The sequence below is a fragment of the Rhizophagus irregularis genome, chromosome 5 (assembly GCF_026210795.1).
Source record: "Rhizophagus irregularis chromosome 5, complete sequence".
Taxonomy (NCBI): Eukaryota; Fungi; Glomeromycota; class Glomeromycetes; order Glomerales; family Glomeraceae; genus Rhizophagus; species Rhizophagus irregularis.
In genome coordinates this window covers 779069-916161 of record NC_089433.1, presented here as the reverse complement: position 1 = coordinate 916161, position 137093 = coordinate 779069, and the positions used below count along the sequence as shown (strand labels likewise).

The 137093-nt window shown below is 26.9% G+C and overlaps 27 protein-coding genes across 27 annotated transcripts; 14 read left to right on the top strand and 13 right to left on the bottom strand.

The window, feature by feature from the left end:
- Positions 1-2192: 2192 nt before the first annotated feature.
- On the bottom strand, positions 2193-4074 carry OCT59_024748 (uncharacterized protein; the record flags this gene model as incomplete). The annotated part of the gene is made up of 6 exons (XM_066133690.1): positions 2193-2224; positions 2310-2339; positions 2513-2668; positions 2734-2940; positions 3202-3411; positions 3522-4074. 6 exons carry the CDS (start codon positions 4072-4074, stop codon positions 2193-2195), a joined length of 1188 nt encoding a protein of 395 aa, XP_065991645.1.
- Positions 4075-5665: 1591 nt separating this feature from the next.
- On the top strand, positions 5666-6843 carry OCT59_024747 (uncharacterized protein; the record flags this gene model as incomplete). The annotated part of the gene is made up of 1 exon (XM_025315279.2): positions 5666-6843. One exon carries the CDS (start codon positions 5666-5668, stop codon positions 6281-6283), a length of 618 nt encoding a protein of 205 aa, XP_025183189.1. The 3' UTR covers positions 6284-6843.
- Positions 6844-8709: 1866 nt separating this feature from the next.
- OCT59_024746 (uncharacterized protein) lies at positions 8710-10233 on the bottom strand (the record flags this gene model as incomplete). Its single annotated transcript, XM_025331743.2, has 1 exon — positions 8710-10233. The coding sequence occupies one exon, from the start codon at positions 10231-10233 to the stop codon at positions 8710-8712; it is 1524 nt and encodes a 507-aa protein (XP_025183190.1).
- Positions 10234-22385: 12152 nt separating this feature from the next.
- Positions 22386-24105, bottom strand: OCT59_024745 (uncharacterized protein; the record flags this gene model as incomplete). Its single annotated transcript, XM_066133663.1, has 2 exons — positions 22386-23733; positions 23846-24105. The coding sequence occupies 2 exons, from the start codon at positions 24103-24105 to the stop codon at positions 22497-22499; spliced, it is 1497 nt and encodes a 498-aa protein (XP_065991644.1). The 3' UTR covers positions 22386-22496.
- Positions 24106-24356: 251 nt separating this feature from the next.
- On the bottom strand, positions 24357-26663 carry OCT59_024744 (uncharacterized protein; the record flags this gene model as incomplete). Its single annotated transcript, XM_066133656.1, has 6 exons — positions 24357-25527; positions 25600-25979; positions 26062-26183; positions 26264-26278; positions 26364-26442; positions 26541-26663. 6 exons carry the CDS (start codon positions 26661-26663, stop codon positions 24357-24359), a joined length of 1890 nt encoding a protein of 629 aa, XP_065991643.1.
- A 2064-nt stretch (positions 26664-28727) lies between these two features.
- OCT59_024743 (uncharacterized protein) lies at positions 28728-29319 on the bottom strand (the record flags this gene model as incomplete). The annotated part of the gene is made up of 2 exons (XM_066133654.1): positions 28728-28735; positions 28977-29319. 2 exons carry the CDS (start codon positions 29317-29319, stop codon positions 28728-28730), a joined length of 351 nt encoding a protein of 116 aa, XP_065991642.1.
- A 1167-nt stretch (positions 29320-30486) lies between these two features.
- Positions 30487-31824, top strand: OCT59_024742 (uncharacterized protein; the record flags this gene model as incomplete). Its single annotated transcript, XM_025325023.1, has 3 exons — positions 30487-30561; positions 31273-31507; positions 31661-31824. 3 exons carry the CDS (start codon positions 30487-30489, stop codon positions 31822-31824), a joined length of 474 nt encoding a protein of 157 aa, XP_025183192.1.
- A 1046-nt stretch (positions 31825-32870) lies between these two features.
- OCT59_024741 (uncharacterized protein) lies at positions 32871-33751 on the bottom strand (the record flags this gene model as incomplete). Its single annotated transcript, XM_066133639.1, has 6 exons — positions 32871-33064; positions 33165-33193; positions 33279-33313; positions 33384-33417; positions 33611-33634; positions 33717-33751. 6 exons carry the CDS (start codon positions 33749-33751, stop codon positions 32871-32873), a joined length of 351 nt encoding a protein of 116 aa, XP_065991641.1.
- A 9683-nt stretch (positions 33752-43434) lies between these two features.
- On the top strand, positions 43435-44691 carry OCT59_024740 (uncharacterized protein; the record flags this gene model as incomplete). Its single annotated transcript, XM_066133632.1, has 4 exons — positions 43435-43462; positions 43546-43679; positions 43877-44004; positions 44097-44691. 4 exons carry the CDS (start codon positions 43435-43437, stop codon positions 44689-44691), a joined length of 885 nt encoding a protein of 294 aa, XP_065991640.1.
- A 484-nt stretch (positions 44692-45175) lies between these two features.
- Positions 45176-46351, top strand: OCT59_024739 (uncharacterized protein; the record flags this gene model as incomplete). Its single annotated transcript, XM_025310352.2, has 4 exons — positions 45176-45200; positions 45418-45717; positions 45779-46027; positions 46107-46351. 4 exons carry the CDS (start codon positions 45176-45178, stop codon positions 46349-46351), a joined length of 819 nt encoding a protein of 272 aa, XP_025183196.2.
- A 1337-nt stretch (positions 46352-47688) lies between these two features.
- OCT59_024738 (uncharacterized protein) lies at positions 47689-48099 on the bottom strand (the record flags this gene model as incomplete). Its single annotated transcript, XM_025315281.2, has 1 exon — positions 47689-48099. One exon carries the CDS (start codon positions 48097-48099, stop codon positions 47689-47691), a length of 411 nt encoding a protein of 136 aa, XP_025183197.1.
- Positions 48100-51875: 3776 nt separating this feature from the next.
- OCT59_024737 (uncharacterized protein) lies at positions 51876-52343 on the bottom strand (the record flags this gene model as incomplete). The annotated part of the gene is made up of 1 exon (XM_066133607.1): positions 51876-52343. One exon carries the CDS (start codon positions 52341-52343, stop codon positions 51876-51878), a length of 468 nt encoding a protein of 155 aa, XP_065991639.1.
- A 4493-nt stretch (positions 52344-56836) lies between these two features.
- OCT59_024736 (uncharacterized protein) lies at positions 56837-60481 on the top strand (the record flags this gene model as incomplete). Its single annotated transcript, XM_066133597.1, has 1 exon — positions 56837-60481. The coding sequence occupies one exon, from the start codon at positions 56837-56839 to the stop codon at positions 60479-60481; it is 3645 nt and encodes a 1214-aa protein (XP_065991638.1).
- Positions 60482-65170: 4689 nt separating this feature from the next.
- Positions 65171-67380, top strand: OCT59_024735 (uncharacterized protein; the record flags this gene model as incomplete). Its single annotated transcript, XM_066133588.1, has 5 exons — positions 65171-65422; positions 65501-65570; positions 65650-65834; positions 65919-66270; positions 66350-67380. The coding sequence occupies 5 exons, from the start codon at positions 65171-65173 to the stop codon at positions 67378-67380; spliced, it is 1890 nt and encodes a 629-aa protein (XP_065991637.1).
- A 907-nt stretch (positions 67381-68287) lies between these two features.
- On the top strand, positions 68288-69695 carry OCT59_024734 (uncharacterized protein). The gene has a single exon (XM_066133578.1). It carries the CDS (start codon positions 68377-68379, stop codon positions 69274-69276), a length of 900 nt encoding a protein of 299 aa, XP_065991636.1. The 5' UTR covers positions 68288-68376; the 3' UTR covers positions 69277-69695.
- A 1988-nt stretch (positions 69696-71683) lies between these two features.
- OCT59_024733 (uncharacterized protein) lies at positions 71684-72226 on the top strand (the record flags this gene model as incomplete). Its single annotated transcript, XM_025310353.1, has 2 exons — positions 71684-71769; positions 71974-72226. 2 exons carry the CDS (start codon positions 71684-71686, stop codon positions 72224-72226), a joined length of 339 nt encoding a protein of 112 aa, XP_025183200.1.
- Positions 72227-74320: 2094 nt separating this feature from the next.
- Positions 74321-75082, bottom strand: OCT59_024732 (uncharacterized protein; the record flags this gene model as incomplete). The annotated part of the gene is made up of 2 exons (XM_066133561.1): positions 74321-74529; positions 75046-75082. 2 exons carry the CDS (start codon positions 75080-75082, stop codon positions 74321-74323), a joined length of 246 nt encoding a protein of 81 aa, XP_065991635.1.
- Positions 75083-81316: 6234 nt separating this feature from the next.
- Positions 81317-81741, bottom strand: OCT59_024731 (uncharacterized protein; the record flags this gene model as incomplete). The annotated part of the gene is made up of 2 exons (XM_066133552.1): positions 81317-81509; positions 81695-81741. The coding sequence occupies 2 exons, from the start codon at positions 81739-81741 to the stop codon at positions 81317-81319; spliced, it is 240 nt and encodes a 79-aa protein (XP_065991634.1).
- A 399-nt stretch (positions 81742-82140) lies between these two features.
- Positions 82141-82344, top strand: OCT59_024730 (uncharacterized protein; the record flags this gene model as incomplete). The annotated part of the gene is made up of 1 exon (XM_025310355.2): positions 82141-82344. One exon carries the CDS (start codon positions 82141-82143, stop codon positions 82342-82344), a length of 204 nt encoding a protein of 67 aa, XP_025183202.2.
- A 690-nt stretch (positions 82345-83034) lies between these two features.
- On the bottom strand, positions 83035-85164 carry OCT59_024729 (uncharacterized protein; the record flags this gene model as incomplete). Its single annotated transcript, XM_025330187.1, has 6 exons — positions 83035-84146; positions 84230-84295; positions 84365-84545; positions 84622-84939; positions 85014-85033; positions 85125-85164. 6 exons carry the CDS (start codon positions 85162-85164, stop codon positions 83035-83037), a joined length of 1737 nt encoding a protein of 578 aa, XP_025183203.1.
- A 6362-nt stretch (positions 85165-91526) lies between these two features.
- Positions 91527-92334, top strand: OCT59_024728 (uncharacterized protein; the record flags this gene model as incomplete). Its single annotated transcript, XM_066133532.1, has 3 exons — positions 91527-91644; positions 91726-91910; positions 92074-92334. 3 exons carry the CDS (start codon positions 91527-91529, stop codon positions 92332-92334), a joined length of 564 nt encoding a protein of 187 aa, XP_065991633.1.
- A 4664-nt stretch (positions 92335-96998) lies between these two features.
- On the bottom strand, positions 96999-99286 carry OCT59_024727 (uncharacterized protein; the record flags this gene model as incomplete). Its single annotated transcript, XM_066133521.1, has 5 exons — positions 96999-97291; positions 97466-98047; positions 98475-98499; positions 98642-99113; positions 99237-99286. The coding sequence occupies 5 exons, from the start codon at positions 99284-99286 to the stop codon at positions 96999-97001; spliced, it is 1422 nt and encodes a 473-aa protein (XP_065991632.1).
- A 7537-nt stretch (positions 99287-106823) lies between these two features.
- Positions 106824-107576, top strand: OCT59_024726 (uncharacterized protein; the record flags this gene model as incomplete). Its single annotated transcript, XM_066133515.1, has 2 exons — positions 106824-107195; positions 107274-107576. The coding sequence occupies 2 exons, from the start codon at positions 106824-106826 to the stop codon at positions 107574-107576; spliced, it is 675 nt and encodes a 224-aa protein (XP_065991631.1).
- A 197-nt stretch (positions 107577-107773) lies between these two features.
- Positions 107774-108418, top strand: OCT59_024725 (uncharacterized protein; the record flags this gene model as incomplete). The annotated part of the gene is made up of 1 exon (XM_025315283.2): positions 107774-108418. The coding sequence occupies one exon, from the start codon at positions 107774-107776 to the stop codon at positions 108416-108418; it is 645 nt and encodes a 214-aa protein (XP_025183207.2).
- An 11097-nt stretch (positions 108419-119515) lies between these two features.
- OCT59_024724 (uncharacterized protein) lies at positions 119516-119944 on the top strand (the record flags this gene model as incomplete). Its single annotated transcript, XM_025315284.2, has 1 exon — positions 119516-119944. The coding sequence occupies one exon, from the start codon at positions 119516-119518 to the stop codon at positions 119942-119944; it is 429 nt and encodes a 142-aa protein (XP_025183208.2).
- A 6091-nt stretch (positions 119945-126035) lies between these two features.
- OCT59_024723 (uncharacterized protein) lies at positions 126036-126236 on the bottom strand (the record flags this gene model as incomplete). Its single annotated transcript, XM_066133487.1, has 1 exon — positions 126036-126236. The coding sequence occupies one exon, from the start codon at positions 126234-126236 to the stop codon at positions 126036-126038; it is 201 nt and encodes a 66-aa protein (XP_065991630.1).
- A 5129-nt stretch (positions 126237-131365) lies between these two features.
- OCT59_024722 (Ubiquitin-conjugating enzyme E2 1) lies at positions 131366-132680 on the top strand. The gene is made up of 7 exons (XM_066133480.1): positions 131366-131457; positions 131635-131730; positions 131813-131890; positions 131970-132075; positions 132147-132188; positions 132312-132366; positions 132466-132680. Exons 1-6 carry the CDS (start codon positions 131401-131403, stop codon positions 132314-132316), a joined length of 384 nt encoding a protein of 127 aa, XP_065991629.1. The 5' UTR covers positions 131366-131400; the 3' UTR covers positions 132317-132366; positions 132466-132680.
- The last annotated feature ends 4413 nt before the right edge of the window (positions 132681-137093 follow it).

Here is a 137093-nt window from a genome sequence, read left to right as displayed (position 1 = left end):
AAAATAACAAAAATAAGACAAGAGAAAAGAGAAAGGAAAGGAAAGACAGAAAGAAAGATCGGAAGATCAAACTCATCAAAGTAAGGGTTATATAAAAAACAAAAAACGTATTATGTTATGATGGATTTTGTAAGTTTAAAAATGCCGTATACATTCCGCATGATTAATTTTTTCCGTATACATTAGTTTTTTTAAAAAATGTTCAAAAATGAATTTGCTTATTAAATATATGGAATTTGTATACGGAATCTATTTTTTTTTTTTTTTTCTGGTTAACAAACGAACTTTATTAATTGATCAAAGAAATTACAATTATGTCTTTAGTTTGATAACAGTTATAGTAAATAAAAAAAAACTATCTAAACAATAATACTAAACTAAATATCTAGAATGAAATAATAAATTAAATCACCCCCAACAAACCAGATTAAATGAAAATATAGAACTGTATAATAAAAAAAAACTCACCCTATCGGGCAAACAAATAGAAATTTAAAATAAAAACAAAAATTAAACGTAATCTGGCTCACAAAAATTGTAAAATCCAACGGCTTTTTATTAAAATAAATCCCAGCAAGTAAACCCTCAGCCCTTCCATATAGCGGAGTGGTCAACTCATCAAGCCTATTTTTATATTTGGAATCGTAACTCTTCATTGATTTCTTTTTTGCTTCGCTAATTTGAAAAGCTTTTTCTTTTTTAATTTGTACCTCACATCTATCCTCCCAAATCTTAAAGGTTTCATCGTATACGTAATCTAAAAATAAAACGCTTAACGCTATTCTATCATCCGCCTTCACTTTATTATTGATTAAAAATCTCGTAATATCTAATGGAAATATTCCTTTAATAATATCTATAAACGTCAAATTATTCACATCCTCTCTCAATAGACCATAAGTTTCCTCTCGAAATAATTGAAACAATTCTTCTTTTATAATTACATAATTCAATTTTAAAATTTCATTGAAAAAAAATTCATAAGCATTTTTTATAATCGACATCATTTTCTTTTTTTGAGATTTACATCTCCAAACATGATTAAAGGTCTCTTTCTTTTTTTCACATCGGGGACATTTCCAATCTTTAAATAAATCAAATAAAGATTTTTTACAATGTTCAATCGTAGGGATCTCCTCTATTAACCGTCACATTTTTTTACGACGTCTTTTAGATGTCCATAAACTAGTTTCTAAAGCGGTTTCTTTTTCTTTTAAATATGTAAATGTAACTTGCCAATCTACTTGACTCTTCCTATATTTCGCGTTTCGATTTAAATTTAAAAATTGTTCAAAATTCCTTATATCTGTATATTGCCGAATAAAATGTCGAAGTCTTTTTTCTATCATAATATTATTCCAAGTAATAATATAATTAACTTCGTCGAGATGACTATAGTTTATATTAATTGAATAAACCCTACTAAGATCTCCGTATTTTTCTTTAATTTTCCCATCTAACAAATTATGATATTTGTATATGGAATCTATAGAAACGTACATAAAATGTATACAAAATGTATCCTTTCCATATACATATTTCTTATAGGGATTATATCAAATCTTTATATTCTATACCAGTATACTAGTGTTGTGTCAGTTCTTTACGCTTAAATTTATTGAGCAATTTATGTGGTTAGGTAGCAGAAGGTTTATTAGTGTATAATTAGACAATGTATTAAACAATATATCAAAATTATCCGATCAGATGTGTTGTATAGCGCTGTACGTCGGCATATGGGAGGTGGTCAGTAGAAAAGGGGGAAATCCAAATTTTGGTCAAAATTTTTTTTATTAGTTTACTTTGCCAATCATGGTCATGGGAACAAAATTAGCTTAATAACCAAAAATCTTAAAATTTTTAAATTTCCCCCTTTTCTACTGACCGCCTCCCATATACTTCCAAACACGAATAAAGGATTTCACTTGATAAAAATTATCACTTTATAACTTTAAAATAAAAACTTTTTTTATTCCCTTTCTTTACTATAAATTTAACATATCTACTATGTATAATATGACTAACATGTTCAATACGTTGATCATAACCAACATGTTAATTAGGTTTGACATGTTCGGCATATTAATTATGTCCGACATGTTAATCATGTTAAACATTTGCAACATCGATCAATTTCGGAGTGGCACATGATGATCACATGACACTAGCACCTTATAAATTTGTTTAGTCAATTAACTTTTTTCTCTTTTTTCTTGATTAATATCTACAAAAAAAAATAATTAATTAAAAAAAAAATAATAATTTAAAATATGAAAAATTATAAACATTAAATAAAAAATGTAAATTACCTAAAATGGTACTAGAAATCTTACAATTTTCTATAAAAGTTATTAATATAAAAATGTATTAATAAAAGGGTTCTGCTATTCATTTACTATATAGCGGCAAATGATTATTTATCACCATAGTTATTTAGTTAATTAAATAATACATTATACCTAGTACTAATACTAACTCCTAAAATTAATAAAAAAAAACAAGTAATACTTACCTAAACTTTCACTTAATATTGTTTCTTTATAATCATCTTTCTCATTTATTGTAAATTTAAAACTTAATTCTTCTTGATTTAAAATTTCATTCAACTTTACAGAATAATCAAATTTTCTACTTGTATAGCAAGTTAATGGATGATATGATTTATTCTCTATAATAGTAATAATCGATTAATGATTAAATTTAATTAATATAAGAAAAAAAAATCTTATTTACCTGGTATTGCTGGTACTGCTGGTACTGACTTTCTTTCTTCATCCTTCATTAGCATTATAAATTTAGTAGATAACACGTCAAATATTTCTGCTAATTCATCTGCAGTTGGTCTTTTATTGGGATCAGTATTCCAACATCTTTTCATTAATTCTTCATAATCAGGTTCTGTTCCTTCTATAATTTCTGGTCTTAATCCTCTACAAATATCTAAGGAAAGATTAAAATCATCCTGTCTATTATTAAAAGCAGGAACACCAGATGTAAATTCCCACATAATAACACCAAGACTATAAATATCAGCAGCTTTTGTATACGGTTTTCCACGTAAAACTTCTGGAGCAATATATGGAAGTACTCCAGAAATCACATTATAATCAATAGATTGATCCGCAGGTTTACTTAATCCAAAATCGCTTATATAAGCAGTAAATATATCTTTAAAAAGTATATTTCCACTATGTAAATCACCGTGAACTAGATCACATTTATGCAAAGCGGAAAGTGAACTTGCTATCTCGTATATATTATAATATTTATCATTTTGATTCCATTTTTTTATCATAAGTATAGATCTTAAATTACCCATTGGCATTTCTTGTAAAACAATTATATAATTTGATGTATTTGGATCTTTAGTTATTCCATAAATTTTCACAAAATTTGAATAATTATTTATAGCTGAATATAAAAATTTTAAATGATTTTTCAACTAAAAATGGTATATATATATTTATATTAATAAAAAAAAAAATGCCATTTAAAAAATTAAAAATTAAAAAAATAATTACCTCGCTCATTTAGGAAATCTTCGTGAATATTCGAAGAATCGTTTAAACTCTTAAGTATTACACGAATTCCATTTTTTTGAGTAATTCTATTCCAATTTTCCTTTTCATAATTCCAACAATCAATACTTCCATCTAACCAATCAGCCCCATAAATAATACTAAATCCTCCTCGAGTAATATATTGTATATTTATAAAATGATCATAATTAATCCATTCTATAACTTCGTTATTATTTCTTGCATTTAATTGAGCTTCTTGTATAAATTTATCTATATGCATATTTTCACTTCTCCAATTATTGAATTCTTTTTGAAAAAATTTAGAATTACAATTTAAACACCAATTTTCTTCAGTCTGTGGTTTATTACAATTAAAACAAACCCCGAATTCTTTATTAGCTATATCTTTTTCGTAATAATTATCAAGCTTAATGTTTTCTGAAGATTCTTTTTTATAATGAATTTTATTCAACAAATTATGTTCTAGAGATTCTCTTTCAAGAATCTTATGATCATTATTATCTTTAAAATTATTTTTAATATTTTTTTGCATACTAAACTTTTCTTTTTTTTTCCTTTTTTATGTTTTTATACAGATAAAACTCTTACATTGTACTGATTTTAAAGTAACTACATAAAGACTTTTTAACAATGGCTTTGTGTCATTCATTGTTAAAAAAGGGATCGATGCAATTAACTTTGTATTATTAATTCAATTTTACGCCTTTTATAACTGATAACAATACTTAAAATTATAAAATGGAAGTAAATGTGCATGTATTAAAAGACCTATTATCTAACTATAAATAATAAATATTATTATATAACCCGTATTTATACACCATAAAAGAAACATGTGTTTATTATAAAAAATTTATCAAACTCCATATGGGGACGCCCGTAGCAAAAGGGGGAATGGGATAATTCCGTAATTTTAAAAAAAATCGCAATTTAAATCACATGATAAATTTGGCAGATCATCACTTAATTGTGAAATAAATTGACTTTCAGACCTTTTTTTTTTATCTAAAACTAAATTTTACAGGCAATTTACTAAGAGTATTGATTTTCTTTTAATAAGTTTATGTTGCTTGTTAATTCTATAAAAGTAAAATGCAAATAATAAGAAAATTTCAAAATTAAACTTTTTTACTAATATATTATTAATAAAAAACCATATTTTCTTAATAATTAGACTAATAGACATATAATTATAATAAAATCTCAAATTTGAATTTTTTGGCCTATCCCCCCCTTTTGCTACGGGCGTCCCCATATGTCAAGGATCCATATGAAAATCTTTGATATACCTAAATCGATATTTATTTATATAGTTGGAAAAGCATAATTTTATCGTTTTTAATGTATTTATATATCAAATACCGAGTATGCTAAGGTCTTATTATAGTTTAAATTAAGCAAATTTTACTAATTCAACAACTATGACATAATTATTAATATTATTTGCTTAATTTAGACTACGAGCATCATAATGAAAAAAAACAGAAAAAAATAAAAACAAAAATAAAAATGAAAAGAGTTAATATAATCGAAATTTATATACTGTCGCGAAAATCTTAAAAAGGTATTTACATTGTGAAGGCTACTCTTTCCACATGATCAGGATAGGTTAACGTGACCTGTGATGTGCATCCGCTTATCTTGTCTTGTGTAACATTTAACTTAGATTTTTAATAATTATTTTACATAAAGAAAAGATCAACCGCCACATCGATCACGTGTCCGAGCTGTCGGGTTTGAAGCAGGTTTACGAATTCAAAGAAAAAAATTTGGATTTACACGTTGATCTTCACATGTATGGCTGAAGATCTTGAATTAAATTGATAATTGCAAGTTTTTATTGTTAAGGGATTCCCACCCACTTCTTTTAAATATTTTTGATATATGGAGTCCGTTAATATTGAAAATACTTTCGAAATTTACATGCAGGAACTGGAAAAGTTCCAGAAAAAACATCCTAAAGCATTTAAAGCTACTTTCTTTTGTCCTTCCAGAGTCTTCATTCTCTCTTCTTTCATCTAAAGAACGAAAAGAAAACCAACCTCAAGTTTTGGGCTACCTCAATACATCAATTAGATTAGATGCAATGTGCAATAAAGGAGCTTACAGTATAATTTGCAAAAATGCATGCTACAAATAGTAATCTATTTGGTGCATATGCTAATATTTTAATTTCTCTGGCATTGGGCGAAATTTCTCATGAAGACGAATTTTTTATCCAACAATGTAAAAAAATGCCTTTTTCAACCCCGAAGATTATCAAAAGAGAGGATAACCAACTTGACGAAGGACTACTTGATCTGTTTCAGTTTGAAGATGTAATATTGGTACTTGAGCCTGGTACATATACAACTATGGTGTTGATGGAAATGGATAACAGAAACATCGTTATCATTGGAATTGGTAAAGTGACAATAAAGAATTCTGACATCAATGTATTCCGAGGTAGTGATAGTAATCTTGTACTATATAATATTTATGTTGAATGTACTCGAGGATACTCACTATATATGGAAACCTCTCAGGTTTTTGTAGACAACTGCTGGTTCATCAAATGTTTTGGACCGGTTCCGCCTATTTGTATTGATGGTCGTAAAGCAAAACTATTCATGAACAAATGTGTTGTTGCCAATATAAAAAATGCTGGCGGTATTTTAGCTGATATTGATAGCATAGCTTATATTAAAGATTGTAAATTATACAATATTGGAGTAACTGATGTTAAATATATATTTAAGTAGTGTATTTTCTTGTTTGGACGGTTGCGAGTTTACAATTCATTATGATTTAAGATCATAAATCTCCTTTTAAGTAAATCCATTTGTAAATCATAATCATGGTTTTAGTTTATTTTGTGTTGGTTAATTGTCTTTTTAATAATTATTAAATATTTAAATTGTTTATGATTATTATTCATATTAGTAAAATGATGGTGCTTTTGTTGTTATCATTATGAACCGAAATTACAGTATATCTCTAGTTTTCTCAGATATTATGCATATTTATCTTTTTCATGCCATTTGATCATTATTTTTTGTTAAATTTGATTTGATATGCTTTTTTTAATAAATCACCAATCCAAATAACTTAGTGAAAAAAATTTAATTTGATGCACTTTAAAAAGTATAATTTTAAGTGAAATTTGTTGATTTAAATATTTTTTCTGGCTGTTTAGAAATTAAAGCTATTTATATTAATGATTTAGCGTTTGAGTGTAGAATGAAATTCGGAATTAACAGTTAATGAATTGTGAAAAAATAATTATCAATAAAAATTGATTAATTTTTTAGAAGTATTTTCGAAAAAAATTTAATATTATGAAAATACTACAAATTTTTATTAATTAATTATAAAATTTCTTATCAAATTATACTACGTCAATCTTAAACTTATAACCAACTTAGGTTATAATAATCTATTATTAAATCAACAATTTCTTAATTAATTAATTATAAAATATTGTAAAAATATCATTTTTTTTTTTGATTTTTATGAATTTGAAAACCAAACTATTTATCCAGCGTTCAATTTAATTGAAAAAATATTAATCATCTTTCTATCATCGTTAGTCAATTTTCCTATGTTATATAGATTTTTTTTTTAAAAAAATAATTTCAGTTTTAGGAAAAAAAATTAAACCTATTAAAACGAGAAAAGAATGAGAAAAAAATTTTTCAGTTAAAAAAAAAAAACTAAACCGAAACGATTAAGTTAAAATTTTATTAACTGAATTAAATTAGTTGATTGGAATATAGTTTTTGACCATAAGTAGCTCAGGCGGAGGTATGTCACGGGGTTTAATTATATGGCATGGGATTTTTATACGGAGACTAAATGACTAATCCAAACGTCAGGACAAATTTTTTTAGTTATATAGATTATAAAGATTACCTTAAGATTATTGAAAAACTTCAGGTGAAATATTTGGTAATTTAATATGTGTCAAAGTTCCATCATTTTTTCTTTTGTTAGTCGACAAAATTCTTTGTAAATATGAAGAACGATAATATAAAATAATTATAAAATATTTTTACATGAAGGTCATTACCAACTTCAATAGTTATATCATAATATTCTTCATCATTTAAAACTTCAAGTAAAATTTGGGGTAATTTAGATAAAAAAAGTTTATCATCAGCCATTATAATTAATTCGCGAAAGAAGAATTCGCGAAAGAAAATTTACATTAATATAAATTAGTAAAATTCAACGCGCAGTGCAATTTTTTAAAGATGGTTTATCTCAACAACTAGTATAACAATATTTTTCATGCAAATTCCTTTAATTCTAAAATATAGCAATGTTCCACGTCGGGTCTAAGTCTTTGTACGTTCCTCATTGCCAAATATTGTTAGAAATTTAGTTTATACACAGAAATAATATGTCTTTAATACAATAGATCATAGATTGAATTATTTCATAGAAATATTTTAATATTTGAAGTGATATTTCAAAGAAACAATTATTCGTCTAATAATTAGAATTACATATAAGTTTTACTCATATTTCATAAAAGAAAATATATTATTGGCGCTACATTAGTATCGCACAACAGCAAGAAATCCTGTCGCAATGAATATAAAGATAGTTAGCGTGAAGATTATAATTGCTAAAGCTTAAATGCCTCGAGACATTTTGAATACAAATAACATACATAGAAAATAAAGAAAAGATAAAAAATGCGCCTCACAAACTTTAAATATAAATTTAAATAGTTGATCGACTCTTAAAAACTTTGTATTCTCCATATATCACTTGGAATCAAAAGTGGACTTACTTAAAGGAAAGCTTTATTTTGTCTACCTTAAATATATTTAGTATTTAATCAACATTAATGATCGTGATTAGATTTCTGTTAATAATATTGAAAAGAACAAATTATATTTTGAAAGTTGCCTTGTAAATTCGTTTTATTATGATATAAATGTTGTAATTATTATATCAAATTTCACATGACGCTAAATTGGCAAAAATTATTAGTTTCGTCTACGGGTGATGATAATAAATGATAAAATGAATTACAAACAAAAGAGTTAATTATAACTTTATTTTTAAATGTATAAAAATATTATAATAAAAGTAATATAAACAAGTATATCTTGTAATAAACTTTTAAATTATCGTACATTTGTACGTATGTTCAAAAAACATAAAAAATAGATGAAATTCAATCCATTATCAACACATCGTGTTTGGAAGCGGAATCACAGCCTGGTGTAATATTCCACATTTCTTTGCACTTCACGCAAAATTCCGTACATCCTTGGGAATTTAATTCGATCGCAGCTTCATCACATATTGTGCATCTTTCATGTGCTTGACATCCGAGCTTTCCCTCTTCTTGTTTACAACATCCATATCCAGTTGCACAACCAGTTTCTATCCATTCTTTTTTACAATTATCACATTTTTCAATACAGCCTATTTCATTTATTTCTTCAATCAATTTTTTACACCTTTTACATGAGATATTTTTTGCCTCATAACAACACTTATTTCTTTCGGAGCAAATGACAAGGAAGGCTACTGAAGGACCTGAAAGAAGATAAGTAGAAGTTACAGTACTAGGTGCCATTCTGGGAACGGCCAATGTCGTCACTAATGGCGCTACTGTTTGTAATAAATTTGATGCTGCTTGAGGTGCGTGTGAAATTATTTGTGACATAAATGATGGTTGTAATTCTGGTTGTAACTCTGGTGCTGCATTTGTTTGATTATTAAATAATTTGCACGATTCAATAATTTTTTCTGCTATTTCACTTGAAACTTGAGACACAGGAATCTCAATTTGATCGCCATCGAATATACTTTCAAAAAGCTTTTTTATTGAGTTTTCATCAGGTTCATGAACAAGAAACTTACTTCCCGAATGAAAATGAACAATTTCTTCAGGATGAAAATATTCGATTTTTATAGAATGTTTAAAAAATGATTTGGTATGACATTGTGTGATGAAAAGCCTTGGATCCCCAATTACATTGCATTTTTTACATATTCCTTGTTTAAAGCGTATTGTTATTGGACTAAAATTTGAAATCAAATGTTGAACTTTTGATTTTATTTCATCCTGACGATAACAATTAAATTCGAAACGAGTTTTAGAATCCATTTTAACCCAACGTGCATTTTCTTCTGTGATACCTTCAGTGTCATAGATCCAACATGGAAAGTGTTTAACGAAGAAAGAATCTTCATTAAATTCGTAATGTTGTTTATTAGAAAAAGCCCAACAAGCATTCCTTGCAGCAGATTTTGGTCCATCAACTAATTTGCGCAAATTTAAATTGCCCTTTGTTATAATCAAGACACTTTTCCATAAATCTATTGGGTTACATTCATCAGTATATTCGACAAGACGTTGAATAAAATTAGCCTCACGTTGTAAGTGACTTGTCTCTCTTTCACTCTCAGAACAAAACCATAATATTGTATTGATATTAAAGATATTATTTTGTCCATATCTTTGAAATAAACACATCATATCATGAAATAATTCTTCATCTGTTTTACCAGATGAATCACCAAATCCACAAGTATCAATATATAAATATTTATCTGTTTCATAATATACTGCTATTTTAGTTGCAGATTCAATACCACTTGAACCCTTAACATTTGCTTCACAAAGCAAATGAGCCATTGTTGTCTTGCCAAGGCCTGTTGAGCCAAAAGCGAGAATAATTTTCTTCATTTTTTAAGAATAATTTTTTTAAAAGATTTTATTTTCTTATAATCTAAAAACCAAATGAAATATTCGTTTTGTATATTCTCAATGAATAATCAATAAAATTTTTCGTCACTTTCATGAACAATTAAACATTCTAGGAAAAACCTTTTCTCCGATATTTTGTTGTGTAAATGAGTGTATAATAAACCTATATTAAGCCAATGATAGTCGTACAGCATTAATATTTTGTTGAATAAACCTATTTTAAGCATTCCACGGTTCTGGTGTCCGGGTCTGACAAAGATCAGCTCAGAGTAGTGCTTCGACCCGGATGAAAACCGTCATCCGGATTACACAAAAAAAAAATCCGGATTATATCCGGATTGACCCGGATTTTGAATCCGGATCAGATAATCCGGATAGAAACCGGAAACCGGATTGGATTTACAAATGATCGGCAATAATTCTGGCCAGAATTCATAACGCCGGCCAGAATTACAAATTGTGTAACATTAAATTTTCATGCCAGCCGATAAAAAATTTTTTGCCCGGTGGCTAAACTATTTCCCGGTGTCACGTGATGTTAATTTCGGCCAGAATTACAAATTTGGCCAAAATTATCCAAGACCACGAAATTTACATAATTCCAATTTCATTAAATACTTTTCTTTAAAACAATTTCATATTATTTCAGCATTGTCTCAGAATATTGTTTAACATTTCTTTGTAAATTAACTAATTATGAAATTTTAAACAAGATATTTTTATATACAGCTAAAGATTACTATAAATAGATGTGTTGGGTTAGTAAGGCAATTTTTTAAGGATTTGTTTCTTCTTTCAAAAATTAAAGAATCATTTGAATCAAATTATATAACACTAGTTTTAATTTTTAAAAAAAGTTGTTATAATTATATAAATTTATAATATTGAACAATTTTTCATTTAAAACAATAATTATTATTTTGTTGTAACAAAAATAATATAAAGTTTTTTTTCTTTTGAACGTTTGAATGTGAAATCTAAAATTATTTGTTATTTGTTAATGTATAAATTTAAATAAACAAATCTGATACAAACTTCAATAAATAAATTATAATTGAAAAATCTTCTTAAACTTACTGTATTAAAAAGTTTAATATAACAAATATAAATTTAATAAATTTTAATAAAAAAATTGGTATTAGGCGCAAAAATAATTAGCCATAATATAATTTAGATATAGATCTTTATGGATCAGCAAAATCATTATTAATTAAAAAAAAAAATAATAAAAATTTCATCCGGATTCCGGGTCAAACCGGATATTTTTCATCCGGTTTATAATCCGGATGAAACCCGTGAAAATCCGGATATCCGAAAAAAAAAAATCCGGATCAATCCGGATTGATCCGGATACGGGTCGAGGCACTAGCTCAGAGTCTGAAAAAATGCTATCCGATGCTGAAAAAGATCAGCACCGAGCTGACATTGCCCGGCAACATATTTTGTCAATCACATGGTTAGCGTAGTTTTAAAAAATTTTTGGTAGAGATATTTTTTTTTTTAATATATGCAAAGCTTTTTTTTTTGATAAGAATTTCTTTGGAAATTTTTTGATAAAAAAATTTCGTTGGGAATTTTTTTATTGATAGGGAATTTCTTTTAATAGCGGAGCTTGTTTTTTGATAGAAATTTCATTGGAGAATTTTTTTATAATAGGGAAATTTCTTTTTTTTGATAGTTAATCTCGTTAGAGTTTTAGAATTTCTTTTGAGAATTTATTTATATTTTTTGGTAGATTTCATTGGAGCATCTTTTTAATAAGGGGTTTTTTGAGAGAATTTCATTGAAGAATTTTTCTTTAATAGGGAGTTTTTTTCGATAAATAATTTCGTTGAGAATTTGTTTTCTTTTGATGGAAATTCCATTTTTAATAGGAAAGATTTTTGTTTTGATAGATCATTTCGTTAGAAAATTTTTTCTTTAATAGGGGATATATATGTTGTGCCTCAGATCGATTCTTGCCTCAGATTGAAGCTCACGCACCTCAGTTTGAGATTGTCATCTGACGCACCTCAATTGCTAATAAAAATGAGCTATAATTAAACATCAAAATTTCCAATTTTAATGTATTTTTAAGTACTAAGTAAACTTATTTATCATTATTTTAAGTATACAATCCTAAAATTTCAGATTAATTAGAATCATGCTCATTAAATCTTTTCATTTGAAAAATGACTTAAAATTTAATGATTTTTCAGATAAAATACAAGTATAAACTTCAATATGAATCAGATTTACATAAAGATTTCAGGAAACATGTAACTCATTATGGCGCACAAGTTTGTTTATGTTACAAAAAGTGGTTTAATTAATGAGAAAAAAAGTTTACTTATAACAGACTTTATTGAATGATTCAAATGAGGTGCGTCAGGTGACAATCTCAATGTGAGGTGCGTGAGCTTCAATCTGAGGCATGAATCGATCTGAGGCACAACATATATAAACATTAAATAATATGCTACAATAAAATTAAAACTCACTCTCTACATTATTAATAATTTTGTTAATAAAGAATTCAATTAATTAAATGAATCATATATAAATATTATATAAATATATAATAAATAACCTACCTCCTATATTATTAAATAGTTTTAAAATAAAAAGTTGTTATTTTAAATTATATAAACATACAATAACAAAATTAAGTAAATAACTTACCCCCTATATTATTAAATAATTTTTTTAAATAAAGGATTTAATTAGTTTAAATTTTATGTAAGTATTATGATAACAAAATTAAATAATAATTTACAATCTAAATTTTTTAAGAATTTAGTTAGTTTAATTATATACAAATTATATAATTATATGTAATAAAATTAAATAACTACTAACTTACAATCTATTTGATTAAATAATTTTTAAATAAAATATTTAGTTAGTTTAACTTTTAAATATAAAAATATTATATACTAAATATATATTAAAATTCTTACTTTCTATATTATTAAATAATTTATTAAATAAAGAATTAAATTAATATAAATTATATGCAATCATTATATAAATACATAATATTAGAATTGAATAAATAACTTACCATCTATTATTAAGTTTTTTTTTAAATAAAAAATTTAATTAGTTTAAATTATATATAAATATTATATAATTATGTAATAGTAAAATTAAATAATTAACTTACAAGCTATATTATTGAATAATTTTTATATAAAGATTAAAGAATTTAATTAGTTTAAATTATACATAAATATTATGTATATTATATAAATATGTAATAATAATAACTTACTTCCTATAATATTAACAATTTATTAAAGAATTTAGTTAGTTTAAATTATATGCAAATATTATATAAATATATAATGATAGAAAATAAATAACTTACGAGCTATAATTTTTGAATAATTTAGTTAGTTTAGATTATATGTAAATATACGTAAATATATTAACTATTGAGAATTAGATAAATAACTTACTTGCTATATTATTAAATAATTTCATATAGAATTTAATTAGTTTAAATTATATATAAATTTTATATAATATATAATTAGGGATGGCAACAGTTATGATCATAACCAACCGTTTTAACATCTGACCGACCATTTTTAACCATTTAACTGACCATTTAACCAATTATTTAAGTAAAATGGTATAACCGACCATTTAACTGACCGTTTAACCAATTTTTAACCGACCATAACTGACCGTTTAAATTGCTATAATCGATTATAACTGACCATGACCGACTATAACTGACCGTTGCCATCCCTATATATAATTAAATAAATAACTTACCTCCTATATTAATTAATAAATAAATTTTAAATAAAGAATTTAGTTTAAATTATATGTAAAATATTGTATAAATATATAATAATAAAATTAAATAGTAACTTACTTTCTATATTATTAAAAAAATTTTAAATTATGAATTTAATTAGTTTAAATAGATATATGTATCGTAGAATTAAATAAATAACCTAAAACTTACCAACTATTATTAAATAATTTTTAAATAGTTAATTTAGATTACATTATACAAATTTATAATAATAGAATTAATAAATAAGTTATAACTTACGTTCTAAAAAAAATTACCAAATAATTTTTAAATAAAGAACTTAATTAATTTAAATTATATGCAAATATTATATAAAAATTATAAAAATATAATAAATCATAGAATTAAATAAATAACTTACGAGCTATATTATTAAATAATTTGTGAATAAAGAATTAAATTATACATAAGCATTATATACAAATACAATAAAAAAAATTAAACAAAAAACTTATAACTTACCAACTAAAAGATATTACAAAATAATTTTTAAATAAAGAATTTAGTTAGTTTAAATTATATGTAAATATTATAAATATGTAATAATAAAATTACTTACTCTCTATTATTAAATAATTTTTTTGAATGAAGAATTTAATTCATTAAATTATATGTAAATATTATATAATTATGTAATAATAATAAAATTAAATAAATAACTTACTCCCTAGTATAATATTAAATAATTTTTTTAAATAAAGAATTTAGTTAATTTAAATTACATATATAAATATATTACATAAGTATATAATAATAGTAGAATTAAATGAATAACTTACTTCCTATATTATTAAATAATTTTTTTTAATAAGGAATTTAGTTTGTTTGAATTATATGTAAATATAATGTACTGCAAATGTGTAATAATACAATTGAATAATAACTTATAACTTACGATCTAAATGAAATTATTTAAATAAAGTTTAGTTAATTTAAATTACATTTAAACATTATATAAGTTCATTTCAATTTAATTGTTTGTTTAACATCAGAATTTTCTATAAAGTGGGAGAAGGAATTTTCATTAAATAGATTAAATAAATCTAAGAAATTTTGAGAATATAGAAAATTTCAGAAAATTTCAAATAATCATAATTTAAAGAAAGTATTTAAACAAATGTTATTATATGTTCATTATATTTTAGATTTTTAAAAAATAGAGAAGAATCAGTACATTAAACTAACAAATAAGTTGTAATGTCCTAAATATATAATAATAAATTAAATAAATCACTTATAACTTACGTTCTAAAAGAAATTACCAAATAATTTTTTAAATAAAGAATTTAGTTAACTTAAACTGTATGCAAACATTATACAAATATATAATAATAAAATTAAATAAATAACTTACCCCCTATGTTATTAATTAATTTTTTAAATAAAGAATTTACATAATTTAAATTATATGTAAATATTATAAATATTTAAAAATAAAATTAAATAAATAACTATAACTTACGTTCTAAAATAAATTATCATATAATTTTTTAATTAAAAAATTTAATTATAAATTATGCGTAAACATTATAAATAATACAGTATATAAATATATACTAATAGAATTAAATAAATAATAACTTACGTTCTAAAATAAATTACCAAATAAAGAATTTAGTTAGGTTAAATTATGTGAATTATGTATAAATATTATAAAGATGTAATAATAAAATTAAATAAATAACTTATGACTTACCAACTAAAAGAAATTACAAAATAATTTTTTGAAAAAATTTAAAATGCATATAAATATATAATAAAATAGAACTAAATAAATAACTTACTCCCTATATTATTAAGTTTAAATAAGAAATTTAGTTAGTTTAAATTATATATAATATATAAATATGCAAGCAATAATAGAATTAAATAAATAACTTACAAGCTATATTATTAAATAATTTTTTAAATAGAGAATTTTTAGTTTAAATTATATATTATTATTATATAAATAAATAATAGTCGAAGTAAATAAATAACTTACAAGCTATATTATTAAAATAAAGATTTTAATTAGTTTAAAATTTAAATTATATACTCAATAGAAATATTGATAGCATAATAGAATTAAATAATAACTTACCCCCTATATCATTAAATAATTTTTAAATAAAAATTTAGTTAGTTTATATGTAAATATTATATACATACATAACAATAGAATTAAATAATAACTCAGCTTACGAACTAAAAGAAATAACCAAATAATTTGTTTGTAAATAGATTTAGTTAGTTTAAACTATACAAATAGTAGAAATAATGTAGATGACATATAACTTACACCCTGTAGTATTATTAATTATTATAATTAGTTAGATATAATCATATAAATAATATAATATTATATACTGTAAATAAAATATATTACTTACAATCTAAATAAAGAATATAATTAGTTATATAAAATATTAAACAAGTAAATATAACTTTTAAGAATTGTAACTTACCATCTGTATCATAATAGATTATTGAATAGTTATTTAAACAAAGAATTTAGTTATTTGAATATTATGCAAAATAGAGTAAAGAACTAAAGATTTAAATAACTGATAACTTACTAACTATATATATAATATTATTAATCGTTAAATAAATTATTTAGTTATATAGAATATAATAAAATAAGCAATTCCAATATTATTAAACTATAAAATAACTTATTAACTTACGAGCTAATTGTTTAATATAATTTTTAAACAAGAATGTAATTCATTTAAATCATATCATATGTATATTACGTAAGGTAATAGATAATATTTAAATTATTAATAAATAAATTTATTTATTATTAAATAAAAATTTTAATATTTCAGTCTGCTTAGTATGTTATATTTACCTTTGATTTGAGCCATTACTATATAATTCTCTTAACAATGTAAATTTTTTTTTTTTACGCCTTTATTAATAAGAGTATATTGTGATACAATATGCATGTTGATCAAGCACTGCATGAGATACTGCATGTATAAATGTGTGTCAGCTGACAGCTGTCAATCTCCCATTGTGGCGTAGCATAAATCACATTATTTGTATTAATTTATCCCTCTCTTATAAAAAATGCCGAAATTTTAAATATTTTGTTTTTAAATATCAATACTAAAGCAAAATACTACCAAAATTGAAATGATGGTCATTTTCACATTATTTTAATTCTTAACAAGAAAACTTTAAAATATGTATTTTTGGCTTACCAAATAATTTTTAGGTTATTGATGAGCTTATTATTATAATAGAGGTGTAAATAACAACTTACATAATATTTAGGTGGAATGAAATTTGTCTTTAAATAATGAGTTTTTCATGTCCATTTTACGCTCAAATCTCAAATCATAGCGAAAACTTTGGGTTGTTTTTGAAGCAGTAAATTAAGAAGATAGCAATAACAAAAAAAGAAAAAAATTTACAAGCCATTTTTCAATTTATTTAGAAAGGAGTGAAATAATTTTGAAAATAGCATAATTATTAGAAAGGTTATTGATATGAAATTCAAATTTGTTGATGCAAATAGAGGTCAAACCAAATATTTATCAAATAGTAAAAAATATATATTTTGGCTCCACTTCTCAAAAACAAAAAAATTTTCATAGCTTCATTGTAAAATTTATGTGCTATACTAAAAACTGACAGCCATTATTAGTTAATTTACTTGTAAATGTTCTTTTTAATCGATTCTCTAAAATAACGCTCAAATTAATGTTACATGATGATGGTTCAGTACAAAAGGCGTAATTAAATTCTGGATACTCTTGTTTGTAAAATCAGAAGAAAGTTCAGGATTTTGAGCGAATCCATTTAATCCCTCGCTTCCAAATTTGTACTTCGGTTCAAGATAATCATTTTGGATAAAAGATTCAAAAGTTTTTCTGGGATCGAAGAAGAATTCGGTGATTTGAACATTATGGTCAGCTCTTAGAATATGATAAAGAACGTCAGTTCAATGAAATGGGAAAAATCTTAGGCTAGCTAAACTAAATAAGCGTTAATATTATTAGTAACTTTTTAAATAAAGATAATAACATAATAAACATATAATCCAATTAGAGATTTTCAGTTTATAAGTGAATCATGTATACTACAATTGTGCTCACGGTAAGCCCAAGTTAATGATTTAAATAATATTGTATGATTGTTTATTACCTGGTTTACGGTTAATCCCAAACATTATATTCGGAGGTAATGTTTCGGGCGAAACTGTTTTGCGATTGGTGAAACATTTCGCCCATTTTAGGTTTCAGTTTGGGCCATTCCGAAACTGCCGAAATTTGGCGAAATTTCCGAAACCTGGCGAAACTTCCGAAACCTGGCGAAACTAAAAATGTCACGTGTATTACCTCGCAAAAATGTAAGGAGATTTATATGACGTGACTGACGCGTTTATTTATAAATAACCATTTACCCCTGAACCCCCTTTTTTCTTATCGCCCAACTTTGAAAACAATCACTTATCAATTATCATTTTCTTCAATTATGTCTACACAAATTTTTACCTTTTCTAACCCTTCCCCAAATGCAACTCCTATAACTCCAACAAAAAAGAAAAGTAAAAATTCTGGTGGTCGTCCTAAGTCTTTGGTATGGAGAGATAATGCTATACAAGGTAGAAAAGAATCAGAAGGTCACTATGAAGCAACCTGTGTATACTGTGATTTATTTTGGAAAAAGGGCTCACCACAAGAGTTGGAAGCACACTTCGCTAATGATTGTTCTAAAGTACCGGCTGATACAAGGAACTTTTTCTTAAATCATCTTGCTGCAAAAGCTGAAGGAAATATGACCAATCTTTCATCTAAAAAGCGAAAACTTAATGATGGTTCAATTCAAACAAAAATGTCAGAATTTCATGAAAGTAGTCAACTCTCTGAGGATAGAATTCATGAAATTGATCGTGCTTGTGTAAAAGCATTTGTTGTATGTGGCATTTCATGGCATGTAATTGAAAATCCTTTTTTTGTTGAATTTTTGAAGACTCTACGTCCAGGATACACGCCACCATCAAAAGAATTACTTTCTGGCAGACTAAACTGCAGTTGTGAACACACAAGTTATGAAAGATTTGAAAAATACAGTGAATTTAACATTGTGTATGTTGTTTATTGATTTATTAATGATTAATGATTTTAATTTAATTTTAATTAATCTTTATTTTAAATCTAACAAGCATGTGATGGGTGGACAAACTCAGCAAATGAGTCAATTTGGGATTTTTTAATTCACACACTCAACCATAAGGAGTATTTGTGGTGCTTAAAGGATCTATCAAGTGAAAGCCATACTGGCGAATTTTTAGCCAAAACAATTGATGAAATAATTGATGAAATTGGTCCAGCAAATTTTTCAGCAATTGTATCGGATTCAGGAGCAAATATTCGAAATGCACGACAAATTATCACAGAAAAGTATAAAAATATTCTTAATGTGCGTTGCATGGCACATGCTATTAATCTGATTTCAAAAGATATTTGCTCTACTTCATTTGCAAATCGGATTTTAACAAAATGTAATACTATTGTGACATACTTTAAAAAAAGCCATCAAGGAGGTAATTTAATTTAAATTTTATTTTATTTTATTTTTTGATATTACAATTGTTTTATTAATTTATTTAATATAAAAAGGTTCTGCATTAAAAGAAGAAGCTAAAGCTTGTGGTATTAGTGGAGGTGGATTGAAGAAATGGGTAAATACCAGATGGCACACTATGTATGACTGTGTTGATTCAATTATGCGCCATAAAGTACCATTAGAAAATGTAAGATTTTGAACCATTTGTCTGAATTCATTAAATTACTAATTCAACAAATAATTTCATTTTTTTGCTTTTTATTTAGTTAAAATGTGAAAAACCCAAAAACCTTTCAACAGCAGTATTATCAGTTTTACGATCACGTGCATTTTTTGATGATGTACGTGCGTTAGCATTTACCTTACGTCCTATTAAACAATCAATTGCAGCATTAGAATCTCAGTCTTGCACCCTTGCTGATTGTTTTCTTGGACTTGCAAAACTTGGAGCTGCAATTAAAAAATTACCTAATAATGATCATCGAGTTTTTCGTCAGCAGTGTATTTCAATTTTTAACCGTCGTTACGCTGAATTTGCTGATCCAATATATTTATTATGCTTTTTTTTACACCCGTATTATACTGGTAAGTTTGGATCATATTATCTGTAATTCTTATAATAATAATTAATAAATCACTAAATGGAAAATTCAAACACATTTTTTTTTTTCAAAGACAAAATTATAGTTATTATTATAAAATTATTTACTAAATTAAATTTATCATACCAAATAAATACTTTAGAAATTTGCTGGGCACGAGGTCTGTTTAGAGATTTATTAATGATAGCAGATGAAATTTTTATGAAAATGGGAAAAAACAAAGCTGAACGTAAAGAATTAATGCATCAAATGAAACAATATCGTATACGAGAAAAACCTTTTGATATTGAAATGGGTGATACTGAAACTCCATATACTTGGTGGTTTTCAATTGAGGATAGCTTTCCTAAAGATGAGGATTACTTAGTTCAACTAGCACTTAAACTTTTTTCCGTCACACCTCATGCAGCTGGATGTGAGCGAGTATGGTCAAGTCTTGGTTGGATATATGGCAAAAGAAGGACCCGTTTAGGCTTAAATAAAGTTGAAAATATGTATAAACTTTCAGCCTATTATCATGCAAATGTGAAAAAAGAATTGCCTTATTATGGTATAGAAAAATCCACTGAAGAAATTCATCAAATATTAATTGATGCACATTTGAATCCCGACCAAGACCTTCTTGAATTGGAAGATGAATTACTTGATTATTACAATAATGAGGAGGAAATAGTAATTGGTGAGGAGGAAGAATTAAATATTGATAATATTTTGGACTTAGATGCATTTGTTGATACTTTGGGTGATATAATTGAAGATAGTATAGATAGTGTAGAAGATGAGATTCAAGATAATAGAGTAGACGTTCCTATGAATGAAAATGATGATATTGAATGGGATCCAGCTGCCGAAGCTGATGAAATAATTAATACTATGTAATATTGTAATATTCTAAATTGTAAAGTTGCAATTTATAAATAAATTTTGTTATTTTTTTTGTTAAACCAGTCATGTATTACAAAAAAATAAATAAAACATGTTTTGCCAAGTTACGGAAGTTACGGAAGTTTGGGCAAGTTTCGCTAGGTTTCGGAAATTCCGCCAGTTTCGGAATTTTGCACTGGTGGCGAAACTAGTTTCGCCAAGTTTCGGAAGTTTCGCCAAAAATTTAGTTTCGGTTTCGCCCGAAACACTATTCGGAGGTATTTAATTTTTATCTATATGAAATATATTTAAAACGCGATATTATTATCTAATATTAAAATTAAATTAAAATTAAGTAATTAAATGGTAAAAGAAAATGTAATGAGAATTATAAAAATGATATTATTATGATTTTAATTAAGAGCCAATTTTAGATATCATTTAGCTTTATGCAAGATAGTGCCCATTTGCCCGTCATTTTTTTGTTTACTTTCTAATGGAAGCTTTGACAACAATATACCCTAACAATATATGATATTTGCTATTAATGTTATCAATATAATGTATGTACTTTTTTCTAAAAAATTGTATTTTTCTTTGCTGAGCAAAAAATGTATATATTATTTACTTAGCACCATGTCAAGTACTAGTGCAGTGCAATCCCAATTACAGTGTTCAAGCCTTTTTATTTGCCAGGCATTGATGCCTATAGCAATACCTACTCCCGTGCCCCAAATTTTTTTTTAGGCATGGGCATGTGCCGGGTTGCAGAATCCTAAATTATGCTTCGTGAATACATAATTATTTATCATTGACATTGATGTTATTCAACATTATTTAGATCAGAATGTTATTTATATTGGTCAAATTTTGACTTATCGATCATTCAGTTATTATTTTGTTACAGAAAGAAATATTTTCCCTTTTGAAATTCATTTATGTAATTACTGACTTCCCAATAAATCTTGCCACTTTTATGTCACAGTCTGACATTATTTTTAAAAAAGGTTAAATGCTAGATAATTAATACATGCTTGTACCCATATTTTTTGCATATAAGTAGACGCCTAATCATGACATAATATATCTTCAAATAGAAGATCGGTAACAGAAGGTAATATTTCGTTATAAACTCAAAAAACTATGCACTATGCATAATTTCAGTCTAAAATATCATTTTTGATTTTTACGTTAGGACATGAACTGTGCCTTCGTATAAATTATAACCAAGATTGTTATTTTTACGATAAAAACATATGACATGATATAAAAAAAATTCACTAAAAATTATTGTTATGTGGTAGTTTAAATTCAAAATTTTATTTATCTGAGAAACTTACAAGAAAAATTAGCTCACCAAAAATTTAAAAAACTATAAGAATTTGTCATTATCGAAAAGTGAGTGCCTACACGACTTTAAATACTTCAAATTCTTCTATAGAAAATCTTCTCTCTTTTCTAATCGGTTTTTCATAGTCAGATTTAAAACAACGACATTCACCTCTGGATCCCCATATAATAAGATCATTAGAACCAAATAATGGACCATAACAAAAACAATTCCATGTAGCTCCATTATTAGCCATTACGCGACTTATAATACAATCTTTAATTATATTATTATTAAAAGAGAATATAAAACAATCCTCATTATAATTCCGACTATAATCAGACATCCATTCAGTCGGGTTATATCCTCCAAGGATCTCGTTGTTGCCCTTTACTTTAACCAGCGTAACAGTGCGAGATTGATTATCACAAATTTCGTGGAATTTTTTAGGACAAAATCCATCACGAGATCCACGAAATAACAATTTGAATTCATAAGATGAAGTTAACTCATCAGTAATTTCTAATCTGTCGATCCATTTTGAGATTGTTTCAACATGTTGATGTGTAACAATTTTTGAATCAATAGTTTCAGTATTAATAATTTCTTTAGTTACGTTGGGTTTTGGGATTGCTTCAACATGTTGATGTGTAATAATTTTTGAATCAATAGATTCAGTATTAATAATTTCTTTAGTTACGTTGGGTTTTGTTCTATCATTTAGTTTGATATTAGGATCTAAATAATTTAAAAGGACTTTTAATAAATCTTTATATAAATCCTTTGGTAAAATTTTTTTATAAGGTAATACTTTATCCACAAATTCTTTAGTAGTTAAATTGTAAAATTTAATAAATGGAATACATTGTTGCAAGGTATTCCTTAAAACATTAAAATCATCTTTTGAATAGTTTGTGATATCAGATGGAAGTTCTGGATTTTGAGCACGTCCCCATATAAGAACATTTTCCCAAACTTGAATTTCGTTCATTTGAAGATTATCATTTTGAATAATTGAAATTAAAAGTTTTTCTGAAATTGAAGTGAAATTTGTTGAATTAAATATTTTTTCTGGTTGTTTAGAAATTAATTCAGTGCAATATTTTTGAAGATCCAAGAAAGAATCATTTTCAAAGCTTGTTCGATAGATTAAATCGAAATTTTGTTCCATCCAGTTTGATTTATTTTCAATCAAAAAAGATTGTATGTAAAGGATTAATTCCTGAATACCAAGTTCACTAGCAGAAACTAGTAAATTAATTATATCTAAAATATTATTTTCTTTCAAAGAAATTCTTCCACTATAAATATACCTAAAAATAATAATAAAAAAAAAATTATAAAATTAGGATTAGGAATATTAAATTATATTAAATTATATTAAATTTTTTGTTTAAAGTCCTGTTAAATTTAGAATTTTATTACCTTAAAATTATTTGAAAAACTTTAGGTGAAATATTTGGTAATTTAATATGTGTCAAAGTTTCATCATTTTTTCTTTTATTAGTCGATAAAATTCTTTGTAAATATGAAGAACGATAATATAAAATAATCATATGCGCACGAAATATTTTTACTTGAGGGTCATTACCAACTTCAATAGTTATATCATAATATTCTTCATCATTTAAAATTTCAAGTAAATTTTGGGATAATTTAGATAAAAAAAGTTTATCATCATCCATTATATAAATTAATTCGATAAAGAAGAAATGAGAAAGAATTCCCCAATGATTTGCATAATTTGTGAAACGGGTTTTTAATAAAATAATGTCTGTGCAACGTTAAATTTTAGTGCGTGAGACAACATTTGATTTGATATCAATCATGTGAAATGTTCATGTGATAAGTAAATAAGCTAAGCATTTTAAGCATTTGTAAATAATTTATTTTTGTTATTATTTTTTTATTTGTTTTTTTTTATAAAGAAAAAAATTCATGAGTAAATTTTCATCAATCGAAATACTTCATATTCTTCAACATAAAATCTCTCTTCAGTTTCCCTAATCGAACTTTCATAAGAATTTTTACAAACATTACAATAATTACCAAATGCTTTAATATCTAATCCCCATATAATAAGATCTCCGTTACCAAATGATGGACCATAATAAGATTTATTATCTATAGCATATTGATTATCTTTTACACGACTTAAAATATAATTCTCGTTTCTATTTTTATTATTAAAAGAAAATATAAAACTATCATAAGTATTACTATATCTATCAACAGATTTCCATTCAAGAGGATTATATCCTCCAAGAATTTCGTTACTGTCTTTCACTTTAGCAATTGTCACAGTGTGAGATTGTAGATCACAAATTTCATGAAACTTATTAGGATAGAATCCATCACGAGATCCACGAAATAATAATTTGAATTCGTATGGAGAATCTTGCTCATCATTAACATCTAATCTATCGACCCATTTTGAGATTTTTTCAGCATGTTGAGATGTAATAATATTAGAATCAATATCTTTTATATCAATGTTTCTAGGTATACGAGGTTTTGAATCACCTTTCTTGTTATTAGGATTCAAAAGACTTAATAATAAATCTTTACATAATTCTTTCGGTAAAATTTTTTTGTAAGGAAATACCTTTTCCGCAAATTCTACAGATGATAAATTGTAAAATCTAATAAACTGGATGCATTGTTGTAAAGTACTCTTCAAAGTGTTGAAATCATCTTTTGAATAGTTTGCGACATCAGATGGCAATTCTCGATTTTGAGCGACTCCCCATTTAAGTACATGCTCCCAAACTTGAATTTCACTCATTTGAAGATTATCATCTTGAATAACTGAAATCAAAAGCTTTTCCGGAATTGAAGTGAAATTTGGTGACCTGAATATCTTATCCGGTTCATTAGATATTAAATTATTACAATATTTTTGAAGGTCCAAGAAAGAATTATTTTCAAAGCTCGTTCGATAGATTAATTCAAAATTTTGTTCCATCCAGTTTGCTTTATATTCAATCAAAAAAGATTGTATATAGATAATTAATTCCTGAAGATCTAGTTCTTTAGCGGCAACTAATAACTTAATTACATCCGTAGAATCACATTCTTTCAGAGAAAGTTTTCCACCATAAATGTATCTAAGATAACGATTGAAATTAAAATATATTGATAAATAAAAAAAAAAATAATACATAGTAATTAATACTTACCTTAAAATCACTTCAAAAATTTCGGGTAAAATATTAGGTAGTTCAATATGCGCCAAAGTTCCATCATTATTCTTTTTATTAGTTGACAACTTACTTCGTAGATAAGGAGAACGGTAATTTAAAATAATCATATGAGCATGAAATGTTTTTACATGTGGGTCGTTACCAACTTCAATATTAATATCATAATATTCGTCATCATTCAAAATTTCAAGGAAATTTTGTGATAATTTAGGCAAAAATCTATAATTGTCAATAATTTTCGGTACTGCATTTTCGATAACTGAACAATCATTCCATTTTTGCAAAATGAATTGTTGATTCTCTCCACCATGCTTTTCATATAGGATGATGAAGGCATGATTATCTGTTTTTGATTCCTGTAACAAAAACAAGAAAAGGGATTAAATATTGAATTCTTAATTATTTATTTCTAGTAATGTATTTCAATAACATTTTTACCTCAACATCAAGGACAAAATTTCGATTAGATTTCAAACCGATAGTGTTGTCCTCATGGTTGTATTCCCATTCTTGATTTTGAGATGGTTCAGGTTTCCTTGGATATTGAATAATTTTCGTACCTTAATTATTATTGAAATACGTTAATTATGGAATTAAAGAAAAAAAACACACAATAATATTTTAAAACATAATTACTTACAATTTTCGATTATCTCTTGATTAGTAAAGAAAAAAAGTTTTTGAGTTAGAAATTAGAAGATTTCGGTTTATAATAATGAATCATACATAGTGTTACATACCTTCAGCGACATCAATCACGAAGCCAGATCTTTTGTTTACAATAAATCCACCATCAAAATACCAGAGTTGCATATCAACCTAAATATAGATAAAAAAAAAATGATTAATTAAATAATAATCAAATTATTATTAATAATAACAAACTATTTTTATTAAAAGAATATGCAACACTTTACGAAGGGGTCAAGCTCAGATTTCTTAGTATGTTGTATAATGTTAGCACAACTACAAAAAGAACCATTTTCAACTTCAAGAACTTTTCCAGAATGTTGAGCTATAATCCAATAATAATTTGTCATTTTTGAGAATAATTCAATAGAGGTTGAAGTTTATGGTGCGAAAATTGTAAAATTTGGATATTTGTATTTATTTTTGTTCGGCAAACGGAAAATCATTTAACCGGATTACACAATGATCATGTGCTATTAGCTATATCATACATACTGTAAACTAAGAATTTGGCAACGTTCGCGCCTGAAAAGCGAGTATATATAATATTAGTATAGTATGATTTTGTTAGTATGTTTGATGGAATTTTTACTTTGTATGTATGATTTTTTATGGTACATATATACTTATGTATGTATTTAAATTTTTTTATTACACACAAATAACGAATTTATGAGTTTGATCAACGGTTACACAGTAGACAATTATAAAATACGAAAAATATGTAATTATTCTTTCCCTAATTTTTTAGATTTATTTTTTTTAAAAAAAAAAAAAATTTCAAATATTAAATAATTAATAAAATGGAAATAGTTCTCTCAGATGTAAAAGAAATTATCGAAGCTTTAGAATTGGCTAATTTAGTAAAGAAAAAGGATTAGGATTATAATCCTACTATAGAATTTTTTTATAGGTAATTTAGTATTTTGCAGCTTCAATTTTTTTCACTTAAGTTCTGCGAGAAAATTTAAAATTTAAAATTTAATAAAGAACATGAAAAAGCTTAAATATGATTGTGTTTATAATTTATTCATTTAAAGATGAATACACATAAATAATGACATGCTAGGACTTCAAGGGATTGAAAAAGTGTATGACGAGGCTGGTAAAAAAGTATGTATATACGTACAATTTTTCTATATTTAGCAATCAAAGTAGTACGTACGATTTAAAATCATACGTATGATACTAAACTACATACTATTTTACAAAATCATACTAACTAAATTATTAATTCTTGATATTTTTCTTTAAGATGGATTGATGAAATTTTTGTCTAAAAAAAAAAAATATTTTTTATACTTTATATACAGTATATTAATGAACAAGTATAAGATTTTATGGGTTAATAAATTTTTGTTTCAAGTTATAAATCCTCTCAAGTCTTTTTACTCGAGCAAAACTGATGCATTTTAAATTGGTGAAATACAATTTTTTATTTTATTTTATTTTATTTTTTTCTCCAAATTTTTTCCATCAAAAATTAGAAGATCATATTATTGAAAAGGCGAACATGACTACCTAATTAAGCATTTAATGAATTGCAGAAGTTTACGAATCAGCTATACATAATATCCTATAGTAACTGGTGATTAGTTTGGCTAGTCTCTGTCGCAAAAAGTGCTTATTTGTCGAGGTATTATTGTTTAGCTAAGAATGAACAATAATTGTTATATCCACTGAGTTATAATCATTATTTAGATTTTTTAATAGTGGAACTATTAATAGTTTTTAATAAACATCGAGCAAAAGAGTTTATATTTAATGTTTTTGAGAATATAAAAACAAGAATATAGATGTGATCAAAATAAGCGAGCTTGAGAAACAAAAGGTATTATAGAAGAGATGATGGATCGAAAGATAATAAAAAATTGGAAAAAAGAAAGAGATTATAAAATGGGAAATAATTATATCGTAGGATATCGCATGTATTTAATTTAGGTATGAATGTAAGAAATACTTGAGTTGAAAACATAATAAAAATAATTACGGCGCTGGTAAAAATAATGGCGAATATAATTGATAAAATTTATAAATAGTAAATATTAACTTGTATATATATGATCTTACTACAAACTACTTTTAATGTTACCAACTTCAAACGTGTTGTTATTGAATTTTCTTTGTCATTGTATGTTGGACGGAGATCAGATTATTGCTTGAGTATAATTATTTTTGGTGATAGTGAAACAACTTCATCAGCAAAAAAGTTAAAAACTTATTTTACGTACTATTAATTTTACTATTTATTATATTAAACTATAATAAACTATTAAGACACTACATTTTACTTATTTTAACTATTGTGATTATTAACTTGATTTTCTCTATTCTCATGCATTACAAATGGTATGGTTTGGTGCGTTTGGCTGGGACAATGTTGTCCGCGCTTTAATCGTTTCAAGTCATAATAATCATGCGTCTAGTAAATATTAGAAATGATTTAATTCTGAGGAATAGGGCAATATAATATTTATTAAATTCATCTTATTAATCTTTCTAATAAAAAAATTGGTTTATCGTCTTGTACGGCGAAAATCAAATATATGTCCTAGTAATCGGCTGTGACTGTATTTCCATTAAAAATGATCTGTCCCAGCGTCCTGTTCCCTGTTCCCATCCCCTCTACATTACAAGTTACACCTCTATAATTTCGTACTTACTGAATTTCCTTCTTACTATGAATCGAAATAATAAACGATGAAAACTTTTCTTATTATAAAATGACCCGATGACACGATCATCATAATCTAGGATAATTTTCCAGGTATTTTTTTTCGTGATTAAATCGATTCCATAATACCATACTTCTAAAATATCAAATTCAAGATTGTTTAAATTGTATTTAAGTTTCCATTTGTAAAATATACTTGCGATACGATCTGCCTCTCTAAACTCGCAATTATACGTTTCAACTTCTGGAAAATAATGTTGAGGTTGTTGTTGTTTTTTATTGCTATGCATACATATTTGGAATTCAAGTGGTATTGACAAAGTATGTGACATTATTATTTATTAAATAACTAAAAATATGAATTTAAATGAATAAATACGTGAGATAAATAATTTAAATCTTTATAAAATGAAAATTATTTTTTTTGATTTTTTGCAGGGAAAAACTCAAAAAACCAAATGCTTATTAAGAATGGAAAAGAAAGAAAAAGAGAACAATTTAAATAATTAGATTATTCACATGGTAGTGCAGAATCTATCTGCTTTTAGTAAATATCCAAACAAATTTCGTCAAGGTTAAATCATTTTCATTTTAAACTAACTTTTAATGCTGAAATGCTATACGCCAAACCTTTTAATTTGGAATAGTAAACAATAAATATAGTTACATGTGATGAAAATGGTGACTATGATCATTATGATAATTCCTAAATAGTATGATAAGTTAGTATGGCGTGCGATATGCGTTACACCAGATTGATCAACGAACTACCCTATAAAAAATTTTATCCGTTATTTCTGTAAAAAACTCTGTAAAATGAGCCTTTCACGGATCCATTCACGGAAAATGTAAATAATTCGATAAATTCCGTGATATAAGGTTATTAATTCCGACCTTTTACGGAAAAAAGACGGACGGATCGACTTTTTTTACAGGGCTAGCTCACAATCTTAAAAAACAATGAATTGTTCACTGGTCTTTATTATATAGTCTCGCAACCCGTTTTTTTTTTAAAAAAAAGTAGATTTTTATTTAACGCTCCATTAAAATTATTGCGTTAAATAATTTATAAGAATTTAATATTGTATTGTAACGGAATAAAACTATAATATGTCTACTTGCCTTTGGTTATTAGAAAAGTTTATAACACTTATCTTCCGTAAAATTAAATACTAAAAAATAATCGGATGTAATTATTCCAATATAAGAATTTATGGAATTAAATAAAATCTTACGTCTCTCACTATTTTATTCTTTAATATGAGAATTATAAAAAGTTGATTCAATATATACCAGCTATAGTCACCTTACAGACAGTATTTATTTTATACTTTGATTGAAATTTTTATTTAGTTTTATAATACAAGACGTTAGTCTACATAATACAAACCAGTTATCAACAACTTGCCATTTTCCATTTCCGTAAACGGAAAATCGTGTGATTTTACTAGACAATTTTAGATATAGGTTTATATACATACACAGTGAAATTCGACATAATGGAACCATTACGTTATGTTAATCCGTTCCGATATATCAAGATTTTACTTATGATCCGTTATATCGAGGTTCCGGTATATCGAATTTCACTGTGTATATTGTTTTTACTAACAATTTAAATAAAATATAAAACAATATATATATATATACATTTTTTTTCGTGTAAAGTGTTGTAGCGTTATCAGCATAGTTTAGTTAGCCTATTATATTAGATCTTTTTTTTTGTTATAGGGTCATATCATATTTGTCTAAGTATTTCTATCTGTAATTGGTATTACTTTTGATAGGCAACTCTAATTAATAAAGAAATGCGTTACAAAAAAAAAAAATTGTCATTTTCAATAATTCTTAGTTATACTGTACATCTAGTATCAATTCATGATTGTTCCACAAGATTTATTAATAAATTTATGTTTTTCCAAACTATTATTTATAAGAAGGATGAAGTCATTATTATATTTTTGATTTAAATAGCGCAGTAAATATTGTTACATTGAATCACATGGTTTGGGTCTCATTTTTTTGCAATAAAATGTTTACTAATTACTACATTGTTTTTATACACTAAGCATGAAAATCTTTCACCCAAATAGTGAATATAAAAGAAATAAATATTTAACGTCCTAATAATAATTTAACGTTCCTAACAATAAACAATATCATCAAACTTGTTAAAAAAAAACCATGGATAATAATAATAATTTCATTATTTCTCAAGATGATGATGATGAGAATTTGTTAAAAAATTTAATAATTTTTACAATGAAAAAATTTTTAATGAATAGATAAAAAATGAAATAAAAGCATTCGAATGGTATACAAAATCGGCTAATGCAGGGTATGCTGATGGTCAATGCAATTTAGATGACCATGGTGTAGGTATAGATAAAAATAAAACAAAAGCATTTCAATGGTACATGAAATCAGCTATTTCAGGAAGTGCTAATGGACAATGTAAATTAGGTTATTGTTATGACCATGGTATAGGAACTGAAAAGAATGAAATAAAGCATTTGAATGGTATTTAAAATCAGCAGAAAATAGATATGCAATAGCACAAAATAATTTAGGTCTTTATTTTCAGTATGGTAAGCATTTGAATGGTACGTAAAATCAGCAAATGCAGAGTATGCTTTAGGACAATGTAATTTAGGATTTTGTTATGAACTGAAGGTGGAATTGCAGAAGCACAAAATTATGTAGCAAAATGCTATTTTGGTGGTATAGGTATTTACAAAGATATTGATAGAGCAAATTATTGGTATGGAAAAGCTTCAGACAATGGAATTAAAGAGGCAAAAGATAAATTAGCTAATATTTCAAGTTTTTTACCATGAATACCATCTATTTATTAGGGCATAATAAGCTATTATGATTGATTTTTTATAAATAAGCATTACTTCTGAAATATTATAATTTGCCATACATATATGATAATTATTTGATTCCTTTTTATCATTACTATGGCAGATAATTGCTTTTTACTAATAATTGTTACTGGAAAAAATTTGTATGTTTTTTTTTAAAGAATAAAATAGATCTATTATTTATTACTTATTTATAAAAAAAATGTCATTTCAACATTTTTCATAAGGCTCTGAATCCCGATGCTGATTAGTAATTAACAATTCGTATATATTTTAAAAAAACAAATTTTTTTTTTTACTAGCTGAAATGTTTATTTAGGTAAAATTGAAACCCTTTTTATTAAATAATAAAAAAATTCAGTTTTTGTTTTATTAAAATCTAAAAAAACCTGTTTTTTTTTAAAAAAAATTGAAAGCTCGATTTTTATTAATTGATGGTCTATGCACTATTAATGGGAAGTACTAATAAATATATATATTTTTTACATAATGTTAATAATTTATAAATGATTACCTTGTAAATATTTGAAATATATTGAGAGGAGCTAATATTAGAACCCACAGAATTACTTTGAATATAAAAAAAAAATAGAAAAAAATAAAAATTTCTTAAATTCTTTGCGATATTGGCAGATTATGAAGTTATTACCTCAATTTATTAATTACTACATCGGTAAATTTTTTAGGGTAAAAATCTGCAAAGATCTCTGGCCTAAATTTCTGCGCAGATTTGCTACCCTGTCAACGCACATCAGAGAAAAATTTTTAATAAAACATGCGCAGATCTGCAAGTATTAAAAAAATCTGCACAGAATTTTAAAAATTTTTCTCCGGAATTTTTCAAAACAAAACAACTCAAATTCAGTTATCTGCTATTATTTTAATGTGTGTCAATTTATTTAATAAAAGCATTACAAATTATATGTACAAATTAATTAAAACTACACTAGTAATTATTCTATACTACAAATATATATGTTGTTAATGTATTTGGTTTGGACATTGTTCCAGTTGGTTCAATTCCAACAAACAGCTATTAAAATTTGTTCAAAAAGCAGCCATATCCAGTAAAACCTAAAGTTTTCAAAAGTGTCTAAAAAACTTATTAGGACTTTCAAGGCTGTAAATTGAGCCCGGTATTCAGCTGAGGAAGCCATAGCTCTAACATTTCCTTTAAAAAAAATATGTCCCGAATCCACAATACCAGAATCTACAAAAAAGAAGGAAGTGTCAAAGAATGCTTCCATCAAATATAAAATTTTTAAAAATAAGTTTCGAAGAATACCTTTAAAACTTTTTGCCGAATAAACCTGAAATCAAAGTCAAAAGTCTAAAAAACCTACAAGAAAAAAGTAAGAAACGTTAATAAATGTTTCTTTAAAAAAATAAAAGAAAAAAAATGAGTTTTGAAGCTTTAAACCTACTGGTATTCTAATCCAAAATCGAAAACTGGAAGAACCTACGGAAGAGAAGAAGAAACATTAATAAAACGTTTTTAAAAAAGAGAAAAGAAAATCGGATGAACTTACAAATTCTGTCCATTCAAAGACTCCAAAGGAGATCCTAAAAAATGAAGAAACGGTTAGTAAAACGTTTCTCTTATTTTAAAAAAAAAAATAAATATTTTTAAAGTCAGACGAACTCACCAATTTCATTCGTTCAGAACTTCGAAACCCCTAGAATCTAAAAGAAAAATAATGAAACTAATTAGTAACAAGAAATTTGAAACACAATGAAAATGAAAGAATAAACTCACCAGGGCCTTGAAGAATTACCGAAACTTAAAAGAAGAAACAAGAAATAGTTAGTAAAAAAGAAATTAGCAACAAAAAATGATAAACAAAACAAAAAAACGCACTCACCCTGCAATGATTACTGGACGCGAATAACATTGCATGAGATGTTTTCCTGTTCTAGACTAAAAAAAATTTAAAGAAAGGTTAATATAATATTTCGTTAATTCAATAAAGTAAAAAAAAATTTTTGAAGTGTTTACCTTTGAAATTAATATTTTTTTTCTTTTAGATATTTAGATACTATCATAAATTATTTAAACACTATGACTTATGAGATTTTCTTCAAATTCTTAGTTTGTAATTTGAATAATTTATTTTTTATTTTTATCTTTTTCTTTCTCATTATATTAATATATTAGCAGCGTAAACTGAACGCGTTTTTATTAAATAAATTTTAAGGTATATTTTAAATTTAAATTTTATAATATCTCATGATTCAACAAGGAAATATATAAATATAAAAAAAATAAATTCATTAAAGTCATGGTGATCGTTAATATGAATTGTTGCAAAATTTCTTTGCCGAAATTACCAGAATTATCATAATTCTGAATCCAAATCACATGATATACTATTTACCTTTTACGACCGCATCTTCGGTAATATAACGCTCTCACTAACTCATATATTTATTTACATTGCTAAGAAAAAGGTGTTTAAAATTAAATTTATAATATTCGTTTATTTGTCTGTTGAAATAATTAATTTAGATGTAATTTTTTTTAAAAAAAAATAATTGCCTTACAATAAAATATTCGCCACTCCGTCTCTTGTTTATGAAAACTATGTACATTTTTTTTATTAAATTTTTATCTATTATTTTAAACATTTTTATTTATTCATAAAATTATAAAATACATAGTAAACCATATTTATATACTAGTAAAAAATCAAATTTTTATATAATTATATTCTTAAGGGCTGTACAAATAAAAATTTTACATCTAATGAGATCAGTTTTGGAGTTGAACGACGTCAATTCCGAACTGAAGTGGTTCATTTAATTTTAGTAATTTGTTTTATTATTCAAATAATAATAATCCAATAATTTATAAATAATCAGAGTTAGTTTGTCTTATAACTCTACTTTTCATTTAAATTTTTAACCAATTTCAAATTATATTCATTAATTACTAATAATTATATATACTTAATCGTTAATAAGCTACTTTGAATTATTATTTATTGGCTCCCAGAATTTCGATCCAAATTGAATCAAAAATACATAATTTTGATGGTGTAACAAATTAGTTAATATTTAGAAGTTGGTAAAGTAAATGATTACTAATTTTTTAACCACTGTAACGTATTTTATTTGCATTTTTTATATATTGCTGTATTAATTAATATTTTTAACTATGATATCGTTAGCTCGTCCAAGAAAATATAATCTCGTGATACTAGACTCTAATTCTAATTTGTTATTCTCGTATATTGAAATGATCATATTTTGGGTTAGAAAACAATATTCCTAAAACTCATTAAAAAAATTAAAAAATACAATAAATTCTAAAATCTTAATATTATGAAAGCACTTACTAGTATTAATATCTTAAAGTCTATATATGTTTGCTATATTCGGAAATATTGCTCCATAAATTTCATATTTATTATTCAGTTTTATATAAATTTCCTCATAATTATAATTGGATGTACTTGTAAGTATGGAAGTTGCATAACCTTACTATTTTCCTAAGAATTTCCCTAAGGCACCCAAAATATAATTTCCTTATTTTAGTCGGTATTGAACAACTAAAATTTTAATAAAATTTCTAATCTGTCATTCATATGAAGAGTCGACTTATAATGAGAAAATTATATAATTTTTGATAATGACAGAATTCCGAATCTTTCTAAAAAAAAAAAGGTTAAGAATTCAATTGACCATACAATTTGATCAGAGATAAAAGTTAAAATCAATATGATTGGCAAGACAATTCAAGATACTTTAAATCCTTTGAACTTCAATTAATTTAACAATTCCATGTCTCTTTATATTGACAGAAACGTGTTAATTCATAAAAGTATGAAGAAATTAATTTACAAATGTTTCAAACTTCTAGAACGAAAATATTTGTAATTGGTGTCTGATTGATTTCATATCAAATACATTAATTCTGTAAAATTCTTGCTTGTAAAGAATTTGATTATAAGATAAAGAAAACACAATAGAAATTACGGTATTCATAATATTTATATAAAGAAGGATAATAACCAAACAAAGTGATTGACGTGAAAATGCTGGTAATTGCCTGGATCATGGTACCAAGGATTTCTCAATACAATCGAAATCACAATTTCACACTAAAATCTATTGACCATTAGATATGAAAGATTTGAATTATCTTGTATTGAAAAGTATATTTTTATTGAGTTTTGATATTCTTTATCAAAAAATAATAGAGAAAATTTTAAAATTAATATTTTTATAATTGAAATAAAGGTAACTTCAAGCATAAATTTTTATAAGGTATTAATTTTTTTGTTAAATAAAATAAGAGTTTAAGAAACGAACTCTGTAGATACTGGATATTATATGAGGATATGTAAGTTTGACCAGAAATCAAACATTGATTTGCTAGCATTAAGGGGGGAATATATTATACCGTAATTTAATGATACTATGAATAATACATACTAGATCTTATAAAATCGGACCCGTACGTTCAAGGGGGATACTTTATGCAGTTCTAGATGGTATAAATAAATAGCTTTTAACTTTGCGATAGGCAAATTTAATGAACTATGAACTATTACGTTTCATCAAAATACAGTTCTTTCATTGATTTCTAAAATATCTAATACATATCTCGATCAAGTACGTTGAACTTTAAAATTATTAATTATAAAAAACTAACATGATGTAACAAATCTTCAATTCTGACATTTGACCTAGTCATTTAAAAATTACATCATAATTCTGACCAAAATTATCTATGTAATTTCATTGTTTCGAGGATAAATATATATCACTTGATAATATGAATTTTAATGCTGACCGGCATCATAAATTTGGCCTGAATTAATTCTAAATAACTCGAATGACAAATGACCCAAATGACATGTCATTCGAAGGTCAATTCCAAAATGGCCAAATGACCTGGTCATTTGTCATCACTGACTGTCTGTCTGTTCAAGCTCTTGTAAATTTGCGAATTAGAAATAGTAAATAACAATGAAATATAATTTCTTTCATTGGAGATTTTTTTTATAGAGTCAATGAGTCATAAAAATTTAATTTGTCTAAAGTATTCAAAAGATTTATTATTAACGAAGCAAGCATATTTTTGAATAGCAATATTTCGTTGTGTTAAATATTTTTAAATGTTTCAAATGGATTTGCAGATAATTTCTCGTTATCTTTGCAGGATTCAGACGAAATATGTAATTCTGAAAAGACTTATTTGCTCGCTAAAATCCAAATTCGAAGATGATATTTACACATTGTAATACATTGACTGAGACAAGTTTTGTTAATTAATGAACATTTGAGAGGAGAGTTAAGGTCAGTTTAATAAATAAACAATCTAGAAATTGTTAGTTAACGTATTTAATAAAGCTGGAATCCTAAATTCATTAAACAAGATGACGCACGTTAATATTATTTATGTAATCACTGATATTTTTTAATGTCCGCAAATAGTGCCTCGACCCGTATCCGGATCAATCCGGATTGATCCGGATTTTTTTTTTCGGATATCCGGATTTTCACGGTTTTCATCCGGATTATAAACCGGATGAAAAATATCCGGTTTGACCCGGAATCCGGATGAAATTTTTATTATTTTTTTTTTTATTAATAATAATTTTGCTGATCCATAAAGATCTATATCTAAATGATATTATGGCTAATTATTTTTGCGCCTAATACCAATTTTTTTATTAAAATTTATTAAATTTATATTTGTTATTAAACTTTTTAATACAGTAAGTTTAAGAAGATTTTTCAATTATAATTTATTTATTGAAGTTTGTATCAGATTTGTTTATTTAAATTTATACATTAACAAATAACAAATAATTTTAGATTTCACATTCAAACGTTCAAAAGAAAAAAAACTTTATATTATTTTTGTTACAACAAAATAATAATTATTGTTTTAAAATGAAAAATTGTTCAATATTATAAATTTATATAATTATAACAACTTTTTTTAAAAATTAAAACTAGTGTTATGTAATTTGATTCAAATGATTCTTTAATTTTTGAAAGAAGAAACAAATCCTTAAAAAATTGCCTTACTAACCCAACACATCTATTTATAGTAATCTTTAGCTGTATATAAAAATATCTTGTTTAAAATTTCATAATTAGTTAATTTACAAAGAAATGTTAAACAATAGTCTGAGACAATGCTGAAATAATATGAAATTGTTTTAAAGAAAAGTATTTAATGAAATTGGAATTATGTAAATTTCGTGGTCTTGGATAATTTTGGCCAAATTTGTAATTCTGGCCGAAATTAAGATCACGTGACACCGAGAAAATAGTTTAGCCACCGGGCAAAAAATTTTTTATCGGCTGGCATGAAAATTTAATGTTACACAATTTGTAATTCTGGCCGGCGTTATGAATTCTGGCCAGAATTATTGCCGATCATTTGTAAATCCAATCCGGTTTCCGGTTTCTATCCGGATTATCTGATCCGGATTCAAAATCCGGGTCAATCCGGATATAATCCGGATTTTTTTTTTGTGTAATCCGGATGACGGTTTTCATCCGGGTCGAAGCACTATCCGCAAATCGATCTTTATCGCGTTAAAAATAAAGTATGATACCAGGAAAGATTACGTTAAAAAAGCAGCATGTTTCAATTGCATTGTTTCATGGACATTTTATATATACCCAAATATACAGTATACATGAAATTGCGAATTTTTATTAAAATAAATATGAATAAACAAATAATAAAAATTTTCTCCATATGTTTTATCTTAAATAATTGGGAAATCACTTTTTTTTAATCAGGAAAATGTCTGTCGGGATATGTGTTGTTGGGATAATGTCATGTCAGGAAAAATAGCATGTCGGTATAATGTCCATTAGGGAATGTGTCATGTCGGTAAAATGTTCATTCGGGAATATGTCTTGTCGGGTAATCGTTGTCGGGTAAAGGGTATGTCGGAAAAAAGGTTGTCGGGAAGTTGTCCGACATTGGGTGGAGATTGCCATTGACAAAATGATAATATTTCTAATTTTTTTAAAGAAGATACATGTTTTATAAACAATTTAAATATTTCTTGTACTACTATTGGTAACATATGTTTAATATTATTGGAATCTTTTGATGAAATAGTTCTTTTAAGAAGTAAATTTATCTTATTATAAAACTTGTTCAACTGATAAAACTTTACAAAATGATGCATAATTGTAAGTTGGAAATTTTGAAGTTGGGGTCGAAATAATAATTCCATTCTCACATAAAATTTCTTATGACTTGTTTGAAAGGCAAGCAATTAAAGTTCTAAAATTTAAAGTATTTTAATTCCAAACATTTCTCCAAAAAATCCTCACCGAAACCTCACACCAAAATCGATTAACTAATATACATGAATTTAAAGTAACTTTATCATTTTCTAAGTATTTGAAAATCTCATACAAACAATCAGCGGGAAGTTGAGACATTTTTGGTTTCTTTTTTTTTAAAAAGATTTAAAATTTTAAAAGAAGACGTATGATTGTGTTACAAATATAAGAAACATATGGTTTTACAAATTTTTATTAATTATAATTTTTCCTTTTTTGTAAACTTAAACGCAAATCAGAGTGATACAAGGTATATTGGTTATACCGTAGCATTCAAGATCGCCGATCGTTTTGGTACATAGATACGATTTTTAAACCAGGTCAAATCAGGGAAATACTAGGACTCCGAGCAATACATAAAAAGTATACAAAGTGTCAAAGTTTGCGTAAAGTTAACATTCTTTTTTTTTTGGATAATTCCACATTATGTAATTCTGGCCAGAGCTAATAGTAAATGAGTGCCGATCTCTTGTTACCTCTCGGTTCTGAAACACTATTTTGCCGAATCTACCGATTGTTGCACGAATCCACCGATCCTGATCTTTTCCGGGCGACTTTAAGGATAAGGTTGTGTCAAAAAAAAAAAAAAATCTGAACGCATCTTTTTCAGGGCCGGAATTATAGTAACATCAGTCAGTATTTCAGCGAGAATTATCACAAAGGAAAGATACTGTATGATTATTTTGAAACTCACTGACCCTTTTACATGCAGTATATTCCTGGGACCTGCAACTTCATTGAACATTATGATTTTTTTTAGTTATTATTTTATAACCGTTAGAAGGTTGTTATTTTACATTTATACATCAGATTATGCAGTGTAACAGCTGGATATGATGTATTTTTGCTGATTTTGCTGATTTTGCTGAAATTTTATAAAATATTTCATTGCCAAATTAATAATAAAATGAGACTATTTTAAAGTAAATTTACTTAAAGAAAAAAATAAAATCTTTTCATTTTTATGTATGATATTAAGATCATAAGACCGACTTTATGAAGTTTGGAGTTGAATTACGGTCATTTAATGGTTAAAAACGGTTTAGGGAAATCTGATGATCTGATATTCTGATTAACAAAATAATCAAAATAATAGATATATCAAAGTACAACAGGAGTGAATGTGTGGATGGCCAGAAATGACGTCATTTCCTAAGGGGTTAAGAGTGTGTCATTTCCTAAAATGAATGATGACATAGGGAGGGGGGGATCAAAAATCCTAAAATTTAAATTACGTCATTTCTGGCCATCCCCTAAGTATTTGTAATGTCAAATGGGAACGTCTTCAGAATACATAATACACGTGGCATAAAATATTAAAATAAGCAACTTTTCATTTCTGGAATTACCGACTTACTAAATTTACAAGTTTACGTAAATAATTTGATTTGAAAATCTTACGCAAACTTCCTTTATATATATACTTTTCGGTTGATCGCTCGTAGAAATACCATGCCCTTTAATCCAGTATTGAAAGAAAGATTCTTAACAACACCGGAACTCGTAACATTCTTCAGAAGAAGCGTTCGAGGAAAAATGCAATATAACCGGACCATAAATGGTCAGTAGGCGTCACCCATGCACCCATGTTACCTTGCAAATTGGCAAGAAAAACATTTGAAGATCTTCGTCAATTCCGTATACAGAATCAGATTTCTATCTATAGGAAATCATTTATTTCATTATATGTACGAATATTTTAAAAAAGACAAAAAAAGAGCTATTTTTAGATGTTTCACCTTTCAGTCTAGCCTAAAGGTCGTGTGCGTAATTATAACACCACAATGGATGTGCATAAAGACAATTAAGTGAGAAGCGAATTTATTGTCCCAAAAATTTGTGACCTTGCCAAAAAAACTAATAAAAATACCAAGAAATTTTCAAATCATCGACCAATTCATTTGAATTAACAATCGAATTGTCATGATTTTTTATAAATTATTTGTTCATCTTTTTTGCGTTATTTTTTGGGCAACTTTAGTTTTATCTAAGCCAATTTTGAACCAAGAACTTATTAAATCCCGGAATTGTGAGCCAAAAAAAAATATTTTCGATCTCACTTTAAAAAGAGTTACTTTAGCCCCGGATGGATTTACTCGTAGCTTGGCAACTATTAATGGGCAATACCCTGGTCCAACTATAGAAGCCAAAAAAGGAGATCGTATTGTAATAAACGTTCGTAATGAATTAGGAGAACCAACATGTAAGTTACAAAGGAAGTTTTTCTTGGTCCCTATAAAAAAATTGGATACGTTTTTATAAAGTTTTTATACGGTTTTTTCCTTAGAAATAACGTATCATAATAGGATACGGAAAAATGCACAATTACGTATTAGTGCTTCTATCCGGATTGATCCGTTGATTAGGATCACAACATTTTTCTATTATTTTTGTCAAACTATAATTTTTGTCAGATTTGAAAAAATTATTCTTCTTCAAATTTTATTAATTTTGGCCAAACTTATAGCTCCAACTCAAATAAACCGTTGCCAAACCGTAGTAAACCGCGGATTGATCCGTTAAAAACCCATCCGGATCGAAGCACTATTCCGTATCACTAAAAATATGGTTTGGATACGGAATTTGCACGGGATTCATACTGATTTTATCACGAAATTTATACGATTTGGTCACTGAATTTACTATTTGTATTACAGTTTACTATAATTGTATTTACATAAATCTAATTTTACTTTATTAAATTAAATAAAAAATAAAAAATAAACGAAATACAAATATATTATGAAAATTCCCTCTTTATTAAAACCACCCTATTGCAACCAAAATTATCTGTAAGTTCAGGTTCATTTGGAGTCAAACAACCTAAAAAACAAAAAAAAGAAACATAAGAATGTCTAACTTAATTGGAAACAAACCCCCCTTCATATAGTATCTGCAATCGTCCAAGTCACCAAAGGCCAGCATTCCTACAAAAAAAGAAAGAGAACTCCAGAATGTCTGACCTACATAAAAGAAAAGAATTATGAAGCATCTGATGAAAAAGAAACCAAAACAACAAAATAAATCCAATACTGACCTACAAAAAAAGAAGACTCTGAAGCAATAAAACTGAAACAACCTAAAGGACTCTCAAACTGATCTACAAAAAAGAAAAAAGAAACTGAATCCTCTCACAAAAAAAAATCTGCTGGCCTATGAAATAAAAAAAAAGGGATAAATATAAATAAAAAAGAAAAGGGAATAAAGAATAAATCAAAAAAAAAAAAAATTTTAAAGAGGGTAACGAAGTTAGGAAAGTTAAAAAAATTTTTTTTTTTAAAGGGAGGACGTCAAAGTTAGAAAAATAAAAAATTTTTTATAAAGAGGAAATAGAAATAGAAAGAAGAAATTTTTTTTAAAAAAAGAAGAGTGGGAATAAAAGAATAAAATCAAAAAAATTTTTTTTTTAAAGAAGAGTGATGAAAAAAAATTTTTTAAAATGAGGCACAAAAAAAAAAAAAATTTTTTTTTTAAACGATTGACGAAGAAAAGAAGAAAAATTTAGAAAAAAATAACAAATAAACGTATCATAACAAAACAATAAACAATCACGTGATCTCGTGTTATGATACGAGATTTTTGTAAAATTATTTTCTAAAAATATTAAGTTTAAAAATTCCGTATACATTCCGCATGATTAATTTTTTCCGTATACATTTTGTATACATTAGTTTTTTTAAAAGATGTTCAAAAATGAATTGCTTATTAAATACACGGAATTTGTATACGGAATCTATAGAAACGTACATAAAATGTATACAAAACGTATCCTTTCCGTATACATATTTCTTATAGGGGGTATGTTTATTGAATAATTATTTATTAACAAATAAATATCTCCAGCAATTCATTCACGCACATGGAGTGTTCCAAAGAGGGACTCCTTGGTATGTAATTATCGGCTATAGTTAATGATTTTTTTTTATTAAAATAAATGACTAATTTATAATCAATTTTTAGGTTTGACGGGGTGGCAGGACAAGTGAGTTCAATCAATTCATGTTCTTAAATAAGCGTCTTTACGTAACTTACACATTCTAATTCTATATTTCCGTTTCTCGTTCACTGGTAATATATAACATTGTCAGACTCAATGTTTGATACCAGACAATTACGCATTTACTTATGATTTTACTGTTCCTGATCAAGCCGGCACTTATTGGTAGTAAGTATATACAATTTTCTTTTTGAATGGTGAAACTGAAATGTCTAACGTGATATCACCGAATTTTAGCCATTCACACGCATTGACGCAATATGTCGATGGGAGTTGTTGGAGCGTTAAGTAAGTTAATAATTCATATTTAAGTCGACTATTTTTTTTTTTTGGAATTTTAAAACGCTTTTTTTTCATTTTCATTTTATCAGTCATTCACGATCCTGATGACCCGTATTTAAATGAATACGATGAGGAAATCATCGTCATGTTGACTGATTATCATCACACGGAATCAGAAATTTTATTAAAAAAATTCTTGACTCCTTCAAGCGAAGGCGATGAGGTAAATTAAAGTTGATCTACAATTGTTTTAATTTCATGTTAATTGATTTATATTTATATTTATATTTTTAATAAAAAATTTACATTATTAATAATTTATATTAGGCAGGTAAGGACAATAAGAAATGTCATCATACAATGACGCAATAGACGCATGGCGTTAATTTAAACTCTTGTTTAGTTCCCGATAACGGATAGATCAACGGAAAAAATAATTTCGATTGTTCACAAGCTCCACATGTATCCAAATGCGTGGATAATTCTGGTCTTGCTAAATTTGAATTTGTTTCTAATAAAAGATATCGTCTTCGTATCATTAATACTAGGTAAATTTACGTATTTACGTCATTATAGTATCAATACAATTTAAAATTTTAATAATTCATTATGTGTTGTTTCATAACCTCTTATCTTTCAGCGCATTTTCGGCATTCTTCTTTTCAATTGATAAACATGAAATGGAAGTTATAGAAGTAGAAGGTTCCTATACTAAACGAAATAAGATTCATCGTCTTCCTATCAATGTTGCTCAGAGATATTCCGTTATTGTTACCGTAAACCAACCTGTTGATAATTATATAATGCGATCGGAATTTCAAAAGAAATGTATGCCAGACGATGCCAAAAAACTTTCAATTGTAAAAGCTATTGTACATTATGATGGAGCCCCAGAAGATTCTGCGCCAAAGGACGTACCATGGAAAGATTTCTTGGAAGAATGTATTGATTTAAAACATGAAACTTTACAGCCATTATATGAAGAAAACCTTCCTAAAGCAACAAAAGAGATGGAACTTACAATCGCTTTTCATAATGATTCATCAGGGGTTGTTAGAGCTTTTTTTAATGAATCTTCTTATGTGCCCGATATAAAATTTCCGACATTATCAAGAATCTTTGCAGGAAAAGCGAATAACTTGCCACGAGATAGAAATGCCTATATTTTTGATACTCCTGGAGAAGTAGTTGATATTACTTTTATCACTAAGGATAATTATCATGGTTATTTTTAATTATTATTTAAAAGAGATTTTAAATAACACGTTCGTTTAGATACTGACGAAGGAGACCACCCGTTTCACATGGTAATTTTAAATTATGTTATTGTTCTGTCGATTAGCAAATATGCGGGATTTTAATGACCTATGATAATTGGTCACCGCAGTATTCCTGATCGGACTATGACTTTCAATTTCCACTAACTATTAATGGTTACCCCTACGGACACATCAGGAGTCAATTGTAACAATTGTAATATGATCACGTTAGTGCATTAAAGTAGGATCGACGCGTATTTATGTGTGTGCACGTGACGTTCCTGATAATGAATTCTTGATATTCTGCTGAATATGTAAACATATTGATCTTCAATTATATATATAAATAGTAAATCGAGTAATAAAAAAAGCAGGAATGAAGAAAAAGCATGAAATTGAGATGAATAACTTACTACAAATCAAGAAATTTAGTTCATTCTTTATTATATTTGGTTTCCTAATGATGCGTTTTAAATCATTAAAAGGTTTATTAAAGACCAATTTATTTTTTCATGCTAATCTGTTTATGATCTATTATGACTTAAAAACTTATGATTAATAAACATAAGTAGAACATTATAAGCTTAATATATTATATATTATATAAAATAGGTATAAAACCATATGTATATATAAATGAAGCGTTTTTGATAAAAATATTTACTATTCATTAATAATTGAAAATGTAAAACTCACTTTTAGCCACAGCATTAAGTGCTATTACGAACAATAACAATAAAATTGCTACTCATGATGATAATTCTAAAGAAAAAATTGGGGAATGTATTAAATATAATAATAAGTCTTTTTTAGTTGGAGGTAAAGTATATACATCACCCCGAGATGGAGATATATACGTTGAAACATTATCCGGTATGACTGTATCATTATATGTTGATTTCAATGATACACTTGATCAAGTAAAGGCGAGAATTCCAATTGAAGGTGTATCACCAGATCAAACAAGATTTGTTCTTGACGACAAACAACTTGAAGATGAACGTACTCTAACAGATTACGATATGCAAGATAATTCTACGCTACAATTAGTTTTGAAATTAAGAGATGACGACAGCAGTGATTGTAGCTTTACACTTTCAATCTAATCATATTGCTCCAAAATATGATCGTGATTTTACGGATGTAAATGATAATGGAGAAACTTTTATGCGGGGAGATTTTAGGTATAAACGACCTTGTGGTTGGAAGAGATTTGCTATCAATGTTCTTGATAAATATGAAGATAACATTTGGTTAGGTGCTGATAAAAGTAGACAATTCCCAACAAGTTCAGTACAAGATGAGTGGCCAGGTATTTGTTATTTATAGTAAATTTCTCTTATCTATGTCAATTTCTTTCAAAGTTCAAACAATTCATTTATTTTTAATAGTATCTTATCATGGAACTGCCGAACATAATTGTAATTCAATCGCTAGAGATGGAAATTTCTCTTGTAAGAAACCATTACCATTTGGATACAGATTTTATTCCACTCCAGATATTGATGTCGCATCTAAATATGCCATTAAATTTACTTATGAAGGAGATGACTATCTGGTTGTGTTCCAAAATAGAGTTAACCCAGAGAATTTGATTAGAATTTCAAATATAGAAACTGGAATCGGTGAATATTAGATTTCACCCGATGGGAATAATTTACGTCCTTACGGTATCTGTATTAAGAAAATCGAGTAATTATTTTAAATTAACCTTTTTTTTATATATAAAATCTTTAATATATTTAAATAAATTTATTTATCACACTGGTTTATTATTTTATGTACTAAACATTTGAGGTGAAGATTCTCAGAACGCGGTTAATTGATAAAGTTGGAATAAAAATAATAAATTTAACTTATCGACATACAATTTCTTTGAATTATCCCCTCATCTGTAACGCAGGCAAAATTTGCTTGCGAACTTTTTGAATTTAAATTACTATATATTAAGCGTGATCCGGTCAAAATCTCGAATTCTAATGCTGGCCAAAATATCACGTGATTCCGCATAATTCTGCATAACGCGGGCCAACTGTCGGGATTTTGACCCATTCGGGATTTTGACCCGTCGCGATTTAGACCCATAACCATATTAAGCATATTATAATATGGCAAAATTGGCATAACATTGCACAACTCTTCATCTATAATGCATCCAATTTTGAAAATTTAAATTTTATGTGATAAGCAAAAATTAGCAATAAATTATTATCGCAAATATCTCGCAGGCAAATTTGCATGCGAAATTTTTAAATTGGTTTATGAAGCTCTTTACTTAAATTTTTATGTAAAAGTCATTGAAATATTTATTTACGAGCATGCAGGGAATTATGATTTTGTGTTATGTATTATAAAATTGCAGGCAAATTTGCCTGGGAATTTCATGATCTTTGGCAATTTTTCGTAACACGCAAAATTCCATTAGTAATGTAACGGACTATACTAGTACTATACTTTTAATGAAAGTAAATTATTTTAAATTTTTTTTTTCTGGAAAACTAAGCCCTAGATGGCCGCCTTAGCCATTTTTTTATATTATCATTTTTTATTTTTTATTTTTTTATCATTACTTTATTATTTCATTTATCTTTATTTTTTTTATGTCACCTGTAAAGTAGATGTTATAATATCACTAATTGAGAAAATGTTGATACAAGTTTGGAAAAAATTTCTTGGAATAGATAAATAAAGTCGGAATACAAATTATATTGTATTCGTTTTTATTGATTAAATCATATAACAAAATTATAAATCATAACCTGTTCACAAAACACAAATAACAAGTCAGGTAATTTATATAATAGATATAGATAATTAATTTGATTTCAAATATTTTTATACAGAAAATTAAACTATTTGTTTTTCTACTTAATAAGAAAAATACTTTCTGTTATCTAAACTACAGGATATATTACTAAAACAAATACAATTACTTCTGTGAATTCTTCCAATAGTAATCAATCATCTGATTTATTATTCCCAGGAACATTTATCATAAACTATAGACTTATTTAAAGTTTCTACAACAACTAAACCACCTTCTCGTAAATGAAAATGTATATCGTTACAATATATCCCATTTACCCAGCCATCCCACCAAAAATATGGGCCATTATGAAATGTACCAGCCACTGTATGTATAGAGAGTTTATATCCTATTGACCAATTTGCTGGAGATGTCTTTGATGAAAAGAGTTCAGCTGGTATGTCGCATTCAGTCGATATCTCATTTTGATGATAATCGTACCAATGAATGCATATTCTATTTATAACCGAATTAACTCCTCGTGGATTAAACGCTACTCTATGTTGGGGATATGAATAGGAAGTATTGATAAGAGATAATAAAATTATCAATAATCCTAAATTTTGTACGAACATCATAATTAATAAATACTATTCTTTTATAAGTAAATTAATATTTTACCATACGACTCTAACTCTCAACTTATAATAAAATTTTGGCCTATATATACAGAAATTCATTATTAAGTCACGTGACATAAATGATCATAATAAAAAGTCTTGGCATTAATTGTAACGTTTTACCCCTTGTAAATAGTCTTAGATTCACTACTCTTTTAGAAATAAAATAAATAAATTAATAACGTTTTACCCCTTTTTTCTTTTTAAAAATGGTTTTTTTTTTCAACAATAATTCAAAGGAACGTGAAGAACTCGTGAAGTTCTATAAGGAAAAAGGAACTGTAAACAAATATAAAGGAGGACTCCGCCAGACGTGTGCGATACTTTTTACTCCGAAAAAAGATTAGCAATAATATTTAGTTGATTTTACTTCTGAGCCTATGATTGGTTCTTTCTCTGAAAAAACTTATTTTTGAGAGAGGGCATGTTTCTGATCACTGTGATCCCTGTTAGGAAATATAAATGATATACTGCAAATCAGTACTATGGTATCTTGATTTAAATTAACTTTTCTCCCTCTATTTTTGAAATTTCAAAGGTAATTTAAACACATACAGTATGTTTAAAGCACTCCTTCTCTTTTTTAAAATTGAATATACATACTGTATGTGTTTAAATTACCTTAAAATAGAGGGAGAAAAGTTAATTTAAATCAAGATACCATAGTACTGATTTGCAGTATATCATTTATATTTGATCACAGTGATCAGAAACTAACCGATCGATTGCATTCTTAACCCTTCCTTAGCGGTATCAGGACATTTCGCTGAAAGCCATTTCGCCGAAAAATAATCTCTGGCCTGAGTTATTTATAATTCTGCATAATGTTGGCCCTATTTTTCGGCGAAACGTCCTTTCGGCGAAATGGCTTTCGGCGAAATGTACCGTAACCATTCTTAACATGCTAATTTAAATTTGTTGTACGAGCCTCACTTTATTTGATAATCATTATCATAAACTCAAATAAAACTTTGATTAAATGTTTGTTTCAAACCATGAAAATGTAAAATAAATCTTGTTTTTTTATTATTAATTTTTTTTTTTTCGTAAATCGTAATGAATTCTAGTAATTAATAATCAATTAAATGACTGTAATAAATCTGTTTTTGTGTTATGGGTTAAATTGTAAATTAAACTCCCTAATCACTTTTTAATCTTACTAATTGAGACATTGAAAACTTTAATGAAAATATGATAAAAATTAATTGATGCAAGTAATCCAGTAATCTATGACAAAAACTTTTGGCCCGTTTCAGCGGATATAAATTTTTTTGCGATTATTTTGTATTTCATTCCGTCTAACGTCAAAAATCAAAATATTTTTATATCCGTCGTAACCTGTTATATTTCCGTATTTCTAGTTATTTACCTTGACGACTCTTAACGAACAATACCGACGTGCCAAGTGAGGCAGTATTGAGTAAGAATCCCATTGGTAATCATATAATTTTACGATATAATTACGCCAGTCATACGACTTTTATTTACTGTTACAGCTGGTAACAATATCACCACAATTTCTGAAAAAAAAAATCACATTAATATAAAATAGGTTTTTGTAAAGAAATGCTTTTTTCTCGTCTACCTTAACATATTAACAGTTCACAGATAATCCGTAACTAATTAGAAACACCATTAACATCTCTTGAATATATTACCACCAAGAAATTACACACTGGTTCTGACTATAAATAAGATATAATTTAATTAGTCCAAAAAATTATTCACATTAGCAATATATCTTGCCACTTAAATAAACCTGAGCTACATAGCGTAAACAAAAGATAATATGGCTACCGTCTATTATTTGAACTTGAGACGATGAGTCTGAAGTAGCAGCATTATACGCTATTATATTGAACTAGCTTGTTGATACCCCTGCATTTAGTATATTCTCGTGATCCTAATACATATAAGTGACATCATTATTTTTTACCGTAATTCTAGAACTGCAAAAATTGTAGTACTATATATACACTTATTATATTAGTACAATAAATATACTATCAATTATCTCAGTTTGTTTATGCAGATATTGAGATATTGTTGAATAGTAACGGGATATAAAAATTACATGAACGGCCCGCACTACGCGATTAATCATCAAGTGTTAAATAATTATTTATCTAAAAAAAAATTGTTTTCTAAAATAAACCAAACGTAAAATCAAAATATTTATAAGGCAAAAAAAATTTAAAATTTAAAGGAACATCGGCGTACTGTAACATGATTAATCTTATAATCTCAGGGTATGAAAAAATTTCATTATTCTGTAAAACCCTCAAAAACAAATTTACATAATTGTGGAAAAATGTCGTACCCTCACATAGTTACCCCCTATATAAGAACATCATATATAACGATAAGTACATAGTTTGGAGCTCTAGGTCAGACGAGCATTCCATGAAATAACACTATAAACCTCAGTAAAAGAAATTAAAAGGAACGACTTAATGTTACTAAAGTAAATCCAATCCTCTATATTTATATGAAATTTATGATCAGTAGCGGGACATTTTTTTTTTTACCTTGTTCGTTAACCAACTTTTCGGGAATATGAATCTTTGATAGAACAACACCATAATGTTTCCTAACTTTCTATATAAAGAGAATTTCTATTAAACCCATTAAACTGATTAAAATGGTTAAAACTATTAACCAGATTAAAACAATTAACCCGATTAAAATGATAAAAATGTACCTCAATGTTTCCTTATATCACTTTAAACGACATTAACCAAGTAAGTCTAAAAAGTTTATTAGAATTAAATTCTATACATTCTAAATAGATTACAAGTCCATCGGTTACTTCAAGAAAATAGATATAGTTTCAATACAGTCTTCCATAATAGATGCACCAGTATAGTTTCTTTGAAGGTTATCAAAATAAGTAGTCATTTTTCTTTTTTTTAAAAAAATAGAGAAATGATAACAAATAATAAAAGTTTGTTTTTTTTAATATATACAGTTATATTATATATAAATAATATATTGGATTTTGCGTAAAAGAAAGGCAAAGTTATTAAATGTGATGCTTAAAAAAAGTATGAACGGAGTTCCGTTATACTGAATTAGTAACGGATTCATGATACAGTATACTTGCATGATATAACTATTCAATTAATAATCTTTAATAAACTTTATTGATACTTGATTGCAAATTGCATCTAATCAGTAAATAGTAAAATAACAATATTAAAATCGAAATGATTATGCGATATTGGAATCGCGTAACAGTTGTAACACCGCATCTGAGTCACAGTTAGTAAAAATTAATACATTTAATACATTTCTAAGCCTCATATTTTTTATATATATATAAGACTCATTGGGGCCTTTTGTTTCTTATGGTTCTGCAGTTTTATTATTGTTATCATCGAATATTCAGAATATTCACTTGTTTTCCCTTCTCAGTAGAACTTATATAGGAAGTAATGAATACTCAAAACACCGACGAACTTACCGCTCCGGAAAACTCTTCTCTTGAAGCCTCTATTCACACTCCAGCTTGATTCCTTTCTTTTCGTTCTCCTGCGGATCCCTCTTCTACTACCAGAGCTCCTTCCGGACCGGACACTGCCCAAGCCGCGTGACTCTACAAAATTTTTTCGGCTGCCAACAGAAGGTTTGTTTTTTTCAGATAATATTGTAAGTATTATGGTATGAATGGTATGAATAAATAATAACAAATATATTATTTATCGTTTTAAGAAACCTAAAGTGCATGGATCATATTAACTGTAAGAATGTTTATGTTGTGTATTTCCTTCCCCCTTCGTTCTCCCCTTTCCCTTTCGTTCTCCCTTCGTTATCCCCTTTCCCTTTCGTTCTCCCCTTCGTCTTCCCTTTTCCCTTCGTTCTCTCCTTTCCCTTTCGTTCTCCTTTTCCCTTCGTTCTTTCCTTTCCCTTTCGTTCCCTTCTTTCCCCTTCGTTTTCCCTTTCCCTTCGTTATCCCCTTTCCCCTTCGTCTTCCCCTTTCCCCTTCGTTCTTCCCTTTCCCTTTCGTTATCCCCTTTCCCCTTCGTCCTCCCTTTCCCTTTCGTTCTCCCCTTTCCCCTTCGTTCTCTCCTTTCCCTTTCGTTCCCCTTTTCCCTTCGTTCTTTCCTTTCCCTTTCGTTCCCTTTTTTCCCCTTCATCTTCCCTTTCCCTTCGTTATCCCCTTTCCCCTTCGTTATCCCTTCGTTATCCCCTTTCCCTTTCATACTCCCCTTTCCCTTTCGTTATCCCCTTTCCCTCTCGTTATCCCCTTTCCCTCTCGTTATCCCCTTTCCCTTTCGTTCCCTTCTTTCCCTTTCGTTCTCCCCTTCCCTTTAGTTTTCCCTTTCCCTTTCGTCCTCCCTTTTCCCCCTGATCAATGTTGCTGCACCTCAACGTGGTGATCAGGTGACAACAAGTTTTTTAAAAAGAACTTGGCTAAGTCAGCAACAAATAGTAATTACACATTACATAAGTCGCTTGAAAATGGTTTGACTTTCAATTGCTTAGATGATTTGTTTTTAGGAAGCACTTGCGGGTTTTCTCTAACTTTTTGTCTTTCTTGTCTTTCAGCTAAAAGCATTTTAGACTTATTTTTGTCGATTGTGTGATAATAGAAACCCTAAACAAACATCTAGATCTCTATTTACTAAAGAATTACCATATTCAATGAATATATCTTTATTTTTAGATTCTTCATTTCCCAAAGTACTGAAATGCAAGCTTGAGTATACTTATTAAACTCATATGATGCATTTCCTTTATCAAATTCTTTATTAATGATCAATTTCATAAACATAGAATAAGCTAAAAGCTATTATGCTTACTGTACGGTGATTAAATCGATTTGTTCACTTTATTAATTTATTAAGATAATTTGATTTGCAAGTTTTTCCATAATAGCATTCTTAGGACTAGCACGTTGATGAAGTTTTTAACATTCAAATTTAAAAATGATTTTCTATATGTTTTGAACTATGAAAAAAAAATTATCATAATTAAACATTGGTTTATAAAAGTCATAGGATTATTAAACTTTGCTTACGAAATTTAAACGTCATAGTGTTTCAATTAAGCCCATGAAAATTATACAATTGATATGGGATGTTTATTTTTTATCAAATCGATAGAAACTTATATCGCTAGAAACGGAATCTTTAAAATACTGTAATAACTATAAGTAACCTTAAATATAAATAGTTTATTATTAAAAAAGTTATTAAGCAACTCAATTTTGTCATGAGCGTACTAAAAATTTAAGATGTTATAAATAATTTGCCTAATTGAACATTTTATATCTTTAACAATTTCGCTCTTATAACTTGTACTATAGATCACATGACATTTTAGTTGCTGCGTCACAAATTATATTCAAAAATTTTAAAATTTTTTATATTATTTATTATTACTTTGTATCATGAACCGAATGTTTCACTATAAAAGATTTTAAACATATATTATATCACAATCACAATTTGATTTATGGATTTTTCTCAATTACATATTCATTATATTATATTCGGAAAAGAAAAGATAAAGGCACGATTTGTTTCTATCTTTTATAAAAAAATTTTAATAATAAATCTTAGGCCCGGTTTTAACGCGTCCATTCACATCTTCTGTTTTAAAATATAGGTGAACAGATACATTATAAGTAATATATAAAAAATAACTAATATGTGTAGATGAAAGTTTATTGTTAATATTTAGACCAAATATTTTATATATTATAAATATGTCGTATCTTTTTTTTTATCTCCTCGCATATTATTTTTAATATACGTTATACTGCCTTCTCAAAAAGACAGAAACAACTAAGAAGTCAAAGAATTATAAGAAGACATTTTCGACCTAACATACCCATTAATAATAGAAACACATTAGAGGCTTATCGCGAACCTTCAACTAGGGATTGGAATCGTTTCTGCCAAAATCGAAACCCGGAATCGATTATCAAATAAAAAATCGAAACTATAGTGCCGGCCCGTATTACGAAATTATAAATCACGTGACATAGGATCTTTGCGTTATAATTGTGTTATACTAAAGTTTTAATTCCGGCCGGAATTATAAGCTTGGGCAGAGTTACCACCAATTACTGATTATTCGTGCAATAAAACGTTTATTTTAAATGCAATTTAATAATCAAGTGATCTATATGTTAAATTTGTGATCAATGATGTAAAACCCCTATAAAAAATTTTATCCGTTATTTCTGTAAAAACTCCGTAAAAATGAGCCTTTCACGGATCCATTCACGGAAAATGTAAATAATTCGATAAATTCCGTGATATAAGGTTATTAATTCCGGAAATATGAGCCTTTTACGGAAAAGAGATAGAATATAAAAAACGGATTGACTTTTCTTACAGGGAACGATCGAGATCGAAATCGAATTTTTAGAATCGAAATTTGAGAAACGATTGATAGCGATTAGTCGATTCTAAATCGATTCTAATCCCTACATAAAAGTACTACATAAAATAAGAATAAAAGTAGAAAAATGTTTTGACGTCCATTCACCAAAACCCCATTTCGCCGAAGCCATTTTGTCGAATGAACATTTCGCCGAATGGACATTTCGCCGAAAAACAATAAAATAACCAAATGGAAGAAACAATTTTTATACTAAATACATAAAAAAATGTTCTCTAGAAAAATTTTTGAATTATCTGATTTTTATTAATATTAATAGTCTTTTTTTACTTACTTATTCGTGAATATATGTTTTCAGGAAAATAAAGTTATATATATATATATTTCTTAGCACTTAACATCAGTTACTTAAATGTTAAAGTGATAATATCCTGGAAAAAAAATTCTCTAAAAATAATTTAATTTTTATTTTCATTGCGCGATGAATGTTTTTTATTAAAATGTTAATTGCTACCATTTTCGGCGAAATGTCCATTTGGCGATTCGGTGAAATGGATTCGATAAAATGTACTTTAGCAAAACGTCCTTTCGGCGAAACGTCCCTTCGGTAAAATATCTCTTCGGTGAAATGGCTTCGGCGGTTTCAGTGAGATGGATTTCGGCGAAATGTACCGTAACCTAGTGGTACTATCATTTGTGTACAGTGCATGTCTTTTTTCATACATATCTTGCAAGACATCTTAATCAATGAACTCACCTTACATAAAACAAAATTGAAAAAATAAAAAATAAATCTAAAAGAAAGAAAAAAAATAAAATAAAATTATAATAACTATCTTAATAAAATCTAAACTAAATTAGGGGTTACTTCCAAAGTCTTTAATTTTGTTATTGTTCACTTTCATATGTCAAATTCCAATATCGTGACAACATAATACAATCATGTGAATTTTTTGAACTTCATTTTGCTTTGATCAAATCCAAATTTTTTTTTTGATAAAATTGGAAGATTACTTGATTTTAAAATATCATTTTCTCATACATATTAATTAAGGCTATTTAAAAATAATAAATAAATACAAATTTATCAATATATTTATTTTTTAAAGCTCACTAACTGCTGTATCTGAACTGCTCTAGTTGTTAGTTGTTACTGAAAAATTTTGTACGCTTTTTTTGAAAGATAGAATTGATTTATAATTTATAAAAAAATGCCAAAAAATGTCATTTCAACATTTTACATAAGGATCTGAAACCCGATGCCCGATTAGTAATTACCAATTCGTACATGTTTAAAAAAACTGGATTTTTACTAACTGAAATAGGGTCTTGTTTATTAAAAATGAATTGAATAATGAAAAATTCCTTTTTTTTATCATTTTAATAAAAAATTACTGGGTCTTTTTTTTTTATTAATCAACTTATTAATTAATAAAATAACCATTCTCTATTAAAATCAAAAGCCCAATTTTTTATTATTTAATGAAGAATCGGCCTTTTTTATTAAATTTGAAAAGCCATTATCTTTTTATTAAATATTAAGACAAACCGGTTGTTTTTTATTGAAACTATAAAAACTTTTGTTATTATTTAACTTTTCTTAAAAAACGTTTTTAAAAATGCTTTTTTATTATCAACCGGTATATCAGTTCGGTAAATCGTATGAGTCTAAGGAATCAATTAGGGAAGCAACAATTTCCCTATTAAGGTTTCCTCCTTACTACCTATGCCTCATTATTACCTTACTTACTAAAGCTTCTAGGAATACCCGACCCAACCCGACTGACTGACCAAACCCGAAAAAATATTGGCCAGGTAACCTGGACTGATCGAGCTCTAAACGAGACCATCTGAAGATTTGTTTATTTGATTGAAAGTTTCAAGGGTCTTGAAGCCAATCTTCACAAAAATTTTTAGCTCTCTCTTTTTGCATTTTTAATAATTTAATCTGATACTTTTTTGATGATTGTAGTTGATATTGTTGCATCCCATTAGCATAGTGGTCCACGTGACTTCATGATGATATCTCGGATATTCGGCTTGATTTCATCCGAGGTCTTGTGAACTTTTCAGATGCAATTATTGGGAATGTCGGATTGCTGATCTTTCTATTTAGTGACTGCAAAAAAAAGTAAATATTGTGCGTTTGTTTTCATTGTACAATGCTAAATCTGGTCCATTTAGTAGCCCCTTTGTTATACTTGGAACAATAATTAATAATTAAGTTCATTTGTTGGAAATTTCCTTTTTTGAATTCCAACGGCACGTATATAACGCTCCAAACAAAAAAATATAAATATTTAACAATAAACAATATCAACAAACTAATTATTAAAAAATAACCATGAATAACAACTACATTTCGCAAGGTGATAATGAGAATTTCTTAAAAAATTTATTAAATAATTTTTATAATAAAATTATTGAAACAAATGATTTTAATAATTTTGAAAAAAATTTTATTGGGATAAAAAATGAAATTAAAATTAATAATTATAATGACTATATAGATATTCTTAATTTGATGGAAAATCATAAAGAAAGTAAATTTTGGTTCACAAGTTTAATAGGATTTTTTTATCAACATGGTATTGGTTGTAATTTAGATAAAGAAAAAGCGTTGGATTTTTATTTATTGGTTATTGATAATGAAAAAATTGAAAATGATCTTTCAAATGAAAATTTTAATTTGTTAAAAAATAAAAATATAATTATTGGAAAATATTTATTATCATTATTTTATTATAAAGATATTATTATAGATATAGAAGGTTTTAATTATTACCAAAGCAAGGGAAATAATAATCAGAATGGATTAATGAAACTTGTAAAATTAGCTAAAAATGGTGATCTAGACGCCCAATATAATTTAGCAATTCATTATATGGATGGAGTAGAAATACAAAAAAATGAAGAAAAAGCATTTGAATGGTTTTTAAAATCTGAACAAAGCGAATACCTAATTGCAAATGATAAAAAAGAAAAGGAAGAATTCGAAAAGCTTTTGAAGCTTGCAATAGCAGATAATTTAATAGCATTATTTCATGTGGGGTATTGTTATCAATATGGTAAAGGAATAAGTAAAAATGAAATAAAAGCATTTGAATGGTATACAAGATCAGCTCATACAGGATATACTGATGGTCAATTTAAATTAGGATATTGTTATGACCATGGTATAGGAACTGAAAAGGACGAGATAAAAGCTTTTGAATGGTATTTAAAATCAGCAGAAAATGGACATGCAATGGCACAAAATAATTTAGGTCATTATTTTCAGTATGGTAAAGGGACGACTAAAAATGAAACAAAAGCATTTGAATGGTATACAAAATCAGCTAATGCAGGGTGTTCTTTAGGATACTATAATTTAGGATATTGTTATGAAAATGTTATAGGAACAGAAATTAACAAAACAAAAGCATTTGAATGGTATACAAAATCGGCTAATGCAGGATATGCTAATGGTCAATACAAATTAGGATATTTTTATGACTATAGCATAGGCACTGTTAAGAATGAAATAAAAGCATTTAAATGGTATTTGAAATCAGCAGAAAATGGATATGCAATGGCACAAAGTAATTTAGGTTATTGTTTTCAATATGGTAAAGGAACTGCTAAAAATGAAGCAAAAGCATTCGAATGGTACACAAAATCAGCTTATGCAGGATGTGCTAGTGGACAATATAATTTAGGACTTTGCTATGAAAATGGTAAAGGGACAGAGATTAACAAAATAAAAGCATTTAAATGGTATGCAAAATCAGCTAATGCAGGATACATTGATGGTCAATATAAATTAGGACGTTGTTATGATCATGGTATAGGTACTTCTAAGGATGAAATAAAAGCATTTGAATGGTATATGAAATCAGCTATTGCAGGGTATGCTAATGGACAATATAATTTAGGATTTTGCTATGAAAATGGTAAAGGGACAGAGATTAACAAAACAAGAGCATTTGAATGGTATACAAAATCAGCTAATGCAGGATACATTATTGGTCAATATAAATTGGGATGTTGTTATGATCATGGTATAGGTACTATTAAGGATGAAATAAAAGCATTTGAATGGTATAAAAAATCATCTGATGCAGGGTGTGCTTTAGGATACTATAATTTAGGATTTTACCATGAAAAGGGTATAGGAACAGAAATTAACAAAACAGAAGCATTTAAATGGTATGTTAAATCAGCAATTGCGGGAAATACTAATGTTCAATATAAATTAGGATATTTTTATGACCATGGTATAGGAACTGAAAAAAATGAAATAAAAGCATTTGAATGGTATTTAAAATCAGCAGAAAATGGACATGCAATAGCACAAAATAATTTAGGCCATTATTTTAAGTATGGTAAAGGAACTGCTGAAAATAAAATAAAAGCATTTGAGTGGTACACAAAATCAGCTAATGCAGAATGTGCTTTAGGACAATATAATTTAGGATTTTGCTATGAAAATTGTATAGGAACAAAGATTGATAAAACAAAAGCATTTGAATGGTATACAAAATCAGCTAATAAAGGATTTGCTGATGGCCAATATAAACTAGGATATTGCTATGACGTTGGTATAGGTACTACTAAAGATGAAATAAAAGCATTTGAATGGTATTTAAAATCAGCAGAAAATGGATGTGCAATGGCACAAAGTGATTTAAGTCATTATTTTCAGTATGGCAATGTAACTGCTGAAAATAAAGCAAAAGTATTTGAATGGTATACAAATTCAGCTAATACAGGATGTGCTAATGGGCAATATAATTTAGGATTTTGCTATGAAAATGGTATAGGAACAGAGATTAACAAAACAAAAGCATTTGAATGGTTTATGAAATCAGCTAATGGAGGAAATGCTATTGGACAATTCAAATTAGGGTATTTTTATGAATGTGGTATAGATTCTATTAAGGATGAAATAAAATCATTTGAATGGTATTTAAAATCAGCAGAAAATGGATATGTAACAGCACAAAGTAATTTAGGTCATTATTTTCAATATGGTAAAGGAACTGCTAAAGATGAAGCAAAAGCATTTGAATGGTACACGAAATCAGCAAATGCAGGATGTGCTAGTGGACAATATAATTTAGGATTTTGCTATGAAAATGGTATAGGAACAGAGATTAACAAAACAAAAGCATGTAAATGGTATATGAAATCAGCTATTGCAGGAAATGTTAATGGGCAATACAAATTAGGATATTGTTATAATTATGGTATAGGTATTGCTAAGGATGAGATAAAAGCATTTGAATGGTATACTAAATCGGTTAATGCAGGGTGTATTTCAGGGTATTGTAATTTAGGATTTTGCTATGAAAATGGTATAGGAACAGAGATTAATGAAATAAAGGCATTTGAATGGTATATGAAATCAGCTATTGCAGGAAATCCTAGTGGACAGTTCAAATTAGGATATTGTTATGACTATGGTATTGGTACTTTGGAGGATGAAATAAAAGCATTTGAATGGTATTTAAAATCATCAGAAAATGGACATGCAACAGCACAATGTAATTTAGGTCATTATTTTCAGTATGGTAAGGGAACTGCTAAAAATGAAGCAAAAGCATTTGAATGGTACACGAAATCAGCAAATGCAGGGTGTGCTTTAGGCCAATGTAATTTAGGATTTTGCCATGAAAATGGTATAGGAACATATAATGACAAGACAATAGCATTTGAATGGTATTTAAAGTCAGCTGAAAATGGAAATATAGTTGCACAGTATAAATTGGGATGTTGTTATTCAAATGGTGCAGGGACAAACATAAATAATGTGAAGGCATTTGAATGGTACTTGAAATCAGCTGAAGGTGGAATTGCAAAAGCACAGTATTATGTAGGGAAATGCTATTATGATGGTATAGGTATTGTTAATAATGTTGACAAAGCAATTTATTGGTATAGAAAGGCTTCAAAAAATGGAATTAGAGAGGCAAAAGATAAATTATCTAGTATTTTACCATACTATTAAAGGACTATATAATAATTTTATTGCTATAGAAAAGCTTCAGCAGAAAGTGGAATTAAGAGATAAATTATAATTTAGTTAGTATTTTACCATCTATTTATCTGTTATATAGGACTATAATTTCTGCAATCATGTAAAGTAAATCATATCTGGTCAATTATTATATGTATGATAATTATTTGATTTTTTTTTTATCATCATTACAATTGCATTTTTAATTAATAAATGGTTGCTGATAAGATTATATATATTTTTTAATAAAAATAAAATATATTCATTATCAGATTTTATGTGTCGAGAACCATATCCTTAAATGGTTTGATTATTTCGCAGTTCGCATACTAAAATAGTACTAACATCAAATACTACTTTGGAAATGCAATAGACATTAAAATTTTATTTCTACTAGTTAATTGAATTTTTTCGTGGCCTAATTTTTTTTTCAATATTTCTATTAGGTTTTTGTTTTCTGCTCACACAATGAATATTTTTTTGTACGCATAAAATTAATTATATTGGAATAGCATAGTCGGTGTAGACTTCGATATAAAAAGTAAAAAATTTTAATCAACTTTGGCAACTGAAGAGAGCATTGCATTTTTTGCCCTCTTTCTTTTGATTATGATTGGATGGACATGTGGCAATTGTGGCATGATTATAGCCTATATTACTACATAAACCACGTTTATTCTATGTTAAACTACCACCAGCATTAAATTGAGTGGAGGTTTCCAAAGATCCTTTAAATCTTGCAGTTCTAGCAAGTTTTCCTTTAGGACGTCTAATTAGATCAAAATTTTGGTATTCCAATTTAAGCGCTTTATAATTTTTATTTCTTCAAGTAAATTAACAAATAGCTTGTCACAAGAATTAGAAGCAATCTGTTTAGCTTGTCTCATTGTATGTTAACATAATGCAAATGTTTTTTATTAATAGAAGCATATGAAGTATTAATTGAATTAAGAAAGTAAAATTATTGTTGGATTCCAAAAGTGAAATCTCTAATCAGCACCAAATTTAGAAGCAGAATAAACTCACGCGCTTTCTCTTATCTAACTTCATAGTTTGGTAACCAGAGAGGGTATGTTCTCGGCATCTCGGTCCTCTTGGTAAGCCCTTACAATTTCTGCGAGTTCTTTACGATCGGCTGTTTTGCATGAGGCAGGGCAAGTCCCTGTTATATGCCGAAAGGGTTGCTTTTTGAAATCCAATTGTTTTGGAATAAGTCTAATCTAATACTCTAGCATCATAGCTAAATGTCATTATGATGTATTTGAGGAGAAGTAAATAATTTAAGTTCTTTGATTACCACTCGAAGTAAGAGTTGTATACTTAGTACATAGAAGTGTATTTTTCCAATTAATATAATCATCATTATTCTATTCCTATGTGTTCTTCACTGTAGGAAATAAATCAACAAGTGTAGTAAGATCCGTATACAAAACGTATCTTGCAAGATACGGAATTGTGCATTTTCCCGTATCTCTAAACGTATCTAGACGCATCTAGACGTATCTCTCAGCATACAAAACGTATCTTTTAGTATAAGAAACGTATCTACTTTTTTTATAGGGCTTGTTCGCATTATTTTTAACAGTTCAGTATAGGTTTACATACCATTTACAATTAGTACTACAAATTTTTGAAGGTTTGGATGGATTTTTTCTACTTACACAGGTATAATATTGCATATTTTCTACGTTTATTTTGTAACTTTTCTGGTCTTCATTTTCAAATAAAAAACCTTGCTGTTGGAACCATTGTCTAATATGATCAAATGCCAACTTCCAGGTAGGAAAGGATTAAAGTTGGAGTACTTGAATCGCAAGTACTAGAAAGATTTTCATCAATTTCAAATCATTTTCACTATCATCTTCTGGAATACTATTTAAAACTTTTCAGGAATTTCAATATCGGGGTTATCACTAAATATGGATTTTGAATCACTCATTTTAATATAATTTATAATAAAAGAATGGAGAGAAAGTGTTGAGAGATGTGAAAATAGAAAGAAGAAAGCAAGGAATGTAAGAAACGGCATAAAAAGCTTAATAAAGGTTAAATCAATTTTAATCTTATAATCAAAAAGTAAATCAGGTCATGATGTCACAATTGTAACATGCACGCAATTAAATTGCTACGCATAGGGACATATTATATACTCCGCGTAAAATATAAATCAAAGTTTTGTAGTTTTCAAAATGGTGTGTATCATCAATTATCTAATAAAAAACTTTAGAATATTTTGAACCTAACATACTATGCTTCGTTGGCAATACTTGTATTAACAGGTTTATTTACATCTTCTCCTTGTTTGAGTTATAAGTCAGTTTATTATGTACAGATTTTGAGTTTTCTCGTCTAAATATTAAGATTACTGTGATTTCTGACACTTTTCTTTATACTTTAAAGGTTCTAACGTATTTTTCTACTCATAGAATTATTTTTCAATTACATCCAATTCCAATTTATACCATTAATAAGATTTTGTGAGTAATTCAATTTTTCTGATCATTATATATATGGCGTTATATAACATGGTTTATTTAACAATTGGGATGATTTAAATAATTTTAAAAGGTTATATAAGGTTTTTCTACAAATATTGGAATATTTACTATTAGATCTTATCAAATTTGAACAAAACTAACTCTACAGCTTTTTTTTTATAATTTTATGACAATAAATGCCTTACGCTCCAAATAATCTGAAAATCAAGTTAAATATATTTAAAAATTAAATGTTATTAAACCATTTACTTGAATTAAAATTTTATTATGCTTTTAAAAACTTTTTTAAAACATTTTTATAATAATAAAACTAACCGTTATATCAATTATTATTATTTTTTTTGCAGGAATTTCTGTTAAAACTTGAATTTTTGTATTGTAAAACTGAAAACTTGACAAACTCTTGACAAGATTTAAGTCGTAATCAAGTAAAGAAAGATTGGAAATTATAATACATAAATAAAATTCTTTTTCGTGTCACAACCAGACGATGATTTATGACAGTTCACAATAAATCTCAAAAGTCACAAAATTATATGATAAATACAAAATTTTGATCCTTTATACATAATTTTCCACGATTTCCACATGATTTTTCATATAATTCCCATAATCTCTCAGTATCGCAAATTTTATGAAAAGCGCCACAAAATTTAATAATATACCGCGAAAAAATATTTATTGTAGCGTATATTCACTCTTTATACCATAATTTGCAACCAATCAAATATTTGAAATTTTGTAAAATGCTTAATAAAAAAATCAATAAAAATTTATTAGCTTACTATAAGAGAACTGAACATTTCAATTATGTAATTTGAGTATTACCTTATTTATTATTAGCGTGAACATATCTTAATGAAAAGAATTTTCGTTTGCTGCTGTTGCTGCTGTTGGCTACAAATTGTTGATTCCAAAAATGATGACCTTTTAGAAAGTATAGTAGTAGATACAAGCTTTTGACGACCCAGATAAAAATTCTTCAATATTTTTAATCACAAATATATTTTTTATTTTTTTATGAAGTTAATTCATCTAAGTATATTTCTAAAAAAATTTGAGATGATACTGCATTTCTAACCGATTATATTAATCGATTAACCTTATTCGATTTCATCCTCTAGTTTAATGTGTTATACATATACAGTACATTCTTCAATTCGAAAAAATATACAGTACAGTAATTATGATCGCTTTGTGGAAACCAAAAAATCTTAAAAAATAAAAATAAACATGAAAAAAATAAAAATAAAAATTAATAAAATATAATTTTATACAATTAACTCGATTTTAACATTAGGTAATCGACAAAAATCCATTGGTGTATACATAATACCTAATAATCACATGATCGATTTTCTAAATTCTAATTGATATTACATTTATCAGGCGTATTATATTATATTATTATATTATATATATTCATATTTTGTTAGTTGCAACTAAAAAAAATATAATATGGATTTTTGATATCAGTGTGATTATCGCCTATCAAATATCATAGTCGATTGTACTACAAGCAACTGAAGGAATAAGGAATGAAGGAAGTTTTGCAGGTCAGATGAACTTGCATTTGAATTTTAGGCGTATTACAAAACGTAAAAATTAATGCCTTGTAAATTTTGCCTGGTAAACTTGGCGCACTCCAATATGCCAATAAATTTATTTCGCAGATTATTGTTAATTTCAGCTAGAATTAAAATTTTCCTATGGCCAAAATTAGGATAATTGATCATGTGACTAGTTCATGATCGTCGTGGTACTTTGAACTTTTTTTTTAGTCCAATCCAGATTTAGTCTGGTCCAATTTTTTTTTAAAAAACGACTTCAAATTTTAAAATTGGTCACAAAAGCAGTTCTAAACCATTTGACCCATCCCCAGTGAAAAACTCGTTGCGCAATTAAAATGCAATTGCGCAATCTTAAAACTTAGTTCCAAAAATTCCTTAGTGGTTCGCAGAGACGAAATCCTTAATTATTTGTAATAAAAATAATAATAATAATTAAAGTAATAAATATTACCACATCGACAAAAATAAATGATCTGTAATTCAATCCAAATCCAATTTAAGGATTGATCAAAAAAATCACATGATCAGTGTAACAAACACTTATGCAAAAGTATAAATATCGGGGGTAAATTGTGCTTCGGATATTCTTTTTTTCAATCGAATTATTTATAATGTTTGATAAAAATGAAATACAAGTTACCAAAAATTCAAATGAATGGATTAGTTTGATTAACGTTAATGAATCTATTTCTAAAAATCTTATAAAATACTATGAATATAAAGATTTTTATAATATTGAACAAATTGATAATGGTTACTTTGGAAAAATTTATCGTGCAAATTGGAAAAATTCGAAACAATATTTTGTATTGAAATCCTTTAATTTTGACAATGATGTCATTGTAAAAGAAATCATTCATGAGGTAATTGTAAAATTATAATTATTATTATTTTGTATTTTAGTCTTAAATCATTTACAATACATATTCATTATAATTTAGGTTGAACTTTATCGTAAAAAGTTGATTTTTCATAAAAATATTGTTAGTTTTTTTGGAGTTACAGATAAAGGTATAAAAATGTAATAATTATGAGTGATGTTTAAATAGTTTATAAAAAGCATTAATAATTTTTTTTAAAAAAAAATTAGAAAATCAAAATGGTCAAGCGAAAGAATACTTTTTAGTAATGGAGTACGTTAATGGTAGTTCTCTTCAAAACTATTTGAAAGAAAACTTTGAAAATCTTACGTGGGAAGATAAGTTTAGATTAGCATTCCAATTAGCTCATGTTGTATCATGTTTACATAATAAAGGAATTGTGCATGGAAATTTGGTAAAAAAATATATTTTTTTTTAATTTTTTAAAAAAATTTTATTATATTTTTTTTATTAATCATTTATATTTAATTTATAATAGAACTCTGGCAATATATTAGTTCATCAGAATAATATCAAATTAGGCGACCTTGGATTATCAAAAAGAATTAAAGAAGCGCTTAAAACACCTATGGATCAATCAGAATTATTTGTTGCAGCTCCTTATATTGATCCAATATGGTTTAATAATAGTAATAATTTAATGCAGCCATACTCATTAAGTGAAAAGAGTGACGTCTATAGTATTGGAGTACTTTTATGGGAGATATCGAGTGGTCAGTTACCATTTAAAGGCGAATCTTATGATGCTAGTTTAGTTATGCAGATTTCAAAAGGTTATAGAGAAAAAATTATTTCGGATACTCCTATAGATTATTCTAATCTTTATACCGGTAAATATAATTCTTACTATAATTATGATATATATTGTTATTCTTTATTTTAATATTTATTTAATATACGTTTTATTAGAGTGTTGGAATGGCGAGCCCAAAAATAGACCATCGATGAATCAAGTGGTTGATAAGTTAAAGTCAATCATTACAAAAACACATATAACAGAATCTCAAATTATTCAAAAAAATGATAAAATGAATATAAAGGAAACAGAACCTACGATTCAAAATATTAATCGAGCTATATTTGAAGAGGATTTAAGTATTGTTATTGATGAATTGATTAATTTATATTTTGAGGAGGTAAATAAAGGAAAGGAAGAAAATGTAAGAAAGCAATTTGTTATTGATTATATTAATAATTCCAATATAAGTTCACAAGAAATTTACAATTGGCTTTTAAATAATCAAAATGATTCAAATTCTATTTTTTTACTTGGATATTTTAATAATTATGGAATTGAAGCTAACATTAATAAGCAAAAGGCGCTTGAATTATATCAAAAAGCGGCGGAGTTAGAAAATACTGCAGCACAATTTGATCTCGCTTATTTACATATTTACGGAAAAGGTATTGATAAAAGTTATGATAAAGTTTTTGAATTATCATTAAAATTAGCGGATAGAGAATATCCAGCTGGAATGAATTTATTAGGATATTGTTATAATGTAGGAATTGGAACCGATGTTGATAAACATAAGGCAGTTGAATTATATTATAAAGCAGCAAATTTAGGAAATATTAGAGCTCAATGTAATCTTGGTTTAATTTATGAAAGTGGAGATGGTGTCGAAAAAGATCATGATAAGGTTTTTGAATTAGCTAATAAATCTGCAAATGGAAAACATTCGGATGGAATAGGCCTATTAGCATATTGTTATTATAATGGACTTGGAACTGATACTAATTTTCAAATGGCATTTGAATTATATCAAGAGGCAGCAAATTTAGGGAATGATGTAGCTCAATATAATCTTGCTAATATGTATGAATATGGGGAAGGAGCTGAAAAAAATATGAGCAAAGCAATTTATTGGTATAAAAAATCCGCCGAACAAGAAAATCTGGGCGCTCAAGCTAAATTAAAATCTCTTTTAAAGTTATGAGAGTAACGTGGCCCAATCTTTAGGCGAAATGATAGGAGTGTTATCTTTCTAACGCTTTGATCATGTCGTATTTTTTTTTTTAATTACGGTCATAATTAAGATTTTCATTTATAATATTCCATTTTACAAATAGTACATTTATCACTTTAATAAAATGCTGAGTGATAAATACTGTTTAAATTAGATTACTGTGTAAACATATAGTATATATAGGTATATTAGTGTTTTTAATAATCAATACGATAGATATTATTTTTATTATCGATCAAGTTAAAAAAAAACGGTCAAATGAAAGTTCGTTAATCAATATATAATTTATAAAATTTATTTTTAATAGCATATCTTAGTGTGAGAGAAATTTATTAATAAATAACTTTTGATTCGTAAAATTTAAATAAAAAGACATTTTTTTTATTTTTTTGCGTGCATATTTAGCGATAATTTTCTTTATTATACCATGTGAAATTGAATTCCTATGCATGATGTTGCTGAATGTCGGTTTATTATTCGGTGATAATTTTCTTTATTTTCCCATGTGATATCGGAAAACTATGCATGTATGCATGATGTTGCTGATGTCGGTTTACCAAACAATGTAATTAAGTTTTTTTTCAATAATTAGCGACTCCAATAAATTCTTTACATAATTATAATTTAAAAATCACATTCGGCATTCCTTGAACATGATTTGCTTGTTTCCGCAGAAAAAAATAAAAATTACAAGATTTTTGCATTTATGGCGTAGCAAAATCGGTTAAGGTTTACAAATCATTTTTTTGTACCACGTGAATCGGGTCATGACTAATTATCGGCCATTTCCGAACATTTTAATCGACTGTGTCCAAAATATCAAGTGATTTACGCACATAATAAATAAAGTACATAAAAAAAAAATATTTTTTTTTTTGTTATAATTTTTTTTTCTAATAATAAAAAAACCACCGCAAAATTATTATAATATCTATATTTTTTTTCTTTTATAAAAAAATTAATAAAATGAATATTAAAGAAATAGAACCAACCATTCGATACATTCACACAAACATATTTGAAGAGGATTTTAGTTTTGTGATTCATGAATTAGTCGACTTTATTTCTAAAGAATTAAATGAAGGAAAAGAAGAAATAATAAGAAAGCAACGTGTTCTTAATTATGTTAATAATCAAAAAATAATTTTAAAAGAAGTTTATCATTGGCTTTTAAATAATCAAAATGATTCAACATCTATTTATTTACTTGGATATTTTAATTATCATGGAATTGAATCTAATATTGATAAACAAAAAGCATTTGAATTATATCAAAAAGCAGCAGAATTAAAAAATAATTTAGCACAATTTGATCTTGCTTTAATGTATGAAGATGGTGAAGGTGTTGAAAAGAATTATGATAAAACTTTTGAATTATCAAAAGATTTGACTGAAAGAAAATTTTCAAGTGGAATAAATTTATTAGGATATTGTTATTATAATGGAATTGGAACTGAAGTTAATAAACAAAAAGCTTTTGAATTATATAATAAGGCAGCAAATTTAGGAAATAATAGAGCTCAATGTAATCTTGCATTAATGTATAAGAATGAAAATTTCTTAAAAGATGATAATAAGGTTTTTGAATTATCTAAAAAATGTTCAGTAGGAAAACATTCTGGTGGAATAAATTTATTAGGTTATTGTTATGATAATGGGATTGGAACTGATATTGATACGCAAAAAGCATTTGAATTATATCAAGAGGCAGCAAATTTAGGAAATAAAGTAGCTCAACATAATCTTGCTAATATGTATGAATATGGTGAAGGAGTTAAAAAAAATACGAACAAAGCAATTTATTGGTATAAAAAATCTGCTGAACAAGGTTATCAAAATGCTCTGAATGTATTGAATAATTTTTAAAACGTAATTTTTAAGGTTTAGTAAGAAAAGTTGATTTTTATCTTAAATATCAATTTTAATTTTGATATGTGCAAGTCACTAATTTTAATAAATAAAACTATGACATACTGTAAGTGAGCAAGTCACAAAAATACCGATGACATACTTTACATCAGTAAGGAGTGAGGCGCAGATAATAAACATGGTACGCTCATATTCTCTTTATCCGCTTCTTTATCTGAAATTCTCATTTCTCTGTTGAATGTATCCTTAAATTTTAAATTTATATTAAATTGTATTGAGTAATTCTTGAATTTGTGGATCAACCACATATTAACTTCTTTAGTTTCCCGCGTTAACGATTTCTCCAAAAGCGTCGCTTCATTTTTGAAAAATATCTGTTGTAATAATTTTAATAAAGCTCGCTTTATATTTTTACGCAAAAAAATTTCTATCACCTCCACAATTTTCTCAACTAGAAATGTCTTCATCAAAATCTCTTATTAACCGCCATTGATCTCTCCTGCTCGTTCGACTGTACTAATATTTCCTCTAGTCTATACCAATGAACGTAATTTTCACTTATTATCACTCCGTAAGTATCTTTGTTAAATTCTTATTCATATTCTTTCTCAAGACAAATTTCTGTTTGATATTTAGTTTTACTCCTAAATGACGTCTATCTTTTCAACGCTTCGGAGTATCATGAATATATTTTTATCACTAGCTTTTAAAGCTTTGTGATTAGATTCTTTTTGTAATGTTCTCTTGACTTTGTGTTCGGATATAAATTTCTGTCTTTTTGATTTACTCTTGATTTCATCATTTTGCTGTCGTATGATCTTTGTATGAAAATTTTCTTTTTCATTTATGAATCACGAGACTTTGGTTATCTCGCTGCGCTTTCTGTAACCATTTAATACAATCTTCCTTTTTTTTATTAGATGATTTTTTTGTAATTTATGAAACAAAATTGTTTTTATAAAGTTTCACATCTCACGCAAAACAATGTTCTTAAATAATATTTTAATTTAATGTATTTTTACTATTAATAATAATAATAAATGTAGAACAAAGATTGGATCATTTGACGCTAGTTTCAATAACCGTATAATAAAGAATGTTCATAATTAAATTTACTAATAATACCAAGATTTTTATATTTATCGATCATCATTCAGAGTTGGGTTTATTATTTAGGTATCGTATTTAAAATTTATGTTATATAATTCTATTGTAAACATTTTATATTAAATATCCTAGGTCTAATGCTGCTGGTATGATGATGATTCAGCACTGTAAGGGTTAGCAACTTTCTTAATTATCATCTCCTCTAGTGAATTTCAAATTAAATAAAATATTATTTTAATATATAATAAAAAAATATATTACCCTCGGGATGTGATAAAATTTAAATCGACCTATATTAATATATGTAGATCATCAATTTAAAAGTGGATTTTCTCAACGACTACTGATTGAATCTTTAAAAAATGAGCTAATTTTTATTCAGGGAATCATTTTTTTACACCTATTTTACGCTAACCGCTTTGGTTGAAATGTTAAAATTTTTTCTACTTTGAAAATTAAGTATTTATATAAAATTTTACCATTAATTAAGCAAGGAAATGGTTCAAAATAAGTTTTTACACTTTTAATTTTAAAAAATAATTAATGTTATTTAATTTTTAGGCGGTCGTCACTTTTTGTAACCTACTGTATGTTTAGTCAATCTTACAATCACACATAAAACTTCATCAATGAAGATATCAAATTTTGTCAAACCGGATTTGCTTTATTAAAACATCTTTAAAATTCGTCAAGTTGTGCTCTATTAATATTTAAGTAACACCAAAATTTTAAATGAAATGAATGCATGAGAATTTTAATAAGCATGTAACGGAACATACTCTTTTCGTAGAAAAAAATTTGTAGCGATTTTAAAAAATATCACTTTATTATCCACTAGTAAAAATGTGAATGTTTCCTTTTTTTTATAAAAAGCGCTCTTTAAATGAAAAAAAAATATATTGTAGTAGGTAGGGATGGTAAATTAACGGTTAATTATAATTTAGTTAATTAACCAGTTAATTAACCGTTAATTAACCGTTAATTAACTGTTATTTAACCATTGTTTAATTTTATAATTCTGGTCAAATGTATTAATTTTGTTAGTTTAAGCCAAATTAACTATAATCACATGATTTAAATCTCTTTTTTGATTGGTTAATTTATAATTAACCAAATTAACCGTTAATTAACCAATTTTAGTTAAACATAATTAACAAAATTAACTGTTAATTAACCGCAGTTAATTAACCATGGTTAATTAAACCCCATCCCTAGTAGTAGGGTAATTTTTTGTTTGTTAAAATTTTTGTGTGATGTCATTAACATACACTAGGAAACGGTAATTCAGTAATTCGTCATGTTAACCATCTTTGATAGAATATTAATAAGAATTGACTGGTTTGATAACGAAAGTCAGTATAAAATCGGTATGTATATAAATCGGTATGTAATCGGTGTAATTGTATAAATCGGTATGTGATCATCAATCGGTATAAAATCGGTATCTGCAATTTTTGAAATAGAATTTATTGCATCATTTTAATTTATACGTAGAAATAAAAATGAATATATATATTAAATCTAAGATGGTAATGTATAAATCTAAAAATGTCCAAATCTAAAATCTAAAATATACATAAATGAAAGAAAACGTACTAACTACCACCACCAACCACCACCACCACCACCTCCGCCTCCGCCTCCACCTCAACCTCCACCACCTCCATTACTACTACCACCACCTCCTCCTCCACCACTACCACTACCATCTCCACCTCCTCCACCACTACCACCACCACCTCCTCCTCCACTACCACCATCACCATCACCACCACCACCACTACCACCTCTACCTATACCTATACTACATCGCCTACTTTACTACGTTCCTGTTTTATAAAAAATTTTGAGAGATATTGCTTCATGGTGGACAAGTAGGCGTCAGTGTTGGTGATGGTGCGTTTCTGTTCTATAAAAAACCAACGTTGACTCCTTTTAGAATTTATATTAGCTTGATGATTCCATGAATGATATATTGTTATTATTTACATGATTAAAAAGATCATTATTTCAAGATAATGGTAAACTTTCAATTACTTTATTAGTGAGAAAGAAGATAATAATTTGGAATACTTTCATATCACAAACGATAAAAACAATGCAGTTCTAAAATGAAATATTTAATTTAGATAAATATGTATATATAATTTTGGAATGTGATAATATATATTGAATTTGAAATGTTTTGGAATAAAAAATTTCGAAACGAGAATACTATAACGTTTATATTTAAGGTAAATGTTACAAATTGAACATAGAATATTGAAACCAGATTTTCGAGGTAGGGTTTATAAAGAAATTTGATACTATGAAAATGATAATCTATTTTATCTAAAATAATATGAATGGGAAAATTACTTTTTTTTTTATATAGTTTAATCATAAAATTAATCAATTGGTAGCTTTGCGTACAAATATAACAAAATTTGGAATAATGAAGTTCTTATCTATTATCAGAACTCGAGAGTATAGAACACTTATGATAAGAATTTAAATAGATGAAGATAAAGATATGTATAATCACCATGTTGATTGAGATTTTAAGGAAAAAATTGTTTTCTGGTATTGATAATGTAATAGGAGAAATCCAAGATGTTGTCGGTATCTGATCAAAATCTCGACAGCCACTTTGCACGACTAACACAAGACAACAAAATCTCGACAATCCAAAATCCTGACAAGTCATTATATCGACAATTTTGTGATGTGTGTTCTAATAAAATAATTTGTTGCAATATGTAATATTTAGTTTAAATGTGTTGTAATTTTGTCGGGATTTTGACTTGTCAGAATTTTGACTTGTCAAGATATTGGATTGTCAAGATTTTGTTGTCGATTGCTCAAATGATTTTCGAGATTTCGTACCAAAACCGATGTTGTTATAGTTGTTGGTAATTAAAGACTTTTGATATTTTCCTGCAAAATAATTTTGTTAATACTACCTTTGAATTGTAGATGGTTTTTCTTTATTCCTTTTTTGTTTCAAAAGATGATGTATTATAATACTCACTCTTATTTGTAATAGTCATTTAAGAATTCAACTAGGTTTTCTTGGTTTAGCTAAAAATTTTAAAGAAACTTCATTATTTTTGAATTTACAGGTTGAAATTGATCTTTATTATTCCCATACAATTAGAGAATTAGTTAAATTAATTATTATAATGCTTAAATTCTTTTTAAATTAATTATTACCACATTATATAGATTAATTTATTATTTCTAAATAAACAGTTTCAATATTACTATTATATAGAAATGGATTATGTTTGCAAGTTAAATATACGAGTGGTTTTAGGAACCTTGAGGAGAGAATCGAAGAAAGCCCTGCCTGCCTATTCACTCCGTTAATCTAGAAAGGGTTATTATTGGCAAATAAATAACATGCGCCTGATACCTTTTCATCACGAAAAAATTTATTTTTGAATGAGCATTTAGCACATCTCAAATTACTTTTGACTTGTTGAGTTGCTGTATCCTTGATCCTGTTTGCTAATTAAAAATTTAGGATCATGGTGTCTGCAACTCTGCATTGAGTGAAACTTACTCTTGAAGATGCTAAGAAAATTAAGAAATTGTTAATGACTTTTGGAAAAGTACGGTACTGTATATTAACAATCATTTGCCATTATTATGGTGTTTACATTAGTGGTAATTCATGGTATGAAATGTAAAATATCAAGATAAATGGTAGATAAATTTGATTAGCAGAAAAAACAATGTAAACCAATAATCTTTATTATAAATTGTTATTCTATATTGATCATGTTGATTCTGTTAGTAAAGTATATATCAAGAAAATTTGTGTACAAATTATGAACTTGAAAATATGCTAGTGCCCTAAACCAATTATCACGAATATGGCATAGCACAATATAATGACCGTTAGGTAGAACGAAAGCATATAGACCATTTTTTAGGAACAATATCGAAAACATCAACGTCTATTTTCTCCTATTGGAAATCTTCTGATCTTACAATTCACACTCAATCCGATAACTCTATTCAATAGACCAGCCATATTCAGATCATTCAACATTTGTACTGTGTATTCTGATAAAGTTGGAAACACCGTTGGGTTCAGTGGATTTATCACAATATTGGCAGTCATAACCTCTGGTGGTTGTAGCTCTCTTGGTGGAAGTTCTAGAATAGCGTTTCATCCCAGTCTTCTTATTGGTCTTCCCGGAACTTCCATAAAAAGTTTCTCCAGCAATATGATTTCCGTCATTGTCAACATGGTTTCTTCTGGCTCCTTAAAAATTAATAATTTCGAGTTTATTGATCAAACATATACAGAAGTATATATAAATCATAGACTTACCAACTGATCCTGAGTAAGTACGTTCATTTTGGTTTAATAATACTTCTTCATGCTCTTCATATAGTTCCCCTGCTTCAATCCACTTAGCAAGTTCAGTCTGATTAACAGATGCTATCAACTCTTCATTATGCCTTTTAACTCTTCTTCTAATTCCTTGGTCATTTTATACGTAGTCATTTTATAAGTAGACATTTTATCAGTAAACATTTTATCAGTAGACATTTTATAAGTAGACATAAGAGTTAAAATGATGCAATTAGCAAAAGCCAATCATTTTATATGCAGATCAAATCATATGACACGTTATGCAAGCTTACAGTTCGTGACCAATAATTTACTTATTTGCTTCCAATCGTGTTCATGACTCCATGTCATTATAGAATATATTACAGAAAATGTGAACCATTTTGATATAGGTATTATTAATTTGGTTACTTGTGTATTTGATACAATATTTTGTTTTTATTGTTTTTTAGGTATGAAACTTTGACCAGTATGCTTCTCCATTTGCTGATCTTATCGTACCCGTTTCTCTGGATGTATATATTATATAAATACAACTATACTTACAGGTATAGTACAAAGTTCACCTAATAAAATATAGTATCTATAATAATTTTTTCTTTTTATTTAATTTTTAAAACTTGCCATTAAAAGTTAAGGAAAAATTTTTTATAAAATTAGTATTCATTTTGTCTATAATACAACTGTAATTATACCCAAAGGTTCGTGTAATATCATATCATATCTATAATACCTTACTTATTATATCATATTGTACCATACTTACTTTACTATATACTCTTTTGATATTAGTGCTTCTAAAAGATTTTTAATCCTAAAGCTTTATCACATTTGGTACATTTGGTGAGTTATTGTGTTTAAATTTGGCTTTAATTGCATGAAGGCTTTTTTACGATACAACTTGAGACAAATAAAAACACTATTAAAAAATAAAATAAAAATTCAATGATTGGTTTAATAAAAGATAAAAAAATAATGCAAAAATAATTTACATACCTGAATAAATATTGCAGAAAGATCTTTAATGAAAATATTAATGACATTTAATAGATATATATTTGCTAAATTTACAAAAAATTCATCAATATTTTGAGAAACATTAATCATATCTAATATGATTCTTATTTTAAAAAATAGTAATACTAATAAATCAATATGATCATTAGTAAACTTGATTTGATGAAATATTGAAGTAATATCATCACATATTTTGATTTGAGAAATTGATGAACAATATCTCATAAACCATCCATTAATAACGAGATTTATTATAAAGTAATTATAATTTTCCAAATATTTGAATATTCAAATAATGGTTTAATATTTATATATATTATTCCTCATCAAAATTAATATTAATTTGGTTTAATCCAAGTTGATTCTTTAATTGTAAAATTTCTGCTTTGTTAAAGCAAAATATTAAGGTCAAGGTTATAAAGTAATTTTTTTTCAGTTTGCAAAAGGATTTGCATAAAGCAAAGGAATAGTTAACTAATAAACATATAAATAAAGTTGAATGATCATTTTGAAGGTATTGTAAAATGTGATAAACACAATCATCTGTTAAATAAAATAAGTCATTTAAAAATTTAGGAAGGAAAAAAAGTTTTCACGGTATATCAGAATAAGTTATTATAAGCATGATTTTAGATGTCATATTGTACATAACTTTCGTAATACTGCATAAAACTATGGTAAAACTAGTAAAACTTGTATCAGGTAACAATACCATACATATTTCTTTCTCTTTATTTTTTTTTCAACTTTGCATTTTGTGCCATATGATTCTGAATAGCACATGTTACAATTTGTGATAATGCTCATAATTGCTGCACTATAACATAGTTACTGTAAACATTTTTTTGATGCTGATTATAAATGGGTTTCAAAAATTAGGTTTTATTGGCCCATTTCATTAGTTCTGTCTCTAAATCCTTCTTTATTAACCTTTTAGTTGATTGGATTTTCTCACCAGATATTTTTAGTTACCTACTAATAATAATGAAAATTAATATTGAAATCTTTTGATTCTATTCAAAAAGAAAAGAATTAATCAAAAATTTTTTTTCTCAATAAATTTAAATTGGTTTCAAGTACTAAGGGATATGCTGGTAATTGCAATACATTAGAATTAGTTTATTAAAATCATTTTATTTAAAAATTTAAATAAAAATTTTAATGATTAATAATGCTCTAATACTATGTGTGATGACACTCAAATTACTTATTTTAGATGTTAATGCTTTATATGATTATAAGTTCTGATAAAATTTTTTAAATAATCAATTATTTAATTAAATGAATAGTAAAAATTAAAATAAGCAGAAAATGGATAAATAATAGAAATCTATCAATAAATGGGCAAACCTAATGATGTTGAAAACAAAAAGCAAGAATAATAATTAGATAGCAATCATGCTATCAATTAATATTTTTTGGAATATTATAAAATACACAAAATATATTTATATTCTAGAGTTATAGTTAGTAATAAAGAAATTAAAATAATTATTAAAACCTTTAACTGCACTTGTTCAATATACTGTATAAGATTGATAATCACATACGGTGATACAATTTACTGTTCCAGCAATTTTATGCAAATCGGCACGTGATAAACACCACAAACACTTCAATGAAGATCTCTCTACCTTACGACATTGGCTTCAACTCCTATTGAGAAAATTCAACCTCAAAACTAACTACAACCCCACCACGGAGTCACTTACAAAACATCGGTGGCTCACAGATTTCTCCTTCTTTCTATTCCTGGCTCTTCTTTTTTATTTGTGGTGTTAGTTAGTAGGCTTTCTAAGCCTTTTTTAGTACTTTTAGCACTTATAGATGATAGAAATTTTTTTGGTGTCCGGGTTTACCATGTAGAGGGCTTTTTCTTTTTCTTTCTCTTTATATTATTTTTTTAGTGTTATACAATACAGGTAATGCCAAATTTTGTTCTTTTCAATAACAGGTAGCACGATCCTCGCGAGGGTTGGGTTCATACTAGCATAGTGGCACGTTGTAGTTTCCTTTTGTAAGGTTTTAGTTCCCGAGTCTGTATGGCTCCTGCTATTGTCTACATTTCTAAAATAAAAATACGAATAAATTAAAATTGGTCAAGGAATTAAATTATATCAAAATTATTTCTATTTTGATAAATGTCAAAGCCTGCTACGGATAGTTGCAGTTCTCTTACCCAATAAATTAAAGAGAGTATTATTTTGATATTATTTTGTATAACTTCTACTACTTTAAATAAAGATTATAGTAAATAACTTTCTATTTAATTATTTCTGCGTATTTTAATCAGTTCAATAACAAAACCGTTTCTAAAATTAAAAAATAACATTTTGCTTTCATATCCCACCTTAGTAGATCCAAAGAAACTTTGTATTGTTACATTATACCTCATGTCTCTTTACGTCATCTAATAACAAAATATCATATCTTATATACAATAGAAATTGATCTTTACCTATTTAAAAGTAATAAAGTGGGTGTTTGACAAGTTTTATTGCGTGTTCCTCCAAAAATTTGATATATTATAGTGAGTTTTTTTTTTATTAAATAAAATAATGATAATACTTTACATGTTAATTATGAGATTAGATACTGTAATATCATTTACTTTATTTACTTTATATGAGTAATAATACAAACTAACATATTTTAAAGATACGCAGTATATTATTATAAGTTTTATAACTGGTATTCATTGTCCGTATAGATTCACATTTCACAGTATATTATAATCAGTTTTATAACTGGTATTTATAAGTATATCAGTAAACTTTTTTATTGTCCGAAGCGTAGAACACACTCCAAACTAGGGAATATTAATATCATTGATATCATTGATCATCACAGTTCCGCCGTGATTAATTCTAGGATCTTGTGTAACTACAGAAATGTCATTTTTGTTATGTATATCACGCATGTTTAATTTATTTAAGCTTTCAAGCACTCACTTATTTTTTTGGTATACAATAAAAAATTTATACTAAAACCATTGTCAAACTATATATCAAAAATAAATTTAGCTTGAATAAAAATTTTAATAAATTTATTTTAATTAACAATAATAAAAGTTTTAATAATATGGGGAGTATTACACATTTACACAATATCATTAATTATGCAAGTATAGTTCATCATTAAATCAATTAATATTACTAGTTTAGGTTAAATAACTCGTAAATTAATTGTGACTCATAGATAATCTTGATTTTTTTATCTATTTTATTATTAGTCACATGTATTCAAAGGGTTTTTAAAAATATATATATACCCTTAAATTACCTCAAGGAAAAAATCAAAAACCAAATTTCAATATTATTATTTACAATTATCAATCAAAATCTTTCTAAATTCAATTCAAATTTCAAATTTTTAAACTGTAATTCAAAATGTCTTATCATTTGTGTGCAAATATTATCAATACTATTTTAAATGAAACTCCTATTAACAAATGCTACAATAATCCTCAACCAATCATTGAAACATCTCAACATTTACATTTACCATTACTTACTGGATTTTTTTACATTCTTTTTATCATTCTCCTCACATATACCAATATTCTCAATAACATAATTGTTATAATTTTACGTTCATTGAAATTCATATGCACTACAATCCTTTTCATTCCCAACTATCTCCCTACTCTTCCATATCTCTTTAATATATTTTATTCTTTTGAACATTTATTACTATCTATATTATTATCACTCCTTCTTAATATTTTGTTTACATTATCATCAATTCTTCTTTATTTTCTTTTTTTTCTTAATTGTATAATTCATATTCTCCTCTTTTCTTATTCTCTACTTTATAAAATAACATATTTAGTAAATATTATTCTCCTTTTAATCTCCCAATAGCTTAATTAAATAATATTATATTACGTAGCTTGGCCCATTGCTTACCAAATATAGCATGGAGACGTAATCTTTACCCTTTGGTCAACTTGGGATTACTTGACCATTCTTAGATAGATAATTTTTACAAGGGGATCGTTTGCATCACCCATGAAGCATAGCACTGCGCTGATTGGTGTCAGAGAGATCCTTTGTCTTGTAAAAGTTTACCCTTTCTTGATCATTTGACCATTCTTAGATAGATAAATTTTATAAGGGGATCGTTTGCATCGCCCATGAAGCATTGCACCACGCTAATTGGTGTCAGAGAGATCCTTTGTCTTGTAAAATTTACCTTTCTTGATCATTTGATCTATCTCATGTGATTTCCTTCTTCACATATGATACCCTTTATTTTATTCCTTTGTTGAGTTCTTTCCTTAATAACTTATCAACTCAACAAAATCCATCACCGTTGGTTCCACAATTTTTGTGTCCAAGTTCAATTCTTGGAGGTGATTTTCTTGTTAATTAGTTTATCTTTTTTTTTTCTTCTTTTATGGAGAGCTCCAGACGAAATTACGAACTAGACTTCAGGTATTTATTGTTAAAAGTGGAAAGGGTTAAAAAGGTCAATTACTTAGATCAGTAAATTGAGGTAGTGGAATCCAAAAAGCTTGATAATTATAGTATAATATTATTAAAAATGAAATAAAATATATCTCTTCTTCATATTTGTGTAGACAACTAAGTAATTTAATTTTACCAAATGATGCAGACATTTTTTAGTAAAGAGATAAAGGAAGACATTACTAGGCTAGCTGTTCTAAGTCCCAATTATCTATACTACCACTGAATTTCCATTCAGTATCCTTATGGTCTACGAAATTTTTTTTTTTTTCCTTGAGTGTTGAAGCTTCAATAGGTTGAATTCTGTTGAACTATCGTGTACACTAATATAAAAACCATGGCAAGCCCATAAACTCCAGTTTTCGTTGCAGATTCATGTACGAAGAGATCAACTATGGTGCATATACCTCAGTTGTTATGGACCCAAATTGTATTGCCGCATAAAGAAACGAAATTTTTGACATGTTTTCCGGTTGGATGGGAAGTTATTCATTCCAAAAAGGATCTCAGCATGTTTGTCCACGCTTAGTGGAGAAAGAGGTATGTCCGCCAACTCTACAAAATTGATCTCCCGTATTCGTCTGTTTAATTTATGAAACTCTCTTGCATGTAGTATCAGTCCTTTTGAGATTGATAATTTCTCCCCATCATGGTCTATGGTGGGATAATTTGTGAAAAATACTTTTGATTGTTATCGATATTATGCCTGCCATTAAACTCACCACAGTTGTGTGGTCTGTTGATCTACACATAACATCTCCAAGAGTCTGGATCAGTTTTGATAAAAATCTATGGCCAGTATCATAATTCTCAGATAAGAGCTTTTCAAACTCATCAATTGTGACCACAATGACCCACTCGTCTGCTGTAATCTCTCATGTACTACTCTAAGAGCTTTTTTAGGCGAAAAATCTGTATGAAAAATGTTGAGACCTGCTTCCTTGAGATCATCAACAAAGTCATCAATTCCCGCTTAGGATTAACAAGAACTGTATGTTATAAACAAGGTTCACACTTTTTTTGACGCCAATGAATTAAATCCAGGTCAGGTGGTTTTACCCATTATTATAGGATAAAACAACAAGGTCCACTAAGTTATTCAATAACGTATTTTTCCAAAGGTCGAGTCTTCCCAACTCCAGGTGTATCCATTACGAGTCCAATTGAATGGCAGTTGTGGTCTTCCACTTCCTTTGAGGTAAGTATTCAAATTAGATTGAAACCGCCCTTCAAAAAGACCAAAGGCAGGATTACGTCGATAGTTGTCCATACGAGCAAAAGACTCTTCTATCCTTTGAGAGAAAATTTCAAATTATAATTGTAAACAGAAGTTTAAATACGTAAAAACAGTGTCATGTAATGATGGATAAAATGTATTATATAAATATACACTCAAAACCGAAATCATCTATTTCATTTCCACGAAACTTTCAAATTTGTCACAAGGTGGATCAGAGACGTGTCACACAGAACTAACGATTTCAGTAAGAAATCTGGACTAGCTGGATCGGGAATATATAGCATATGGTTCCGTTCTAATTTTGGCTTAAGAAGTTACCCCCTTACTGTGCATAGAATATAATGCAATTCATAAGCTAATAATATTTTTTATTTTTATTTTTATCGGTAAACGCATTTTATTTCTGTAAGTGTAGAAGAACAAGTTATAAAAAAAAATACATTGAAATTTAGTCAACGCTAAACGTATTCCTAAATCTCTCCATACCGAAATCTCCGTATAATAAAACGAAGTAAAGACTAACGGCTAATAATATAGCGTGTAAGTTATTTATTTAATTCTATTATTACATATTGTATATTATTTAAACTAACTAAATTCTTTGTTTAAAAAATTATTTATTAACTATTAAACAATTAAAATAAAAAAAAAATTATCATAAATTCTTTGGTAAAGAATTCAAAATGCCATATGATAAAACTAGAAATAATCAAAGCGTTCAAAAAGCTCCCTATGTTCGTTCTCCTCGAACCCGCAAACATATACCATGTCACTGTCAGAAATGTAAAGGAAAATTAGTAGATCCTAGAACGAAAAAATCGCATGATTCTCTCTTTACAAATAGAATCATACCTCAAAGATCTGACAGAAACAGGTTGGACGATTGACATTGGGAATAATTCAAAGTTCATCAGTAGTTCGTCAGCATAGATATAAACGACAAAATGTCACGATCAGAATTATACTGTTAAATGTGGTTTTATTTGCATAGAAAATCAATTACATGATTCAATAATACATAGGCTTGTTTTACAAAATAAAAAGACGTTTCTATACTATTTTCTATAGACCACACCAGTGTTTCGTTTATCTAAACTATTTGTACTAACACAATATTCCAACATTAACTCTAATTCGATTTCATTTGTTATTTTATTCTGTATCAATAATGCCTGTTATTTCTCCGTCTTCCGTAAAAAATTCCGTGAAAATGATACATTCATGGATACCCGTGTTAGCGAGGTGAAAATTTCCAAGATTAAAACACGGATCAGATTTTTTACAGGGAAAGTGACATAATTTTTCTATTAGCTGTACGCATTTTGCTCAAAGCCGGACGGAATTATAGTAACGTCAGCCAGTAACTAAAAGGTAATAGGAATTATCACGGACTACTTTTATTTTATTTATTAAATTTATTTATAACAAAAAAAAAATATTGTAAATTTATTCAAATATTAATTAAATATTCCAATACAAAAATGACGTATAAATTACAACAACCTTTAAATTCTATAACTTTGATAAGATATTTTAACGATAACAAATAATTTAATCAAATAAATTATTTCAATAATCTAAGAACCATCTAATTCGTTTAATACATTTAATTCGAATTTGGTATGATAATTTTGCCCATTTACTTGATTAAATGCTCTAGCTTTAATTTCCATATCACCAAATGATAAAGAAAATGAGCATGGTCTTTTATTTTCTAATTCTACATCGGGAAGATCAATAAGTAATTTCCCAAGTAATTTCATACCAGGTTCATCATCATCACAATAAATAGTATCTTCTTTTGTATAATAGATATCAAAACTCATTCTTGTTTGATCTGAATAAATAGGAATTAAGTCTTCAACTTTAAATTCTTGATCAATTGTAACTATAGTTTTACGTTCTGCAATACAATAAAATTTATGAATTCTTCCATCACTTTTACGTCTATCTATTGGATCTCCATATTCCCATAAAGGAGATATTCTAATTCCAAATGTATAAGTTAATACACGAGTTGCAATAACACATTTTAAATTATTCATATTTTTCATATTTTTTGATTCTTGTAAACTTTTTCCATATATTGCTGCACCACGTAAAACTGCCGCAATAGGTTGATTCGGAATTGAGATATTTTCTACCAAGTCACTAAATTCTTCCTCAACTCTTTTTTGTAAATATTTTGATTGACCGAAACCTCCAACTAAAAATATTGCTGAACATTTTTCAGAATTATTTAATTGAACACGAATCATTTTAATAATTCTATCAATAATAGGATCAAACATAGATTTAACGATTTTATAATCAAGAACAATCATCCATTCTTCTATAAGCATTGAATCTCTCTCCGAACCAGTAATATATGGTAATAATTTAGGAGCTAATGCTTCAAGATCTAACTCATATTTACAATTTAGATCATCTCCTGTGAACTTTAACTTGACATCTTGACAAAAATTTTGAACCAAATATTGCAATTGACCATAATGCTCATTGATAAATGAATTTACGGCTGAATTTCCAACTTCACGCTTTAGTAATTCTATAAATTCTTTATCAATAAAAGTACTCCCACAAAAGTCACCTGCCCGTTCAGTGATTTCACCTAATTGGTTTTCTTCCAATAATTTACGTGTTGTTAAATCTACCGTACCACCGCCACAGTCAACGACCATGAAGTTTGCTTTATTAGTAAAGAATGAAATAATATTTGGTATTTTAATATAATATATTTAATAAATTGATCGATAAATACTTTAAACATACTTCCGGGTTTTGCAAGTTCATGTTCCTTTAGGCTGCTATGCATACAATAAATTGCTGCAGCTTCAGCTATATTTATTTTAAAGAATAATTCTGTTAATATTTCATCATTAAAAACATAATAAAAATTAAACTTACGTTCAGTTGTAAATTGTAATTTTTCCGAATGTATGTCACCTATCAAACCAGCATTGAATATACATTCTCTCATTATAGCCTTATCACTTTCTGAATATTCAGCTGGTACAGTAGCAATTAAAAGGACATTTTCCATAAACTTAATATGTATCCAGTACGATTTAACTGTTTCTTTGATTAGCTTTATTAATTAAAATGAATAAAATTAGTGATTATAGTATATTATATTATATCTAAATTAATTAAAATTGGTTTACCTTTCCAATTTCATGAAGATAATCAGTAATCACTTTTTTATAATTTAATGGTTCGGGCAAAACTGGCTTATGCTTATCTAAACAATTACCTAAATATAATTTAAATAATTCTATTGGTCTTGTTTCATTATCTTTGCCTTTCGTATTTGGTTTTTTACATAAGGCTGGATGACCCCATAATTCAACTTCCTCAAAGCCATCTTTGTATTGAAGTACAGTATTTGTCTTCAATATCCCCAGTCCAGTATTTTCAGGCCATTCATGATTTACTTTGATGCATCCGACATCTTTATCCTCGCAATGATAATAAGAAAATCCCTATCAAAAAAATATATATTTATTTAATTTATGACCGCATCTAATCTACTATAACATAATGAAACTACATTTACCGAATAGGTAGTTCCGAAATCTATTGTTTAAATATTTAAAATAATTAATTTAATACTAAAAAAGAAAAAAAATATATTCAAATCGATATGTTTTAATTGTTATAACTATACCTAAACCAACCACAACACGAATATCGCTTCTCCACGTCATAATTTTTTTTATGATTTAATATGTAAATAATTACTAGAGAGGTTGAAATTAATAAAATATATTATTGATCATACAGTATTTATATAAAAACTCATAACTATCAAAAAAAAAAAATAATAATTAATAATATTTATTATATAAATTAGGTTTCTTGAAAAATTCTTTATCTGTAAAATCTTTTTTAAAATACAAAAAATACAGGCAAAAAGTTTTTTTTTTCTTTTCATACATTTTTATTTTTTGATTTAATAATTTCTTTATATGGTTACATGAAATTTGAAAAAGGAAAATTTTTACGCCATGGATTTATATATTTATTAATTAAGTTTATTCATTTAAACTTTTTTAATTTCATTCATTAATGTTTCCGGTAAAGAGCACCAGAAAAATCATTTTTTCCATTTTTTCCAAAAGGAAACAATGGACCATCATGCAATATGACGTCCCACATATTTTTGTATTTGATATAGCAGATAAGATCCATTGCATATTTGGATGTAAAACTTAGGGGAGTTGCCAGAAATTACATCATTTAGGGTTTAAGGTTTTGAGACCTCCCCTCTCCCCTGTCATTATCTATTTTAGGAAATCAAAAATTATTATGTAATTTGTCCAGAATTAAATATGTTATTAATTACTAAAAATAGAAGGTCATCCTGGCCTTACCCCTCCCCTCAGGAAATTACGTAATTTTTGGCACTTCCCTTATTTATAGTCCATATATATATCCACAATTGGCATGTTTAATTCCGTTATTTCCGTAGTCTTGGTAAAAACATTATTCTGCTGACGTTAAGATTTCAGAACAACTTTCTCAATAAGAAGTTAAAATGATAGTTTATGATTTATTTGTAATTTTTTTCTATTTTGTATAAATTTCAAAGATACGAATATGTTCACAAAGACTGAATACGTGAATTGATTAATTGCATTTTTCTTATATACTTGATGGAGTACAAAATCATAGAAATGTAATGTGAAATAATCACAAAAACTGGATTTTTTTTAAGAAACAAAGGTCCTGCGGGTTATATATTTTGATAATTTATTCGTATATGGTAAACAGTACATATAATATTCATAATTTCATATAATACATTATTAAACATTAAAACTTCACCGTTAGTCATACCACAATTAAATATTTGGCTCTGCAGCGAAAGATTTTGGTTTCCGAATTTCATATCATGGTCCGATAACCTGCGCCACAATTCCACAACTCTACAAAAATTAGAGACAAAACCACTATCAGATAAGTCCGGAAGTTGACTTGAAGTTTTTTCCTTTTACTTTAAAGTCCATTATCAAGATTTTAATTTCGATGATTAACTCAGAAATTGAAGTAAGTAAACTTTAAAATCCGATACATAAAAAGGTTATTATTTTCATGAAAAGATCTTTTTGTCTTAATCTAGTAAATGAAGATTTATTTATCAAGAAATATTTTAAAAATAAAAGCTTACTAATTACAATGAAAAATTACTAATTATTAATACTATCATCTGTTGGAAATATATAGGGTTTTAACTGTTTTGATATCAAGGTACTTTTTAATGTGAAACCGAAATTCAGCGAATATTTCACCTTCAGAATTCCAAATTTCTATATCCTATTTTAAGAAGAAATCAAATATAATTATAACTCGAAGGTGAATAGTTTAATATATTAAAATTTAAAATAGAAATACAGTCGGACATCTATGTACCGATACTGTTGTTTTGGGAAAAATATATCGGTATATCAAATTATCGTTACATATACCGTCATCAGTGAATCATAATGCGGGCCAAAACCAAATTCTTGCCAGCATTATGCAAACTCCAATATATTAAAATGTAATGTGATTTGGATGGAACCCAGTGTTCAAAATTCAATAGGAAACCCATGTTAGCACAGCACACATGATTGTTTTTAGTTATGTGAGCAATATTGAAGATCATGTGCGCTATATGTGTGTGCGCACATCAAAATTTAAGAGATGTTTGCAATGCGAACATGTTTATTTAATAAAATGTTTTTTATACATATTATATAATTTCTTTATGTTATTTTATTATCATAAAAAATATGAACATAATGATTTTTATATTTTATTATTAATATTTCCAAATCTTCTCTCCTTCATAGTAAACCAATACTCATAACTCAACTAACTGTTAACGGTTTAACGCGTTTTTGTGGTTAATGCGTAAATATTAAATAACGATCATTATTAAATCATCTGATGTGCGCAGCAAGTGTGCGCAATGATCAAAATCATGTGCGCATCAAATGTGCGCAATTTTTTGTGTTCGCAATCAATTTTTTGAATTTTTTTATGTTAGCAAATCCGAACCCTCATTTATTATAATTTGTGCGCAAATTTAAAATGATGTGCGGATCGCACATCCAATTTTGACCACTGATTATTTATTGGAACCTTTATGTTAATCCGGCCAAATTTATAGTGTTGGCCCGAATTAATGCCAGTGTAAACTAAAGTATCAGTGCATCTTACTATGTATTAATTATAAAGGGGCAAAGAAAAGTATTGGTACATGTTACATCGTGAAACTATGTATAATATCGGTACAATGAGCTTTTTTTATTAATTGTGAAACGGAACAGAAAATTTATCGGTACAGGCAATTATCGATATATAGGTCTGACTGTATATATCTGAGATGAATATCGTGATACTTTGTAAGGCAATTGGGTTAGGGGCTTAATAAATGTTGCATTTAAAAGCCGAATCTTGTAATTATATTGAATTAATTAAAAAAGATTTATAGTATTAATTGACATACAAAGATAAAATTTAAGCGAATGATTAACAAACTTCTTAAAGAATCATTAATTAAACATGCAAATACTATCTGATATTTAAGCATTAATTAGGTGCCTATTAAGAGATTTGTGAACTTTAGTAATTACCATAATACTATTAATTCATCTAAAACCTTCAATTGCATAACCGGGTAAACCAAGAGCGCCAACAGTATCCCATAATTCAAGGAATTTTACTAGGGAACGGGAACCGTTGTAAGTCTGGAGCGAAAAACTAAAATTTGTGATTTCATTGGGCGACGATCACGTGGCGGACAGAGAACTTTGCTAACAACCTAAAATTTTATAAATGTATTGTAAAATTATTGTCACAATAAATTGTGTACAAACCATGATAAGATACTTGTTATTGGGTTTGTAGGGACATCGTACAATATGCTTCTATTACAAATTTTGATATTAACTTATTGATATGTAGTAAGATTGATTACAAAAATATATAGTGGCAAACCGTTGTAAAATTAATTATAAAATGGAAATTGTAAATAGATCGTAAGATAAATATTAAAAATTTATTATAAAACGATTTGTTATACATGTATTGTAAATTTAAATAATAAAAATAAATTGTGTAATTAATTATAAGATATATATGTGTGTAATGAATAGGAATAAGGCAATTTAAGAATCATAAACTCTCGTAGCCACGCTCAATTAAGGCAATGTATTACTAGACGTATGCTAAAGATGACTTTAGCAAGGCTTTCTTTGTGAATTAAAGAAATTTCATACACCTTGCCAGCTGGTGGGAAAGCCTATGATTTTAACCCAAATCCCCAAATCCCAAATCCCCAAACATTTAGAGACCTGGATCATCTAAAAAAAAGAGTAAATTGAAATGTTGTAAAATATTTCATTGAAATGCATAATTAGAACAGAGTCTCACCAAATTTTCCATGCGTTCAAGCCAACCAACTGAAAAGGAAAGATGATGAATGTTAGTGACTATTCGCTAAAAGAAAAAATTTGAAGAAAAAAGTTGAATAACTTACAAAGTTCGCGTCTAAAGGAGCCAATTGTCTAAAAAAAAGAAAAAAAAAAGTTAGTATTTGTTTGTTAAAGTAAATAACTTAGTAAAAAAAAATATATCTTACCAAAATTCTGCATCTAAACATTCAAAGAACTAAAGATCTATCTCATTAATAGGTTAGCATTTCATTAAAATTAAACACACTGTAATCTGCATCTCTAAAGATATCCAAAGAAGAAGCCATCTAAAAAAGAGAAAAAACAAAATGTTAGCAAACGTTTTGTTAAAAAAATAATTAAAAAATAATCATTTTCTACCAAATTCCCACGTGTCCAAGAATTAAGCCATCTAAAAAAAGGAAATCAAAATGTCAGTATTATGTTTCAATAAAAATAATTCAGTACTAAAAAAAATGGAATATCATTTTTTTTTATAACTTCAATAAAAATACATACAAAACCATAAAATAATATCTTGTTATCAATATTTTTAACATACTCTAAATTTTTAAACACATGTTTAATTGCTAAACCTTTGTTAAGAAAGAAAGAGCTTGTAGGGAAATATCAAGTCCTAAAGAAATCCACCTAAAAAAAGTAAAAATCGAAATGTTAGTAAATGTTTCGTTAAAAGAATAATTTAAAAGAAAAATAAAATTCCTACCAAAATCCTATGAATTAGCCTAAAGACCAAAGACTGCATACCTAGTTGTCTAAAAAAAAAAAGAAAAAAAGAACTAAGAAACTATTCAATAAAAACAATTAAAGAAAAAAAAAATATGAACTTACTGAAATGTAGTGTCAGAAAGATTGAGAGAACCACTTAAATATAAAGAATATTTAAATGGAAAGTACAGGAAAAAAGGACAGGAAGAGGGAAAGAAAGGACAAAGGAAAGGATAAGAGAAAAGGAAATGAAATAGGATAAAATGATAAAGGATTTGAAATTAAAGGTACAGTGGTAAAAGTTAAAAAAAAAAGTTGTTCATCATATTTATTAATTTTAATCACATGATACATGTGAAATATGCTGATATTAACTAAAAAAAACAACCTGTCAGCAGTAAACATTTCATTATTTGATTTAAAGTGAGAAAAAAAATCCCCTCAGTTCTCCTTACCGAATTCTCACGCGTTCAGATACCAGAAGACTGGTCGTCTACAAAAAGAAGGAAAAAGTAAAACGTTAGAATTATTTCATTTGAAAGAGTTATTTATATCAATTCCCTTACTGACTTTTTCACATATCCGAGTATTCCAAGAAACCAATCATCTGCAAAACAAAATAAATGAAATATTATTGATCATTTTGTTAAAAAAATAAAAATAAAAATCTCCTCATAGAATTTTTCATGCATCCAAGTACCTTAAAGAATTGATCATCTACAAAAATGAAAAAATTGAAATGCTAGAAACATTTCGTTAAAAGAATTAATTACTTAAAGAATAGAACTCTTCATATCGAATTTTTCACGTGTTCAAATAACTTAAGAACCGGCCTCTACAAAATGAAAAAAAATTGAAATGTTAGAAATGTCTCATTTAAAGAAATAAATTTAAAATAAATAATTCTTGTAATCTCCTACCAAATGCTACGTGTCTAAAAAAAGAGTAAAATCAAAATGTTAAAAAAGAATATTTTCTGATTTTACTACTATGCGTCCCAAAGACCTCAACTAAAAAAAAATTTAAGTCCTCCTACTAAAATTTCATGCGTTCAAAGGCCTGGCCGTCTAGAAAAAAATAAAAATAGATAGAAGCATTTTGTATTGTAAAATAAATAATTATGAAAAAATCTTCCTACCATATTCCTATATGTTTAAGTATCCATAGAACCAAACCATCTAAAAAAATTAAGAAACAAGCCATTAAAAATCATTCATTAAAATAAAACAAAAAAATAAATCTTGACAAACTTACCAAAATGTCGCATCCAGAAACTGTAAAAAAAAAATCAAAACATAGAAACATTTCATTATCTTGCATGATGTGCTTTTCAACCTTTTTTTAAATCAAGTACAAGTGGGAGGAAAATAGGAAATAATAAGGAAATAGAGAAATAGAAATAAGAGAAATGGAAAAAAAGAAAAGGGAAAATTTTTGCTGAAAAAATAAAATATAACCAATTAATAGATAAGCTTCGTTAAAATGAATAAAAAGAAGTTAAAAAAGCTTAAAAAAAAGATCCGCAAACTGAAAAAAAATAGAAAATAGTGTAGAAATAATTATTTATTTTTTTTTTTTTACTTTTTTTTACGAATATGCAATGATATAATATATGAAATAAATAAATACAAATTAAAGTAACTAGTATCAGTTGGCATCATCTTACATAAAATATATCATGCAGGTCACATCACACAGATCTTATTAATTATATTTATTAACAATTATATATATTATTAATAAAAATTGGTTGTTAAAGTGACTGCGGTATGAAAATAGTCTAAATTAGTTTAATAATTTTATTTATAAAGTCTATTAAAATTCGCCTTGTTAAAAAATTATTTTATTTTATTTTTTTTTTTTACTCCCTATTTTTACAACTTTGCATTTGTTTTCTAACAATGGTAAGAATAACTCATTCAAAATCATACAACAGTAATAAAACAAACAATACTACGAGTAAAAATAAAACTATGCATGAACGTCAAAGAATATCAAACAGTACTATTGAGGAATCCAGTAAGATATTAATTTATTAATTTCTTTTCCATGATTTTATATGATGATCTAACTTTAATAACCTGAGCAGGAAAAAAAAAGGAAATTCGTCCAACCTGTCTGGTGAAAGTTTTGATGATGCAGATAATGCACGCAATGATCTACTTGATGATCCACCTCTTGATGAATTTATTATGGATATTAGTACTCCTCATAACAGTACCTCTTTTAATAATGAATCTCTTGAGGAATCGGACAAATCACCTATCAAAAAGTCAAATTCAAATGTAACTGATAAATCAGAAAACGCCTTTTGTATTACAAACCTAATATTAACTTAAGAGATGGATTATCTGAATCACAATCTCGCAGTACTTCATTTAACAATATCATTTCTACTGGTGATCCTGCATCACATAATAAAAATTCAGAATACTATACGTATAAAAGAACTGTATGACCAACATTTTAAAATGTGTAGATGAACCACTTCTTACAAATGCTTCAGCTTTAAATGAGGTCAAGACACTTGATTATATCACACATGATCTCATACTTCCTCACTATAATCAAACCAATTTCACCAATGAAATAAATTTTAATGCACTGGAAGCTTCTACAAGCTATAGAAATGGACGTGGACACGAACACGAACATGAATGTGGATATATTTATGGACATGGACGTGGAGGATTTGGCAGAAGACATTGAAGTAACTCGTATTCAGTTTTCTATGTAATTCATGATGTAATTCACGGTGTAATATAATTTAATACTTGAAAAATCAGAGGTATTTACTGCATGTTGTGCATAAAAATTTGTATTTAATTATGAATCAAACATTATATTAAAAAATTTTATACTATAGGTGTGAAAAGTAAGAAAGAGTGCGCAAAAAGTTATTAGTAAGGAATATTTTAGTCTGACCGCCAGCGGATAAGTGAATGAAACACTAACATTATGTTAGGAACCTCCTTAATGAGCCAAATTAAGGAGAAGTAATTCATCATCTTAAAGTGCGTGGTTAATCAGGTTAAAATACTTACTATTAGCTGTCAATGAAAAATAACAACATAGTAGTTATATGGTTATATGTATAACAACCCATTGTAATATATATTGTGTAATGTATAAGTAAAAAAAATTGTTTAAAATCGTAAGATGATTTATTAAAATATAATTGTGGCTATATAAATTACAAGTGCTTGTGTATTAATATATACTTGACAATTTATAATCCAAAACTATTGTACAATTCATTATAGAATTTAAATATATTGTACAATACTTGTACAAGTATCGTACAATACATTACGTAAAATTTTAGTTGTTAGCAAAGAAATTCATGTGATCGATTTTTTTCTCATAGTGTGTAGACATATATTGTCCTTCGCTTCGCTCCAGACAATAATTGGAATGCTTTAAATTTAGAGAATTATTCATTAAATTAAAAAAACCTAAAAACTCAATGACAGTGTTCCATCTGAAATTTTAAGAGGTATAAATGTTGAAATTAATATACGCTAATTACGCTATGGTGCTTTTCATGTAAAAATGCTTATTAAATATTAGACATCTTAAACCTGCATCGCCTGCATTGTATGCTAGAAATAATTGTCAATTCCTGTTCTGAGATCGGATGAGAAGTAGCAATTAGAAAATTTAAAATATTTCATTAGTATCGTTATGAAGGTTTGAATGGGTTTTAAATTTTAATTTCAGAAATATATATAGAAAGCGTCGACGACAAATTATTCTTTTTCATATTTTAAAAATAACATTTGGATTTTCTAAATTAGCAACTTCAGCTCAATTATTCGTTAACATAACTCCCCAGTTTTCAAGGGAAAAAATACATATAATTTAGGCCAGATTGTCAGAATTACAAATTTTGAAGTGGTTCTATCTTTATTAAACACGTATACCTTTCACATTTAACAGTGACAAATTAATTAGTTAAATATAGTATTATTAATAATAGTTGTATTTTATACACACATCGCACCATTCGACAAAAATTTCTCTCAATGTTGAATCTAAACAAAGACGTATTTTTCTTAATAGCGGAAAATTTGCAGGATGACATGGTATCACATTCATGTCTTTTAGTTGACAGAACTTAGTGTGAGGCAACTGTACCAATATTATGGAAAATTCCTGGACGAATTGTTTTAACCAAAAGAGCAGGGGATAGATTATTTGATGTAATACTTCAAAAGATTCAAGAGATATTTTGAAAAACAAGGGATCGAAATTTATATAGAAACTTATTCAACCAATTTTCATTTAATTATGTTAATTTCTGGAGACTACAATTTTTGGAAGAGGCGTTTTTCAGAATTTGAAAATTTTAAGAAAATCAACCAGATCTATTATCGCCATTTGGTTATTTTACCTTTCACGTGACAACATAAGTGTATTGTGTATTATAAAGATCGAGAGATGTTCTAAAAAAAAAAATGAAAAAAATTATCATTGCATATTAATAAAAAGAATATTAATTGTTAGCGATGTATTATTATAATTATTAAAAAATATTAATAATAAAGATATTAATTATTAAAATAAAAACATTAATTTCTGAAGAGTATTTTAAAAACTTTGCATATTAATAAAAAAATATTACATTATTAATTATTACTTGATTATCGCAATGTATTATTTAAACAATTAATTTTTAAAACATATTATATTTTACGATTTTTGTTAAAGTTTAATTTTTGCGATATAATTATTATTACGTCTAACAAAATAAAATTTAAAAAAAATGTGTCAAGATAATGAATGTCGTCAGGATTTTGTAGTAAATCCGACTAAATCGCTTAAAGTATTTAAATCTTCTCGCTTCCTATCAGAAAAATCTTTGATTTCACTAATTGATGATCTATAAATGAAAGAAAATAAAATTTGGGAACATATATTAAAATGAGATCTTTAACACTTCTTTTATAGTTATTTATTAACGAAGGATAAATTAAATATATAATATCTCGTTAAAGAATTGATAAAATGTTTATCCATGTAAAATTAAATAGTACAGGCTATACCAATAATATTATTTGATATTATTGTGTCGCAAAATACACATTTCTATATCTTCTGTTTAACAAATTCCTTGAAACTTATAAACCACTTGGGAAAATTCAATTGCAAATATTACGTAGCATATTATTTTAATATAGTTGCCAAATAACTAAGCAGTAATAAGTGAAAAATTTATTGGTTTGATCAATAAATAATTTATTATGTCCCTTGCAAAACAAATCCCTTTTGGCATTACGGCGTCTCACAAAACCGGGCAATTTTTTGCCACCACCATAAAACCATTTCCCAAACTCCAAGGAAACACCTTTGGTGTCTCCAGACTTAAGCTTCCTACCAACGTGGATTTTGATAAGTACCACAGCCAAGGTTGAAGCTAAATGATCACAAGGCAGAGAACTGATCAGGATTTAGTTTAATCCGAGTGAGTGACTCAACGTATTTTTCAAATCTAGCTAAATACATGACAAATATGACCATAACCAATAGTTTTTTTGATTCCCTGGTGTCGTAGTAAATGATGTGATTCATATGGACCATGTCTTCTGCCGTCATTATATGGAATCCGAGCTAATTCCACGTTTGAAGTCCTACGCATCCAATTATCCAAAAACAGCCGTCTAAAAAGGAAGAAAACGAAACTTTATTAGTAAAAGTTTCGTTAAATTAAAATTTCCTGATTTCTGTATAAAAAAAACTTACGTCCAGGCTGTTTAAATTAGAGACACGCCTTTGCTAAATCTACTTTGCTTACAAACTTTCTTGAAGTACGAGGTATAATTTGAGTTTATAAATATTTTCGTTATTTATACAGATAATATTTTTGCATAACAAATTCTTTACCACCTAAAAAAAGAAAAAATAACAAACATTTAGTAATAATTCATTAGAATAAAATAAAAAAAAACAATAAATAAACCCTTACCAATTCCCGCGTATCCGGAAACCAAAAATCTACATCCTAATCGTTTAAATATATATATATATATAAAAAGAGAGTAAATCGAAACATTAGTAAACGTTTCGATAGAATAAATTTAAATAAAAATTTTTTCTGGATCCGTTACCAAAATTTACATGTCCAAGGTCTTAGTCATCTAAAAAAAAGAAAATAATGAAACGTTAGTAACGTTTCGTTAAAGATAATAAATTAATTAAAAAACTTCCTACTAAACTTTTCATGCGTCCAGACGTCTGTCTACAAAAGAAAATCAAAATCATCGAAACATTTTGTTAAACGGCCACCTACAAAATAAAAAAAATGAACTGTTAGTAAAGTTCATTAAAATAATAAAGTTTAGTTTTCAAAAAATATTTTCAAAAACTTACCCAATATCCCGTTGCTTTAAAATCAGAACTTGTCCTAAAAAAAGAGAAGAGTTGAAACTTAGTAAAACGTTTCATTAAATAATAATGAGAAAAAAAACCTTTCCTTACCGAAATTCGCGCGCCTAAAAAATAATAAAAACGAAATCGTTAATAAAAGTTTCGTTGTTATAAGTACGCGTCCAATCGCTAAGAAAATATATTTCCAGAATCCTCTACCGAAATTCTATGCACCAAAAGGACCTGGTCATCTAAAAAAAATTTTAAATTGAAACGTTAGTAAAACGTTTCGCTTATATTAAATTAAAAAAAATTCAGATTTTCTTACCGAAATTCTGCGTGTCCAAAGAGCCGGAAATAAGGATAGAAATATTAGTAAAGCGTTTTGTTAAAAGTAAATTTGAAAAGATCTAACTCCTACCGAAATCTAAGTCGGGCAAGAGAAGAGAACCGAGGGGAAGGGCGGAGAAGAATGAGGAAAGGAAGTGAGAGAAAGGGAATGAGCAAGGGAATAAGAGGGAAAGAGGAAAAAGGAAAAAGGGAAAGAAGGAATGGAAGGAAGTTTTAAAAAAAAAGTTTAAAAAAAAGTATTTACCGTACGATCTTTTTTAAACTTCTAATTGATTTGCAGCGGCTAAATATTTATTTATTTATTTATTTTATGTGAAGACGGACAGACTATTAACAGGACATAAACGTAACCGTGCTATCCTACTTCTAGCTATCATCCCCCCGAAGACGGACCGAACTTCTTTAAATCCAACGAGCCAGAATGATCCCCTCCCCTACCAGAAAGGAACCAATGAACCCAATGACATCAAGGACGAACAAAACTAAAAAGGGAGTTCAAATCTATCATCCGTATTTTTCTTTTAACTAAAACTAGCTATTGTATGTAAATACTGTCATATACAAAATAATATACGTTACATAGGTCCATAATTGTTTTACATATAGTAAAAAATAAAAGTAGAAACTAAATAAACTAATGAGGAAAAATATTCCAATTATTGGTCATGCCCAGGTGTGGGCGGAAGTATAATTCTTCGTTTTCTTGGTTTCCTGATGGGTCTTTCATCACCATCTTTGATCGATTTGAGAGGATCAGGTTCGGGCGTAGACGGATATTGATGTCCAGTAGGAGTAGTACGAGCAAAATGTGCTTTATGAGAATTCAAAGTAAGTTTATCTGAAAAAAAAGTAGCTTCAGGTTGAGTATTAGTATCAATGGTCTTGTCCTCAACTATTGGAGGTGGGGGTGAACGTAAACGATTTTGATATTTGCCATAACGTCTAACCGCTTTAAGGTAACCAAATTTATAATCAGGGATGCCGGATAAATTATAGCGTCGTCGCACTTTATACGCAGCGAGATTAATATTATGTGTATTAAAGTAATAGGATATGGCTTTCCCAGTAAAATTATCGGGTAAAGGAGGTAAAGGTTTCCTTTTCTTGTTTCGCATTTTGGTACGGCGTTTCCAATTTTTGGTCCTTTTGCGAATAATCTTATCGCTTTCAATTTCCAATTTGCTTTTTCTACTATATGGAGGAAAACGTTCAACTGCATGTTGAATTTTTTTGTACACATGTGAGTGTTCATTGATTAGGAAGGGTCTGACTTGACCCAAGGATCTTTCCGCTTTAAAGTTCGAAAATTTTAGGCGATTCCACCGCTTGATTTGTTGTTGTGTACGGTTAGCGTCAAGCTCAAAGTTATAATATTCTTTGTAGAACGTGCGCGTGGTGTTCACACCTTTCTTCGTTTTAGTAGATAGTGGTTCCATAACATTTTTAAGATAAAAATCTTGTTTTCCTCTCCATTCATTGTATCTTCGAGTGATAACGTTATATGAGATACCAAGTCGTGTTGAATGAACTTCTTTTGCGTGATTATGAGTCTGATATCGATTATGGGCAAGAAAACTAGGGTTTTGAGGTAAAATACCAGTTCGAAATCTCCCATGTATTATGAATTTAGGGAGATGTTTATTACAGTTTAGTCGATTGTGTGAAAGTACGACAGCAGCTGGTTGTTGACAACATTTATTATTTTCTGTAAATCCGCAGGCAAAGTAGTACCCCAGGTAAATCACGTGGGGCCCGGAAGAAAATCGAATAAAGGTCTTTGTTTGTCTATTTTTATTTGATATGGAAGAAGTTCTATTTTTAACTGCCAATATTTTGTCTAATAGCAGTTGGCGTAAATGATGAAAATATTTATCTACAATAGCAGGAGAGAATTGTTTGTTTAAAGTAAAGACAAAGGTCAGATATGTCCCTATAAGGTAATTCAGATTGAGCTTTTTGCAGTTTGAATTGAAGATCCTATGATGATCATCAGACAGTTGAATGTCATTGGTGCAGACGTTGAAAAAATTTTTCTTTCTAAGATCTACATGTGAGGAATTATCTAACTCGATAAGGAAATATCTTCCTTTTTTAGTGTTATACAGAGTGCCACTTCCACGTGTGTCTCTAACCTCGTATGGGTTTATTTTCTTTGTACTAAAAGAATATTCGAAAGTTGACGAAAACGGAGGTGATGATCCAGATCGATGAATTTCATAATTCTTGTTATAACCGGAACATTTTGGCGTAGTCACGTGAGAATTTTTCGGGAGACCAACAAAGTATTTTTGTTCTCAACCATGGGTAAAATTTCTAAGAGAGGCGCAGTATCCAATGGTATAGGATTAATGTTCTCGACTATGGGTAAATTATCTAAAAGAGGCGCAGTATCTAAAGGTGGTATAGGATTAATCTCCTGTATGGGAGTTAAAGGAGTGTTATCAATGAGAGGTTTGTCATCTCTAAGTACGCTGCCTTCTTCTATTTCAGCGTTTAAATGAGCCTGTAGTAGCTGTTGAAAGTAGTCTTCGTCATCATATATATATTCCGTTTCGTTGTCTTCAAAATGAAGAGTTGAGTGCGTATAAGGATAAATATCATCAATATCAAGAGAAAGGATATCCTTAGTGGAAAATATTACTGGCCGCTCGGTATTATATGATATATCATCTGAGTTATTTTCAGGTGGTGTAGGGTCACCGAGTTGAACATAAGAATGTTGTGGAGTAGAAGACCAGTCTAGTTCGATAAGAGGTGTAGAAGACATATTCCTTTATAACATAGGATATAAAGAGAACTAAGAACCTCGTATAAGTCCGAAGCGCCTGTTAAGGCCTCTCACCCTTTGGCGTTTCAAATAGAAACTAAAAAAAAACTAAACGTCGCAAAATTACTGCGGAAAACTAACCTGATTTGCAGCGGCTAAAGCTGCGGCAGCAGTCATCATTAATGAATTAATGTTGATCACATGATACACGTATTGTACATACAACACCTGTTTAACCTTATGTAGACCCATTAGTGCCTATAGCCATTGCTGCTCCCTTGGCCTATTTATAGTGACAAAAAGAGGAGTCTTCAGTAATAAGGCTTAGTTTAATTATAAAATCATTATTAATTGCAAAATTCATTGTTACAATATATTGCAAATAATTAATTGTAAGACTAATTGTATTTTAGATATAAAATATATTGTACAATGTATTAAGAAAATTTTGGGTTGTTAGCAAAATTTTTCCAAGAACAAGCCACTACCAATAATAGTAAAAAAATTGATGGGACACAATAGTAATAAGCACAATATGGGATGCATTTTGTTATTTGTATACAGCCAACTTCTGAACAAAATACTTAATCTTATGGCAATTCTTACTTTGTGTGTTTCTTTTTTTGGGATTGTCTTTACTCAAAAAAATTTTAAAATTCTGAGCATCAAACCATTTTTCAGTTTTTCCAAATCTATCAGCAAAATTAAGTTCTTTCTTTTGGATATTTTCACATTTTTAGCATTCTTCTTTTTGAAAATGACCAGACCTTTCTTCTCAAACATCTGGATCAGATTGCATTATGGATGACCATCTTGAGTGCAGAGAATTGATGTTACATACAGAGGAAAAGCTGGAAAAATGGGTCATTGGGAATTGCATGGAAGTGAACTCGTGAATGGTGACTGAACACCTAATTCTGATGGTGAGGTCTGATATCCAAATGAGAACTCACTCAATTCATGTGAGAACGAGAAATGTAGTACCTCCCTGTTGAAATTGCCAGCACTATTGCACTACTTTCCCTCTTGAATAATGAACACTTCAGATTTCATATAATTATGAATAAAAAAGATCTGTCAGATCTGTCAAACTTATTGAACAATGATAATAAGTATTTTTGGTATTATTGATCTTCATGCTGTATGTATTGAATAATCTGGATTTTCAATCTGGATATTGTATAATCATGGTCACATGTTTTGTTGGAATTATACAGGACATGACATGAAGTACATGGGATCTAGTTTGATTGAAGTTCTCACGAACCATTTTTCCAACCCATATAAGATATATGAGGTTATGGAGAACACTTGCAAGCTTATGACCAAGGAGGATCTTAAACATTGGATGGCTGTAAATTATTTTGTACTCTTTACTATTGATAAACATGTATGACTTTTGGGATTTAGTTATTTATTTAATATATTTATGTATCTTGAATTTAAATGTTTTACTTATTAGGTTCTCAGAAAACTGTTATTATTGTAAGTGAAATAATTTTTCAGAAGACATAATGAAAAAAAAAACAATTTCAATTTCATCTTAAATTTACTTTTTAATTACTTGAAATACTTCATAATCTTCTACTTCAAAATTTTTTGGAATTCCTATGCTTGGATAGACTTCTCCATAACCACGATCTTCATTGGACCAATTATTATTATAACAGTATATATCACCCATAGTTGGACCATAATAATTATTGCATAAAACAGCACGATCTTGTTTCTTAACATAACTTACTTCTGAAGTAGAAATATTTCCTCCATTGATAAAATTAAAAATAAAGCTATCTGCTGTAGCCACCCAACGAGGTTGTCTATCCCAATTAAGTGGATTATACCCTCCTATTAATTGTGTTGAATTTTTAATTTTTGCTATCCAAATAGTAGCTCCTTTATCGTTACAATTTTTATGAAAAGAATTAGTATCAACTCCATCTTGACTTGAGCGATATAATAACTTGAAATCATAGGGAATATTTTTTCTATTATAATGTGAAGTATCTTTTTTATCAATCCACGAAGCAAAAAGAGGAAGATGATTCGATTTAATTAAAGTTGAATTGAGTGGATATTTTAAATTTGGCTTTCTTGAAGGTGGTAAATTAACTTTTGATTTTATGTCAGGAACTATATGATATTCTAAAAGATCATGAATTAAATCTTGTGGTAAGATGTCTTTGTAACAATAAACTTTGTAAAAGAAATCAGTAGGTTCAATATCATAAAATCGAATTAAAGGAATAAATCTGTATAATTCTCTTTCAATTCTTATAATATCATCTTTATTCCATTTTGTTGGATCATTCTGCATATTTTGTTGGGCAAAACACCATTTTAATAAATACTCCCAAATTTCAATTTCATCCATAATTAAGTCATCCCTTTTTAATAATAATTCCAATAAAGGAGCTTTTAAATTAATAAAATTTTCAGAACTGAATAAAATTTTAGGTTCTTTACAAATTCTTTCAAGGCAAAAATTCCATAAATCCGTAAATGTTTCATGTTGATAAATAATTTCAAGAATTCCGGTTGGATTTTGTTGTAAAAATTCAGTTTGATGTTCAATCAAAAATTCTTGAACATGAGAAATTAACGGATTGATATTTAGTTCATCCACAGCTATCAATAATTTTAATACTTCAGAACCTTGTAAATTCTTCAGTTCAATATTTCCACAATAAATGAACCTAACAATATGATTAATAGTTAAATATTTTTTACAAATTTATATGATAAAATTTATTAAACAATAATATCTTACCTAAGAATGATATTAAATAATTGTGGTGAAATATTTGATTTTCTAAAAATAAATTTTCCGTCTCTTTTCTCAGCCCATTCGTTAGAAAATGCAGTACGAAAATATTGAGACCTAGCACATAAAATATTTGAATGAGCATGAATTTCTTTGACATTTTGATCATCTCCTGCATAAATAATAACATCATATCTTATTTCTGTTTCAAAAAGTTTTTCATAATCGTTGGATAATTCTGCCCAAAATTTTGAAATCATTTTTTTTGTTGTAAATGAGAAAAAGGAAAAAAAAAACAGCAAAAATTTGAGTTGCAGCCGACACCTTATTTATATTGTTTTACGTTGATTGTGTTTCCATAAATTTCTATAATTGGAAGCAATGATATTTTCTTCACGGCCAATTTACATTTTGGTCAAAAGCGAATAAATTTTTATTTGCTGTCGTCATATTAAAAATTAGTCGTATTAACGGTTTCCTTGACCTTCTAACTCTAGATGCTTGAAATTTTCTCCAAATAAAATATGTGTATATCGGTATTAACGTCAACATAATTTTTTTAAGCCACAATAATTAAATTTATTTTAAATTTATATTAAAAAATAATATTATTTTATTACTAACACTTACCTAAAATCAAATAGGATAATATACTGGATAATTATAAAAGAATTCAGTTAACAAAAAATATTATATAAAATATACAACAATAGAAATAATGATGCTATATATGATATTAATCAATTTTTAAATAAAAAATTTAGTTAATTAGTCTAAATTATATATTAATACTACATAAATATGCAATAATAAAATTTAATAAATAATTTTTAAATTATAATCTAAAATAAAATATCACCAAATAATTTTTAAAAGTTAGATAGTTTAAAAATATATAAATATATAACATATATGTAATATTAAAGTTTAAATTATATGTAAAAATTATATTGATATAAATAATAATAGAAATTATATGTATATGTAAATATTATATAAGTATGTAACTATTGATTAAGTATAAATATGTAATAATAAAATTTTTATTAAATAACAAGAAATTGAACTTATTAGCAGGGGAGCTGCCATTCGATTCATTCATTGTGTTATAAGATAATAAGAACCATCTAAAGAAGGAAACCAAATAGTAAAGCTTTATTCTCTAGTAAATTATTATTTAAAAAAAAATTATTATTAAAAAAAAAAATCTATATAACTAAAAAAATTTGTCTGACGTTTGGATTTATAGTCTCCGTATAAATAATTTGGAATTGTGTAACTTGAAATCCCATGCCATACAATTAAAACCCGTGACAAGCCTCCGCCTGATCTATTTATGGTCAAAAACTATTCGATCCGTGTGCATTCCAATCAACTAATCCAATTTCAGTTAATAAAATTTTCCTTTTTTTCAGAAATTTCCCTTTTTTTCAAACTGATTTCCTTTCTTTATTCTTTTTCTTCCCCCCAAATTATTTTATTATATTAAATATATTTACAAAATTATTATTTTTTTAAAAAAAATCAATATAACAAACATATCAGATATAGGAAAATTGACCAACACGAGTAAGATTTTTTCAATTAAATTAAACGCTGGATAAATAGTTTGATTTTCAAATTCATAAAAATCAATTAATTATAAAATATGTAAAAATGTCAATTTTTTTTTGAAGAAATTGTTGATTTAATAATAGATTATTATAACCAAATCCATATCCAAAATTGTCTAAATAACTATCAGATTTTTGAATAAAGATTTTAATTCAAATGGTTTAGTTAAATTAAGTACCAAAAGAATAATAATAAATGAAATGAATAGATTCTAATACATTTAATTATTCAAATATTTTTTTTAAGTTGGTTATAAGTTTAAGATTGACGTAATATAAAATAAGAAATAATTATAAAATTTATAATTAATTAAAAAAAATATTTGTAGTATTTTCATAACTGATAAGGAATATGTTTTTTTTCGCACCTGCGATATGTCGCATCTCCCTTTTTTGGTAATTTTTATATATTAATTATGTCGATCATTTTTATCACATGACTTCGTTAAGATTTCTCATTTTTTAAAAAATCCTTGCGTGAGACCTTATGCACTTACCATGTACTATAAGAAACCTTATACTATACGTATTTTTGACCGTTTTACAAGTTTCTTAATATATCAAAAAGGATTTAGAATGTCATTTTTGACTTTTATATGTAACATATTATAGGGGTGCGACATAACGCAGGTGCGATAAAAAACAAAACCCTTTTCATAATATTAAAGTTTTTCGAAAATATTTTTAAAAAATTAATCAAAAAAATGAGGGTGAATGAAAAAATAGGGAGATAAAAGGATAAAAGAAATGAAGGAGAGTGAGGGAGAAACGAAATGGAGCAAAGGGTGAGTGAAAGAAATAAAAGGAACGAAAAAGATCAAGTGGGAATGAAAAAAAATGAAAAAAATGGAGGGACAAAATGGAGCAAAGGGGAATAAAAAAAAATGAAAGGAACAAAGGGTAATGTAAAAAGAAGTGGAAATGGGAAAAAAATGAAAATGACAGAGGATAGTGTGAAGGAACAAAAAAGATGAAACGGGAATGGAATAAAAATGAAAGGAACGAAGGGTAGTGTAAAGGAATGAAAAGACGAAGAAACAAAAAGGAAATAAAAATAACAGAAAAAACGAAGGAAGGGAAGAATAAAAAGAGCAAAAAAAATGAAGAAACAAAAAGAAAACAAAAAAATGGAGAAGGGACGGAAATGAGATAAACAGTAAAAACCAAACCCATAAAATTAAAAGAAGAAATAAAGTTAGTAGGAAACGGAAATTACATGTAATAAATAAACAAAAACAAAAAAATAAAAAACATACCTTAGTAGTTATAAAGAAGAATCGAAAGACCTAAAAAGAATGAATTCAAAATGTAAAATGATCAGCACATTAATTTAGCCAATAAAATTTAATGTGAAAAATTATTAAATCGCCCAGGGTGAAAATACACTCAAACGTCAAATCATTAATATAAACTATATTATTCTAAATATAATTTATATCATTCTAATATTATAAATATAATTTAATACATGTTATTTATTATTTTTTGTTAACTAATTATTACCATATTAAATTCCTAATTATAAACAAAAAACTACTGTAACCATCTTTAATTTACTTAGTATTGCATTACATTATAATACTAAATTTTTCTATTTAATAAACAAACTCATTTGTCCCGGTGCATGACTGCTAGTAATAAACTAATACTAAATTGTACTATAATCTAGATTTTTTGAAGATATAATAATATTATTAAGATTAATCACTTTTTTAAGAACGATAAATCAGCTGTAAAATAGTGATATAGTGATCTGCAAATTCGTATACATCATAAAAAAAAAAATTATTATTACGATAAATCAGCTATAAATAGTGATATAGTGATCTGTTAAAAAAATAATAATAATAAACTAATGCTAAATTGTACTATAATCTAAATTTTTGAAGATATAATAATATTTATTTTTAATTTTAATAAATATTTAAAAGTTACTGTAAATTTATTAGTAAAATATTTTTTGTGGAGTAAAATTATTATTAAAAAAAAAATTAAAAATTTATTAATTAAGAAAACATTCATTTTGAAAATTTTGAAAGTATTTTTCCTTTTTAAAATTTTATGAATTCTTTGATAAAAATTTTTTTTGGAATAAATATAAATTTTTTACGAAAAGAGAAAAAAATAGATCAAAATGGAAAACCATTTCCTTTATATTTTTTATGATTTTTTTTAATTTTTTTTTTCAACGAAAAAAAATAAATTAAAAAGGAAACCCATTTCCTTTTTCATCTTATAAATTTTTTTGATTTTTTTATGAAAAAAAATTTTTACAAAAGGAGAAAAAAAAATTAAAAAGGAAACCCATTTCCTTTTTTCATTTTTATAATTTTTTTTTGATTTTTTTTTTCATGAAAAAAAAATTTTTAACAAAAAGAGAAAAAAGTAAATCAAAAATGGTAGGGTATTTCCTTTTTTATTTTTATAAATTTTTTTGATTTTTTTTTTCAACAAAAAAAAAGTTTTTTACGAAAAGAGAAAAAATTAAAGCAAAAATGGAAAGTTATTTCCTTTTTCAATCAAAAAAAAAACGTTAGCTTCGCTATACTAACATATATATAAAATTATCTGAGACTTTTTCATCCAAATTTGGACTTATGGTTAGATCAAATGCAAAATCTAATCCATAAAAATGCACTAACTAATCCATAAAACCGCACAATTTTTCACAATTTTTCATAATTTTTCATTTTAAGATATGATTGTCAATGATCTAATGCATTCCAGGATATGATCATCATTTTGGCACAAAAAAATCTATCGAATTATTTGATATGAGGGTTAAATAACTTGCAAATATTTAATAATGGAATTAAATAAATAACTTACTTCCTATATTATTAAATAATTTTTTAAATAAAGAATTTAGCTAGTTTAATTATATGTAAATATTATCTGTATTTATTTATTTATTTTATGTGATAAATATTATCTGTATAAATATGAATAATAGAATTAAATAAGTTAAAACAATAAAAAGATATTATTGGGCGTTTTTTATAAAACTAGTAACGATTTTGTTGATCATTTGTTGATCATTTATTTTAAATTTATTATAAATTTTGTCACGAGATTTTCTATGGAAATCATTTCTCAATTTGTTATTAAAACACCTGCTGAATTGCCTCGAAATTGAAAATCATTTCCCTTTTTATAAAAAAATTTCCTTTTTGGTAAAAAACTCTCAGATTAATCTTATATAACTTTATGTAAATGACAATGACAATGTAAAAAAAAAACTCTCTCCCGTTCCTACTTTTTTGTATTATTACAAAGATATAACTTAGAAAATTTATTTTCGTTTTTTTTATAATCCTATTTCGTATACTGTAACGGTATGTCTGCCCTAACTAGGACTACTCGTAGTGCTGCCCAGAAGGGTATAGACAACCAGGAGCAGGGAGAAACTATGGAAGGAGTTGTTGGTACAACTTCTACTGCACAAGATACTTTGAATAATTTTACTTTCACTTCTAACGACGAGGAGTTTACTACAGTTAAATCTAGAGCAACCTTACGTCAAGAAAACAAGAAGAAAAAGAAACAACAACACCAGGCAGCTGCTACTGCAAGGTTACCATATAATAGAAAACAACAAGCAACTTTCAAACGACAGGAACTCGACCCTTTCATTGCTTATAATCCACAAAATACGCAGCAAAAAAAGAAAACCAAAACTGGCGAGACCCCGAAAAATGTCAATCCTATTGTAACACAATCACCCTCTGCAACACCAACTGCGAACAAAGGAAAAGCTAATGAAGATCATTCAGATGTACTATAAAAGATCAACACACAAGATCAAGATGATCAATCGACGCATGATGACTCACATTTTGATGATCTATCTGCTGATAATCAATTGCCTGAAAAAGAAATGGCTGACGCCGAATTTTCACCAATCGTCTTGTCTAAACATAACACATGGAAAGCTACTTGTATGATTCCGGAGGCGCCTAAAAGTACACAATTTTGTCATTATATTGTTAAAATTATCAAATCAAAAATCGACGTCGTTACCACTTTTGAAGAAAAAAAACCGATTAGATTGACTGATGATACCAGTCAAGAACAAAATACTGTCACGTGATTAGTATTAAAGTCAACACCGAAGTCGATTTAAATAGCTTATGTAATATGACTTTTAAAATGCCTAGTGCAACCGATAGAGAAGAAAATAATGTCGTTTACTCTTTTAAAAAAGTAGAAAATTTACAAGAAAAATGAAAACAACTTTTTCAAACTCGTAAAAGTCGTACTATCAAGGTATTTAATATATCATTATATATGGAAAATTATAATTTGAAGGCTGTTTTTAGTCGATATGGAGAATTAGAAGAAGATGGCATTACCACACGACTTAAAGGTATATACAGACAAGCTTTTATAACCTACAAAGATGAACTTAGCTTACAACCTTTTTACGCTCAATGGAGTGTATGGGCGTTTAAAGAATGTCTCTCAGTGGTACCTGTTTTGCTATCTGAAGATAAAAAATCTGAAAGGTTCCAATTTGCAGCAAAAATTAATGGTTTACCGTTCAATACTTGTGCACGTGATTTACAACCATTGGTTACTAAAACTAGCATTGCGTCTATTTTTATTCCACGCAACCCCGTGACATATAAACCTATGAAATATGCTTTTGTATATTTTAAAAATGATGAAGATTTTAGTATTGCAACCAATAATGTATATGAATATGAAGGTCAACAACTAGAATGGTCCCCATTAGATACCAAATCTTGTCATAGATGCGGATATACGGGACACGTAGCGAAGGAATGTCAAACGGAATTACGACAACGTTCAAATAAATTAAATCGTAATCAACTGCTCCAACAGTTTAAAAATCGTAATAAATCTAGATTCAATTCATACGCCGATGCTACTAAGGGAAATAGATATCCTACTAATCGACAACGACATTAAAATCAAAATAATATTATCAATCGACAACGTAATAACAATACTTACACCTTTAGTAAAGAAGAAATGCAAGCTTGGGGTGACGAAGAAGATATAAGTGACAACAACTACAACCCAATTCAAGGCGGTACTAGGAAAGGAGGCTCTATGCATGATCCAAATAACAACAAACATACATCTTCATAAAATGATTTATCAGATATTAAAAAACAACTCACTACTTTAAATGCAATGATTACTGAATTTAGAAAAGAAAATGATATAGTTAGAAAAGAAATTAATTCAATTAAAGAAACCTTTAAAAATAATAATAATCGTAAAGGTCTACAACACAAGCCTAACAAATTACCAATAGTTAATGATAATAACAAGCGTGCCAAACCTGACTCATCTTCAAGTGAAAATGATGACAATAACTTAGTGCTTAACTTAGAATCAAAAGTCGAAAAACAAGATAGTTTATTAACCAATATGTTCAATATGATTACGAAACTTACTGGACAACTTTCCGATAAAGAACAACAACACGATACTACAACAAAAGAATTTGCAAGTATTGGGGGTACTAGCAATTCAGCCAACCAGTTTGAACACAATTTTTAATTTTAATGATTGTACAACTCAATAATAACAACTTAATTAATAATTATTCTAATAATCCACCCCCACATTTGATTAATTATAAAAGAAAAAAGAATCAGAAGAAAAAAACAATTACAATTCCAAATCAAATTAATGATAACATAGACATGTTTAATAATGAGCACATTAATCAGAAATATTTTACTAAAATAGCGGTGCTCAATGTATGTACTTTAACAGAATATAAATTGAACAATATTTTTGACTATATAAGAAAAAATGGTATCGATATTATGGGAATTACGGAAACACAAAAAGCCGATAAAGAAATTAACTTTTTCAACGCAGATAAAGCTGGATATAAAATTATTTCACATAATGATAATAAAAATGCTATTGGAAAAGGAGTTATGCTTATAATACGCAATAATTTAGAAAAACATATATTCAATATAAAAAAAATTAATGGACGAATATTAATAGTTGACTTTTCTTTTAAGAATAACAAAAAACTACGTTTAATATTATTTTATAATTTAGCTAATCATCGTACTGGTGTAGATATGAACAAAAAAATTGATATGAATACACATGTAATTAAACAGATTAAAAATGCTAAGTCTCACAAAATGGAAATTATTTGTTGTGGTGATTTTAATTTACAATATCGTAGGTTTAAAAAATGACAAGATAATAAACAATCTATACCAAAAATGTTGAAAATTTTTCAAAAATTAGAAGATCTTAATTTATGGGATGTTCATAAAGAAACTTATGATATGGATAATACAAAAGAAATAATGACTTATTTTGGTCGTTTCAACTCAAGAATTGATTATATATGGATATCAGAAAATCTTTTCACGAAAACATCGAAAGCAAAAATTATTAATATAAGAGATATAATTAATACGGATCATGCTTTATTAACTTTTGATTTTATTAATGAAGATTTGATTTATCCGATTTTACAGGCAAAAAAAATGAATACGATTAATACGAATTTAATTAGACATATTTTTGATTTTGATAATACTGAAGAAAAAGATTTTTTAAATTTTCAAGATGACTTAAAAAAGGTTGCTAGTTCTTTTAATTTAAATGTTTCAATAGAAGAAAAGTGGTCATTTTTTAAAAATAATTTATTGAAAATTAAACAACAACATATTCGATCTAAAGAAATTATCATTAATATAGACCGTAACAAAACATTTAAACATACACAACTATATAAAGATTTACGATATATTGTATATTTAAGAAGAAAATTTAAAAAGAAATTGAGTTTTGAAAAACTTGCTCTAAATTGGAAACACTATAATAATTATTTAAAACATCTTGTTAAAAGACATTCGATAGATGATGTGAATTCAACGTATCTATTATTACAACATAGATTAAGTCAATTTTTGATAGGTCAATATGTTAAGGAATTAAATGAGATATACGACACTTTATTTTCAAAATTTTCATTGGAAATGTTTAATCTAAAAAATGAAAAAATTAAAGAAGCCATAGATAAATGTTGTGCAGATTTAGCTGATAATCAACGAAGAATGATTGATAATATTACTGAAAATGAAATGAAAAAAATTTTTATAGATAGAGTTTTAATTGATGACAAAGATGGAAATAGTATTTTAGTTACTGATGAAAATAAAATCAAAGACATAACTAAAGATCATTTTCAAAATGCAGCAGAATCAAAAAATCGTACAATAGAAGATTTACATGAGTGGTCTGATGAATATGAACCTATAAGATCAATTAATGATTTGATTTATAATAATTGTCTTGAACCAATAACAGATGATGAATGGGAAATTGTAATCAAAGATTTACCAATTAAGAAAGCAGTGGGGCCAACAGGAATTGCATATGATGAAATTAAGAAGGCTCCGTCAGAATTTAATCATTTATTAAGAGATATTATAAATGAAGTTTTACGTACTCAAATAATGCCTGAAGACTGGAAACTAGCAAATATATATCCGATCTCAAAGCCGAAACCTTGGGGGTATAGATTAAATAATACTAGACCAATCTTGTTATTGGAAACAGCTAGAAAAGTTATGATGAAAATAATTACAAAACGTATCTCGAAGATAATGGTAGAACATCAAATTTTACAAGGATATCAATACGCGGGCTTACCCCTAAATTCAACTTTTGAACCATTACGAATAATTAATGAGATAATTCAACATAGTAATGAACGTGATAAAGAATTATGGATTCTTGCTCTTGACATGTCAAAGGCTTATGATCGGATTAATGTTTTTATGCTTGAAAAAGTGATGAAAAGAATTAAATTTCCAATAGAATTAATTAATTTATTAACAGGTTTATCGATTGGACGGAAAAACAAAGTTTTTACACCTTATGGTTTAACAGACGCTTTTGATATGCAATGCGGGATTGATCAAGGGGAAATAATTTCACCGCTTTTGTGGATTATTTACTACGATCCTTTATTGACAAAAATTAAGAACTCAAATCTAGGATATGATATAGATGGTGTTAAAGTTAATAATATTTATGAAAATGTCGAAGAAAAGATTAATTTTAACTTTCCAGGTTTAGCGTATATGGATGATACAAATTTCATGGCTGGAAACCAGGAAAATTTAGAAAAAATTTTATCAATTGCTGACACCTTTTATAATCTTAATGATATAAAAATCAATAAGGACAAATCAGAATTATTATTAAGAAAAAAATATATCCCAGAATCGTTATTCTTGAGTTTTAGAAAATCGATAGTTAATATTAAACCTACTAGTAAAAAAGGATCAATTAGATTACTAGGAGTTTGGTTCAACGCTTTTAATCGAAGAAATCATGTGATTGATCAAATTAAAAATGAAATTAATAATTGCTGCAATTCAATGATCTTACGAAAAAAATTAACAGATAAACAAATGGCTTTTATCTTTAATGTCTTAATCATTCCAAGAATTGAGTATAGGGCACAACTAATTATTTTATCAGAACATGAATGTAACAAAATTATGGCAAAATTTCGTATTTTATTTAAACATAAGTTAAAATTTATGAAAACTACACCGAATTCAATAGTTCACTTAAAAGAGATGTTTAATGTTAAAAATATTGAGGATAATCAATTACAAGCAAAAATGACTAATTTTATCTTACAAATTAATGATAAAAATGAATTGGGAATGATCACAAAAATTCGTTTATATAATCTTCAACAATTGTTATTTTTAAACGATAATCCTATTTATTCATTACGAGATAAAGATATTATTAGATATAAGAAAATTTTCACGACGCAATTAAAAAATCATTATATATTAGAGTGTATCAAAATGTTAAAGACTCAAAATTTTAGCATTGCTATTAATGATACGGTAGATAAAATGGAAATTATTGGAGGGAATATTTTAATTAAAGATATTTTACCTGAAGAAATTTATTTCAAAAATCTACGATCAATAAAAAAACTCAATATTATGTTTGCAGATCAAATTTTGACGTTAGATAGGAAAAATTTATTAACGTTAAAAGAAATTTTGGGAAAACGATTTAAAAAATTTTTTAGTCCAAATAGATCTTTAATTGAAAAAAGTTGGAAAATTATAGAAGATTGTATTTTAGATAACAATGAAGTAATAAAGAGACGAATTTCTATTGAAGCTAAGAATAAAATAGGCACTAGTTTCGCTCATAATTTAAAAGGAACAATTCTAACTAAAATGAATTCAGACTTAGAACCTATAAATAATGGTTTTATTTTTGGAAAAAAGAAGTTACATAACGATATAATTTTAGTTTATGGTAAAAATTACAATTTGGGATCTAATGATATAGTTTTGGAACATTATATAACGGTTAATAATCCAGATGATTTATTTATGGGTTTAAAAAATGTTTAGGTTGTTTTTTGGATGAAACAAGCACTCTTGGTCCCCTCGAAAGAATACATAAGCAAAGTAATTGTTTAGTTAAATTGAGAATAGAAGATGTTTATTTTCTTGAAAATTATTTACATTCACATGCAATGATAATACATGAAACTGATTCATATATAGTACCAGATATTATTCAATCACATATTGAGTCAAATATATGGCATGAACATAATTTTATTATAGAACTAATGCTTTTTAAACAAGATGATATTAGATTAAATATTTTTGATTCCAATATGCAAAAATCAATGCAAAATTGTATAGAAAAATATGTTAAAAAAGAAAAATTTAATAAGAACTTAACGATCGAAAAATTAAACGTTATCAACTACAAATTAATCCAACAATTTGGAGAACAAATTTTCGTATATATAGATGGTTCTGTTATAAATAATGGGACAGAAAATATTGATTAAAGCTCTAAATAATCTGGGTTGGTCCGGGTTGGAGAGTAACCCGGGACCAGACTGAAAAATTAGTTTATTTCGGTCCGGTCTGGTTTATATTAAAAGGAGAATCCGGGACCAGACCGGACCGGACCAGTTATTTTGGTCCGGTCCGGTTCGGTCCTATAATAAAAAAACGTTGCGCAAATATTTTTTCTAATTAAATATACTTAGAAAAAACGTTTCGCACCGTTTTTTCTAATTAAATATACTTAGAAAAACGTTTCGCAACGTTTTTTCTTTTAATTAATTAGAAAAACATTGCGCAAACATTTTTTCTAATTAAATATACTAAGAAAAAATGTTTCGCAACATTTTTTCTTTAAATTAATTAGAAAAACGTTGCGCAAACGTTTTTTCTAATTAAATATACTAAGAAAAAATGTTTCGCAACGGTTTTTCTTTAAATTAATTAGAAAAACGTTGCGCAAACGTTTTTTCTAATTAAATATACTAAGAAAAAATGTTGCGCAACGTTTTTTCTTTAAATTAATTAGAAAACGTTGCAGAAACGTTTTTTCTAATTAAATATACTAAGAAAAACGCTTGCGCAACGTTTTTTCTTTAAATTAATTAGAAAAACATTGCGCAAACGTTTTTTCTAATTAAATATACTAAGAATAACGTTGCACAACGTTTTTTCTTTAAATTAATTAGAAAAACGTTGCGCAAACATTTTTTTATAATAATATGTTAAAAAAAACGTTACACAACATTTTTTTTATTTAATAATTAAATAATCGCAACGGTTTTAATATAAACCATTGCGAAAATATTTATCAGTCCGGTCTGGTCCCAACCCGTTTTTTCAGTCCGGGTTAGATTTATAATCCGAAACTGGACCGGACTGGACCAAATATTTTGGTCCGGGTTGAAGCATCAACCCAGACCGGACCAATCTGAATTTTCGGTCCGGGTTGTCGGATTAGGACCGATCCGATTAGAGCTTTAATATTGATGGTATAGCCGGTTTACATTTTTACGATAAAGATCATAAATTAATTGACGAATTTTACGTTAATATTGAACATTGGATTTTTCCAAGTAAAGCAGAAGTGACAAGTTTTATACTCGCGTTGATTATTGTTCATAATATTAGTAATGTCAAGATAATTACAGATAATGAATTTATTCTTAATTATTTTAATGAAATTATATGCAAAACTGAAATTTATAATACACACAAATTACTAAAAACACAGAATAACATTTATATTTGGGCTTTAATTCGACAATTTATAGACTTAAATGAAATAATTATACCAAAAATTACTAAAATCAAAGCACATGATGATGATTTATACCATAATTTTTTAGATCAAAAAATTAAAGATCGTTATTTAGATAGGAATAGGGTATATTCGGTTAATTTTAATTTTTTTCAACTCGATAAAATCGAATATATGCTTACATGGAATAATATTATTATCGAAAAACCGATTAGACGTTTCATACGATATTATAATGAAATTTTAAATTTAGAAAAATTTTTTAATCTTCGAAGAAATCGAAAATATACAATAGATAGCGTAGAATGGCAATTACGTTCAAATTCTTAAAGGAAAATGAAAATGTTTTACAAACTAATTTCCACACAACTAAACGACGTCGTTATAAAATTAAGAATTTAATTGAAGAAATTCCGACTGTAGAACAAAGAAAATTGATTAATTTTGATATATATAAGGATTGGAAATGTCCTGTCTGTGAGCGTAAAAAAGAAACTTTTGGACATGTTTGGCGTTGTTATTCAAATCGTAAAAGAATGAGAAATATTATATATTATTCAATTATATGTTTAATTGAAAAAATTAAAGAATACGATATATATACCTTCGATGAAGCTAAAATAATTGACTTATTTATAAACGAATCCTTTGGCGAAGTTAAAGTTAATAAGAATAAATTAACTTTCGTAGATATTATTAAAGGCTTATTTCCTAAATTATTAGCTGATTTTTTACGATAAGAAATTAAAATGACTAAAGTTCATATATTCGAAACTGGAGTCAAATTTTTAGATTTCGTTTTTGATTCTACACATAAGATTTGGGTCGATAGATGTGATTTACAAAAAGACAAAGAAAAAAGTTTAAGTATTACTAAAGAAGATAAAAAACATTATAGTTATGATAAAAATATAGTTAAAAAAGATATTAATCATAAAGTCTATCAAAAAGTAGAAGGGCTTTTGAATAATATATATTTTAATATAGAACCCTTGGATTTTATAGTTCGTGTTAATCAGTATACTATTCAAATAATTTTTTCTTTTATTTTATTTTATTTTTAAATATTTTCTTTTATTTTCGCCCAAATGGGTTGATTTTTTTTCTGTTATTTTTGTTTAGTTATCCTGGTTCATCAGGAATATAGTAATTTTTAGTATATTCTAGGTGTTTAGTTTTGTATTATTGTTATGTAGATTTATTTCTATTACTGTTATCAAACTAATGACACGTGCTGTAATGTTTCCTTTTATAATAAATAAATTTTTCGTTAACCAGTAAAAAAAAAAAAAAATGACAATGACAATGTCAATGACAATGTCAATGTCAATGTCAATGTCAATGTCAATGTCAATGTCAATGTCAATGTCAATAACAATGAAAAAAACTTCTAATGCCAACTTTTCGCAAAAACTCTTCCTGTGCCACTAAAAGTCCCTGTTAAATTGTTGCATCATTCAATATTTGCATAATTTCATTTTTTTGTTGATCATTAAAATTTCATAAAATATTGCAAAAAAATAAAAAAATTGTAAAAAAAACGTTTCAGCGTTTTTTCATATAATATTATTAAAAAAAATGCCAAAAACTTTTTTTTTGCATTACTATTAAGAAAAAAATGTTTTGGCATTTTTCCATATAAAATTATAAAAAAAATAACGCAAAAACGTTTTTTCTTCATTTTTTATTTTTTTAACAAAAAATGTCAAGACTGACGTTTTTAATTAAAAAAACCAATATTTTTTTGATTTTTAATCACAAAAATGTCAAAGTCTAACGTTTTTAATTAAAAAAATCATTTTTTTTTTGATTTTTTAATAACAAAAACGTCAAGTCTGACGTTTTTAATTAAAAAAAACCAATATTTTTTTGATTTTTATTTTTTAATTACAAAAACGTCAAGCCTGATATTTTTTAACTAAAAAAGTCATTTTTTTGATTTTTTAATTACAAAAACGTCAAGCCTGACATTTTTTAACTAAAAAAGTCATTTTTTTTTTGATTTTTTAATTACAAAAACGTCAAGTCTGACGTTTTTTAACTGAAAAAGTCATTTTTTTTGATTTTTTAATTACAAAAACGTCAAGCCTGACATTTTTTAACTAAAAAAGTCATTTTTTTGATTTTTTTAATTACAAAAACGTCAAGCCTGACATTTTTTAACTAAAAAAGTCATTTTTTTGATTTTTTAATTACAAAAACGTCAAGCCTGACATTTTTTAACTAAAAAAGTCATTTTTTTGATTTTTTAATTACAAAAACGTCAAGCCTGACGTTTTTTAACTAAAAAAGTCATTTTTTTGATTTTTTAATTACAAAAACGTCAAGCCTGACGTTTTTCAACTAAAAAAGTCATTTTTTTGATTTTTTAATTACAAAAACGTCAAGTCTGACATTTTTTTTTATTTTTAATCACAAAAATGTCATGTCTGACGTTTTTAACTAAAAAAAACATTTTTTTGATTTTTTAATTACAAAAACGTCGAGTCTGACATTTTTAATTAATAAAATCATTTTTTTTTTGATTTTTTAATTACAAAAACGCCAAGTCTTACATTTTTAACCAAAAAAATCAATTTTTTTGATTTTTAATCAAATCTAACGTAAAAAATGATTTTTTAATCATAAAAACGTCAAGTCTGACATTTTTAATAAAAAAATCAATTTTTTTTATATTTAATTATAAAAACGTTTGATGACCCGACCCAAAATTTTCGAGTCAATCTGACAGTATAATGATTATAACTCACTAATAATTACCAAGTTACTCTAGTTTATATTTAAAAAGATTAATTGAACATAATACAAGATTTTCCACATCTCAATAATCTCATAATTAATAGCATGGATTTTTTGGATTACAGTAATTAGAAAATTTAGTATGTTTAAAGTTTGTTAAAAATAATTTACACTCTTGGTCATTCAAATACATAAAATTGATTAAAAATGTTTAAAATTTATAGAAATCATAATTATGAACGAGCACCAACATTATTTAGGACTTACCTTATAACTATATATTTCCAAATATGAAACGTCATTAATGGTAATAAACTAAATTTTTTGATATTATTAGATAATTTTAAAATGACGTCATTACCAAGACAGTTTATACGTCGGTCGAGTTACCAAATTGACCAATAGATAACCGATTTATAATTTATTTTTATTAAACCAACTACATACAAAACCCATAAATAATAGCTAATATAAAAGAAATAATTTAATAATATAATTTTAATTAAACTAAATTCTCATAAAAAAAAAATCATTTGGTATTATTATCTTCTTGATTAATTTCATCAAGATCTACAAAATAAAATTAATAAATAAAGACCTAAAGAATAAATATCTTACCTAATTCTAATTAACAGTCAAAACATTCTGAATCTATAAATTATTTAATATGATATTAAAACAATATAAAGATCTATTAATTATATTGATTGCCAATAGAAATAATTATTTACGTATTGTTGTTTTAGTAACGTTTATTAAAAAATAAAGTTATTAATAATGTAAACATTTTTTTTTTGGTTACCAAAGTAAAGTTAAATTAAATTACCTGAATTTAATGGTTCTGGAAGATTTTTGAAATTTAAAAGTCTACTAATATAGATTGCTTGTGGATGTATTTGAATTGTATATATGTAGATTACAATTTATGTGGTAAGTTCAAAGATAACGTTAACCATATAATAAAATGAAACATAAAAAAAAAATTTTAAAATTACGGAGTTCAGATAAAATTTATTCAAAAAATAGGCTCTTGTGCATGTGTAATATTCAAAAATTTGATACAAAAATTCTATATATAATAACCTAATGACAAAAATAAAATACCTGGTTACGCTATTGATCGGTAAAAGGAAATTTTCAATAGACAATCGATTGAATGAAACGAAATAAAAATAATTTCAGCCAATATTAACTAGCTGTAACTTATTGTTTAAATCAGTATAACTATTATATATTTAGTAAATTAAAAAAAATGAATAATAATAAAAAAATAATTCGAGTTTAAAAAACTGAACCAATTAAATTATCTTTTTTTAAAAAAAAATTGTGAAGAATAATATATCTGTAGAAAGCAAATGCTCGCTGAATATTTTGCATGGAATGGTGATTAATTAAGTCTTCCATCATTTCATATGCACATTGTGACAACTGCTTACGAATACAAGTTGAGCTAGTACACAAAGTACTGATGCTGTCAAAATGGTAGAGGTGGTTGAAGAAGTAATAAATAAGCTGCATGAAAGTGAAAAATTAACTTCGCTAAAAGATATCATGCAAGTTTATTGTCAGCTCAAGTGAGCTTACTTCATTGAAAATTTATCGTGAAACACGAAAAAAATTTGTTCGAACAAAAGCAGATAAGTAGGACTGGCTTATAATATGTGGAATGGTAAAAATAATGATAAACTTATACCAGCCAAACCCCAAATGGAAATACGTTGTTGGAGTTGTTGAAGGTGTAACCACAATAGTAATGGAAAGGAATTGGAAAATGTAGTTTCGCCATTCTCATCCATCACATCGAAATATAACTTTTTATTCACTTGAAAGTCGTCCGACTGTTGTGTAGATGAATTATTTGTTGACGCAAAATGCACTTTTTTTTGAACTTATATTTTTCGTTCTTGCCAAATAATTCTTGTTGACTTTCCATTTAAACTGATTTGCAATTATGATTTACAGTACTATGCTAAAATTTACCCTTCGTACTACATAAACTTTCTATTGAACGTCATACAGAAGATCATTATTCATTGCGTCACTTTGTTGAATAGTAAATCAAGTTAAACAAAAAAGGTATAACTATACTTTAAAAGTTAATTCATTGACGCTATCGTTACATGATGGTGTTGGTTCATTATTTGTATCGGTGATAAAGTTTATGTTGGAATGAATGGTTGTTTAATCGCTTTAAACTTGATTAAAGGAACGGAAATTTGGAGAAACTCGCTGTCAGGGATGGGATATAATGAAATATCATTACTTGTTGTTAACATAAACTCTGAAGGAGAAGGAACATCTCATGAAGCTCAATCTTCTATCTTTATAGTTGCCTCTCACGGAAAAGTATATGGAATAAATTCAGAATCAGGAGATATAATTTGGAAAAATAAATTGAAAAATGGAGGTTATGAATTGCCTTCTTTAATGATAGATTCGACTGATAAAGTTCTTGTTGGATGTGGAAAGTTGGTTTATAAAATTAATATTTATGATGGAAAAACTATCTGGCAAAAGAAAGTTTCTACTTGTTTACTTAGTTGTTCTCATGTTACTATGGCCACTCATCAAAGTAGTTTACAAAATGCATTTACATAAACTGGATTTTGTAATAATCCTATCGCTCAACATTCTAGAAAGGAAAAAGAAAATAATAAATACGAAATTGCTTACAGTACAAATATTATATAATGTATTGTTAATTAGTGGGGATTATTTTATAAACATAAATTGTGTTAGTAGAAAATATTTGATGTATATTAAATGAGAATTTCAAATTTTATATTATATGTAAAATATTAAATTATAAATAATGATTTAAAGTTCCCTTTAGACTTTAGTATTATTTTTTATTAAAAAAAAATAAAGGATAATTTTTTTTTTAAAAAAAATTCAATATTTTATATTTTGCGAATAATACGCTGATGCAATTATTACCATATCAGATATTTGAGAGATTGACTTTTCGCCAGTATCTGAACGGGATCTTGTAAATTTTTTAAATTATATTACTATTAAGTATTCTTACATCATTATGTTGATTTGTTATACAATCTCATATGAAAAAGTTATGCTGTAAAGGAAAATCTGAAAATGTTTAATCAGATTATTAAATTTTTTTTTTTACAAAATTCTTTCCTACCTGCCTGATTGCTGCTTTTTTTAAAACATTAATAAAGTTGAATTATCATTAATTGTTTACAACATTAAGTTTTGTGCGGTAATAAAGGAAACAAATTCAAACTTAATAAAATAATTTAACTAGGAAACGTAAGTCCGGAGCGAAAAACTAAAATTGTGATTTCGTTGGGTGGCGATCACATGGCGGACAGAGAAATTCACGTGATCGATTTTTTTTCATAGTGCGACTAGTGCATAGACATATATTGTCCTTCGCTTCGCTCCAGACAATTATTGTGCTTAAAAAAATTATGTTGACGTTAATACGATATTATTTTATTTGGAAAGAAAATGACAAACATCTAGGACTAGAAGATCGAGGAAACCGTTAATACGAATTTTATCAGCAAATAAAAATTTATTCGCTTTTGACCCAAGCGTACACCGTACATGCATAGTTTTGACTTAATTTGTTGACAGTACTTCCAATGACTTTGGTTAGTTTCTTTGAGGTTTGGGCTAGACGTAAAGAAAATATTATTGCTTCCAATTATAGAAATTTATGGAAACACGATCAACGTAAAACAATATAAATAAGGTGTCGGCTGCAACTCAAATTTTTGCCATTTTTTTTTTCCTTTTTCTCATTTACAACAAAAAAAATGATTTCAAAATTTTGGGCAGAATTATCCAACGATTATGAAAAACTTTTTGAAACAGAAATAGGATATGACGTTATTATTTATGCAGGAGATGATCAAAATGTAAAAGAAATTCATGCTCATTCAAATATTTTATGTGCTAGGTCTCAATATTTTCGTACTGCATTTTCTAATGAATGGGCTGAGAAAAGAGACGGAAAATTTATTTTTAGAAAATCAAACATTTCACCACAATTATTTAATATCATTCTTAGGTAAGATATTATTGTTTTATAAATTTTATCATATAAATTTGTAAAAAATATTTAACTATTAATCATATTGTTAGGTTCATTTATTGTGGAAATATTGAATTGAAGAATTTACAAGGCTCTGAAGTATTAAAATTATTGATAGCTGTGGATGAACTAAATATCAATTCGTTAATTTCTCATATTCAAGAATTTTTGATTGAACATCAAACCGAATTTTTACAACAAAATCCGACCAGAATTCTTGAAATTATTTATCAACATGAAACATTTACGGATTTATGGAATTTTTGCCTTGAAAAAATTTGTGAAGAACCTAAAATTTTATTCAGTTCCAAAAATTTTATTAATTTAAAAGCTCCTTTATTGGAATTATTATTAAAAAGGGATGACTTAATTATGGATGAAATTGAAATTTGGGAGTATTTATTAAAATGGTGTTTTGCCCAACAAAATATGCAGAATGATTCAACAAAATGGAATAAAGATGATATTATAAGAATTGAAAGAGAATTATACAGATTTATTCCTTTAATTCGATTCTATGATATTGAACCTACTGATTTCTTTTACAAAGTTTATTGTTACAAAGACATCTTACCACAAGATTTAATTCATGATCTTTTGGAATATCATATAGTTCCTGACATAAAATCAAAAGTTAATTTACCACCTTCAAGAAAGCCAAATTTAAAATATCCACTCAATTCAACTTTAATTAAATCGAATCATCTTCCTCTTTTTGCTTCATGGATTGATAAAAAAGATACTTCACATTATAATAGAAAAAATAATCCCTATGATTTTAAGTTATTATATCGCTCAAGTCAAGATGGAATTGATACTAATTCTTTTCATAAAAATTGTGACGATAAAGGAGCTACTATTTGGATAGCAAAAATTAAAAATTCAACACAATTAATAGGAGGGTATAATCCACTTAATTGGGATAGTAGACATCCTCATTGGGTGGCTACAGCAGATAGCTTTATTTTTAATTTTATCAATGGAGGAAATATTTCTACTTCAAAAGTAAGTTATGTTAAGAAACAAGATCGTGCTGTTTTATGTAATAATAATTTCGGGCCAACTATGGGTAATATATACTGTAATAACAATAATTGGTCTAATGAAAATCGTGGTTATGGAGAAGTCTATCCAAGCATAGAAATTCCAAAAAATTTTGAAGTAGAAGATTATGAAGTATTTCAAGTAATTAAAAAGTAAATTTAAGATGAAATTGAAATTGTTTTTTTCATTATATGTCTTCTGAAAAAAATATTTCACTACCAATAATACCAGTTTTCTGCGAACCTAATAAGTAAAACAACTTTATTAAATTTAAATTCAAGATGCACAAACATATTAATAAAGTAAATAAATTTTATCTTAAAATATTATATTTTTTCAAATAACAAAATAGTTAGCATAATGATATTATTAAAGGATAGGCAGGGTATAAGCTTATGCCAATTGTACCATGTAGGTTTGATGTAAATTTCATCGTTTTTTAATATAAAAAAATGCGTCTCTTTTAATAAAAAAAAATACATCATTTCAGTATAAGAAATATGCTGTTTAATTGAAAGAAACATCAAAATCAGTTATTAGTAGGAAAAGGGTGCTATGGAGACAGAATATTTCACGATCGGAAAATGAAATTGTTCGTTTAGCGGAAAAAGTAAAGTGATTATGGAATTCACAATGCTCAACGATAATTTCAGAAATCGAATAAATGACGAAAATAGAGAAGTAAATGAAAAGAATGTGAATGAGAAACGTCTCGAAAACAGGCCACCAGGGGGTGAAGCAGACAAACAATTTAAAGAAAAGTTAATTAACTTATGTTGAGGTCACGTGATTTAACGTACAACGAAAAGAAGGAGTCATATTGTTATTTTAGTTGTTTCTATAATGATTTTGTTGGATTAAGAAAGTACATTGGAAATTTTAGGGATACGTTCGTGATATCAAAATCCAAGTTTTCACTCGGAAATTTATATTGTATTTGTTTAGAATATGTGAATAAATTATGTATTTTTAATTATGTACTAAATTTGTTTAATCACTCCTAAATTTGTACTAGTTGCTTAGTTTTATACTATTTTAAAAAATAAAGTAAGCTGAACGGTAATATATCGATATTAGTAATTTTTAGAGACATCATGACTAAAAATAGATAATCAATTAAATTGCGTAATAATTTTTTGGTAGTTTAAATTTATTTATCAACAAATATACAAAGTTCATTTCACTTCGTATTACAGAAATTTTAACACAGTATTTCATGGACTGAACAATGCTTTTCAAATCTTAAAAACTTATATTGTCATAAAATCATCAAAATATCTTTGAAGGTTTAGCTACAATAAGCAAATCAATTAAAGAATAATAATGATATTTCCGGAGTTATTAAATTTATAGAAGCTCAAAAAAACTTAAACGAAATCCATATATCATGTGATAATATTGAGGCACTGGTAACTATTGAGGAATTACTTATTAAAAAAGCAGATACCGTCCAACATTTAAATTTTATGTTGGGAACCTGTTCCAAAATTTCTTTCACATTTTGTAAATTTAAAAATTCTAGAAATGAATCCACCTTCCCTGTTTCAGAGATCTGCAAAACATGCAAACACAAATTTGCGTCATTTGGAGAAAACATCCGTCTTTACCTGCTGCTTTAAAAATCTTAAAGCTAATTTATCCTCACATATAATCTTGATAAGATTAATTGAAAGCGCAAATGTACAACTTATTACAATTAGTATTAGAAAAGATATTTTAAAATAATATTGATGATATTAGTAGACTTACACAAACATTATATCAAAATTGTCCAAATCTTAGGTATATTAAGCTGCCAATTAGAGATAATGTTCTTACTGAATTGAAAGATTGTTAGCTAATTCTCAACATTTAGATGGATTAGCTATTGTTAATGAAGATAATGAAAGAGGCTTTAATTATAAGGATGTATATGAAATATTAACTAGATCATCACCATTAAATTTGTCTAAATTTGAATTTGTTTTTGAAGAAAGATTGATGCCAAATTTAAAATTTTTAGAATCATTTCTTAATAATTGGAAAGATAGACAACCTATATTATTACAAATCTCTCTGAATTGTATAAATAAAAATCAATCGGATATGAAACGATTGAAATTATTAATTTTAAAATATAAAAGGGAAGGAATAATTAAAAAAATTGATTTTAAATTTGCGTGATAAATTTGAAGAATTTGAATGGGTTCAAGATGTATCAAAATTTCATTTTTTGCCATAGTATACTTGAAGATCCAAGGATTTATTCTTTTTATATGTAATTATTACCGAATATAAATAAATAAATATTGAACCCTTTAATATGATTTGGTAGTAATAATTGTTATTATTGTTATGAATTTATGATTATCTTAAAAAATTTTTATAATTGCTTACGTATTTACGAATATTGTAATTTTATATTATTGATCGATTTAAAAATTTTTATTGAATAACAATTTTCTAAATATACTATATATGCGATTGAGATTAGGTTTGTTCATCTCCGTATAATTTCTCTATTACTTAATAAATTTCCTAACCTTCCTTGAATTAAAGAATTAGATATAAAGTAAATTGTTTAATTGCACGCAATATACTATAAGTTAATCAAACCAATAATTGTATTATCGTCCTTATCAATCGGTTGAAATCACATCTTACAATTATTATTGATTACTTTCATTTAATTTTGGGTATTACTAATATCACCAGTGGTGACGGTCACCAGCAGCAGTGGTGAATTTATGATGTAATGCTGGCCAGTATTTTATTAGATTTTTAATTCCGGCCAAAAGTACATCATAATCTGGTGTGGTGACGTAAACGTTTTTTATTTTTTATAATGAAAAAAAATGTTTCCACAAATTTCGCTAAAGAATTATAAATTTATCTAAAAGTTTTTTATTCAAGCGCATTGATATAAAAAAATTGTTTTACAATCAACATTGTAACCTGGTTACGTATTATAACTGTTATCTAACTACATTTTACTTTCCATAAAAGTCAACATGTATTGAATCCGTCAAGACAATCAAAGAATTCGAAGAATTTACCGTAGTTAAATTTATTAAAAAATTCTTAAATAATAAATGAACTTCCGCCCTGCCTATACAGTGTAATTTTAAAATATTTAATGTTCTTATAAATTTTATTCACTTAGTTTTTTACAAAAAACCGTGAAATGCGTGACAGTAAAATGATAAGATCATATTAGTAACTTCTTTTATTTATGTCATTTATAAATGCATATCGATATAACGACTATAACGTATACATAAATAAAATCATCATAATCATACTTATTATCATGAATTATTACTATATCACAAGGAAATTTTATTTGAATTATGAATAAAAAAAATAATAATAAAATTAGTTTAAGGATTTTCTAAGTACGAAATACATTGATTTTGTTATCATTTGTCATTTTGTGAAATGAGAATCTTAATTTATTTTCGTTATCAGAAGCGATTAGCTAAGATTTTACAGTTAAACATTATGTTTATAAGGTATTTATCAAAATTAATAATTGTAGAAGTTGCTAATACAGGAAATTTGACTATATTTGAGAAAATAACTAAATAACCTATATAAAAATCTTATTCAATAACCTGGAAAAAAAGATTCAAGATATTGACGCTCAGAAAATCCACAAATTTTCGTTCTTTTATGATAGTTCTGTACGCTGAAATTCATCCCATTTAGCTTAGTGTATGCATTAATACCTGGTGGTCTCATAGCATAATTATAGGGATCTGGCTTACCAACAATTATCTCATCAACAGACATTTCACCGACAATCATTTCACCAACCCTATAAAAAATGTTTGTCTGATAAATATTCGGAATGGGATCGATTTTCTGAACACTCGCATGTTATTATACAATATTTGTTACAATTTAATACAAGATGCAGAAATTGAGAATTTTTGACCACATAAAAAACGTACAATATCATGATAATTGTCCAATAAATGTCAAGTAAATGTTCAGAACGGGGTCAATTTTCCGAACAAAAAACTGAACAGTGTTTGGACAACTTTTTTTATAGGGCGACAGTTTCATTTTACCAAGTTATTTCACCGACAGTTTCGAAATCCTAATCCACTTTAGGGATTGGAACCGGTTAAGGTTAACCGGTTAATTAACCGGTTAAGGCGGTTAACCGGTTAAGACCTCTCAAAAAACGGTTAACTGGTTAATTTAACCGGTTAAATTAACCGACTAATTAACTGGCTAACTTAACCGGTTAAAATACAGATCATCCTAAATTAGTAATTCCTAGCCAACTTCTAACTTTAACTTTACTAGCATTAACTTTAATTTTGCCCACCCTAATAGATTCGATGATAAACCTGCAATCTTATATTTTAATATAATATATTGCATATGATATTTATAATTTAACATTATTTATGTTAAAATATTCTAAAGTTATAACCTTGATTTATGCAGAAATCGGCATGATATGATCGGGTATAGTATTTTAAATAAGAAAAAAAATTTGAATACTACAGTGGCCATCAGAATTGGAATGGAATTTCGGATAGAACTAAAAATATAATTAAAAAACTTTTCAACTTAGTGCTGATACCGGTGACCACTGCATGACTGGGTAATAAGTAATTACAATATACTGTATGTAATTTTTTACTAATGTATACATTTTAATATAAATATTTACCAGAAATTACTCTTAAATAATACTATTTAGTTAAAAACACAAAAATTTATCTTTAAACACGCGTTAAAATACAAAAAATAGGCCTCTAAACACACGTTAAAATATAAAATTTATATATTAACCGGTTATTAACCGGTTAGCCTCATTACAAATTAACCTGGTTAATTAACCGATTAATTAACCGACTATTAACCGGTTAGACGCTCTAATTAACCGGTTATTAACCGGTTAAGCTTTTTTTTGATGGTTCCAATCCCTAATCCACTTATCTTAACCTTATCCTAACCCTAACACTAACACTAATACTAACCCTAATTCCTTACCTGAACCCTATTCCTAACCCTAACCTACCCTAATTTCCTTACCTCTAATCCCAAATTCCCTTGTCGGTGAGATTATTGTCAGCAAAACATTTGTCTGCGAAATGACCCTGTCAGTGAAACATCTGTTGGTAAAGTGATTGTTAACCCTAATTATAGCATCTCCAGAAAAAGACCCAAAATATTCTTCCAGTTGTCTTTACTAACGATTGCAGACATTAACTTCAGTTTAAGTTTCTTGGAGGATGCTTGATGTGTAAAAAATAAAAATACATTGATGTATCCCCATTTGTAGTTTATCAGTCTCTACCATCAGGCAAAATTTATCACCATATTTAGTACAAGGTGCATTGATTATAATCTGTTTTGCTACTGTAATATCAACTTTTTCAATCTGACACTGAATTATTGTAACTTGATATAATCTTAAGACTTGGTGCTGATTATATCACATTAATAATTGAGAGTTAAAGCTTTTTTAAGTACAAACTGATGACAGTCTGTGTAGAGACTTTCGATTTATTCTATTATATCTTAAAAATACAAATATTGTCCTTAAACCATATACTTCCCCGTAGTAAACTTAACATACTAGTGACATACCAAACTTTAACTATGTTGTTTAACTTTATTACCAATATTGGTTTAAACCCTGAACAAAGGATGGCTTCTTGAAATATGACTCAGGTCAGTTATACTGAAAAATACAAATAAGGTGTATATTATATAACTCAATATATAATATTGGGAACTTTTTGAAGAATTTCATATTTATTTTTCTTGTTAGCTCCGTATTCTGTCACAATTGGCTGAAGTAGTAAAATCTTATAAACATTTGGAAAGAACTTGATCTTATACAGCCTATGTTATATACTTTGTACTTCTATGTTATTAAGGATGTTAAGAAACACCTTAAAAGAATGATAAAGGATCAGAGAATACAAATGCATATTATTATGCATCCGTGATTTCTTATCACAATGGCATAATTCAATAATTCATGTTACAATTTTATGAGTCAATCTTTTGCAAACAAAAGAGTCCGGGTTGAAATAAATCTAGAATCAATCTACTATACTACTCAAAATTTATTACACTATTAGTCATGAAAACTTTTTCTCTTTAAAGCATTTCCTTATCTAATAATTGTTTTTGACTTTATAATAAATTAAATCTAGAAATTTATCACTGATATTTTAGCAACATAAATGGCAAGGACAGAGATTTTGAAATGAAGTAACCTGGATATCAATGCTTTTAATATTCATAGAGAATTATCAACTGAACAATTTATTCATTTTGAAAGTGGTAGTGCTTCAATAAAGCAAAGTAATTTCAAATTATTATTTTATTATTTTTAATTATGAAATCTTGCAAGTATATTATTAGTAATAAAAATTAAAGAACTGAAACTCCTTATGACATCCAATAATTATAGCTCACTGACCATATTTAACGGACAAAAATACAGAATACTGCCAAACAAGTTACGAAGTATAAAAGGATTGTAAACCCTATTTATAATTGTTTCCCCATTAAGTCAAAAGATGATATTGAACATCTTTTTATGTTGTTAATCATTGTGATGCTAATATGGCCCTTTTAACTTTAGAAGACACATCATTTTAGATGTACTGTAATAATCAAAAAGAAATATCTACAATGTGTTGTTTCTCCAAAGCTGTAAATATTTATAGTTTTGGAATGGTTATGTATGAAGTAATTTATTATCTCCATATCATGATTTTTAAGCCATGAAGAAAATTTAGCTATAAAAATTTGTCAAGGACTTAGACCAAGGTTCAACATTAAGTACCCGAATTAATTATAAAAGATGCCTAGATGTAAATCCATCAAAACGAGGAATCTTTCTCACAACACTTTTTTCAAAAGAAATGATTGGTAAGGCGAAGGTATATATGTGATAATGTGAATCATCCAGTGTATGATAAGAAATTTAACCACCATCTCTAATGAATATAAATGGTTTTTTTTTGCAATTCTGTATGTAGATCAATGGAAAAATTATAGCCGGAGTTTAATGATGGGCTGCAAAAATGTGACGCTAATCGTCCTGAATTGGATAATCAATAGGTACAATCCTGTTGATTGACTCAATCTAATCCAAATTAATTTTTAATTTTATAATAAATATGGATTAGATTGAGGCGTCGGATCAATCCAACCCAAAATGTATTATTACCGTATATGTTTTAGTTTAAGAACGTGCTAGATATTATACATGAAACAATTTCCGTTCCCTAAGACGGTTTTAGAAAAGATAATCAAGGATTAAAAATTTAGCTAACGAAATTAATATCTCAAAAGAATAAAAATTTAAATATTTATTGTGAAGAAAAATATCATGACGGTCAATAGTTTGTTAATCTACAATATTAAAGAACCTTGTTAAATACAATATTTCCTTGATAGGAGTCATTTGATATTCTATGTATTGGAAGAATTATGAAGAAAATTAGATATATGTAAATACAGTATATTATGCAAAATTAAATGATAAAGAATAATTGAATAAACTTATTGTTTGAGTTGACGTTAACGATTAATTCACAGTATCCCTTATTTTGTCAATCATTAGCCTCGCTATCTGACGCAACTTTTGAAGATTTGAATCTTGTATATTAAGCTTTTCATTTCCTTATCAAAGGATTTTTTGACGTTTATCTATAAATTAATGAAATACGAGGCAATATATAAAAAATTATATAATGATGACGTTAAATTTCATCAGTCTTTTCAGAATAACATCATTTCACAAGATATGAATGGTTTAATTTGAACCATAGCTTTTTATTCTTTAAGTCTTACGATTAAATAGATTAGAGCAGTAGAAAGAGATTCTTTCTTTTGATATGTGCAATATGAACTATAATTTAACTTATTATTTTTGCAGAACGCAAGGTTTTTTCTATTAAGTACCAACAGACATAACCAATAATATATCACTTACTTTGTTTGAGCATGATTTTTCAACAAAGAAAATATATTTTCAGTTATTCTTATCTGGAAAATTTTGTTCTTTGATACTGCCTCAGAAAATAATTTGGTAGTTGATTTGTTAAGGATGGTATACCCTATAAAAAAAGAAAATTCGGAATTTGTCCTGAAAAGTATGGAAAATGTCCGGAAATTTTCCGTGCGTCCGGAAAACATTCGGAAACGGTCACGTTTTGGAACATTTTCCGGACGCACAAATTCCAGACATTTTCTTGACACTCCAGAATTTGTCCAGAATTTGTCCAGAATCGAGCGTCCGGAAAATGTTCCAAAACATGACCGTTTCCGAATGTTTTCCGGACGCATGGAAAATTTCCGGACATTTTCCATACTTTTCAGGACAAATTCCGAATTTTCTTTTTTTATAGGGATATTTCAAAATAAATAATGTACCTAATTGATTTTATACGTTATCATAGGTTATTTATAGATATAATATAACTACAAGTTCTCAAAATTAATTCATAATCAACGAATTAGTGAAATCTAAAATTCTTTTATAATCAAAATCTTAATTGTTCTGTTAAAAATTGATATTTATACGATTTATAAGCCTATTAAGCCTACTATAAACGCGAAAAAAACGCGTAATATATATATTACTTTATACTATTTTTAAAATGTCGTGTTACTTAAGATAGAATTTTACTGTGTTTACTGTGTTACTACGTAATTTATCATCTTGTGAAACTGCAGAGTTAATCATTTGTCCTTGTTATTATTTAGGTAGGTACTTGCTATTATGATCAACGTACACAAATCATAAACATCCTTAATTTGAACTAGTGCACCGTATGATAAAGATTACCTGTGAAAAAATCTCTGATAGGAAAGGTCATATGTAGTTCTTATGATCACAAATAGTGCCAATCAAATACAAATACAATAATTACAAGTGGCAATATTCTCACAATATCAAACCCACTTTTTCCAACTTTCGTATAAAATGGAGTTTAATAAAAATAACAATAAATTAGACAAAACACTTAAAAGAATTAATGTGGTAAGTTTTACATTAACAGTCAAAGTGAAATAATTTTTGCCCGCTATTAATGTTTGCCCTCTATTTTATCTAATATGAAACGAGACTTTTGCTTGTAAATATTATTAATAAAGTAGTTTAGAATTTTTGAATATTTATTTCTTTTTTCACATTTTTATTATTATCAATATTTATCAGGAGTTACGTGACATAAGACGTAATCCAGTGCCGCTTTTTAATGCTTGTCCGATTGGAAATAATATATTCCGTTGGCTGGCGACGATTTTAGGCCCCGTATGTGGTATTCACTTCTTTTCATCTTTTGAACCTCAACCAAAAATCAAACTCTTTCTTGATTATTAATAATTTGGATTAGTCCGACTCTCCATATTCGGGTGGCGTGTTTTTCCTTGACGTACATCTTCCTACAGATTATCCTTGGAAACCACCAAAGGTATGTTTTGTTTATGTAATTGTATACATTTTTACATGTGAACTTACGTATACTCTCACAATGATACTATGATATTTAGATAAACTTTACAACAAGAATCTATCATCCGAATGTCAATAGTAATGGAAATATAGGCTTGGATAACTTGAACTACCAGTGGTCACCAGCGCTAACCATTTCAACAAGTAATTTCTAAGAATCCGTAGTTATGAATCTTTGATAAAAGAATACTAATCGTAAATACTTTTTTTCAAAGTACTCTCATCAATTTACTCATTGTTGACCGATCCAAACCTAGGTACAGTACATTACTTATATAGATAATTATTTTATATTATTCTTCCTTAGACAAAATTGTTAATATGATCTATTATTAATATTAGACTTTACATTTGACCCTGAAATTGTTCACATTTATAAGAATGATCGTTCTCGCTATGACGCTATTGCTCGTGAATGGACAATCAAATATGCTAGTGAGTTACAATTACAATTATGATAGTTTAATATCTGAATTTTTTGCTAATTAATTAAGTCATATGTTAACATCCTATATTGGTTTATTTTATTGTTAGCTTAAAAAATATAGATTATATAATCCGTTTGCTGTCAATGATGTTGTCATCCATTTAATGCGATTTGTCAATATTAACGAAGAAATCAAGAAATATATATTATATATATATCCTTAAACAATATGATGGTTATTTTTTAAATTTTGTCAAAATATTTACACAATAAAATAATTATATTATATTTTCATTACAATTACATTATGTAATGATCCTTTAAAATATGATGAAAAGGATTTCTATTAAAATACATAAAAAAAAGCATATTCTCACTATTCTCATTAATATTAAATTGCTTGCTCTGAAATTTTTTTTATAATAAAAATTTTTGTTTGTCGTGATCAATAAATCGAAAACTAAAAGGTATAATGCTTATCATTCATTCTTTCTTTTGTAAAACTAGGAAACGGAAACCGTTGTAAGTCCGGAGCGAAAAAAAAGAACTCAGATTTGTGATTACGTCACGTCGTCACGTGAGGGACAGAACTCCCGTGATCGATCGTTTTTCATAATGCGTAGACATATATAGTCCTTCGCTTCGTTCCGGACAAATAATCTAAAAAGAATTAATAAGTTTATTACATGAAATTGCAAATTTACGCTATAGCGGCTCCATAATGCTTACATTAATCGAATTAAATTAGGAGTTAGGATCAGAAGTCGATGTATTACATCTATCTGTCCATTTTTACTAAAGACTAGATAGCATTTCTCCTATAAAAAAAAAATTTCGTTACATCATATTTATTAAATATTTAATGTTCATCGTCAACATTATTTTCAAATAGTTTCTTTTTTTGGTATTTTGTTCTAAATGATATTAAATTATTAATAATATTGAATTTATTAGTTACAGAAAACACAAGAAAAGTTTGATTTATCATACCATTATCTTCAATTAAATCATTTCAATATAATAATTATTAATATAAATCACAAATAATAAATAAATGAAATATTAAACAGTAGCCAAATAAATGAGATGTTTTTATTATTTCTGCATTAATTTTAGTTGATTTTTGATTTTCTTCTTTGCCAGTATTTTTCTAATTCTATTATATATATCATTAGCTGTTGTCTTTTTTTTGGATTAGAAAAGCCAACATTCTTTAATTAGCCCAAATATACAGTATATCCTTAAGGTGCGTTTGTGTCGTAATTCATCTTACCATCACATATTTTAATTATCAACTCTATAACGAGGATTTTGTTCCAAAAAGGTCTTCTATCTGTCATGAACTCACATATAGTCATTCTAAAACTATGTGTATCTGAAGATGTAGTATATTTTTTATCTATAAAAATCTCTGGAGCCATGTAAAGAATGATACTATCTTCATTATAATTATCAGTAGATTCAATTGCAGATTTACTTATTCAAAAATCACCTATCACTACATTATAAATTTATAAAAAAGATATTCTATTACGTAAATCTCTGTGGACTTACTAATTTACATAAGGCATTAAGCTTTTTTTCCCAATTAATTTTATAAAATTCATTGGCTGGGCATATAAATGTTTTTAAAATCACCTGATTAAAGGAATGATCGTCCTAATATAGATAATGTCAGCCAGAACCTAATGCTTGCTGGCATTATCGTAATTTTGGCTCTTAACCTAAATCTTTCATTTTGCTGGTTTTTTCTCTCTATCTCCTACTGGTTCGGTTGAAGTCTGTTATCTCACGTTCTGCAAATATACTTTATAACTATCCAATTGACTTCTAAGATAATTATTGTGAACGCATATAGTTTATAAAACTGCTTCGAAGGTTACCAAGAGGTGCCGACTCTTGAGCAACTTCTTCTGTCATAAGATGATATCCATCTTCACAATCTATTATTTGAACTCCCTCGAGTTCACATAGCATTTCTTTGGCTTTTATTCCTTTACGAACTAAAGTAGCATCTTTGGTAGGTTGTTTCAGCAATCAAAAGTAAATCTATCTGTTTTTGTTCCAATATTCTGGAATAGAAACTTAGGCTCCATATATAAAATGATGTGACACTATTATCAGACATGAGAGCCGAAGCAAGATCTAAAAATATAAGAATATACAACAATTGGTACGTAATGATACTTCTTATAGGTGTCTCATAACGATTAAATAAAGGAAGTTCTATTGTCTTGTTTTTCCTTCCTAGGTACTTGAGGCCAATATCATCCAAAAGTATATAAAAATGACTTTTTTCTGATTGTGTCCAATGTAACAGGAGAAATAATTTCTTCTTTAAATAAAGAAAGTAAGAATTTTCAAATCATATTTTACTTCAAAAGCAATATTCTATAACTATTCTATACAAAACTTAATGTTGAATTAACGAGGCGTGCATATTATATATTTTATTTAATGTAATACTTAGAACAAAATCCTTTTAGATAATGCCATATATTGATCCATCTACTTTTAAATGAATAATAATTAAAATTATCTTTTAAAATAGTGAGTTTTTTATTATTATAATACGTAAAAATTATTATTTTTCTCTAGACTTTCGTAAAAATCTACTTCACACAAATCCATCAAAATTTATTAATTCTCTGTTATTCTTTATGAATGGATTTAGCATACTACTGTATATTCTTCTTTGCATAAGTTAGTTTGTTTACACTTTACAATGTAATAATAAAAGTATAATTAAATAATAGATATTTATTCTTACACATCAAAGTCAAAGTATGTCTTGGATGAGTTCCTGGTATTCCTTCTATTAACGTATAATATTTTTTTTTATAACAAATCAAATATAGTTAATTCTATAAATATACCAAATATTACCACGCTTAAATAATCAAGTAAATGGTGGAATTTCTTGCAATTTTTAAAAAAGAGTACAATTATTCATGTTGTTATATTTTATTTAATAATGTTACCATTCATTCAAGAAATTTGTTTATTGCATATTGTCAACTTTGCAATCTTCTTAATCTTCTTCTGAATAAATAATCTGAAATACAAAATATGTAGAATATTTTTTTTTTCATCTTACCACAAATGAATTTGAAATATATATTCAAACATTTCACATTCTGCTTCTAATCTTGATTGTTGAGGAAGAGTAATGCTTAGTTGCATAGACTATATGAGGGATTTCAAAGAAAAAAATGAATTAAACGTGTAGAAAATTTGTTATAAAGTTCAAAAAATTAATCATGGAGTGAAATATTGTAAGAAAAGAAAATCTTACTTACAGGATAAAGGAAAGGTAAAGTTTTTATACTCTTTTTTGAGGTATTTTATATAATGTGATTAGTCATGACTCATTAACTTACGAGTCATGATAACAAACACATTAATTTCCTATTTAGTAAATATTTCCCATAGTGTCTCGCGTAATATAATTTTTACCTTTCCATAATATCAAAATCATAATATCTAATTAGAGGTTTCAAAATATTTTTTTAAGGTAAATTTTTATTTTTATTCATTTATATTATTTTAGTTCTTGAAGGGTTGTGTATATTAGTAAAATTCAGGTCTGAGAAAAAAAAGTATGCGACAATAATTACGTGGTAGGTTATAGCCAAAGTATAAAAAATCGTGACATAATCAAATATGATTATTACTAGTTGAGTTAAAATGATCATGCTGAGTCATTACGACTTTACGTGCACATGATTTGACGGCTAGTCAGTGATTAATTGAACGTAACATACAGAATATAACCGCTAGTAACAAGAAAAAGAAACCATTCCCACCATTACTTCCGGGTACTCCCGGAGACCCACGAATATTTTACAAAGATACTTACAATATTAACCTTTTTGATTATAAAATTAGGCAACTTTTCGACACCAGTTCCATTCCACATTACAACTACGGCTATGCCCGTGCGCTTCAATTTTACCAAGCATACAACGCCAAACCTACTTTATACATTGAAAACGTTACCAACAAGGCAAACGTCAACGCCACGTACATTATATCCGATAAAGATCGAGAAATTATTAACGATACAAAAATATTTTTACGGAGAACACCTCCTCCTGACAACAGCTCCACCTCAACCATCACGGACAATTCTTACGTTTCCGCTGCTGAATCTGCAGCGACTATCGTGTTTCCGCCTACGCCGGTGTACGATTAACTCCATCCTCCTTTCAAAACTTTAAAACAATTAAGGACCTGAAAATAGTGCACCATTCCTCACATGACAGTATTTACGTGAGGCGTCGATAGACGAAAGAAAAATACGGATGAACGTTTAGTTAGAATCCTTCTTTTTTGTTTATTTTATTTTATTTTATTTTATTTCGCTATTGTTCTTTATCTTACAATGCAGGCAATGCCTAGTATTGTCTTATAAAAAATAGGCAGTACGATCCTTGCGAGAGTTGAGTTTATACTTTATACGAGTATAGTGATGCGTCGTAGTTTCTTTTGTAAGGGCTCAGCTCCCAGTCTTGTATGGCTTTCGTCATTGTCTTAATTTTTAAAATAAAATAAAATAAGAATATAGCGCTATTACATACCGCAAATTTTGTATTACATTTTGCTTAATCTTATATTTAGTTTACTTACAATTTTACATATATGACTAATATAGCTCGGGTCTTAATATGCACTTGAGTAATTCTACCGATGTCATTACCTCTATTTGTTTTTTGAAAAAGTCTGATAAAATATC

Coding starts and splice junctions, on each gene's coding strand:
- OCT59_024722 (XM_066133480.1), top strand. CDS start 131,401: ATGGAGTTTAATAAAAATAACAATAAATTAGACAAAACACTTAAAAGA. Junction 131,458..131,634: donor CACTTAAAAGAATTAATGTG/GTAAGTTTTACA, acceptor AATATTTATCAG/GAGTTACGTGACATAAGACG. Junction 132,076..132,146: donor AGCGCTAACCATTTCAACAA/GTAATTTCTAAG, acceptor TTTTTTTCAAAG/TACTCTCATCAATTTACTCA.
- OCT59_024734 (XM_066133578.1), top strand. CDS start 68,377: ATGAATATTAAAGAAATAGAACCAACCATTCGATACATTCACACAAAC.